This window comes from Pleurodeles waltl, chromosome 12 (assembly GCF_031143425.1).
Source record: "Pleurodeles waltl isolate 20211129_DDA chromosome 12, aPleWal1.hap1.20221129, whole genome shotgun sequence".
NCBI lineage: Eukaryota > Metazoa > Chordata > Amphibia > Caudata > Salamandridae > Pleurodeles > Pleurodeles waltl.
In genome coordinates, this window is record NC_090451.1 from 144,644,223 (window position 1) to 144,788,401 (window position 144,179).

A 144,179-nucleotide genomic window follows, 5' to 3' on the forward strand; every position below is an offset into this window, starting at 1 on the left:
CGGGGAGGATGCCACCCCGAGCGTATTACAATGTTTATGCTGGGCTGATCAGCTGGAACATTGCAATATGTGCTCAGTGTTAGAATATTGGCTCGGTTCCCTTAGGGAAGCCCAGGCCAATATCCTAACACTCCAGCACCCTTGGAATGTGAGCTGTCTGCACAGCAGACAGTGCACATTCTGATGGTGCTGAGCAAGGGGGCCTCTGCACTGCCCATGCCATGGACATGGGCAGTGCAGAAGCCCCCTGTGGCCCCCGTTGCTGGCTTTCTGGCAGCCTTCTGATGGTGGACTCACTGCTATGAAAAGGCTGGGGGAAAGTAACGTTGTAATCAGTGGAGCAGTACTGAGTTCTGCACTACCCTTGTTGATTACAAGCCCTAACGCTGTCACCCCATCAGGAACTATGATGCCAGCGGGGACAGCGGTCTTCAGGTGGGTTCCCCCGCTAAAGTCATAACTTGGCAGTCTCATCATTGCCAAAGTCATAATGAGGCCCTCTGAGGCCTAGTATTCACTCAGCTCTGTGAACTGGAGAGAAGGGTGTTGATTTGGAAATGCTGCTGATTATGTGTTTTCTGCATTGCTTTCTCAAATGTGAAAATCCTCTCTAACGTTCATGCTCTGCCTATGAGTATTCTTACATTCCTGACTCCTCATGAAGCTTACCTTGCTTTCTTTTGCCCTTCTCCTTTACTCTACAGTACAGTTACTGTTTTTCAATATGGAGGCCTTCTCATAGTCATCTCCTGCACAAACAAAACTTCAGGAAAACTCAAGACTCAAGCTTACCTACCAGAGAGGTTCAGACAGGCACCAGAGTGACGGACATTCCATGAAGAATGGAAATGCATCGCCTAATTTAGAAATGAAGTATCATTTTCCTTTAAACAATCATAACCTTTAGAACTGGGTAGGTTAAATTCAATCTTCCATAACTTGTATATTTCAAAACTAGAAGACATAACATTTAAGATATACTATATGGGCTCTCTCTGGGGCAGAAGGACCGTTTGCAATGCATTTAACTGAAATATTTCATACATATCCCTTCATTTCCTGCCACAACAGATTGATGATGATGTGCTGCTAAGTGCCCCATTGAATATTGTTGTGGTTTCTTTTGTGTAGTGTTTGTCATGGTCACACGTCAACATTCCTGCCTTGTATGTGTGATCCGTAAATACTTCATCTGGACACCCAGAATCTGGGCCCACATCTCCTGTCTCCATGATCGTATTTCCTAAGTTTAGTTTTATAGCTCGCCACCATTGCTCAGAAGAAATAGATATTGCTAGATTTTATTTTCATATCAGTTCTTCTTTGTTGTGTGTCTAATGCTGTCATTGAGGAAGTCTAGTCTCAGTATTTTTACAGTTATGATATATGACCCACTAACTCTCTGCTTTCTTTCAATATAGTTGTAGGTGTTCGATAACCCTTTGATTAATTCTGCGGTTGGAGTTCCCATAGGTGGAAGTGGCACCTTCTGTCTTCCCTGTTATTGTGCTAGCCTGATTTTACTACTACTTACCACCCCTTCAAAATGCCACCTTGGGAAAAACCCTGAAGTGAGAAGACTCCCTCGCCTCATCTATTCAGCTAAAAGAAAAACTATGGATTGAAGTGAACTTGTTTAGTTAGTAATTAACTCCTACTGAAGAAGACGTCTGTGTGTACTAGGTTTTTGTAGGCAAAATAGGTAATGGCAATCATCCCCTAGTGTTTTCAGAGGGCACTAGAGCAAGGGTATAAGTAAATGACATACACCTTTTTTTCAGATTAAAAAAAAAACAGACTGCACTAAAAGACTGCAGTGCAAGCTAAGACACCAAAATAAAGATTTGAGGCACAAATGAAGTAGAAAATCTCCTTTAATCATTCACAAATAGAAAACCCTCCCTCTTCACCCACAACAGTCTCACTCCTCTCCCCGACCAAATAATAACCCCACCCCCAAAAAGTCCAGCGAAAAGTCTAAAGCCCATTCCAACTCCCTCCCCACCCTCTACACTCACAACGAGTCCCTCCCACCGAAACAAAAACATTAAAAAGAGGGCTTAGAAGAGGGCACTGTTAAAATTGGTCTGGAGCCGATCCAGGCTCTACTCAATGCTGGTGAGTTGGCTGTCCATGATGCCCATCCTCTGCAGGATGCGGTTCAGCACTGCCCTGTTGGAGTGAGAAGGTGCAGCAGAAGGTGCATTCAGGGACCCTGACTGCAGGTGGCGGCACGGGCGATATGCTTGTCTGGAGGCTGGCGTTCTGCTCTGCTGGGTCCTGGTTCCGAGGCAGCTGTTTTGGCCTCTTCCTCCTCGAGGACCATCAGCCGCTCCCATTTGGCCTGGATGTTCCCCAGCCTCTGCTGCCACAGACAGGCCACTATCTCGTGCCTGGTTGGTGGTGGTCATCGAGCAGGAGTAGCTACATAGAGAAAAAGAAGTATAAAAAAGACAAATTGTGAACAATGCTCTGAACAAACACTTCTTCAAAAGTAGGTTGTGGGTGTCCAGTAGGACTACATTGCTGGTCCCCGAGGGACATTGGACAATGATGTGATTATGATTAGGAGAGTCACAAAGTCATTTTTTGTATTTGCTTACCCACACATGCCTCACATAAAAAGCTCAACTGTCTGGTAGAAAAGAATTAAGGTAGAATAACACCAGATTAAAAAAACAGTGATTTTCTTTTTTTTCTTTTAAAAGTTTATCTATTAACTAAACAGACAAATTTAGTGGAAAAATACAAATAAATTTCCTCTCATTTATGATGAGTAAGGCACTACGCACTATGGAATACCCATTTTTGTACCAAAAATTGAAGGTATTCTAGTCAGTGTTTCGAGTACTTTGCTACTGTCTGCAGCAGGGGAAGCTGTATCTGAGAATTACCTAGTCTTAATTCCATTGGCCCTGCTCTTCCCCAAATACCTCTACTTACTTTTTACCACAGCTCCAAAGAGGCTGATGAATAAATAAGATAAGTCACACATGTCATGTATGAAATGCAAATATATTTATCCTGTCTGCTGTAAGTAGACAGTGGGGAAAACTATGCACTTCACTACAAGGAAAGGAATGGGCTCTATAGATTGTTTTTGCCACGTTAGTCACAGAGTAACCTTTATGCCAAACTTGAAATCAAATTGGGCACTTACTAGTCCCACTTTTCTCACTGGCCTCGCCCACCATCACAAATCCTTCCCAACAAATTAATTTGCTGGGCAGTAAGGAAAGGACACATGATTTACTCTACTGCAGAGCAAGGCAGAGGGATTAGGTAGGTATATAGAGCTTTTGATATAGAAGAATAGGGGGGCGCCACTGATCATCGATTCCTCATGTACCTAAGCGTTGGCTTATTCAGTCACTTGATAGTAAAATTCTAGAGGGAAAAATCTGAACAGGCATAAAATAAATTTGTTATTGGAATCCTGCACTGCACTTCTTTGGTCATGGGTGGACAAATGCCATGGGCAGGGAAGAGGTAGATGGATGATGATCAAATACGTACCTGGAGTGGGTGTTTGATGGGGGAACCTTTAATTTGTTGGCTAATGTCACACCTAAGGACATACTGCTTCATCTGCTTGCATAGACCAGGTCATCAATAACCTTTTCTGTAGTAAAGAAATGGTAGCTGTCACACCAGCATCGGCAGAAGCTACACCCTCATAAGCTGCTTTAATCAGTTCTGCTCTTCTGTCTAGGTTGGGGATCATACAATCATCCACCCCAGGTATTGTAACAAAGGAAATATTTTGGGCACTTAAAAAGTAAGAATATTTGGTAGGGTATGCATTTGGTATACACTTGCTTGCCTTCAGCTAAGAAATTCACAGCATCCAAGATGTCATCATTCACCCTCATGTGAGAACGAGTTATTGCAACAACAGAAGCTGTGGCAACTGCAGATTTGTCTGCTTCACCAGCCAATGAGTATCCTACAACATGCATTCCAACACATTGGTGTCCCAACGTATATATATCATGAGCCCGGGGCAGTTTGTCTTTTAGACCTGTCACCTTCCCCACATGAATATGTGTTTTATGGTGTTTCTTTTTGAATCTCTGAACCCATTAAGGTGCCACTAGTGTAAATGCTTGTTAAAGGACTCAACACTTAAATACGAATCACACACAGTAAGTGTTGGTTATTCTGTATCCGTATGTTCCAGTGCCAAAATCAAAGCTTTAACCTCTGTAAGTTGTGCTGTGCCATCCACCTTGGACTACATATAGGTCTGTTGATGGTGGAATTCACCATCCCTCATCACTCCAAAAACATCTGCACAAGCCACAGGGTACTGATGTTTGGTACCTACAGCTGGTTGAGCTGAATCATCAGTGTAAATGAGGATCGTGTACTGGTAAAGAGGCATGAGATTAGTGGGCACGAGGTACTAAAGTTCATAGTGGAGAAATTCTTGGGTCTGTAGTTTTGGGTCAAAAACATAGTCAACACCGAAAGGCAGCCTACTGTATTCAATGTGAATGTAGTGCTTTTGCGTTTGGAATGCTGGCTTTGGTAACAGCCTCAAGGGCTGGTATTGGGTTGGCGACTAATGATACATTTTCCCTGGTCTAACAGTCTCTCCTTTTTGACTCTCATCTGAACTGCAGTCAAACTTTTTTCTGTTGGTGAAAAACACATTTCTGCATTGGAGCATAGATGTGATTTGTACGCTATGGGTACTGTGTCATCTTTATAGAATGTGACCTATGTGAAACCAATGGCACCAAGCATGACCCGGATTACCAAATTTGTTTGGTTCATACATGAATAGAAATGTTTTGCTTCAAGCATGTCAGTCTGAAATGATCTGAGTATTTTTTGATGCTGTGATGTCCAGTGTTTGCTTGAGAAATCAGGGCGGATTAAGTCATAAAGTGGCTTAATGCATTGTGCATAGTCTGGAATGTGTGTTTTGACAAAATTAAAGAAACCTAGCAAAGATTTCAGTTTCTTAATGTTATTCAATGATTGTAGTTCAGCAAACGTCTCTAGAAACTGTGGTGCTAGACTTTTCCCCTCATTTGAAAACTCATATCCCAGGAATAATACACTGAGAAAGGCAACTTTTGTTTTCTTAAAATTGAATTAATATCCATGTTCGATAAATCCCAAAACAATTCAAACTACCATGGCTAAATGTGTGTTGAGATAATCATATGTCAGATAAATGTCATCTACATAGGACAATGCCTTAATATCAATATCATGCAATATTGATGTGACACAGGCTGAGAATAACCCTGGACTCTTCTTAGATCCTTTGGGAAGTCGACAAAGTCGGTGCTGGGAGCCAAATGCGGCAAAGGTACTTGGATCCCAGCTTTCGGCCACTTGATTTTGGCAGATTAAAACATTGGAAATATCCAAGGTTGGTTTGTATTTTTTGCGCACTATGTTGTTCATAAGTGCTAGACTGTGAATTTTGAATGGCAAATGTACATATGGGACTGTTTAGATGTCTGTCATCTAAAACTATTCTATATGAATGGTCCAGCTTAGCAATGAGGAATAATTAGTTATTCATAGGAGATACAAAGAGTTCAGTCACTTCCTGTTACCCAAGTTGCTAGAGAATTTCCCTCACTGGGGCTTTGGCCTCATGTTTTATTAGATATTGAGGTTGAATTTGTGGTTTGGACTGCATTGGTTTGACATGGTAAGGGGAATTTATATCCCAACACATGTGGTTGTGGTACAGTGCTGGAGCCTATGCCAGAACCCAACCTGTGGCTTTGGCTTCTTTTACTGGATCTGGAACAAAGACTAAGAAAAAAGGCAGAATGGCATCTTCCCTCTGTGAGAATGTTCGGACAAATTCTGGCAGCCAATCTTTTTTTTCTGCTAGTACAATGTCATATTTTAGTGTTAATCTTGCCCAGAAGATTACTTTAATGGTGGGCTAAATGTTGGGGGGGGGCACGCCCCTGTCTGCTGTTTCGACCTCTAAGTAGTCATTAGTTGCTGTCACCTCCTAATCTCTTGAAGATGCTGGCAAACTATTGTCACCTCTGATTTGTCACTGCCCGTGTCTTGTTTTTCAGTTATGTTCTCAATGTGTGTGGCATACTTAGCCAACAGTGCCACAACCACCTTCTTTTTAAATTGGGGTTTCTGTTGTGGAAGTTATTCTTCCTTTTTATTATGAGTCCTTTTTTGGTTTCACTTACTCATTTCAGTGCTCTGACCACCCTCCTCTCTTGTTCTGCCTGTCTGATGAGTCCTGAAAGGAACAAGACAGGAGTGTATCAGTATACTGATCTCTATCAGGAGGCTTTAAATTGTCATGATTTCTAGCATTATGACATTTCTTTGAGGTCTCTGATTGCAGAGATTCTCCTCTTTATTTTACTTAAGCCCTATTATTTTTCTGTTTAACGAAGCATTTTATAGAACCTGTCAACACCAGGGCAGTGCGCGCTCTATTGGCGACTAGAATGCAAAAATCCAGCACTCTCAAAACAACGTAATTTATGCATTGTGCTATATGTTGTTGTTTAACCTTTTGCATTGCAGAGTTTAATACTGAAGACTTATTTTTAATGTGTTTACAAATACTGTTCATTTGCAATGTATTGCTGCAGGCTTTCAGAGTGTGTTAGGGTGTGGTCCCTTTCCAGGGCCTTCCAGAGACTTTCCCTGCAGCATGCCTGGGTGTGGTTGTGGGCTGGGCCAAGACTCTATAAAAGGGAGCCAGCCCAGCTCCAAGTGCTCACTATTCAGAGGTCCCGGTGCAGAGCAGCATCTACTTCCTGAGCTCCTGTCCCGGTGGCCTATTTGATCTTCCAGACCTCTGCCCTTCATTCTTCATTGGTGATCCTTGTTCTGGGCGGTAAGACGGTGGTTGAGCTGACCTCCCGACGCCGTTATCGAGAACTTTCATATTCTTGGCCTCATTCTTTAATGAGTAACAGATTACTTTGCGCACTACCATTTCTTGACATTTGCATGGTGGCTTGCGAATCGGCAAGACACGCGATTTGTTTCATGATGATTTGACTTTTTTATTCATTGTGCGCTACCATTTCTTGACATTTACATGGTGGCTTAAGAATCGGCAAAAGACGCGCGATTCGTTTCATGATGATTTGACTTTGTTATTCATTGTGCGCTACCATTTCTTGACGTTTACATGGTGGCTTAAGAATCGGCAAAAGGCGCGCAATTCATTTCATGGTGCTTTAGTCTTGTTATTCATTGCGCACTGTTATTTTTTGGCATTTACATGGTGGCTTACGAATCGGAAAGACGCGCGATTCGTTCAATGGTGATTTAACCTTGATATTTATTGCGTGCTACCATTTCCTGAAATTTTACATGGTGGCACTTGAATCGGCAAGACGCACGATTCTCTCTTCGAACTTAATTCATGTTGTTCATTGTATGCCATTTATTCTAAGACATTTATGAGGTAATATTCGAGTTGACAAGTTGTGTGATTTGTTTCCTGAATCCATATTGTGTTATTCATGGTGCACAATCCTTTCATGGTGTTTACTATATATATATAAATCTGCAATGTGCGCAATTTGTGTTGGAACATTTCAAGAGAACACAGAAGACCAGAGTTTCTAGATGCAATATTGCATGGTCCTAGTATGCATTCTCAAAAAAGGATTTATATGACTGGTTTCGAACTTATTCAGAATGTTTTCCTGGTTCTCATGTAAAGGAAAGTACTTGAATTTGAAAGTTTCATTTAATCCATCTTGATTCCCTTACAGGTTTCCGGCCATCTTGAAAGTTAGTCATTTTAAGCCTAATTCTTAGGTTGTTCATGTTTTCAGAATGACTAGGCTTAGAGTCATAGTCTAGTATTGATTTCATGAGATGTAATTTTCACATTATGTGTTTTCACCTTTTTCTTACTACAGGTCTTCTTCCCAGCTATTCCCTTCCTAATCCCCTCTTCCCCTCTTGAACTCTCTTAGCCTCTGTGATTTATCTATCAGAGTCTTGGAGTTGTTCAGTGGTGGACATGTTGGGAACGTGCACAGACCGAGAATCTGGTGACTCTGACAGAACCCTCTTGTGCTTGCTTGGTCTTATCCATACCAGAATTACCTTGAAGCTGTGGTTTACTTGGTCTGGCTCTTAGACTATCCCAACTTATACTAGCATAAGTCTCAGTCATAATCTTTGCCAGCTCAAATTCCTGTGCTATTTTTGGAGTGATGTCCCGGAACGACAGGCATACTGCCAATGCTGCTGCTTCCCCTTTAATATTACTTAGTATGATTGAGGAGACTGTGACAAAGTTCCCATTAATTTCATCCCCAAATCCATGGCTAGGGCTGCCCCATGATCATTTTGTATTTGTTTTAGCACTTCTAGTAGATCCATGTGTCTGTGTACCATGTGTGATAGTATAAATGGCAGCAAATACTGTTCCCCAAGAGCCACAATCATCTATGGAAGGAACCATTCCAAATGGCAGGCACATTTTGAGAATTCCATGTTGATCTTGGGGTCCCATATGGGGAAACACTTCTTCCAGCTGATTTGTTCTTTGTGCTATACAAAATGGAATTCCATCTCGTTTGGTGGGAAACTTACTCAGTATTGACAGTTGCAGGATTTATCCTGGGTGCAGCCAATTGTACAGCAGCTCTCGCTCGGGCAGTATTTACAGTCTGCATCATGAATTGTACTAAATGTCTACATATTCTAAATAAATTACTGTATAATGGGCAGAGGTCTGCTGCCTGAACATCTGTTGGAAAATGGTGTATATGTAGCCAATTCTGGCCATGTAGGTCCACAATTACTTAGGGGACGTAATCTAACGTTATCAATAATGTGTGAAAGGGCACCTTGAAACCAATTATGGTGCTCCTAATATGAGAGTAGTATTTCTAAATATGCATAAACTCTCTATTGTGCAGGTGGGTTTGCTACAGCATATGTATGAAAGATGTTTGCGTGTGCATCTGCTGCAGGAAAGGTGACGCATGATTTTAAAAAATCTGTTCTGTATGCACCATGTGCCTCTACCACGAACCTAACATCTCCACCTCCGTTAGGAAGCCTATGAGCTAGTAAGTTTTGTTTGAGAGGTGGTCTCATATTTACGGGAATTACCTCTTGTTGTGGTTGTGCCATATTTAAAATGGTAAATTCAGAAATAGAAACACCAAATGTGGAATCCTTTTGAGGTTCAAGCTTGAACAACCTACAGGCTAAGATAGGTACTACCTACTTAGCTGAGGATTATTTTCCCTAATACCACGGACGTCTCCCTATAAAGGTAATCAGGGTATTTTTGGCATCTTTACAACAGTGCCTGGACAACATTGTTAGTGCCATGTCATAGGCTCCTACTATGATAATAAGACGCTGTATTTTAGGGCAGCAGCACCACCGTATGAGGGTGACTGAGTCTGCCCCACACCGTCTGGAAGCTGTTGGCCTGATTCCTGACTAGCCTAGTGCCTCACCCAAACCTAGAAAGTAAATGTGATTTGTGGCAACCTAAACATGCCACTTTGACTCCTAAGAGAAGTGGTGGTGAACAGATCATACCTTTTTTGCTCAGTTATAAAAGACTCATGCATGCCAAGACAGAATAAGGGATGCAAGATGGAATTGAATGCATTTATTGAAGCAAATGCATCTTTTTAAATTATTATATTATATATTATTATAAAAAGCATGGGATGCGATAGTCAGGGAGATGAAACATAAAATAGTGATCATCATTACAATTAAGGTAAAGGAAGCAAACAACCATTTATTGAAGCAAATGCATCTTATTATAAAAAGCATGGGATGTGATAATAAGGGAGATGATCATTAAAAAGTGATCATTACAGTTACAGTAAAGGAAGCAAACAACCACATCATCAATGCATGATCCTAAAAACCTAAATGATTCCTACCTACATCCTATGTATAAGATCTGAGAGCATAAGGAACCCCATTCCATGCCTGAAAAGGCTGGCAAGGGTCTACCTTTTGTCTGGATGGCAATCCTCTTGGTTGGCTGAAGAGTCAGATCCAGGATCAGTGAAGCTGTCATTGAAATGTTGTATGTTGCAGGACAGCCATGACTGGAATGCCCCATGCCCCTCCTTAGGCCGATGTGGTGTTTATATAATTAATCTTGCAGTGTTTTAAGAACTGGTCTGACATGATAACATGTCTAAGAAATAGGGCCATCCTCCTGAGCTCCTGGAGCAGAAATATGAGTTAGAATATTCTGTACCGAAGATGACTGCCTTGAACAGGGTACAAAGTAAAATGTGTGCAAAGCACTGATAAAAGTGCAGTGCGGACTACTATGTCTACTCAGAATGAAGCAGCTGATTAAAATATAAAAACAACAAGCTAAAAGCTGGCTTTGTTAAAAATATGAAGTGAATAAAAATGTATTTACATGTTAAAAGCAGAGACTACGGGCTTAGTGCTAAAATAAGGGTGTCCAAACTAGGCAATATGAAGGAACCCACACCAACTGATTTTTACTTATCATCTATAGCACTACTTTGTTATTATAAAATATGAAACAGATATAGTAGGCCAGTATGCCCTATATGTTATTAGACTTTCTACCACAAATTCTGATGCTTCTGTTTTTAGACCATGAAACATACTCATAAACACACATTTCTCAATATGTGAGAAGCACTACGGAAGTGCAAGATGCTAAATATAATGGGAATAAAGGACTAAATAGCAGCATCTCCAAGGGCATTTGGCATCTTCTCTAGACATAGCCCAGCACAGTTCCTGGTTTTTTTCTCAATTTATGCACAGTCACAATAGATATCACATCACTATGTTGTGATGTGTCCCAGCGTGAATTATTGTGCCTTATACAATTATGTTCATCATGGTATTGTTCATGTACTGCCTGTCTTCAAGGCCAAGAATATTGCTTGAATCAAAATTCAATCAAGATTTCAATCAGAATGAAGGAAGACAAAAAAATCTGAGTTATATCATAAGCAGTTCATATTTAAATCAACATTAATATCTGAGGGTTTAGTTTTCATTTTTCATAGAGTACACATGTATACAACAAATCTCACGCAGAATATGTAGCTAGAATCTGAAGATGTGAATGGAACCATTACTTAAAGCAACAACAATAAATGTTTTCTCAAGAATATAAATGGCCCGGGGTCTGTCTATTCCATTAACGGAGCTGAGGAACTCTCCCTGAAATGTGCCATCTGGGGAGTACATAATAACTTTACTCATCTCGTGAATGATTACAAAGATGTTTCCCTCCTCATCCACAGAGACGGCGCCCGGTTGGCGGCCCCCTAAGCCCTTCTCATCACAAGAAGTTACAATCCTCCCACTTCTGTTGAATACTATAACATTTTTTTTATACCAGTCAGAGGCAACAAAGTGTTCCCTTTGGTTGCATGTGAGAAACACAAATTTCCTAGGATACTCATCTTTAGGCACGATCCTGTTCACAAGCTCCCCATCTAGATTGTAAACCTCTAAATGTCCTGAAATGCAGACAGCCACTTGCTTCTTGCCCACTGCTGTAATAGCATGACTGGCTTGGGTGTCTGGTAGAACTTTCTGCCAGACTAATCCACCATCTTCATTTGCCAGGTAAAGGTGAGAGGCTGCACAGTAGACTACATATTTCCCTAAATTAGTGATTCCACAAGGAGCCTTGTTGTTGAACACTTGGAACATGCCCTTAAACTCCCCCTGCAGAGAAAATCTCTTTAAGTTTCTATTTTCTTCATCTGCCACAAGAATTTCTTGTGGACCAGAGGAGCATATCCCAGTTATCCTGGGCCTTTTTCCATCACTTGTAACCTTAGCTCTAAAGCTACCTAAAAATCTTGGCTTTCGGATAAGACAACTGGGTGTTGATGCAAGGCTAATGGAATCTTTTTGTCCTCTTTGAGTTGCAGGTTGGCTGCAAGAAGCCATATCAGTTTCATGTATAGGCTTCTCACTGCTGCTGAGTGAAAGCTGGAACAATTTGCCACAGCTGTGAAGGTCTCCAGAGATGACCAGCTGGGCAGAGACCTCTTGCACTGCTCTACATTTGAAGTTCTGAAGTTGTTGAAGCCTTTCTGTGATGACTTTCTCCAATGACAGAATCTCTATCTCATTCCCTAGACTTAGAACCTTCTCAGCAAATGCCATGGTGCTCCTAAATACCATCTCTTGCAAATCCAGTTCTGAGCTTAGAAGATCTGAGGCCTTTTCGTGTGCCTTCACGAAATCACCAAGCTTCTTCAGAATATCTTGTTGATGGCAACGCAAATGTGAGATCACCTTGGAAGTGGATTCCCGCATCAGCTGCCTAATAGAGGTATCCTGGGCCTTGAGTTTCTGTGAATTCTCCTCCATAGCTGTCTTCTCAGTGGAAATGAGTTGCAAGTTTCCTTCCACCCCTTTCAGAAGTTCCTCGATGACTGGCTTGTGGAGTTCTACAGCTTCTGAGATTGATAGGCACTCATGAAGAAGGTGCTCATCAAGTCGACATTCTCTGCAGATAAGGCTACAACAGGACTTGCACTGGAAGCACACATTTGCACCCTTGTGAATTTGGCATTTCACTGCATGGCGTTTTCTGATCTCTACATCATACTTGCCGGCCAAGTAATCATGGATATCAACAACTTGATGGTGATGGGTTAGTCGGGAGCACCTATGTCCACTAGCACAAGTGTGGCACATATTATCTGAGCAGTCCAAGCAACGGGAAGTAGCTGTTTGTTTTATATTGTTCTTGATGAGGGGGCATAATATGCAGACCAGATCACACTCTGTATTGGAATGAACCAGATCCAAAAAGCTGTTGATGAAAAAGTTTGTTTTGAGACTTCCAGGCCCTTGGCACACCAACGTTTCTTCTCGACACTCAGGACATCTCAGACGGTCATCCACAATTATCTTTTCTAAGCATGATTCACAGTAAGTGTGTAAGCAGGGTAGGATTTTAGGCTTCTGAAACTTCTGCAAACAGATTTTGCAAGTCAGGGAGTCCTGTGTGAGGGCGTCTGACAAAGAAAATGTCCTTTTGGCCATCTGAAATAAAGGCAAAGAGTGTATTAGTAATATTTTATTAAAAATAATCAGGAAAACATGCAATCTGCAGCTAGATAAAGACCTCCAGACACATCAATGATACACAATTTCTGCCTTACACAGCTCCATTATTATCACTTGTTCTCAATACTGTTCTCAAAATTTACTGATCAAATAGGTATACAATACTGGGGGTTAAAGAATGAGGGAAGATTATGAATTAATTCAGTGATCAGGAATATGTGGGTATGCTGTAGTACCTGACAATCTGTCATACTCCTAAAGTCAAATTCACATGTATCTTTTCTCTCTTATAATTCTGCTCAAAGTTCGATCATCCTTGAAGCCCTACCAAAGTTCTGCCCAAATTTACTACAATCCCCTATTTTATCCAATATCTCTGCTGAAACCCTCTGCCAGCCTGTAGGCCACCTGACATCTCTGATCAAATTTGTAACCTTTATAACCTTCTTCTTATACCAACTAATCTGTGTCCAAAACTATTGCAAATTATTATTACATTGAGCATCCTTTCTCATGTCTACCTTTGTTTACCACGGCCTACACTTCTCAAATGTAATGCCTTTCCCTTATCTTATCCTAGACCATTGCTCAAATGTACTGTGCTCCAATATACCCATTTCTTCACCCAAAAACCTTTACAACCTCCTGACCAATTTGCAACACACCAATTGGGAATGGTCAACGCAATGCAACCTTTACGCAAGTTCAGTTGGGTTTCAATTGGTGAAAGGGGACACAACTATAAGGGAGGGAATCTCAAACCCTCTCTGTTTTTCTAATAACATGGAAATTGGCATGGGTGAGTTCTAGCCCGAAACACTAAAGGAATATGCCAGATTTTGCAGGCATAACACTTGTGGTGCCAGCCTGTACATCTGCTTCGCTTGCTGACCTTTTGGTCATCCATTTTTTAGTTATTATGTAAAAACTAAGCATACATGCCCATGCTTATGCACCAGTGTTACAGATATCCATACAAGATTCTGACAAAGGATAACACTTTGTAAAAATCTAAAGCTTTTGCCAAGTTTCTGCATATGCAGATGGTGATGTTCTTTATGATTGCAAACTTTAGGGGTGGCTAGCAGGTAAACTTAAACTCACCCAAACTTGGGGTGAGCACATCTCAGTCACATTACATATGAGAACTACATTGAATATTAAAGTCACAAACATTGAGGCCCTCATTACAATCCTGGCGGTCGGTGTTAAAGCAGCAGTGAAACCGCCAACAGGCCGGCGGTAAAAAAATTGGAATCACGACCGTGGCAGAAACCGCCAACATAGACAGACACTTTAACACTCCACCCGCCACGGCGGTACAAACAAACAGCATTGCGGTCACCGCCAACAGACAGGCGGAAGACAATGTACCGCCCACAGTATCATGAGAGGCCAATCTGCCACCTTTTCTGGGGCGGATTCACCGTGAACAAAAACACCTTACCTCTACCAGGAGCACGAACTCCGGCGGCGAAGACCACAGTGAGTACTGCACCTACGACACAGGGGAGGAGGAAGGGAAAAGAGAGTGACACACACACACGCAACATACAAAACCCCCACCCTCACCCACTACAACACACACACAAGTACATTTTGATACATTACATTTACACCCCCCAACTCCCCCTGGAAGAATGCAAGGACAAAAGGAAATGAGTTGAACGATTGTAATCAATAAAAATCCATTACTCAAAAATATATATACACTATTAACAAATATATAAACCAAGAATTCAAGTCCATGTACTGCACATACATAGACTGTGGACCACTGGGCCCAAAATGCATGGGCGAGGCCCACACTCAATACCTGATCAAAACGGAGAGAACACCAAAATGCATGGGCGAGGCCCACACTCAATACCCGATCAAAATGGAGAGAACACTGCAGGAACATCAGATCGAAATAAAACAGGCACCTCAGGGGGAACGGAAAGGGGGGCACCTCAACCGGATGAGTGCACAACGCCAGATCCACGAGGGGGCTCCATGCCTATTGGTGTATCCTGGGGAGTGCAAAGGCACTGTCTCACAAGTCTTTCCAGTGGGTGGTTTGCCCACTGCTGCATCCTGGGGAGTACAAAGCCACAGTCTAACAAGTGGATAACAGTGTCCACTGGTTCTGGAAGGGGCTTTGTGCCCAGTGTGCTTCATCCTGCCAAGGACTGAGGTAGTGGAGGCCTCTCTCCACTGGTTCTGGAGGGGGCTCTGTGCCCACAGAGTGCTTCATCTTGCCAAGGACTGAGGTATGGATGGGATGCTCCACTGGTTCTGGAGGGGGCTTTGTGCCCAGAGTGCTTCATTCTGCCAAGGACTGAGGTAGTGGATGCCTTTCTCCACTGGTTCTGGAGGGCGCTTTGTGCACAGAGTGCTTCATCCTTCCATGGACTGAGGTAGTGGATGGGATACTCCACTGGTTCTGGAGGGGGCTTTGTGCCCAGAGTGCTTCATCCTGCCAAGTTCTGAGGTAGTGGATGTCTTTCTCCACTGCTTCTGGAGGGGGCTTTGTGCCCAGAGTGCTTCATCCTGCCAAGGACTCAGGTAGTGGATGGGATACTCCACTGGTTCTGGAGGATGCTTTGTGCCCAGAGTGCTTCATCCTGCCAAGGACTGAGGTAGTGGATGCCTTTCTCCACTGGTTCTGGAGCGGCATTGTGCCCAGAGTGCTTCATCCTGCCAAGGACTCAGGTAGTGGATGTCTTTCTCCACTGATGGTGGGCCTACATGGAAGCTGTCCTGCCCCCTGAAACTGACCACCAGCTTCGTACAACTGACCACTGGGGATGGCAGCCATGTCTGCGGTGGTGCCACTGGCACATGATGTGTTGTGGCAGCTGGCGGTGCTTGCGGCGGCCTCAGTAGCGGCGGTGCTTGAGGTGCTTATTGGCCTGCGGTGCTGGTGGGTGGTTCAGTGAGCGTGCTGGTGGCGGCAGTGTCCTTGGCAGCGGTGCTGTTGGCGGCGGTGTTCTGTGAAGCAGTGCTCGTGGCGGCGGAGTCCTTGGCAGCAGTGCTGGTGGTGGTGGTGTCCTTGGTAGCGGTGCTAGTGGCGGCGGGGTCCTGGGAAGCGGTGCTCGTGGCAGCGGTGTTCTGGGAAGTGGTGCTGGTGGAGGCGGTGTCCTTGGCAGCGGTGCTGGTGGCAGCGGTGTCCTGGGAAGCGGTGCTGGTGGTGGCGGTGTCCTGGAAAACCGTGCTGGTGGTGTCCTGGGAAGCAGTGCTGGTGGCGGCAGTGTCCTTGGCAGCGGTGCTGGTGGCGGTCTTGTCCGCCGTGCATGTTGGCCGTGACTTCCCTTTCTTTCTCTGCCTCTTCCCCACCTTAGATGGTGGCGCAGCTGTCTTGCCACTCCCAAGTGTAGTCCTGGGAGAGCCCTTGGTGGCAGTTGTTTTGCCCTTCTCTCTCTGGGCTGTGGCCAACTTCTTATGTTTCTGAGGTGGGGGACTGTCCGTGATCTGGCTCCTTGGCGCACTGGTTGCCCTGCTGCCTGGCGCACTCCAGAAACCGGGGTACGGAAGGGGTGGGGGAGGTGTAGGGAAGAGGTCAACATTTAAGAGGGAAACGTTTTTAGACACACTGGGATGGGTAGATGGAGGGGGTTTGGGAGTGGAGGTAGAGGTAGTGGTTGTAGGAGGTGTACGTTTGCTGACTTTGGGTGAAGGTGCATGGGCTGGAGGCTGTCGTGAGGTGGATGGCTGTTGGGTGGGTGTGTGACTGCGTTTGTGTACTTTGGAAGGTGGGCTCACAGACACACTGGGAGAGGACACAGGGGATGTGTGAATAGTAGTGGGGGTGGTGAGTGCACGTGAGCGGTGTGTGGTGATGGGCGTGCTATTGATGAACGTAGTGACTGAAGATGTAGTGCATGCAGGTGTGAGTGGAGACGAGACAGGGAGAGAGGAGGGAGACGAGGAGGAGGGGGACACAATGGAGGCAGTGGATGTTGGCATGTGTGCATGGGTATGATGCTTGTGTGAGTGCCTGTGGGATGTGTGGTGCTTATGTATGCCAGAGCTACCCTTGTGCGTTGAAGTGTGTGCATGCTGGTCTGATGGTTTGCTTGGGATAGGCTGAGGTACAGGGGATTGGGGCTGGGTGGAGGAAGTTGGGGGGGGAAGCTGGACACAGGGACAATGGCTGCCATCAGTGATGAGGACAGAGTCTGAAAAGCTCGCTGTTGGGCTGCCTGACCAGAATGAATGGCCTCCAGGTATGCATTCTTCTGTTGCAACTGCCTCTCTACACCCTGGATGGCATTCAGAATGGTAGACTGCCCAACAGTGAGGGATCTGAGGAGGCTAATGACCTCCTCACTGTGGGCAGCAGGGCTGACAGGGGCAGGGGCTGAGGTGCCTGGGGCGAAGGAGATGCCCACCCTCCTGGGTGAGAGGCCACGGGGCACACGCTGAGGGGCTGCTGGGAGGGCGGTGCTGGTAGGGGAGGTGGCGGCTGTACCTGTAGATGCGGGGGGCACAGAGGGGCCCACCACCGCAAGGGAGCTCCATCAGAGGAGGAGTCTGGGTCGCTGGTCTCAGCTCCTGTCCGTGCTGTGGAGCTCCCCTCGCCCTCCCTCCCACTGGTGAATTCGGAGTCCGTAGTCTCGTCCTCCAGGGCCATGTGGGATGCAGCTCCCTCCTGCTCCAGTGCCACTGCTCCTCCGCCTGATGATGCTATTGCACACAAGAACAGGGAGACCACATAAAGGGGAGGGGAGACAGAAGAAAGACATGTTCAGTACATGCAATACCGCTACCGTTGGCGGACACTACAGGCACAGCAGCCCTCTGCACTACGCCATACACTTAGAGTTCCCTAATTAATCACAGGGCCATGGGGTACAAGGCCTATGCCCGATTGCTGCACACATGGAAGTCACAGGAGCTTGACTAGGTGTAGTTGGCTCTTAACACTGGTGGGGTGGGGTGCCACATGGCCTGCCTTACGAATGGACCTTGCCTACAAAACTCGCCCTGGCCTAGGGGTACCCACAGCCCACCTCCCCCACCCAGACACCTCCAATGTGTGCTGAATCAGCTGAAGGAGAGTGGACTCACCCCCTTGTGGCTGCTGTGATGCTCTCAAGCACCCATCCAACTCCGGGTACGCCACCGCCAGGATCCGGAACATCATGGGGGTCATGGTGCGACGGATACCCCTCCGGCGTTGGGAGGCCATCCCCAGCTGGGCCTCCGCCGTCTTCTTGCTCCAGCGGCGAATGTCCTCCCATCTTTTCCAGCAGTGGGTGCTCCGTCTGTGGTGGACCCCCAGGGTCCGGCTTTCCTTTGCGATGGCACGCCAAATATCCTTCTTCTGGTGGGCGCTGACCTACAGGAATAGTACAGGGGAAAAGGAGAAGATATAACGGTCTGGACCGTCACTGTCATTTGGGCCGCTTTCCTACCCTTGCCATGACTCATATACACTCACCGTCATTTCATGCACGCCTCATTCTCCCCCGTATCTTACATCCACACCACTCCACACAGGCTTTGCCCATACAGCATGCTCACAGTGTACTTACCTGTTTGTCTGGAGGACCGTAGAGTAGTGTGTAATGGGGTAGAACCCCATCCACTAGTTTCTCCAACTCCTCTGTGGTGAAGACAGGGGCCCTTTCCCCAGACACATGAGCCATTGTCGCTTTCAGACTGAGGTCACAGCAGCACTTGCAGTGTAGGTCCTCTCCTGTCGAAGATCAGGTATCAAGTGAGTGAACAGATAGAAAATGGCAGTCACGGTGCGGCGGTGCGTACCGTCACCGCCGGCGTACATCATTATTGGCTCCTGGGACCCATAGGGCTCAATGCTAACCAATGCAGGATTGAGCTGCGGTCTTCGACTGCCTACCGCGATGGTGTCCAACGCCAGCGCAGTTACCTCATATCCCATTGTCCCACCTTACAGGTCAGGCAGCCGCCATTTCAGGGGGCCACATGGCATTATTTTTAAATGCGTCACACATATCTAGGCCTTGCATACACACCAAGACAGGCCAATAGCGGATTGAAAAATGTGTGCAATAAAGTTGTGTTTTCGTACCTCAGTGTTGGCTGAACCTCTGCTCGCTGTTCTCCTCCATAGAGCACGTCCGCTGGGGCAGGTGAGGAGATGGCGGCATCCTCCGGTGTACAGACCGCTGGTGGACCTGTCGACAATGGAAGAGCGACATGTAATTGTCAACTACAGACTGGACCGTGCCACAATCCATGAACTGTCTGCCCAGTTTGAGCTGGACCTGATGTCAGCTATCCGCCATCCCACAGGGATACCCCCTCTAGTGCAGGTGCTGTCAGTACTCCATTTCCTAGCAAGTGGGTCTTTTCAGACGACAGTGACAATAGCATCAGGGATGTCCCAGCCTATGTTCTCCAACGTGTTGTCTGCCCTGCTGAAACACATGTGCAGCTACATCTTGTTCCCTCAAGTGGAGGATTTACCTACAGTGAAAGGTGACTTCTATGCTTTGGGACATATCCCCAACATCATAGGTGCCATTGATGGGACACATGTGAACTTGGTTCCCCCCGCAGGAATGAACATGTGTACAGAAACCGGAAGAGTTACCATTCTATGAATGTGCAGATGGTGTGTTTGGCCGACCAGTACATCTCCCATGTGAATGCCAAATTTCCTGGCTCAGTGCATGACACTTACATTCTGAGGAATAGCAGCATCCCTTATGTGATGGGGCAACTCCAGAGGCACCGTGTGTGGCTATTAGGTGAGGACATGGACCCTATACAGTGTGAATAGTTTTCTGGGTCTGAGCTTGTCCCTAAGGGTTAGTGTGTGTCTAACAGTTGTCCCTCGACATTTGCAGGTGACTCTGGCTACTCTAACCTGTCATGGCTACTGACTCCAGAGAGGAATCCCAGGACAAGGGCAGAGGAACGCTACAATGAAGCACATGGGCGAACTAGGAGGGTTATAGAGAGGACCTACGGCCTCCTGAAGGCCAGGTTCAGGTGCCTCCATATACATAAGGAGTGGTTCCCTATTCTACTCACCAAAGAAGGTGTGCCAGATCATCGTGGCCTTCTGTATGCTGCACAACTTGGCTTTGCGACAAAAGGTGCCTTTTCTGCAGGAGGATGGTCCTGAAGGATGTGTTGTGGCAGCTGTGGAGCCTGTGGACAGTGAAGAAGAGGAAGCAGAAGAAGAGGATATCAACAACAGAAACACCATGATTCATCAATACTTTCAGTGAGACACAGGTTAGAAGACATCACTGCCTGCTACATCTGATACACTTGTTCTACCTCTCATCTGTCTGTCACTTTCACACAGTGTATGGACCCTGATTTGTCACTTTCCCTTTTGATTTCACAGATGTGGGTCCCACTGTGTGAACTCTGCTATGTTTCCTCATGGACTAGAGCTGTGTGACAAAAGTTTGTTGACAATACAATGGATATTGCTATTTTCCTCAGTTATTGCACATTTGTGAAAGCACAGACTGAATCCAGATAGTTTTGTGATTTAAGGGTGTTTATTTAAGTGCTAAATAGTGGAGGGGGTTGTAAAATGGGGAGGGGTGATGGTGGAGGGATGTCCATGGCAGAGCCAAGTCTATTTGTTTCAGAGGTGCATTGTCCAAATGGGCATTGGAAGTGGAGCTGGGGCAGTTGATGGATGGACAGGACAGGGTGACGAAGTGGGGCAGAAGGATGACAATCAGGGTGGTCTCATTTCTTGGCGGGGGTCTTGGCATTGTTCTCTGTATTTTTCCTGGATCTCGGGGACTACTTGCGGGTGGTTCTCCATCTGCAGGGGGTGTGGTGCTGGTGTTGTGGTCCTGTGGCGGTGCCTCCTGTCCACTAGCACCGGCAGAGGTGGTGGGCAGTTCATCGTCCAGGCTAGTGTCAGGGGCCCCTTGTTGTGCCAGTGTCCCTCCTGGTGTTCACAAGTTCCTTCAGCACCCCTACAATGGTGCCCAGGGTGGTATTGATGGATTTGAGTTCCTCCCTGAACCCCAAATACTATTCCTCCTGCAGCCACTGGGTCTCCTGAAACTTGGCCAGTACCGTTGCCATCGTCTCCTGGGAATGGTGGTAGGCTCCTATGATGTTCGAGAGGGCCTCGTGGAGAGTGGGTTCCCTGGGCCTGTCCTCCCCCTGTCGCACTGCAGCCCTCCCAGTTCCCCTGTGTTCCTGGGCCTCTGTCCCCTGAACTGTGTGCCCACTGCCACTACCCCCAGGTCCCTGCTATTCTTGGGGTGGTGGGTTAGCGTGGGTTCCCTGTAGTGGTGGACACACTGCTGCTTGACCTGGGGACGGAGGTATGGGCCGGCTGGGTGGGTGCTGTGCTGGTGTTTCCAGAGGAGGAGGCTCTGTTGTGGCTTGTGCCAGTGTGAGGGGAACCGACTGTCCCGAGGTCCCAGATGGGCCGGGCTGGTCATCTAGATCCAGTTGGACAGAGCTGCTGTCATCACTGTGGGCCTCTTCTGTGGGGGGGAGTGGACATATCGTGAACCTCCTGTCCGGTGACGTTGGGTAGGGGTCCTGCAGGGGTGTAAAGGCATAGTTTTAGTATCTGTGTGTGCCATGGTGTGCAATGGGTGGGTGACCCTGTACCCCAGTGCTTGCATTCCTGTGTAGGACCTTGTGTGCAAATTGTTTAGGGGTCTGTGTGGGTGTGTGCAGTGGACTTGCATTGATGATGAGTGTCCATGCTTTGTTGTTGCATGCAGGGCTTGGTGTTGGGAAGTGTGGTTTGTGATAGTGGGACATAAGTGAGGAGTTGGAGTGATGGGTGTGAGGGTGAGGGTGGGGGTATGTGTTACCATGCAGGTATGGTGGGGGATGTTATTGTTAATATTTGACTTACCGGAGTCCATTCCTCCAGCTACTCCTACGAGGCCCTCAGGATGCAGTATAGCCAAGACCTGCTCCTCCCATGTTGTTAGTTGTGGGGGAGGAGGTGGGGGTCCGCCGCCAGTCCTCTGAACCGCGTTGTGGTGTCTTTGAGACCACGGAACGCACCTCCCCCGTAGGTCGTTCTACCTCTTCCTGATGTCCTCCCGATTTCTTGGGTGGTGTCCCACTGCGTTGACCCTGTCCACAATTCTGCGCCATAGCTCCATCTTCCTAGCTATGGTGGTGTGCTGCACCTGTGATCCGAATAGCTGTGGCTCTACCCGGATGATTTCCTCCACCATGACCCTGAGCTCCTCCTCAGAAAACCTGGGGTGTCTTTGCGGTGCCATGGAGTGGTGTGGGTGATGTGTGAGGTGGTGTGTGTTGTGATGTGTGGGGTGATGTTTAGGGGTGTATGGTGTTTTGTGCGTGGATGTTGTGTGGGTGATGGTGTTGTGGGCCTCTGTGTGGTGGGGTTGTCTATTGCTGTGCTCTCTCTGTCGCCTTCGTCTCTAATTTTTGGTCGTAGGGGTTTGTGGGTGATGTGGGTGTGTGTTTTATATTGTGTTGGGTGTGTGGGAGTGTTGTTTGTATGTGTATGCCCTCCCAGCAGCCCCTCAGCCTTCACTCCGTGCCCGCTCACCCAGGAGGGTGGGCATCACCTTCGCCCCAGGCACCTCAGCCCCTGCCCCTGTCACCCCTGCTGCCCTCAGTGAGGAGGCCATTGACCTCCTCAGGTCACTCACTGTTGGGCAGTATACCATTGTGAATGCCATCCAGGGTGTAGAAAGAAAGTTGCAACTTAGTAATGCATTCCTGGAGGGCAATCATTCTAGTCAGGCTGCCCTTCATCGAACCCTGCAATCTCTGGCTTCAGCACTGATGGCAGCCATTGTCCCGCTGTCTAGCCTCCCCCCTCCAACTTCCTCCACCCAGACCTAATCCACTGTACCCCAGCCTATCCCAACCACACCATCAGACCAGCATGCACACACCTCAACACACAAAAGTGGCTCTGGCAAACTTAGGCACCACACATCCCACAGGCACTCACACAAGCATCACCCACATACAGACACAGCAACATCCACTGCCTCCACTGTGTCCCCCTCCTCGTCGTCTCCCTCCTCCCTACCAGTGTCGTCTACACTCTCCCCTGCATGCACTATATCTACAGCCACTAGGACTCGCACCAGAACACCCAGCACCACACCCCGCTCACCTGCACTCACCACCCCCACTACCATTTACACGTTCCCTGTGTCCTCTCCCATGGTGTCTGTGACGCCCCCTCCCAAAGTAAACAAACGCGGCACCTGCAGCCAAATCATCTAAAGTTACACCTCCTACAACCACCTCCTCTTCCTCCACTCCCAGACCCCCTCCAGCTACCAATCCCAGTGTTCGGCAGAAACTTTTCCTGAGCAACGTTGACCTCTTTCCCACCCCCCCTCCAATTCATAGGTCCCGTACTAGCACCTCAGCCAAAAAAAGTCCGGTTCCAGTGGTGCGTGTTAGAGGTATATGAAGTGCACCGGGCACCAGGACAGCCAGTGTGGCACGGAGCCAAAGCACTGCCAGTACACCTCCTGTAAAGCACCAGAAGTTGGACAGTGCCTGACGGGAGAGGGTGAAGACTCCTGCTGGCAAAGCCGCTCAGGGTCCCGGGGGGAGTGCTGAGTCAGCTGTGACTCCTCACAAGGTGGTGAAGGGGCAAAAGAAGTTTCCAAAGTCTGGGAAGAGCAGCACGGCGGAGAAGGCAGCCATCCTCCCCGCTGGCCAGGACGCCACCGCCAGCACAATCGTCACTGGTCCGGAGACCACCGCCAGAGTCAGTGCCCAGAAGGGCAGCACAATCGACACTGGTCAGGAGACCACTGCCAGAGTGAGTGCCCAGGAGGGCAGCACAATTGTCACTGGTCAGGAGAACACCGCCAGAGTCAGTGCCCAGGAGGGCAGAACAATTGTCACTGTTCAGGAGACCACTCCCAGAGTCAGTGCCCAGGAGGGCAGCACAATCGTCACTGGTCTGAAGACCACCGCCAGAGTCAGTGCCCAGGAGGGCAGCACAATCGTCACTGGTCGGGAGACCACCGCCAGCGTCAGTGCCCTGGAGGGCCCCGGCAGCAACAGCCCCGCTGGGCACTGAGGCACCATCATGCCACACACCGCTGCACAGGCCAGAGACATCAAAGTCAAGCACCGCTGAACAGGGCAAAGACCGCCATGGCAAGCATCGCTGAACAGGGCAAGCACCGCTGAACAGGGCAAAGACTGCCATGGCAAGCACCGCTGAACAGGGCAAAGACCGCCATGGCAAAGCACCGCTGAACATGGCAAAGACCGCCATGGCAAGCACCGCTGAACAGGTCAGAAACTGCCATGGCAAGCACCGCTGAACAGGTCAGAAACTACAAAGTCAATCACCGCTGAACAGGGCAAAGACCGCCATGGCAAGCACCGCTGAACAGGTCAGAAACTACAAAGTCAATCACCGATGAACAGGGCAAAGACCGCCATGGCAAAGCACCGCTGAACAGGGCAAAGACTGCCATGGCAAGCACCGCTGAACAGGTCAGGAACTGCAAAGTCAAGCACTGCTGAACAGGGCAAAGACCGCCATGGCAAAGCACTGCTGAACAGGGCATAGACCACCATGGCAAGCACCGCTGAACAGGTCAGAAACTGCAAAGTCAAGCACCACTGAACACGGCAAAGACCGCCATGGCAAAGCACCACTGAACAGGGCAAGCACCGCTGAACAGGGCAAAGACCGCCATGGCAAGCACCGCTGAACAGGTCAGAAACTGCAAAGTCAAGCACCGATGAACAGGGCAAAGACCGCCATGGCAAAGCACCGCTGAACAGGGCAAAGACCACCATGGCAAGCACCGCTGAACAGGTCAGAAACTGCAAAGTCAAGCACCGCTGAACAGGGCAAAGACCGCCATGGCAAAGCACCGCTGAACAGGGCAAAGACCGCCAACTCAAGCATTGTTAGCCCATGTGCAGCTGGGACAGTGACGGAACTGGGACCATCACGGGGAGCGTGATGCACTCTGGGTACCAGTCCCCCTCCAGAACCAGTGGAGAACTGCATCCACTACCTGAATCCTTCACAGGATGAAGCACTCTGGGCACCAGTCCCCCTCCAGAACCAGTGGAGAACTGCATCCACTACCTGAATCCTTCACAGGATGAAGCACTCTGGGCACCAGTCCCCCTCCAGAACCAGTGGAGACATGCATCGACTTGAGAGACTGTGGCTTTGCACTCCCCAGGATGGTACAGTGGGCCAACCAACCACTGTATAGACTTGAGAGACTGTGGCTTTGCACTCCCCAGGATGGTACAGTGGGCAAACCACCCATTGCAGAGATGGTGGCTTTGCACTCCCCAGGATGGTACAGTGGGTAAACCACCCACTGTATGGACTTGAGAGACGGTGGCTTTGCACTCCCCAGGATGGTATAGTGGGCAAACCACCCACTGTATGGACTTGAGAGACTGTGGCTTTGCACTCTCCAGGATGGTACAGTGGGCAAACCACCCACTGTAGAGACTTGAGAGACTGTGGCTTTGCACTCCCCAGGATGGTACAGTGGGCAAACCAACTACTGTAGAGACTTGAGAGACTGTGGCTTTGCACTCCCCTGGATGGTACAGTGGGCAAACCAACCACTGTAGAGACTTGAGAGACTGTGGCTTTGCACTCACCAGGATGGTACAGTGGGCAAACCACCCACTGTAGAGACTTGAGAGACTGTGGCTTTGCACTCCCCAAGATACATCAATGGGCATGGAGCCCCGTCGTGGATCTGGCGTGGTGCACTCATCCGGCTGAGGTGCCCCGCTTCCCTTTCCCCTGAGGTGCCTGTTGTATTTCCATCTGATGCCCCTGCAGTGTTCTCTCCGTTTGTGGACAGGTATCTAGTGTGGGCCTCGCCCATGCATTGTGGGCCCAGTGGTCCACGGACATTGAAATGTGCATACCTGCACTACTAATCGTGATGTATATATTTGGAATGTGTATATATTTCTGTATATATGAGCTTACTGTATTTAGATACATTACAATGGTTGAAATCATTTCCTTTTGTCTTTCCATTCTTCCGAGGGGGTTGTGGGTTGTTCCTGTGATGTTTGGAAATGCATTGGTGTGTGTTGTAGTGTGCGAGGGTCGGGTTGAGGGTGGGGGTGTTGCATGTGTGGGTCCCTGACTTTTGCCTCCCTCCTCCCCTATGTCGTAGGTGCAGTACTCACCGTTGTCTTCGGCGCCGCCGTTGCTGGTGTTCATAGAGGAGCAGGAAGACAAGCGCAGGGAGTATTTGGAGTTCGGGCTCCATGGTGGCCTCCTTCCTTGTGGAGTGTGTTCAGGTGAGGGTTTTCCCATTGCAAAAGCTGTTTCCACCATGTTTTTATCCATGATTGGTGTGTTGTAATACTGTGGGAGGTACTTTGTCTTCCGCCTGTCTGTTGGCGGTGACCGCCGCGCTGCTTGTCTGTACCGCCGTGGCGGTCGGTGTGTTAAAGTGGCTGTCTATGTTGGCGGTTTCCGCCACGGTCACAATTCCCTTTTTTTTCCTGCCGGCCTGTTTGCGGTATTACCGCCGCTTTAACACTGTCCGACAAGGTTGTAATGACCCCCGATGTTACTTATAATACCAATTTAAGTGCAGACTTCAGCTTGCACCCAAATCGGAACACTGAGGCCACTCATATTGAGGGGCTAAGACATTGTCTGGTTACATAACACTATGCCAACTGAGATAGTTGTTACCCAAGGGACCTATCTGCAAACCTTGCAGGTGCCCCCGGCTTGCATTTTGTTATGCCATTGGGCTTGGGTAACAGATCCTGGTGTGGGGGCAGGGCAGCAGGCAGTTGGATAATTTCCCACCGGCATAAGGGCAGTTGAGATGAATGCAGTGTGATACTGTGCCTGCCCTGTTTCAGGAACCCTGGACAAGGGCGCTGGTGCTGAGCACTGGTTGTTCACCCATTGTTCTGTACAGCTACATCCTCTTAAGCAGCAGCCATCAGAGGGCCGCTGAAACTGTCCCTCTTTTTATTAAAAAAAAAAAGAAACCTGCTTGCTGTTTACTTTGAAAAGAATGTGAGGATTAAGCCAATTTTAGCAAAAATGCTAGTACTCAGACTTTACAAATTCACACTCCCCTGAATAACCACAGTAGCACTCCATACAATGTCCTGTTATGTTTGACAAGCTTGCAGGGCTGTTTATAGGTCTGGCATTAGCCAATACCTTTTGATTTTACTAAAAAGTTATATATACTATACTTACTTAAAGGAGCTTTCAATCATCCCTCTTTTTCCGTTGGTCTGTTGTACCATTCACATTTTGCTTCCCCACACTACAGCATGGGTCAGCCCACTTTAGCCACTTGATTACTTCAATTTTATTACCCGCATTTTGCTCTTTCACAAGGAACACATATGCACACAACTTAGTTCCATTCAGAACCAGTGGTTTTTGTTTTACTTTATTATTACTTTAGTGTTACCTTTGTGTTTTGAGTTTGATGTGATGGCAGGACACTTTCTACTGACTCTGTGTGTCCTTTTTAATGTGAGCAAAGGACACCTTCCAACTTTATAGTCCTGGCTCCTTGATATACCTCCGTAAAAACAATTGTTGTCCAGAGATTTTCATTTTTGATTTATGTTTTTGGATCATTAGAGGAGTAATTTAGCTTGAGTAGACATTGCTAGTCTGGGCCGATTTATTCTGGACGACATTTTTGAAATGGTGGGTGTATTTCAGTGATGATGTAATATTTCAGGACCCATGAGACCTACATACTTCATTATAGGTTTTGGGGCTCAAATAGTCTTATTGAGACAGAAAATCACTCCTCAGAGTAACCCTTCTGCCATTTTACAAAATTGTGGCTCTATAATTATGTGTTTAACCCATCATATTGGTAATTTATTTAAAATTGTTTTTGATTCAGGTTTTCCATTGCTTTAAATTCATAAACATAAGTGAAGCAGGTGGTAGTAGAGGATCTTTACCTCCTGACAGAGTGTTGCTAACTACCAAATCTGATTACTCCTTCAACAAAGAAAAAGGTGTCATATGCCAAACTAATCCAAAAAAAGCTAATAGCAACTGCAGATGGACAGAAGAGAGTTCAAGGTGCTTCAGAAATACAGCAAGTCAGAGTTCACAAAAGATAAAAATTGATGGGTGAAGAAGATAAATTATTTTATAATTGTAACAACAAATGCTAGATATACAATGGAAAAAAGCCTGGGGAAAAAAACTCAGAAAAAAATAGCTGAAATCAGTTCATCACAACAAGAATCTGAGTCTTCTGAGAAAGCGTTGACAACCAAACCCAATGCCCATCCACTTAGAAGATTGATGGCTACCCCTAAACGACCTCTAACAACTGATCAGAAAGCAGAGGACCTTCAATGTTTTACCTGTGGTTTAGCCAGAACAAGGGCCAGAGGGATTGACAAAAGAACAAAGTACAGTGTATGTGAGTCTCAAAGGGCAAATTTTTTTATCTGCAGCTAGTTTCTTCCAAGATGAGGTTTTCAGCCAAGTATCTGATCTGAACATCGGAGGTGAATGTTTTTGCAGTGGATTTGTGTGCCCACTTTAACTGCATGCATGCATACATTTAAAATATGAATGTGCAATGAGCTCCCAGCAGCAACGTAACCGACAGCCTTCAGTTAAGTTTGTACTCTTTGAAAAAGCAAATTAAGTTTTAAAGCCACACGAGTACTGGCTTTGGGTTCACACTCAGTAAGATCAGATAAATAATGGTCAACATTGATGAAACTGTATTGATCCATAATAATGAAATTAACATTTTTCTGGTGAGAATATACAATGACAGAATTCATTTTTGTTAGTCTAACAAAAAGAATGAGCCACTTATAGTATTTTCAGGTGATTTGACTCCAGAAGTTCTTCAGCCAAACTAAGATCAAAGGATGCAGTGAAATCAGAAGGAACCATTTCAAGAAATGTCCTGAAAGATTTAGATTGTGGACTTAATGACAAATGTTGTGATGCCCCAGAGCTCCGCAAATCATGGGAGTCAACAAGAATGCCTGATTTTGTCCTAACATTTTTTACATCATTGTTTAATATCAGCAAAGCAAAACTGTTACACACCAAAGTTCTTCAGTTCGGAAAAGAAGCCAACAACATTAATGATGGCTTTGAAGATATTAGGGAAGACGTGGAAGACAATGCTATGAACCCACAGGCTTATGCTGTGTAAATGTGCTGCCTTTTCCAAATCATATTTTATAAATTACATCAAGGCAAAAAATATTCCGTTAGACATGATGACTGCCCACTCAAACTATGACAAATGCAAAAGTAGAGAGCTAATCAATTCAATTAATTGATGTGATTGGTGTATCAGTAAGTTATAATGACATAGTATGGAGCAGAAACTTGTTAGCAGCTCATGCTGTAAAATCTTGTGAATCCGACAGCACTCAAGGATTTACAATTGCTGCTCTTGATCATTTTAATTTTGAAGACAGCTCTTCTTTGTCTGGAAAATCCAGCACATATGACACTGCCATGGTGCTTTTTCAAGACTGTATCAATGAAGTAGCCGCTGAAAAACAAGCTGTGTCAGCTGTAAGCATGAACAAATGAAGCTGCAAACTTATAACCCAGCTGCCTTACCAATGTGTGCAAAATCACTACAAGCCATCAACACGTCCCAGTCTACCAGAAAGTTTTAAAGTGGCTGACTACATGGAACTTCTTCTACCTGATGCTGCGGTATGCAAAACTGATTTAACTGAATTTATTATATTGCTTATTCAGTGCAGACTGAAGAATGAAGAAAAGCCAGTTCCTCCTTGGGCTGGAATTTATGCTCTTATCTCCTAGAATACCATCCTGCTGAAGAAGGTTGGGGTTTTACTAATAATACCATCTCCAGTCACAAACTATGCAACTTAATACACAGTTCTAAAAAATTTCAAAAATGTGCGTGCACAGTTTGAAGACCAGCCTATCCAATTTTCTCTAATGAAGGTGTTTTCCGTACTGTAGCTGACTTTTTTATGAGCAATCCAGCTTGATGATCTGTATCCAATGATGGGCATTTCCCACATGACAAACGTTGAGTTGCAGTGTGCAGGAAGTTGTCTCAGTGGATGTGGCATAGATGATGCACTTTTTGAGGCTGAGATTTTAGGAAGCAAAAATGTCCAGTCAGTATTGAGCAGAACTCATTATGTTTATTTGTTATAGGGTATGCTCATCATATCTGAGCCTATAGAAACATTGCATAGGAATGTTTTCTGCAACAAGAATGACAAATTAGGTTTTGCATATCATATCTCAGAAGTGAACAAGGCACAGGGTGCACTTCATTCAAAAGACATACTGAAAAGCCAGGCAATGTTCAATACACTCAGTTCCAAATCACTAAAACCTGGAAACCAAATTCATAGAGTTTATCAAAGAATGTGAAGAAACATCAGAACTTTGCAAGTATTGGGGAAATGTTTTCCACATGATAGCTCTAGTGAAAAACCTTGTACATACTGATTGGGAAGGCGATTGGGAACTGCATGTAAAGATGTGGAGTCACTGATTACTGTGTTTCATGAATTTGATTTCATAAACTACCTGAGATATGAGTCCTAGTATGTGGAAAGACTGAAGAAGCTAGAGGTGGAAAAACCATACCTCTATGGAAAATTCATCCAAAGACATTTTGTGGTGAAAGACAGAGAAGTAAGGTTCAATGCTGTGGCTCCAAATATGAAACTGGAACAGATGATCCAGATATCACAGAAAAGCTCCAAGGGAATTGTTGGTCAGACATGTAAAAGTGAATATGTCGCTCAATGGGAGCTGGTTTACCATGAAGTCCTTTCTACTTGCAATGTTTTCAGACAGATGACAAATTCCAAATTAATGGACTATCTTTGAACTGCTCCTCACCATGCACTTGTGGGTATGTTTTAGTAAATATGTTGACAGCCTTCTTCATTTCATGCAGCAGCAAGGAAACTACTGTGAAATGACTGAGCCTGTGCAACTACACAACTTTGTGATCAAACAATATGTGGATAACGATACAAAGACACACGTATTAGGTGTCTTGGAACAACGATAAAAACTATACACAGAACTGATGCAAGAGAGATTTCAATTGAAAGAGAAAAAGCTGTTTGACATAATCATTGGAGCTAAACTACCACGCTTTAGTTGGCACAGTAAGAGTTTCGTCCAATGAGCCACTATAAAACAGTTTACAAAGAACAACTTTTACAAGCACATAGAGTGATGGATGTAGCAAAGGAAAGGGGTGACTTTATCAAGGACATTCTGTTGCATGATCGTCTTCCAACAGATGCATTATTAGATGGAGATGTTGCAACCAAACCAGTGAAGCTCAAATTCGTACACTAGCTTGAAAAAAAAGTCACCTGAAGAAGTTCAGTTCAAAAAGGTATTCTATTGTTGTTGTGGACTATACGTCACAATTGTGAATGTTCAAGATTTCATCCATGCAAAAATTTAGAGAGGTCATTCAGACTGTTCTACAGATATCAAAGTCAGTGTGCACTTTGGAAGAACTGCACATTGTCTTTGATGGTTATCTTGAACTATCTATCAAAAAATGTGAGAGAATTAGACAGTTGTCTGCAAGTAGAACACTTGACCTTGGCTGCATTAGAAATGTGACACCTACACCTGTACAACTTGATAAATTCTGGTCATCAATATCGAACAAGATGAACTTGGAGATGTTAACTCACAAAAACATTGCTAATGCTTCACTGAACATTGAATTTCCAATTATTGGAAATGGAATGATGGTCAGTGAAGCATTGATGCCTTCATAGATATAATCAAAAGCTACAGGCCATATTCTTCAAGAGCTTAACAGTAGATTGGAGGAAGCTATTGTGCCACATGTTGAGTGGGCTGTTCAAAATGGTTCCAATCGAGTCATTGTACTGTTAAGTGACACAGATGTTATTATTGTGCTACTTAGATTTGTTACAATGTTTATAAGTCAAGGATTGTCAGAGTTATGGATATGTTATGGGACAGATGAGGAAACACACTTACTCCAGTTTCATATTCTGTACAAATAACTTGACCCAGAGATGTCAAATGTGTTCGTAGCAAGGCACAAATTCTTTAAGGAGATGACACTATGAGCAAAATTGGAACAAAGCTTGGAGCTTTAACTGCTGAATCTGTGAAGTTTCACACCCAGCTGATACTCTCTCTCACCAAAGACCCAACCACCCCCAAAACTAACCTACAGGAAGGAATGAAAGACGTCGCGGAATGGATGAAGCTCAGCCGCCTGAATCTGAACTCAGACAAGACGGAGGTCCTCACCCTCGGATGTTCCCCGTCTGCCTGGGACGACTCCTGGTGGCCCACGGCTCTGGGCACCGCACCAACCCCCTCAGACCACACATGCAACCTCGGATTCATCCTGGACCCCCTCCTCACTATGACCAAGCAAGTCAACGCCGTCTCGTCTTCTTGCTTCCACACCCTTCGCATGCTCCGAAAAATCCTCCGATGGATCCCCGTCGAAACCAGAAAGACAGTTACCCACGCCCTCGTCACAAGCGGCCTGGACTACGGAAACACCCTATACGCAGGAACGACTGCAAAGCTACAGAAACGTCTTCAACAGATACAGAACGCCTCAGCACGCCTCATCCTCGATATACCGCGCCACAGCCACATATCCGCCCACCTGGAACACCTGCACTGGCTCCCCGTCATCAAGAGGATCACCTTCAGGCTACTCACCCACGCACACAAAGCCCTCCACAACATGAGCCCCGAATACCTCAACGGACGCCTCTCGTTCTACACGACCACCCGTCAGCTTCGCTCTGCCAGCATCGCCCTCGCCACTGTCCCACGTATCTGCAGAACCACCGCTGGAGGTAAATCCTTCTCCTACCTGGCAGCCAAAACATGGAACTCCCTCCCCGACCACCTAAGAACTACTCAGGACCATCACGCCTTCAGGAAGCGCCTCAAGACATGGCTTTTTTAGCAGCAGTAACCCACCCCCCCCTCCCTAGCACCTTGATACCCTTGCGGGTGAGTAGCGCGCTCTATAAATGCATTGATTGATTGATTGATTGATTGATTGAGACAGATGAAGAATGTGACTTGAAAGACGTAGAAAAATACCTTGTGCATGCGTGGAAAATGAGTTCTGACTATCAAACATTTGCCGAACTTCAAGTGAGTTCAAGAGATTAGTCCTGCTAAGTGACCTTCCGCCGATGTCATATTCTGTGTGTGGACACATTAAAAGTGTGTTCTTCTTGATCAAAAGATGTGTAAATGTTTTGGATCATGCATATGTAGAGAAGGATTCGTGTGAATTTGGTTAGGAAGATATTGATGGGGTGCTAAAACCTGTGAAATTTCTGAAGCCTCTGCCTGCCGAACTTACACGTAGATTTACTTGCCAAATCTGTTTTAAAAGAAGATGTCCATGTGCTCTTCTCAAATGTTCAACATCCTGCAAATGTACCACAAGTGATTGACGAAACAAATAAATAAAGTGAAATATGAAATTGTGTCTAAAACAGGAGTGATAAACATTATATTTTTTCATACTCAGATCATAAACATTGTTTGATGTATACATAAAAGGATTAAATACCATGATTATTTGTTTCATTTCTGTATACATCTCTTCTTCCTCTTTCGTAGATGCCATTTTAGAAAATGGCAGAAGGGTTGCACTGAGGGGTTATTTTCTGTCTCTTTAAGACTACTTGACCCCAAAACCTATGTTTTGACACCAAAATGAAGTTTATAGGACTAGTGGTTCCTGAAGTATTACATCATCACTCCAACACATCCACCCAAAAAATTTGGCCCGGATCAGCAGTGTCTACCCATGGTAAATTACTTCTCTAATGATCCAAAACACAAATCAAAAATGAAAATCTCTAGACAACATTTTTGTTTACGGAGGTGTGTCATGGAGCGAGGATTATCATCAGTTCCTGCTATTGCTGTTGTAAATTCCATTTTGATTGGCCCTTGGTTATCTGACTGCTGCTAATGTTCACAGTATACCAATTGTGCATTTGAAACTATGTGGCTTTCAAGTTTGCTTTGAAATGATCTTGCATAGTGTACTTATATAGCCATTTATCTATCTATCTATCTATCTATCTATCTATCTATCTATCTATCTATCTATCTATCTAACTATCTATCTATCTATCTATCTATCTATCTATCTATCTATCTATTTTTTGCAAGTCTCTTTATCTGTCTTTGCATTTTGTCTATCTCTCTTTGCAAAGCTTTGCAAACACGTCTATTTATCTATCTTTTCAACCCTCTCTATCTAGTTGTAATAAAGATTGACAAAAACTAAAAGCATCAGTAAAGGTAAGAAGCTGGCATCTAGCCCAATTCAATGTGTTAGGTCTGATGTTAGTCCAAATCTTCTGATTCTACTAAAATTATGTACATAGCATAGTTAGTTACCAGGGTTTTTGCAAGACATCATCGATTAATCAGGTGATGCATAATTTTATCCACTAAAGCTTGCATCATGGGGCAAGCTTTCAGTTCAGAAAATGGATGACTTCAATGTGAGTTGCAACATATTGCCCTCTGAAAAGGACCACATCCATACACAAAGTAATTCTCTGTAGTGGCTACTCACTGAATGTGTGCTTATTTGAGACCAAAGGAATACTTTTGTCTTTAGCCAAGGTATTTTATAAATTGTTGCAAGAACAATTACAAATAAAAACAAGAACTGCCAAGGCCAAAATGCTGGTGACCTACTCCAGACCTATTGGCTTTGCCAATGCCTGTTTGAAAAGTTGGCATAGATTATATTCAACATTTGTGAAGCAAACAGTCTCCTTTGTCTTTCCAGCCTTTGTGAAGAGTAATCAGTTGAATGTTCTGAATTCTTGTGGACTTACTGATGTGGAAACTCAGTTATGAGCTGGTTAGGGGAAAGACGCAGGAAAAGCAGCAAAACAGTACAGAGCTGTAAGGAATGAACCACTGAAGAGGACCTCACTTGAAATGTCTGTCTAGCTTGTTCACTTTTTAGGTCGAGCACGCAAGTGCTTTGACCTGTTATAAGTATTGTAGTTTTTTAACCACACCCACCTCACACCCATCACTTTCACTCGTTCATGAGCTTGCCTTTCAATAAATCCCTTGATGTCATTGGTAATTGCTTTATGGTTGTCCCACCTTGGGGCTGTTTTGTTACTGCCTTCCAGACTGACTCTGTTACAGGGATTACTGCATGATTGCCAATATACTTCAGTGTGTGTGTGAACTATTTTTTTCTTTTGTCTTTCCCCTTCGTGCTCCAGGGCGGCCATTGCCCTCACCGCACGAACAGCGCAAACTCCTTTGGCGGTATTAGAGGCTAGTCACTGTTACCTAATCAGAGTCATTTTTTTTGGGATCTCCCCTTCACACTTCATAGCTTTCCTAAAAACACTTAGGATTGATAAATGCTTTACAAAAAACACAGAAATCCTCAAAGTGGCTCTCCCAGGCACAGCGGGGGAGCCGATACTACAATATTCACTGCACTTGGGAAAAGTCACTCCATAATGGTGTGCAAGGATTCTTTTTCAAATCATTTTTGCCCATAAGTCATCCTGTCGTGGTCCTAGGACAATGTGACCACCACCAATAAGTTTAGCATGACTCACTCTTTCTGTTTGGGTCATCTCTGGGTCCCCACACTACGTTAATGGGGATCCCAAAGTAATAACCCCTCCCACCATTCAATCTATTTTTAAGCTGTCTTATGGCTGGAAATGTTGTTTTGCAGCTAGAAGTAGCTTGTGTTCTAAGGGCCTTAGTATTGCAGGAGGTCTGTTAGGCCTGAAAATGTGTAAGGCGCTGTGCCCTCTAGGGGCTAAATATATGGTTGTACTACATTACTTTGTGACATTCTATTTTCATGTGGTTATGCCCTTTCAAGGCTAATTATATGGTTACATCACCATGTTGATTATAAATGCTATTTTTATTGAGGTGTCCTCCAGGGGCTGTTCTGAGCATTACACTCCACATACTGCAATATTTGCTTCACTCATTCACCCCACAATGCTTTGTAGGGCATTTGTTTACAAAACGTTTTTGCTCATAACCCAGCCTGTGGTGGTCCTAGGACAATTGGACCTCCTTCAAAACGTTCACCACAACCTGCTGTTTCTGTTTAGATCATCTCTGGGTCCCCACACTAGGTGAGTGGGGACACCAAAATAATAATACCCCTCCCTCAATGTGGTGTCTTTTTAACCACTTTCATGGCTGGAACTTTTGCTTCACAGCTGAGAGTTGTTTGCGTTTTAAGGGTCTTGTTTCTAATATCATTGTAGTAGACCTGCTAGCCCTAGAAATGTGTAATGCACTACACCCTGAGGGGCCAAATACATGGTTACACTGCAATACTTTTGGACATTTCATTTTCATTTGGTTAGGACCTCTAGGGGCTGACTATGTAGTAAGATGACCATGTTTCTTACAAATGCTATTTTCATTGTGGTGTCCTTTAGGAGCTGTTCTGAGCATTACAGTATAATGCCAAATGTTTTATTGGTTTTATATGATAACTGTATATGTTTTATTAATCTTTCCTTACTGCAATTATGACCATGATTCAGGCCAACGTAACATCCTTATTACACTATGACTGTTTAAATGCTCTTGATATGTTTCGGTGACCCTTCTAATTTATTTTTCTCATTACTCCTCCTTAGCTGTCTTGTTTTGGGAATTGTGCTAGCCAGCCAGCAACTCTGATGGTGAAAGTGGTATTCTATAGGAATTAGCATGGCAGATTTCAATTAGAATGCTAAATGGCAACACTTTTATTTTTGGCTGCAGATAGAGGAAGATGGTAAATGGAAGTGCTTTAGTTAAATGCAGAGCCACTGAAATTATGTGGCAAGAAAAGGCCAAATTATGAGGCAGGGTTCACCAATTTATGTGGCGAGAAAAGTCCTGTTATGAATTTACAATGAGCTCTAACTCAAGCAAATGCAAGACCCATTACATTGTCAATGATTGTTTCTATCCTGTAATAATCTGTAAACAGGGCAACAATTCCCAGAGCCCACGATCGTAGTTTGGACTCGCTTCAGTTAACAACAAGCAGTGGCAAAGCCAATAGCTCTGCCTTATGACTGAAGGTTTGTCTTCATTGTTCTCTAGTTTGTGTGATATTGTAGATGGCTGAGTGGGTGAATGGATGAATGGCCGCTCATTGTGGTATATAGAAAAAGCATCATTATTGTGTATAAAATAGAACTTGCAGTTTTTTGTTTTAGCTACTCCAAAACCGATAAATCATGACCCTGGTGACATTTGGCCAAACACGAGCATAATGGTGAATAATGTACATTTCTCTCACAGAGACAACTGGTTTCCTTCATTCTTCTAAGCCGATCCCTCTGATGCTGCCGAGCACCGGCTGCCACTGGGACCATGTGGAAGCAGACAGAGCCTGGCCACCTCCTCATCCATGGCTGTCTTCTTTTACTGCTTCCTCCAAAGTAGCCTCTGGCTCCAGTATGTACAGCCCTAACCCAGAGCTGCAATCAGGGGAACTGGAGCACCTAGCTCTAGGGCAGCGAGCTCTGGGCACAGACTGACTGCTTGGATGCAGCTAAAGGGAAGCATCAACATCAGCATGTTAATCGCCATTTTCACAGGGGACCTCATAAATGCCAATATTTAGAGCATCGTTATTTATTGGGTATGATAAACGGCACAGCAGTAACGAACAACTCGTGATCAAGTCCTTACTTACATCCCGCTGCACAGAGATAAACATCCAGTCAACAATTATCATATGTATGTCAGCAGCATAACAGATTCCAGCTGATGAGAACAAAGAACAACAGGAGGAGTTTGCAGCACAATGAACCAAAAGGGGGCTGGTGGGTCACTGGTCTAACGCTTCCATTGATGGTATCTGTTTTGCCCCCATTACTCAGGCTCACATCCCAGTCAGTAGCTCAGCCTTTCATCCTATGTTGGCAAAAATGACAATCATGAGGTTGGGTAACAAGAAAACATCTGCCATCTTTCAACTGCGCAAAAAGTTGTCTTGCGGTTATAGTTCGCTAAACGTATAAGACTGTAATGTTATAATAGAAAGAAAGGCATAAAACGACTACTTTTGATAATGCTATTTTGCCCATCATAGTAAGGGCCAGCAGTAATTTCCTGTCTGCGGGTTTGCTACCGATGGTCACATGAACACAGGAAGTAAATGCATTCCCACTGTAAATGGTCATCACAAAAAACACCCCACCAATAATAGTGGCAACCGCCCCTTAGATACAGCCAACTTTTAGGCCACCTTCAAAAGGCTGCAAACCATAACTAGCTGCCACCACGTGAATGCTAAGTTCCAGTACTGCAGACTCTGTATAGGACTATGATATGCATTATGTTATTTAAAAAAACAGGGTTAATGTGCAACTAATGATAATGGAAGGTGAGGGTTATTTTAGGGTTTGCGGTAGTTAGTGGTAAATGGAGGTAAGGGTAATTTTAGGGTTGGGCTGAGTAGATGTAAACTGAGGTGGGGTAATTTTAGGCTTTGCGGTTGGGTAGTGGTAAAGGAAAGTAAAGTTAATTTTAGGGTTTAGGTGTGGGAAGTGATCAAGGGATATAAGGGTGATTTTAGGGAATAGGGGAGTGCATCAGGAAAGGGAGGTAAGGGTAAGTTTAGGGTTTAAGGATGAGCTGTCATAAAGGGAGATAATGGAAAATTCGGGTTTAGGGGTGGGCAGTGGTAAAGGGAGGTGAGACCAAATGAAAAACAAGAGGAGTGTGAACATGACCTTCACCTAAATTGAAAATAATTTTGTTTGATGATCAGACACCAGCTTTCTAGGAAAAACAATACATGAAAATATTGCTAATAGAATCTTTGCAAATACCAGAGTAGTAGTACTCTACAATGGAGCTGCTTCCGTATATATTGGTATGTAGAAAATGACCACTAAGGCATATTTATTCTGAGAAGTTAGAGGGTCCAGGGCATCGATATCCATTCCGATGCTCTCAAAATTTACTCCCACCATTGGCAGTTGTGCTAGAAGTATGTTTTACTGCTCTCCAGACTTGACACTCTTTTTTTGTGACATCTTCTAATGGGCAAAATCGGCCTCCAAATGTCCCTATACTGAAACTTTCTGGTGTCTTAAACTATAGATCCTAGTCTGAAACTACAATGTTAAGTATTCTCAAAAATCCACGGAGACCATAGCATTTGTGGACTTGCTATTGTAATGATTGAAGTTGAATCTTTTTTTTACAGATTGGGAGCTCAACATATTTTTGTAAAATATGTATTTTTTTTCAAGGTTTAGTACTGACATACATATTCTGGCCCACCCTTGCTAGTTGGCTTTAGCTTTGGAGCTACACTCCAACACTCTTAACATTCTAATTTTATAATGGCATACTTGCAAGAGGTGTGCACGTTGTGTTTTGGGGCTATTCTTAACATCTTTAGAGGGGATTGTAACGACACAGCTTTCCTTAGACATTCAATTATATCTTTAGGCCTGTGGTGGGTCCATATTTCCTCTTTGGTTCTTTCTTTTATAATACTTGATTAAATACTGGAAATATTCATTCAACATTGATATTCCACCTAATCTAATTTCAATAAATATGTGTTTTTTTGGTATCACAGTTGAAATAGCCTTTAAATAAGGGATAAATGTTGAGAACAAGGGAAAAACTATAGGATTATAATGGGAAGTTTCTCAACCAAAGATATTTTATACCCAATATATGTCCTTTATTATGACTAGGAGTTTGATTAATTGTGAAGGTCTGTTGGTGGAAAACATTGCGTAGCATACGTAATAAATGACATTTTTGAATCTTTATACTACACCTTGAGGTATAGTGTTAGTAGAAATATAGCTATAGCAGCTCTATATAAAAACTGAAATAAATAAATGTTGGAAGGTGGTTTATTAGTAGGGGTTGGTAAGCACCCACCACTAGTAACAAGGCCACAATCACAATATAGGATCCAGTCAAGGTCTCAATAAATGAATCCCTTGCTCAACCCTTGGTAGCTGGCAACGAGCAGGCAGGCTTAACTTAGGAGACAAGTGTGTAAAGCATTTAAAACACCAATACATTAAATAAGCAAGACACAACACATAATAAAAAACTCCAACACCATAGTATAAATATAGGAAATATTTTTATGACTGAAATGACATCAGAGCAAAAAACATCCAATGTAGGGAACGGTAGGTATGAATTTTTAAAGTTTTAAAGTTTTCTAGTGCTTAAAAGCCAAAAGCGCCATTTTGGGACATCTGGTCATGCTTCACCGAGACAAAGTCAAAGTGTCAGGCTCACTACGATGGAGTGCCGGTCGGATACACTTGGAAGTAGGGCCTGGTCATGTTTTTACCCCTGACAATCACTTTTCTGGAGATTTTTCTCTCGTTGTTAGGCGAGGCTCCTTGTGGGGTCGGCTTTCGATGCAATGTCGGCGCCTTGGCTTAGCATGAGGTCCCGATCAACTCCTGGAAGTGTTTCTGATAGAAAAAGCTCTGGAGCATCATCGCAACAAACCTGAAATTCAGGCCAGGTCACGGTTCAACTTCAACGGCTTGACTCTCGCCGACGATTCGGTCACCTTATGAAGTTTTTCTCTAAAGTTGCTCCAAACGTCTCCAAACGTCTAGGTCTTCTTCCAGAAGTCCTCCATTAGGTCTCCAGTAGTCCACAATACCAATCCAAGTGTCTAGAAGCACTGAGATGGTCCTTGAGATGTTGGGACTGTGTTTCCCAGAATGCACCTGTTAATTCCTTAAAAGTTCAGTTGAAAGTGGTCAGCTGGGTTCATCTTGGTAAAGATGATGCAGGAGAAGCTCTTTTAGCCTTTTGCTTTTGGGGAGTCCACTCCTTCACTTCTGGAAGCCAGGCAAAGTTCTTAGAGCTGTAGATTCTCAGTGTGCAACAGGTGCAGGCATCCAGAGTGCAGCTCCTTGAAGTGCAGACAAGGGTTCCAGCAGGGTAGTCCTTCATCTCCTTGTAGTTTCAGGCAGGGATCTGACATGCTGGGAAATTCTGCCACATTTATCCAGTGCTCCTGAGTGACAAGCAGGGGGACATCCATGTGTAATGGATTGCAGAGTGACACCCAAAAGTATGACAACTTCCTCCAAAGTGTAGCATCTTCTTCTCCCAGATTTGATTTTAATTTGATTTGGATTTTTATATAGCGCTTGAATATCCAGAGGTGTTGAGGTGCTGGGGCTGTCATAGGTGGGAATCAAAATGGATACATCTTTACTCTTTAAAAAGCCAAGTCTTGAGAATCTTCCTAAACAACAGTTGGTTGGAACAGTTCTTTAACTCCAAACGGAGTATGCCCCTCCCTCCCACAATCAATCAATCTGTGAATTTCAAAGCGCGGCTAATCACCTGAAGGATCTCAAGGCGCTGTTTGAGAATGTGCTGCTCAATCGAAGAGCCAGGTCTTGAGGTTCTTCCTGAACTGCTTCAGTGATGCGATCTGTCTGAGCTTGAGAGGTAGCGTGTTCCAAGTCTAGGCTGCAAGGTAGGAGAAGGATCTTCCTCCTGCTGTGCTTTTCCGGATCTTGGGAATGGCTGTAAGGGAGTGCACGGATGAACAGAGATTACTGTTAGGTACTTAGAAAGCGAGGCAGTGGTTGAGGTATGCCGTTCCTATGTTGTGTAGTGCCTTGTAGGTGTGGATGAGGAGTTTGTATGTGATGCGCTTGTTGACTGGGAGCCAGTATAGGTCTCTGAGGTGGGATGAGATGTGGCTTTGTCTGGGGATGTCCAGGATGAGCCTGGCTGCTGCAGTCTGGATTCTTTGTATTCTTGATTTCTTGGTGATGCCGGCATAGAGTGCATTGCTGTAGTCCAGTTTGCTAGTGATGATTGCGTGTGTGACTGTCTTCCTCGTGTCGGAGGGGATCCACTTGAAAATCTTTCACAGGAGTTGGAGAGTGTGGAAGTATGGCAATGAGACTGCATTGATTTGGCGGGTCATGGATAGAGAGGAGTCCAGGATGATGCCCAGATTGCGTGCGTGGTCCGTGGGAGCAGTGGCGTTTCCCAGTGCGGTGGGCCACCAGGAGTCATTCCCCACGAAGCCCATTTGTACTTTGGGATCACTAGACACTTATTATCTAAGGATCTATGTTTTCTGGATGGAGCATACTAGGTAACTCTTTCCTGGAGATAATCTGGATCAATGTAGGGCAAAGCATTAAAGGCTATGCAGAGAGCCTTGAACTGTATTCTCTTTTCAACTGGAACCCAGTGACGTTCAGTCACGCCATGCAACACAGGTTGACATTTTGGAATTCCTAGCAAAAGTCAGGCCACTGCGTTCTGTACCACTTAGAGTTTGTGAAGGGATTAGGTCTGAATTTTCAAAAATAGGGCAATCCCTTAGTCCATTTTGGACAAGACAAGAGTGGTGGATACCGTTTTCTGAAGGTCTAAAAGTATGAAATGGCAAATTTTTCTAATTATTCACAAACTGAAGAATACTCACAACGCCAACGCATTAACCTGATCTTTGTAGTTAAGTTGATTGTCCAAGACAATCCCCAAATTCTTCATTTTCCGGACAGGCAGTGGAAGATCTCCCATTTACTGGGGCCACGAATTTGGTGACCAAAATGAAGTATATCTGCTCAGGAGAAGGACCTACATCTTTCCAGCATTTCGTTTTAGGCAATTTAGTTTCATCCAACTATTATTCTGAGTCATACAAGAGTTGAATCTTGCGGCTGTCTTGTCTGCGTTACTAGATATAGATCATCATTTGGGTGTCATCAGCATAGGACACCACTGAAAAACCAAAAGATTTGATGAGCCTATCCAAGGGGGTAACATACAGATTAAAAGAAAGAAAGAATGAAAAGCCCGGAGGGACCATAAATGGCAGGCATAACTGATCTGAGGTGAAGCCTCCTAAGTCCTCAAATTGTATTCAGACAAAGAAAAGATTTTATCTGACTGAGAGCAGTGACACTTATTCCTAGTCCTGCAAGACGGTCAATCAGCATGGTATGGTTGACTGTGTCAAAGGCCGCAGAAAGATCTAACAAGATCAATGAGCCCTTGCCTCCACCATCTAGAAGAGACTGCAGCTCCTCTGAGGCGGCTATCAATGCAGTTCTCTGTCCTGTGAGAACACCTAAATCCATATTGAGAGTAGACCATCAAACCATGCATGTTAACAAATGACATGAGTTCCTTGTTCAATGCTTTCTTCAGATTTTTGGCAGGGCTCTTGCAGATCAAGACCATTTTTCTTTATTAATGGTAGAATGGAGGCCTTCTTCAATTCAAGAGGGAAGTAACCTGTGGTAATTATTTCTTTAAAAACCTTCACCCGTTTGGAACTTAATATTTCTGGGGCAAGATGGGCAATCCGAGGAGAGCATGAATCTGTCAGGGGACCTGATTTGGTAGCTTTTATTAGGTTGAGGATCTGCCCCATAACTAAAGGAGAGAATTTATCAAAAACAGCACTTTTGGAATCCTCTTCTTAACAGGTGGAGCAGTAGTGGGCATATGCGTAGTAATTATAAAGGAATTGTTGGCTTCTTTTACTTTTGCATGAAAAAAAATCACTAGTGTATTACAAAACTCGTGACTGAACTTGCTATGTTTTGGTACTGACAGTTTAGATTGTCTTTCACCGTATTAAAAAGCTCTTTTGCAGAATTGCTAGACTATAGTATCTTACTGGAAAAGTACTTACTTTTTCCTCAAGTATTATCTTTTTGCATCTCACTGGAAAAGCACTTACTGTTTCCTCAAGTATCATCTTTTTGTAGTCTAAGGTCAAGAGGATCATAATTAGACTTCCATATTCGCTCCTTCCTTCTGCAAAGTTGTTTCTGGATTCTCAGGCTTTCTGAATACCAAGGTTCTGAAGGAGCTTTCCTATGTTTTAAGAGGATTTTTTACTGGAGCAAGAGTATCAGTACCCCTACTTAGCAAGGCAGAATACTTTTGCATACTTAAGACAATATTGGACCTATTGCTGAAATCAAATTGACGTAAAGTATCTAACAATACAGAGTGTAGGGCAGATGAGCTGCCTTTCTGCCAGGCCTTGCCCTTGGTGTTTTGAGGATTCATGCCGTTCTTCAAAAAGGTTTGGGGTAAACTATCTGTGAACATTACTGCATTATGATCTGACCATAATAATGTTAAGGAGTTCAACTCCTGAAGGTAAGGGTTATTAGAAAGGATGTCATCCAGCGTATGTCCTACCCGATGAGTGGGATGTTGACCAGCTGATACAATCCTAGGCTGACCATGATATCATTCAAAAAGGCTGTGTCATTATCGTCGGGCTTCTCAAGATGGAAATTAAAGTCCCCCAGCGCTGGAAAATCATCAGATTTAGTGCATGATTTTAACAGAGGATTTATACTTGCTACAAAAGATGCTCTATGACCAGGTGGACAATAGATCAGTGCTCCTTTATAGTGCAACATTTAGTAAGCTCTAGCTGGAATGAAAGGATTTCACATATAGGCCATGTAGGATCCAAAGATTAGCATATGGAAAGATCGTCGACTGCCACAATAGCCAGACCACCCCCTCTTTTACCTAATCTATCTACGTTCATTATCATATAGCCAGCCGGGACTGCCTGAGACAAGATGGGATTAGATCTGATATCTGCCCTGGTTTCAGTAACAAATACTATATCTAATTTGTGCATTACCAGGAACTCAAAAAAAATAGCACAGTTAAATACAACAGGTAATGACATGCAATGAGCCAGTGCTTGCTTTGGATTGTTCCAATCATGAGCTTTCATATTAGTAAGAGTAAGGTTACTGGTTAAGCAGTGCACCAAATCCTAACAAAGATGAGGTTGAGGAACATTACAATGCAGGTTCATGCCTTTAGAGTTGGAGGCCAGAAGTTCATTCCTTGAATACTGCAAGGTAGGTGCCTTTCTTTTAAAAAAGAGTTTGCGGCCAGAAGTTCATCCCTTGAATACTGTAAGGGGGTGCCTTTCCCGGCTCCAGCAGGCCAGAGTTCCTGACCCTTGGTGCGATCCGGGCGCGGACAGGCTCAGATGGGCTTGCCTTTGGCATGCCATCGGCACGCCCGCTATGCGGTCGCTAGCACCCGTCCATTTATAATTTCTCCTTCCTCTTGGCTCTAACCACTAGTGCAGCAACCCACCAAAAATGGCAGACCCGTTCTAACAGGCAGATTCCAGCCAAAAACCCAAATGTGCTATGTGTAACAAGGGTATAGTCCACAAACCAATTAAAAAAGGTAAAAAGGATTGCTTAAAAATTAGGAATAGTAAAATAAATTAGGAACCAACAAATTCCCACCTCATTTGACAGGATGCCGCGTTCACAAGCACCGGTCCATTTATACTTCCCCCCAGCTCTAACAACTAGTGCGGCAACCCACCAAAAATGGTGAACCTGTTATAACAGGCGGTATCCAGCCAAAACACCAAATGTGCAAACTGTAGAAAGGACAGAGTTAACAATACAATTAAAAAGGTAAGAGGGAGCAATTAAAAATTAGGAATGGTAAAATAAAGGAGGAGCTACCAGATTCCCATACCCGTGGTCGTGAGCACCTGTCCATTTATACTTTCTCCCAGCTCTAACAACTAGTGTGGCAACCCACCACAAATGGCGGACCCCTTCTAACATGCGGGTTACAGCCAAAACACCAAATGTGCAAAGTGTAGCATGGCTAGAGTCCATAAACCAATTAAAAAGGGTTGTTTGCGGCTGCAAACTCCTAAGGTATGAACATGCATTTTTCATACCTTTATTCTTCTAAAATCCAAAATGGAGAAACTTTCTCCTGGCAGTTAAGATCTGGCGAAGCTGTTCCACTAATGTGGATAAAGCTTCCGTAACACTCCCCTCCAGCCCCTCTGCTGATCTAATTACTGGGGCTCCCATCTGGCTGGGGTGGAAGAATGTGGGGTGAGCCTATGTCCTGTCATTTCCTCTTTGAAGACCAGTTTGGCTACCCATCCCCCTTCCTGCATTTTGCTCTGCAGCTTGCAGATCTCCACTCACCAGATGTGCCTTGTCTTAATGCATGCCACTTCAAACCTCATAAAAACAGTTGGCTCAGCCTGGCAGAGGCTGGCTAATCTGAAAAGTGCTGCTGGAAGGCTGAATTGTGCTCATCAGAAAAACAAGTTTTATAACTTATTTTCTGTTGTAGGTATAATACTTCTATCAGTGCCAAGTTGTTGGATTTATTCTAAGCATCATTTTAAGTCCTGGAATGACGTTTTTAGCTCTTTCCAAGAAATAGAGTATACTTCCCGTGTTAGCCTATGGAGCTAATTCACTACAATGGGGAAAACAAAATTGGCAGTATATAAAGCATCTTTTATAATGTCCCTGCTTATAGTTACGAGGCATCACACCCCTAGGGCACCTAGGGAGGGTTTTGGGAGGTGGGGCATATGTAAAAATAAGGTACTTTTATGACTTTGGAAGTACCTTTATTTCCAAAGTCGAATTTGCATATAAAGTTAACTTAAAAGCAGCCTGCAAAGCAGGGCTGTCTTTTAAACTGACAACAGGCCACACAGCAGGGTACACCTAAGTGCATTAAATCTACTGGACCTCTAAACATACTGCCCTAGCATATATTAGTGACTGACAGATAGGTTGACATGCTAGTTGTAATTACCACATACCTTTTAAACAGAGCCGAAGGCACAGTCAGAGTCAATAACCACCAGTATCAGTCAGGGCTAAAAGGATGACTTTCTCACCCCCCGCCAAGGTGAAAGGTAATGGGTCACTAACCTATACCCTGATAGTCGTCACCAGCTAAGTGAAAAACCTGGAAAGTTTGTCTGCACTGGCATGGGCAGTCTCAGGTCTATCTTCCAATGTAAAGTCCATCCCCTGTAGGGAAATGGACCACCTCAGCAGTTTAGGATTCTCCCCCCTCTTCTGCAAGAGCCACCTGAGAGGTCTGTTATCAATGTGAACAGAGAAGAGAGTATCAAATAGGTCCCAGCTTCTGTAGGGACAGGACCACAGCAAAGGCTTCTTTCAATGGTACTCTATCTTTGTTTTCTGTGGAGTAGTTTCCTGCTAATGAAGAGAACTGGCTGATCTGGGCCCTCTTCATCTACTTGTGCCAATCTGACACTCTGGAGTCCACGTGACTTTCTTGGGCTGTTTCTTTGAGGTGAGTTCTGTCAGGGGACCCACAATGGTCCCATAGTTCTTCACACATTTTCTGTAATACCCAGTCAGGCCAAAAAAGGTTCTGACTTGTGTCTGGTTTTTACTAGCCTTTCAATCCAGGATGGTCTGGATTTTGGGTTTGAGAGATTATACATGGCCTCCACCTACAAGGTGGCACAGGTACACCACTGAACTGTTCCCTATTTGGCACTTGCTGGCCTTGATATTAAGGTCTGCCTCTTGCAGAGCATGACACACTTCTTTCAGGTGGGACAGGTGATCCTCCCAGGTAGAACTGCACACTGCTATATTGTCCAGATAGGCTACACTGAACTGTTCCAACCCAGACAGCACATTGTTTACCAATTGTTAGAAGGTGGCAGGAACATTTTATAAATGAAAGGGCAATAAAATTAGTAGTTGCTCTCTGAGGTAGAAAATGCGGACCTCTCCTTTGCGCCTTCACTGAGGGAAATCTGCTAGTAGCCTAAGGTCAAATCAAATGTACTCCGTTACTTTGCAGCCCCTAACCTGTCAGTGAGCTCATCGGCTCTAGGTATAAGGTGAGCATAAGTCTTGGTGACTGCATTCAGGATCTGTGATGCTGAGCCGTTAACTGGGTAGGAAGTACCTCTCCCTCCACTGACCCATCTTGTTGGAGAGGAGATCTGGCAGTGGCCAGAGATGTTGGCTATTATGAATACCCACATTTAAATCCAGGGACCCACAGGATGTACGTAATCATACAAGTATTTTAAAACTAATAAATGCATTAGCAGGTCTAGAGCATGTAGTATCAGATGATATTCTGGCTTTAAAGTTTCTACCAGCATGAGGGAGACAGCATTTAGATCCAACCCTCATTACCTTGACAACTTCAGATCTTTCTGCCAAGGCCTTAGAAAGGAAAAAGTTGCTGAAGACCTGGGGCATAGAAGTAATAACCTACCAAGGAGAAAGATATTTTCACCTACCATTAGCAAAGAGGCATCCCCAACAGAACACAGACTTGACATTGTCTGTTCTAAGAAGGGCAAATGGGGGACGCCCCCTTAAAGGCAACCCAAATGCGCACCTGGCAATCTAATGTTACAATTAAAATGATTAGAGGAGAGGGGCAGTCTGAGCAGTGAAAATTCATGAAGTGAGAGCCCCAAGACAAGTGAAGTAGGCTGCTACAGTTCTATCTCAGGCAAAAACCTGATTAGCAGCTCAGCTGGCTGCCCCTGACCAGGATGGTCTAACTATATGCTCCTGGAACATAGGCGGTCTACAGGCAAAAATTGAAGATCCTGCTGTCGTCCAGTACTTAGGTGCATTTGACATAATAATGATTCAGGAGACCTGGGCCCAAGTCAGTTTTCCATTTATTGGATCTGAAGAATTCAGCAAACGGGCCAACAAAAGTAGCACTTTTGGAAGGGCAAAAGGCATCCTGGTGATTTGCATTAATACCAACTTTTCTGCTAAGATCTCAGAACTCCACACCGATGAACCATGACTCTTGACCTTGCATATGGATTTGTGGGCCAAACATATACACAAATTCCTTGTCCTCATAAATGTGTACAATTATCCAAAGAGGAAGACTGCAACAGCACACAAGCTTGCTGCACAATTGCTTCTAAAAAATGCATACTATCCACCATACTGGCTAGTTACAGGAGATTTTAACTCAATCTATTTCACCATCCAAATAAGGAACATGCAGATATATTTGGGCATTTCTCAGCCCCCAATAAGCCACATTACAACCAAAAGGATAGGACAGGAGATAAATTAATTAAGGCATGCAAGGTAATTGGCTTATTTGCTATGAATGGTCGTAAGCCAGGTGACATATCTCCAATATGGACAGCAACTTCGGGTAAATCGGTGTCTTTTTTTAATTATAGATTGGTAATCTTCTCATTATACAACCAAGTGTGTAATTTCAGAGTGCTACACCATGAGGAAGTGATCATCACCCACAGATAATCACAGTACAAACATTTATGCGCAAACAAAAGACCGTAACAGCTCTACAGGGAAAGATTGACACAGAAAAAAAGGAAGCGCCTGAAGTAGAGCTCAGTTAAAGATCTGGCAAAGGAGGTGGTGTTTAGCCTGGAGAGTATGGCTGCAAAGGAACTAATAAACAAACATCCCACCAGTGGAGTGAATAAGGGAGCCCATCTAGGGCACCACAATAGCACAGTTATGCCATGATCTGTTCTCCTGGGAAGATCTGAGAAGATCTACTGTTGGTAGGCTTCTTAGGCGGCTACCTCAAACCCCTGAGGATGAAAAACTATTAAAAAGTATGCATAAGGAGAGAAAACTACTGAAAGGGGAGATATGTTCCTGAAAAAATCTAAACTGGAAGTGCTGTGGGTCCAATTGCTGCATGTCTCTAAGTTAACCAACTCAAAAAACATTTTTGGAACTAATCAACAAAATTGAAAAAGGCCCAAGAGCTGTCCATTACGCAAACCTAAGTGAAGGTGACTGGGTTAAACACCTGAAGTCCCATTTTAAGGGACGTACTCATGATACAATCACTCTAGATCAGTCCCAAGGGGAAACTGGGCTACTGAGGCTCACGCATATCTAGCATACACATCTGAGGAAATAACTAAGATCATTAAAAAATCACGGTCTGATATACCGCAAGCGCTCTTTAAATATTCATCATTGAGATGGGCAACCTCCCTGGCAGCAATGTTTAATCACATCCTGGCTAAAGGAGTTATCCGCGAAAGTTGTAAAGATACGGCAATCCATCCCATCTTCAAGGGAGGTGCTGCGTCTTCAGCAAGCAACTTTCGCTTCATTACGCTTTCAGATGTGGATCTTAAGTGCTTATTGGATGATTTGGAGGCATGGGTGTCAGACATCGGCAGACTGCCATTTAACCGAACCGGTTTTACAAAGAGCCAAGGCACCCTAGCAAATCACCTGCCATTGGGACAGACCCTCAGCAGAGCCAGGGCCACAAGTACCCCTCTTTACACATGTTTCATTGACTTTAAGTCAGCCTTTGACTGTGTCCTGCGTGGTAGGCTGTGGGTAAAATTGCAACAGTGAGGAATACTGCTCAATACCCTGAGAGCCATCAGGTTGCTATACTCCAACACGTGGGTTAGGATCAAGCACGGGGAAGGCATCCACTTGTCGAAGGTACTCTGGAAAATCTAGAATGGACTGAAATCAATCTTGAAAGGTGACTCCTCTGGCCTCCTGGTTAGGGTCTCTTGCCCTCCCCAGTTCAGCTCCTTCTGCTGCTGCTGCTACCTCTGCTTTGGGCAAATTGAGAGCTTGCCTGACTCTCAGTTCGAGACCCACCTCCACCCGCAGGCTCCCTCCTGTGCCTAGTCCCTGGTGGCCTAGTGTCTATCTGCATGTAAGTATGTGTTTCTCTTTACTCTTGTCAATTACTTCTGCCTTTACTTCTGTTTTTGTTTCTGTTCTTATTTTGTCTTCATATCGTTTTTCTCTCCTTTTCTCTTTCTCTCCTCCCCCTGTCCTCCGTTTTCCCCCCACACTGCAGCTGCAGCCCCGCCCACCTCCCGCTCCCACAAAGCACTTTTCCCACCTTCCTGCCTCCAAACTCACCAGAGCCCCTGCCTCCCTCCCCTTTTTAATGGCAGATGCAGTGCTGTGAGAGTGTGACTTCTCTGACCTCCTGGTTAGTGTCTGTTGCCCTCCCCAGTGCAGCTCTTCCTGCAGCTGATGCTGCTGCCTCTGCTTTGGGCGAACTGAGAGCATGCCTGACTCTAAGTTCGAGGCCTAACTCCACCCGCAGGCTCTTGCCTACGCCTCATCCCTGGTGGCCTAGTGGCCATCTGCATATAAGTATCTCGGTCTCTTTTACTCCTGTCATCATTTGCTTCTGCCTTTACTTCTGTTTTTATTTCTGTTTTTGTTTTCTGTCTTCATACTTTTTTTCTACCCTTCTCTCTTTCTCTCCTCTGCCTGTCCTGCGTTTCCCCTAAGCCTCTGGTGCCCCTGTGGCCCAGCCCCCCTCCCCACTGTAAAGCGCTTTTCCAGCCCTCCCACCTCATAGCTGACCGGAGCCCCTGCCTCCCTCCCCTTCTTAATGGCTGCCGCAATGCTGTGAGAGGGTGGCTTCTCTGACCTCCTGGTTAGTTTCTGTTGCCCTCCCCAGTGCAGCTCCTCCTGCTGCTGCTGCCTCTGTTTTGGGCAAACTGATAGCCTGCCTGACTCTCATTTCAAGACCCACCTCCACCCGCAGGCTACCACCTGTGTCTCATCCCTGGTGGCTTTGTGACCATCTACATGCAAGTATCTCTGTCTCTCATTACTCCTGTCATTTACTTCTGCATTTACTTCTGTTTTTACTTCTGTTCTTATTTTCTGTCTTCATACCATTTTTCTCCCCTTGACTCTGTCTCTCCTTTACCTGTCCTGTGTTTTCCCCCGCACTGCTGCTGCCTCTGCATCCCCACCTCCCATCCCCCACAAAGCACTTTTTTCACCCTCCCACCTGACCGGACCCCACACCTCCCTTACCTTCTTAATGGCAGCCACAGTGCTGTGGGCGACTCCTCTGAACTCCTGGTCAGTGTCTCTTGCCCTTCCCAGTGCAGCTCCTCCTACTGCTGCTGCTGCCTCTGCTTTAGGCGAACTGAGAGCCTGTCTGACTCTCAGTTCGAGGACCACCTCTGCCCGGAGGCACCCACATGTGCCTGATCCCTGGTGGCCTAGTGGCTATATGCATGTAAGTATCTCTGCCTGCTCCTGTAACTTACTTCTGCCTTTACTTCTGTTTTTATTTTCTGTCTCCATACTGTTTTTCTCCCCTTGACTTTTTCTCTCCTCTCCCTGTCCATTGTTTTACCCCCATGCCGCTGCTGCCCCTGCGGCCCTCCCCACCCCTCACAAAGTGCTTTTCCCACCCTCCCGCCTGACCGGACACCATGCCCCCCTCTCCTTCTTAATGGCGGCCGCAGCGCTGTGAGAGGGCGACTCCTCTGACCTCCCGGTCAGCTTCTGTTGCCCTCCCCAGTGCAGTTCCTCCTGCTGCAGCTGCCTCTGCTTTGGGCGAATTGTAAGCCTGCCTGACTCTCAGTTCGACGCCCACCTCCGCCCACAGGCACCCGCCTGCACCTCATCCCTGGTGGCCTAGTGGCCATCTGCATGTAAGTATCTCTGTCTCTCTTTACTCCTGTCATTTACTTCTGCCTTCACTTCTGTTTTTATTTCTGTTCTTATTTTATGTCTACATACCGTTTTTCCCTGGTTCTTGCCCCATTTGCTGGTTCAACACCCTCAACCTAGGAAGATCATAATCCTGCCACCAAGCCGACCCCAGGAACACCCATGGATCTTTCTCTTGCTGTGCCTGCTCCAGCACCCTCCAACGACCACCTCAAGATCCTGCACTTAGCATGGCCAGCCACCTCAAGTGCATACTCCTCGACACACGCTCCTTTGTTAAGTATGCAGTAGAAGTCTGGGACCTCCTCGAGTCAACAGCCTCTGACGTTGCCTTCTTCAGAGTCTTGGGTCACCCCCACTTCTGCCCCAGACATCGCCACATCCATCCCGGACAACTACAAAATCATCCAGAAGGACGGAGCCAACCAGCCTGGAGGGGTCATTGCCATAATATACAAGAACAACCTCCACCTGACTACCACCTTTAAGTCACAGTCTCAGTCAGACTACAAAGAGTCCAGATTGCAGTCCCAGATTCATCCTGGACATCCCAGACACAGCTGCATCTCCTCCCACCTCACAGACCTGCACTGGTTCCCAGTCAACAAGCGCATCACATACAAACTCCTGATCCACACCTACAAGGCACTGCACAACATTTGACCAGTATACATCAACCACCGCCTCGCCTTTTACATCCCAACGGAGGTCACCATTCCTCCCAGCTCGCCCTTGCAGCCGTCCCTAAGATCCAGACAAATACACCAGGTGGAAGGTCCTTCTCCTACCTAGCAGCCTGGATATGGAACACGTTACCTCTCAAGCTCAGGCAGACCGCATCAGTGAAGCAGTTCAGATAGGATCTCAAGACCTGGCTCTTCAACTGTGCAGCACGCCCACATATAGCGCCTTGATACCCTATTGGTGATTAGCTGCGCTCTACAAATCCTTGATTGATTGATTGAAAGGGGAAATCGTGAATGTAAAAAATATCTAAAAAAAGTATTGAGTAGCTCAAGTTGCGGGATCTTTGGGACCTTAATACATCTGATCAAGCTTTTAGGAAAGCAGTAAATAAGTCTATTAATTTGCAAAGTTGACTAAATGATCAAAATAAAGTGTCCAAGAGGTTACATGGATGGTTGGTACTAAAATCCTGCGAAGCCCAAAAGGAGTCACGCCTTTTGGATGCCATCTATTCTCTGAAAATAAAACAGAGATTGCTGACTTTAAGATTTGGTGATATTCCAACCTAGGACTTTCTTCCAAAGTGCAGGGAAGATGGCCAAAAATGAGACAAGAAATGCTGCTTATGTCATCAGGTAGACAAAACATTGCAGCATGTCATCTGTATCTGGTTAGCCTTGGCCTTACAGCAAAGAGGCTTGCTGAAAAAATAAATCACTTATTAAAGCAGACCTATGGTCTCAGGCGGCGATCAAGATGAATGACGAAGAAGGCCCCCGATAAGAAAGCCCTGAAAACATACTTATATTCAGCCGGCTGCTAGGAACTATTAACATTGTTGTTTCCTATTCCACTAGGCTGGGTCTCAACCTAATACTCCCATACATGTTCCTATGATTAAACACTTTTTTAGTCAATTTAATACATCAAATACTGATAAAATTCCCTGAAATGTATTTATACTATGGTGGGCTGCTAGGGACCATAAATTTTTGTTGCCTCTTATCCCGCCAGGCCCTTTGTTTGCAGGTAAAATCCGTTTATGAATAAATATTGGCAGATTTGCATGTTTTGTGTTAATTTCCATATCTTATAGGCTTTTGCCAGTTTTATACATTAAGTATTAGCATTCCTTGCACTTTTGTGTAATTATGCTCATTTAGTAGGCTCCAGCGATTTTTGTCTTAGGGGCTATGGTATGTGTTGGTAAAAACAGAAGTAGTTAACTATGTTCCCCCTGCATACATTTTGTACCTCGTATAGGCCTTTGCTGCTTTGTACCAGTGCAGGTTGTTATCGGGTACTAGCTACGATTAGATCTAACCAGCTTGCCTTGTCCTAGGGTCATAGTCTGATCAAATAAGAAAAAAAGATCTGCATGGTAGCACATTAAGCACAAACTTGTACGCATTGACTGTTTATGAAAGATTGTTTTTCTCAAGATTTTTATGTATCCATATGTATGAACTGTAGCCTTTTCTAGATGTGTATGGTTCTTATTAACCAATAAACAAATCATTATTACTGAGTAATAAGGCCACAATCACAATGTGAGGTCTCAATAAATTAATCCCTTGCTCAACCCTTGATAGCTGGCGAAAAGCAGGCAAGCTTAACTTAGGAGACAGGGGTGTAAAGCATTTAAAAACACCAATACATTAAATAAGTAAGACACAACAAACAATAAAAATCCAATTTATAAAAATAGGAAATATTTTTATAATTACAATTACACCAAAATTACAAAAATTCAATTTAGGGAACCGGAGATATGATTTAAAAAAGATTAAGGCCCTCATTATGACCCTGTCGGTCTTCTGACCACCAGGGGCACGGTGACGGTCTCACCATCGACGGGCCGGCATTGAAGACCACCACATCCCCGCTTGTACTGCCATGGTGGTTGGACCTTCTGGGCCAGAGATTAGCATCTCTGACCTGGCAGTCCAATGAAGACCGCCGGCGGTATTATGAATCAGCGTTCCACCTGGGTTTCCGAGGCGGCAGCACTGCTATGAAAACCCTGACTGAAAGACTACCGGTGACAGGAAATGTCTTTACTGTCACCGGCAGATGACTCCCCCACCCCCCTGCAAGCCCAATATACCCCCCACCTACCTCCATACCAGAACCCCCTTTCAGTACAGTGCCCCCACCAATACATCACCCCTCCCCACATACACACACACACCCACATGCACCCCGCATACACTCATTCATGCTCCCCGCATACACTCATTCACCAACTCTGACATAAACGCATTTACTCACATGCACCCATACACGCATTCACTTCAACATTCATATACACACTCACTTCAACATTCATACACGCACTCACTTCAACATTCATACACTCACTCACTTACACGCAGACACACACCTATACAAAGACCCATACACACACGCATACAAACGCCCATACACACACATACACACACACATTCATGCACATATTCATACACACACACACACACACATGCATACATACTTACATTCACACACGCAGACAACACCCACTCACACATGCATACACAACAAAACGTTGTTTATAATGTTCATGCTTATAGTTACAAGGCACTGTACCCTTCGGGCACCTGGGGGGACCTTAGGGATGACTTATATCTAAGCATAATGTTGTTGAAGACTTTGGAAGTGCCTTAAATACCAAAGTCAAATTTGAATATAAATTTAATTTAAAAGCATTCTGCAAAACAGGGATGGATTTTAAATAGACGGGAGACCACGCAGAAGTGCATACTTAAGTGCATTAAATATGATGGGTTTCTTGACCTAAATACCCTACCATATACTAGGGACTTACAGGAAGGTTGTCATACCAATTGTAATTATGCCTAATTACGACATACCCTTTAAACAGAGCACTGGCCCTCAGTCTGATTAGCAGAGCCCAGGGCCCTGTCAAAGTCAAAAACCACCAGTATCAATCAACAAACGGGAGTGATCAGGGCCAAAAGGATGGCTTTATCACAATAAATAAATGCAGTTGGTCAATGATTGAAAGGTCAGGTCACCCCACTCTTCAATTGAGTCCTATATTGAATTTAGGGGGTGACACTCAAAGAGCAGATTTGCATGTTTTGTGTTAATTTCCATATCTTATAGGCTTTTGCCAGTTTTATACATTAAGTATTAGCATTCCTTGCACTTTTGTGTAATTATGCTCATTTAGTAGGCTCCAGCGATTTTTGTCTTAAGGGCTATGGTCTGTGTTGGTAACAACAGAAGTATTTAACTATGTTCCCCCTGCATACATTTTGTGCCTCATATAGGCCTTTGCTGCTTTGTACCAGTGCAGGTTGTTATCGGGTACTAGCTACGATTAGATCTAACCAGCTTGCCTTGTCCTAGGGTCATAGTCTGATCAAATAAGAAAAAAAGATCTGCATGGTAGCACATTAAGCACAAACTTGTACGCATTGACTGTTTATGAAAAATTGTTTTTCTCAAGATTTTTATGTATTTATATGTTTGAACTGTAGCCTTTTCTAGATGTGTATGGTTCTTATTAACCAATAAACAAATCATTATTACTGAGTAATAAGGCCACAATCACAATGTGAGGTCTCAATAAATTAATCCCTTGCTCAACCCTTGATAGCTGGCGAAAAGCAGGCAAGCTTAACTTAGGAGACAGGGGTGTAAAGCATTTAAAAACACTAATACATTAAATAAGTAAGACACAACAAACAATAATAATCCAATTTATAAAAATAGGAAATATTTTTATAATTACAATTACACCAAAATTACAAAAATTCAGTTTAGGGAACCGGAGATATGATTTAAAAAAGATTAAGGCCCTCATTATGACCCTGTCGGTCTTCTGACCACCAGGGGCACGGTGACGGTCTCACCATCGACTGGCCGGCAGTGAAGACCGCCACATCCCCGCTTGTACTGCCATGGTGGTTGGAAGACCGCCGGCGGTATTATGAATCAGCGTTCCACCTGGGTTTCCGAGGCGGCAGCACTGCTATGAAAACCCTGGCAGAAAGACTACCGGTGACAGGAAATGTCTTTACTGTCACCGGCAGATGACTCCCCCACCCCCCTGCAAGCCCAATATACCCCCCACCTACCTCCATACCAGAACCCCCTTTCAGTACAGTGCCCCCACCAATACATCACCCCTCCCCACATACACACACACACCCACATGCACCCCGCATACACTCATTCATGCTCCCCGCATACACTCATTCACCAACTCTGACATAAACGCATTTACTCACATGCACCCATACACGCATTCACTTCAACATTCATATACACACTCACTTCAACATTCATACACGCACTCACTTCAACATTCATACACTCACTCACTTACACGCATACACACACCTATACAAAGACCCATACACACACGCATACAAACGCCCATACACACACACATACACACACACATTCATACACACACACACACACACACATGCATACATACTTACATTCACACACGCAGACAACACCCACTCACACATGCATACACAACAAAACGTTGTTTATAATGTTCATGCTTATAGTTACAAGGCACTGTACCCTTCGGGCACCTGGGGGGACCTTAGGGATGACTTATATCTAAGCATAATGTTGTTGAAGACTTTGGAAGTGCCTTAAATACCAAAGTCAAATTTGAATATAAATTTAATTTAAAAGCATTCTGCAAAACAGGGATGGATTTTAAATAGACGGGAGACCACGCAGAAGTGCATACTTAAGTGCATTAAATATGATGGGTTTCTTGACCTAAATACCCTACCATATACTAGGGACTTACAGGAAGGTTGTCATACCAATTGTAATTATGCCTAATTACGACATACCCTTTAAACAGAGCACTGGCCCTCAGTCTGATTAGCAGAGCCCAGGGCCCTGTCAAAGTCAAAAACCACCAGTATCAATCAACAAACGGGAGTGATCAGGGCCAAAAGGATGGCTTTATCACAATAAATAAATGCAGTTGGTCAATGATTGAAAGGTCAGGTCACCCCACTCATCAATTGAGTCCTATATTGAATTTAGGGGGTGACACTCAAAGAGCAGATTTGCATGTTTTGTGTTAATTTCCATATCTTATAGGCTTTTGCCAGTTTTATACATTAAGTATTAGCATTCCTTGCACTTTTGTGTAATTATGCTCATTTAGTAGGCTCCAGCGATTTTTGTCTTAAGGGCTATGGTCTGTGTTGGTAACAACAGAAGTATTTAACTATGTTCCCCCTGCATACATTTTGTGCCTCATATAGGCCTTTGCTGCTTTGTACCAGTGCAGGTTGTTATCGGGTACTAGCTACGATTAGATCTAACCAGCTTGCCTTGTCCTAGGGTCATAGTCTGATCAAATAAGAAAAAAAGATCTGCATGGTAGCACATTAAGCACAAACTTGTACGCATTGACTGTTTATGAAAGATTGTTTTTCTCAAGATTTTAATGTATTTATATGTTTGAACTGTAGCCTTTTCTAGATGTGTATGGTACTTATTAACCAATAAACAAATCATTATTACTGAGTAATAAGGCCACAATCACAATGTGAGGTCTCAATAAATTAATCCCTTGCTCAACCCTTGATAGCTGGCGAAAAGCAGGCAAGCTTAACTTAGGAGACAGGGGCGTAAAGCATTTAAAAACACCAATACATTAAATAAGTAAGACACAACAAACATAAAAAAATCCAATTTATAAAAATAGGAAATATTTTTATAATTAAAATTACACCAAAATTACAAAAATCCAACTTAGGGAACCGGAGATATGATTTAAAAAAGATTAAGGCCCTCATTATGACCCTGTCGGTCTTCTGACCACGAGGGGCCCGGTGACGGTCTCACCATCGACGGGCCGGCAGTGAAGACCACCACATCCCCGCTTGTACCGCCATGGTGGTTGGACCTTCTGGGCCAGAGATTAGCATCTCTGACCTGGCAGTCCAATGAAGACCGCCGGCGGTATTATTAATCAGCGTTCCACCTGGGTTTCCGAGGCGGCAGCACTGCTATGAAAACCCTGGCAGAAAGACTACCGGTGACAGGAAATGTCTTTCCTGTCATCGGCAGACGACTCCCCCACCACGCCCTGCAAGCCCAATATAACCCCCACCTCCCTCCATACCAGAACCCCCTTTCAGTACAGTGCCTCCACCAATACATCACCCCTCCCCACATACACACACCCACATGCACCCAGCATACACTCATTCATGCTCCCCGCATACACTCATTCACCAACCCTGACATAAACGCATTTACTCACATGCACCCATACACGCATTCACTTCAACATTCATATACACACTCACTTCAACATTCATACACGCACTCACTTCAACATTCATACACTCACTCACTTACATGCATACACACACCTATACAAAGACCCATACACACACGCATACAAACGCCCATACACACACACATACACACACACATTCATGCACATATTCATACACACACACACACACATGCATACATACTTACATTCACACACGCAGACAACACCCACTCACACATGCATACACAACAAAACGTTGTTTATAATGTTCATGCTTATAGTTACAAGGCACCGTACCCTTCGGGCACCTGGGGGGACCTTAGGGATGACTTATATCTAAGCATAATGTTGTTGAAGACTTTGGAAGTGCCTTAAATACCAAAGTCAAATTTGAATATAAATTTAATTTAAAAGCATTCTGCAAAACAGGGATGGACATTAAATAGACGGGAGACCACGCAGAAGTGCATACTTAAGTGCATTAAATATGATGGGTTTCTTGACCTAAATACCCTACCATATACTAGGGACTTACAGGAAGGTTGTCATACCAATTGTAATTATGCCTAATTACGACATACCCTTTCAACAGAGCACTGGCCCTCCGTCTGATTAGCAGAGCCCAGGGCCCAGTCAAAGTCAAAAACCACCAGTATCAATCAACAAATGGGAGTGATCAGGGTGAAAAGGATGACTTTATCACAATAAATAAATGCAGTTGGTCAATGATTGAAAGGTCAGGTCACCCCACTCATCAATTGAGTACTATATTGAATTTAGGGGGTGACACTCAAAGAGCAGATCAATAAAGGAAGTATTATTGACATCCTGTTTTGAGTGCTCCGCCAGGTTTAAGGCACATTTTTACTGAAAGTGATCCCATCAACATAAGTTTAGCAGTTTCAGCATCAAAAGCAACCAGGAGGGTCACGGACCCACAGGTACAGTACCTTTGGAAAATGAAGAACAAGTACGTCGCACAGAGTCGGGGAGAAGAGAAACCGCTGGAGCTGGTGCGACATCAGTCCCTTATGGCTTCCGAGGATATGAGGCGTCGGTTACGCACTGAAAGGCAGATGGAGGTGAGACGTCAGTTACATCTGGTTACAGGGGGAGCTAATGCGGCATCATTAGCAATGTATCAATTTCTTGTGACCAGGCTGGGTCACTGGACCCACTTCGTCAGGATGGGATGGGTTGACTTTGCAGTGTCACAGTGACCCTGTGTGACATCAGCTGAGTTGCGGCAACGTTGGACTTGCGTTGCAGGCCACAGTAGTTGCATGCAGTGAGGTCCACAGAGTCGGAAACTAGCAAAAAGCCTGTAGATGAAGTCTTTGCTGTCCCTGAGACTTCAGAAGAGGAGGCAAGCTCAATCTAAGCCCTTGGAGAGCACTTTTGGGGGCAGTTAGAGTCCTTCCAGCACAGTCACAGGCCAGCAGGGCAACAGCAGGGCAGCAGTCCTTTTCAACAACGCAGTACAGAGAGTCCTTTGAGCAGCCAGGCAGGTCTTCTGACAGAGTTCAGGTGCAGGTCCAGAAGTGTCTGATTTGGTGGGGTCAGAGACCCACTTTATATACCCAAAAATGCCTTTGAAGCAGGGGAGTCGTCAAAGAGTGGTTTTAAAGTGCACAAGTTCCCCTTTCAGCCCAGTCCTGTCAGGCAGGGTCCCTTTGGGGGGGGTATCATTCCTTAGTGTGAGGGCAGGCCACTGGCCTTTGAAATGTAAGTGTAAGGTTCTTCACCCATCCGTCCCAGGAAGACCTATTCAGCATGCAGATGAATGCAGATGTGACTGAGTGTCCTGTGTTTGTGGTTGTCTGGGTGAAATGCACAAGGGAGCTGTCAACCAGCACAGACCAGGTGTGGATTGGAGACAAGCTGTAAGTCACAGATGGTTATGAGTGCAGAGAAATGCCTACTTTCTAAAAGTGACATTTCTAAAATAGTAATATAAAATCCAACCTCACCAATATCAGGATTTTCTATTACTAGTCTGGGCATACTAAATATGACCACTCTGAAGTATATAAGGGCAGTCCCAAAGCTAGTCTATGAGAGGATCAAGCCTCACAGTAATGGAAAACACATTTATGAGTTTTTCACTACCAGGACATATAAAACACATAAGTACATGTCCTACCTTTTACCCACATAGCACCCTGCCCTATGAGTTCCCTAGGACTTATATGTAGAAAAAGGGGAGATTAAGGCTTTTTAAGTACTTTTAGATGTCAAGTCTGAGACTGCACACACAGGCCTTGCAGTGGCAGGCCAGAGACATGGTTAAGGAGCTACTTATGTGGGTGGCACATCAGTGCTGCAGGCACACTAGTGGCATTTAATTTACAGGCCCTGGGCACATGTGGTGCACTTTAATAGGGACTTAAAAGTAAATTAAATAGGCCAATTGGGTATGAACCAATGTTACCATGTTTAGGGGAGAGAGCATATGCCCTTTAGTACTGGCACTTTAGCACTAGTTAGCAGTGGTAAAGTGCACAGAGTCCTATAACCAGCAAACACAATGTCAGAAGAGTGAAGGGATGCAGGCAAAAAGTTGGGGGATGCCCACCCTAGGGCTGTCAGGTACTAACCCTGTGCAATCAGTTGTGGAAGGTCCGTCCTAAATAGGACAGACTTGTGATAGATGTGCCGCTAGAAAGAGATTTCTGACAATAGAGCCAGGAGAAGAACTGCTTTCTGAAACATGGCGTTCACTCACAAACAAGGAAAATAACTATGTGTTTGTGGAGCGAGAACTCAGTTAATTTATATCAGAGCTCTCACTCCACTAAACACTCAGGTCTAATATATTTAAAGAATAATAAGTACACAAGTCACGTGTCATTTATGAAGACAGAGTGTGTTGAATCATTTGATACTAAAAGATTGATAACCAATTAGGAGCTACCTAGTACTTTTGCATCTTTACATGCCCAGCATCCCCTAGTTTATTTGGGAAAACCCTAAGTGTTCCAGGACATCACAAGAAATAACCGACATCAGGGTAAAATGACCACATGACATGAGAAACAATGTGGGTGGCATAGGGGAGGTACCTTTGAGCACTGTACTCAGGCATAATCTAATACCATAGCTCATCACCATCAGATCTAGCTATGCTGTAGTGTTGTTGTTTAGTGATCCAGCCACAATGAGATTTCCAAACCTTACGAGGTTTGCAAATAAGTCAATCCTAGTCAGACAATAGGCATTATAATCAGGTTCCACCAACGCTGGCCTGGAAGGTGTTCTACACACACGGAAAGGTGTGCACCCACAATATCGACCCCAGAATATCGATGGGGCACAAAATTGAGTACAAAATATCGAAACAAATATGAACCGGTAAATAAGTCTAGATTTTCTATACCTAACTTCACATAAATGTATTTATGCAGCAGGTTGTAATAGAGACTCCTGCAGCCCCCATGGTCCATGGTGGCCCCCAGGCTTACCTATACTGTAGGGGGCGCACTCGGCCCCTACTGATGTGAGTGTGGTTGCCCCTTCATCAGATCTTGCTCGGGGCCCCCCTCCTCACGTTTTGTTACATCAGTGCCACGCGGTACGTATATCTTCAAGGTACACAAATGTGGAGCTAGAAGTAGTAAATCTTTGTTTGCTGCTGAAAGATCTGCACTGGCTGCTTGTACAATAGGAAACGACTTCCCGCATCTCCAAAGCACAATGCTAAATCAATGGTAATCTGTGTTAGGGATCACGCAAAAAGGAAAGCACAAGAACTGAGAATTTAGTACGTGCACGTACCTCTCCAGCAGTCTTTCAAAGCAGTTTGAGTTCCCTACTTGTTGCAGAAAGTGAGGTTTGCATCTGACTTCTGCAGCTGTCCTTGCACGGATGTCTGGCACCAGATAAGACCAGGGTTCCCTTTCTAACATGCTGTTTTGGGAAATATAGCTAGAGACTCTAATCACATGATAGGAAACGCCCCCTGACAGATGCAGGAACTCGAAACCTAAGGCAGGCAGGTCAAGCCTTCAGAGCAGGACAGAGGGCAGGATCGGCTTATCTAGTTTGCCAGATGGTTATGCAAACACATCAGTCTTGTCTAGTTTCCATGCCTATTTCACTGCGCACAGCTGCCAAGTGTTCGTACACACATTTTACATTTCTGAGGTTGAACTGTGGATCTGTATAGAGCCAGCATCTCTCATGTACGACTCGTTGCACTTGCCCTGCAAGTCGCGATTTGACCGAACACGGTAGTCATTTCAAAAATAACAAATTGCTGCAATGCTCCACCCGGTGGGCTTTGCATTCTCCGGTTAAACCATGGCAGAGCTTGTGTGCTTTATGAGTTTGGGTACTTGAAAAGGGGACACATACAGTATTACTGAATTAGCTCCCATTCTGATGTAATGCAGAGATCTACAGCTCTGTTTTCTGTTTTCAGTTATAGCACTTCAATGCAATTGTTTACAAAGAAAGTAGCAAAACTACAAATACCAGAATTCAATTGAAACAAGCTTTGGCAAAGCCAACAGGTCTAGCTTTTTATTAATTCAAGTTCTTGGTAATTGATGTCGAATATGTATGTGTGTTTCAGTATGGCTGCAAGGAGAAGAGAGTCAGTGAATTCAGGAGTTGTGTAATGTTTAATGTGGGCAATCATGGATGGATTTCTAAAATTATATCAAAGGATTTCAAAAACAAAACAAATTTAGGATAAACTAAATGATCATTTTCACTGAAGCACGTTCACTCGCTCAGCACGAAAACATTCCATGAATCAAGTTAAAAGGTTTTTTCAAAGGACGACTTTTTGTTTTATTTCCAGTCTTTGTAAGTATTGGGTGTTTGAAAGACAATATTATATGTAGGTTAAATTTGAGGATTCACCAGCTTTCCCAGTGAAACATCTAGACCCTGATTACAAGTGTGGAATAAATTCTGATTCAAACAATAAATGGAGTCAGGGGACAAATCGTTTTGACTTTCATGGGAAAACTCACATCTCCGGTATCTCCGCAATCACATATATCCTGGTAAAATAGTTTCCATAGGTTTCCCCCATTTCTATTCAAAAAAATATAATCAGGAAATGCCTTTGTGAATGGCTTTAAGGATTGATATGCACATTTTGCAAGTGTAAGCTTGCTCGACCTTTTATATCAGGCAATGTTTCTGCTAGAGAACTCCTAAGAAAACATTGCGCCGCAAAGTCCAAATCCTGATCAGAAGCAGTTTATGTCCGAGGGCAGTCTTTTGTCTGATCCTATGATTGCCACCCTCATGTGTCTGCCACCTGACAGACTTGGTAGCTAAAAGATGAAAACGTTTTAATCTGATAATAGTTTTGGGCTAAATGCATGTCCTAGGAGCTCTAAGCTCTAAGCTGCAGCACCCGCAGCCTTGGTCTAATAGGCATTGACTAAGAGAAGGATTGAGCAACCCCCAAACCTAGAAGAAAATGTCTTTAGCAATCCTACTGTGTGTGACAATGTTAAAATATTATTTCGTTTTGCTTTTGACATCACATATCCTCACTGATGTATACCCAAGATGGTCAAAATAGGTGTGCCTTGCATAATTAATAGAACCTACTGGGATGTTGGGTTCTCAAGAGATTAGTGGGTTGAAAGCAATATACTTAGTACTTAAGGGCAGATTTATGGAAAGTGGCGCTGCACTGAGTGCAGCATCACTTTCCCTGCGCCCCTTAGCGTCCCCCTACCACCACCATGTGTGCGCCGTATTTAAAATACGGTCTCCATGGCACAGGGTAGGGGGCAATAGCGTAATTTCTGATGACACTATTGATGTACTCTGCAGGAGTAGCGCCAAAATATTAGTGCTACTCCTGCAGACTACATAGGGGCCAATTCTAAAGAATGGAAGCTTCCTTTTAATGCTTACTTTTGAGCAGGCGTTAAAAGTGGCATAAAAAATGGCGCAAGGAAATCTCATAGATTTCATTGTGCATTTTTCCGGCTCCCCTAATGGAGGAACGCCCCCTTTGCATACATTATGCCTGGCACAGGCATAATGTCGCTCAAAGGGTTACAGAGTGGCACAATGTACGCATTGCAGCATTCTGTAAATGCAGCGCAGGGATTTCGGTCTCATTGGGCCATATTAACAAAAAAATAATGACTTTAATGTGGGGCAAGATGGCACTAGGGGACTATAAATATGCCCATTAGTTTCTTTATCATCAGCACCTTTTGGTCAGATTCACTAAGAGGCTTTTCAATAATATTCCTAAGCCCATTGGGGTATTAAAAATGTTGTGAAACCAAGGCCACCTAAAATGCAGGAGTAAGAAAGCTTGGGTAATAGATGTTTCTCAAGGTCATTTATATATAAGCAAAAAAAGGCCAGGGGTTAGCACACAATCCTGCATGTTGTCACTAAGAATGTAAACCTTGATCTTCTTTTTTCATTATTGACCTATTTTGCTTTTGTATATTTCCCACTACATAATAATTTGCCTTCGGTCAGGAGCCCCCATCTCTATTAACGGTTATCAAAATTGTGCCTTGAAATATTGTGAACTACACTTTTTAAGTTGATAAACGTGAAATAGACCAAATCTGTTCACAGACTGACATTGTAAGTAATAAATATAAATTAAAAACCCAAAGGCAGTAAGTCCCTATTGAAGCACAGTGTCAATAGGTGGAATTACCCTTTCAGCCTTCAAAGTTTTTTTGGGCTGACTGAATCACACTAATTGTCCTATCAACACCTGGAAGATTTTGGCATTCTTGAAAATCAGTATGATCGCTTCTCCGCGTTATAAAGCCATGTGTCTGGAAGGGCATGGGGACATAACCACACAAATTAAGAATGTAAAGAATGCCCCTCATTTTTTCATATTAGACATATAAAATACAAGTCCCGGGACCATGCATCCCATTTGGGAATTCATAGGGCATACAAAATTCTCTAGCATGAAACAAATGTGGTGCCTTATTCACTATTGTCCCTTCTTAAACCTTCTTCTTTCCGCGTGCCATTTTGCATTCTGCATTTCTCCATTAATAATTTCCCAATTATCGTGCAATGTGTCCCAACCCTTTTCATCTTGCTGGTCTAAAAATTTAGAATAACTCCTGATATATAGTATTTCAGTGTCACAGTTAACTGATTTATCCTTGAGCTTTAAAGAAGTTCTGCTTGACTTGATGCCAATCTTTCTCACTCTGATTTTGGTGTTATAGATGGGGATGGGCAGAATTCGAAGAATTTGAATCTGCAGAGTTACAAAAAGTCTCATCTAGTGCTAGGATTGTGATCCACACTGAAAAATCAGTACAAATGGCACCACGCTGTGCGTTAGAGGGCACAGCTATTCGAGCTGGTTTTGCTGCTGCTCAACTAGATTTTCTACTCAAATGACCTGAATTGTCATGACAGTCCGAGTTGGAAAAACTCAGCAGATGTACTCCTAGCGACCACAAATCACTATAGGGGATGCCAAATCTCATTCACACTCACCAACTTACAATTGTGGCATATGCATGAGAAAAAATTCTGCATCACAAAAGTAACTCGAAGTCGTTTGACTGCGAGCGAACTTCTGTTTCCTTTTGTGTGTTTCCTTCACGCACATGGTGGCCATCGGCTCACTTATGTGAAACTGGTTTGCTTTTTATTTTCAGCTTATGTGTCAAGAAAAGTCTGGTTAGAAGTTTACAACGCTAATAGCGTTAAAACGAGCAAATGCCCATTGCACTGCAAATGCTTGCTCTGATTTTGTGACCCCTACTTACATTTTTCCAGCCAACCCATTCCCACAAATAAATCTGCATATATGCTAATTGGAGTCTGAAAGACTTAGTTGACAAACGAAAACCTAATCAACTGTAAATCACAGGTTCAACTGGCTAGGACCAATGGCAAGAGATAGGGGAACAACCTTTCAAACAGAAAGCAAGACACATATTGAAACTCCAAGTGTAGAATTTGGTCACATGGTTATTTCTTACAATAAGCACTAGCAAGTGCCTAGTCTGAGATCATGGTAACGAGAAAGGGTGGCCTTCAAACTGGTGCACATAAGTAAACAGTTTTGGTTCAGGAAGCTCTTGGCAGCTTTTCACTCCAAGTAGTCAAGATGGAAGAGCACCTCCATGTCAGAGACGGCCATCGACTGTAAGCAGTGTTAACATGATCAAGAAAATGTGGCTGAAGCAGGTTATATTTACACCGGGGACTAATTCCAGTAAATAAAGTTCTTTAGTTTCACACTGCTTTAAACTTTTTTTCACAAAAAGAAAATTAGAACATGCAATCTTACAACACATTTTCAAAACGCAGCCCTTTTCTCTATAAACAATACCATCCCCCTCAAAGCCTTGAGATGATAAACTATTTGGGAAAAAGCCTGTGCTTTTTCTCATGTTACAATTGCTGTATAATTAGCATGGGGATATCAGGCATTGGCAAAGCCAAAAGGCTTGGATTATAACTGACTATGATTGCCAGACCTATTGGTTTTGCCAATGCTTGCTTAAACTGGAAACCGCAGTTAAGTAAACAGGGCCCAGGCAAATAATTTAGCTGCGAGCACTGTTATTTCCAGACTGGAGCAATAAACTAATAACCCGCTTTCTGAGGTTTCTAGATTGTGATTGTCAATGGCTAGAACCCGGGGTGTCGCTGTTAACTACAAACTGAATTGCTCTTCTCAATGAAAGAAGAGGAGTGGCCTATTCTTGAACTATTCCTCAATGACCTGTTTTTTTCTTGCTACATGAAGGTTAACATTTTCTGACAAATAGTGTGGGCTGAAGCATCAATTAGACTACGTATTTGTATATGTATTCAATACTAGGGAAGTTTGATAAATGTAAGGCAAAGTTACACTGCATAGTTATGCTTTTGGGATAGGCAAACTTAATTTGAGGAGGAGACCTCATGACATTTGGGATTTACTTTCCAGCTCAAAAGTTTTTTTGGTTTTGGAAAGTAGCCATAAACGTATGCAAAGTTGTGCAAATGCTGTTTTGTGCTAGGGAGGCGTACCATGTGTTGCATGTGGGAGTTCCCATGCAACCACCAATGGTATTCGATTGAAATTCCTCTCTTCTAACATTTGTAGACAAGTATTTGCACCCAAATATTATGCCCTTTTGAGGCTGGTGTTAATTTTGAGAAACGTTTTTATTTCTCCAACATTTTCAACTTTGTACTTATACTGTGCTGTACCAAGGCTGGCATTAGGGGTGTGTGACTGGTGCGGTCGCAGTGGGTGCTGACCGGGGGGGTGGGAGGGCACTGACCTCAGGGGGGTGCTGTGTTGAGCAGTAATTTTTGATTTTAAAACACCTCCTGCAGAGTTCATTGTGCATCCAGCTTTCAGACAGCAATAAAAATGCTAAGATAACTCATGATTAAGGTTCCTGCTAGAGAAGGAGATTGGAGCTTTGTCTAATAAAAGTTTGACTCGCCATAAAGTAATGTAGAGAACAGATCTGTATTTTATGTGGATAGCTGAGTGGATTAGTTAAGCCAGCCTTTACGTGCACTTTAAAACAAATTAAATGTATGTGAGAAAGGGACCATGGAGAGATGAGGGATACTTTTGCTGTGTGGTAGTGAGGGAATCCAAGGAGGAGGTCATGGAGACTGGTGCCAAAACACATTGTCGCACCGGGCACTACCAGCACTAAAACCGGCCCTGCACTGTACAACATACATACAAAGCAAGACATGTGATAAACTATGTCTAAACATAATATTTTGTGCTTGACGTCCAGTGCAACACCTATGCTTGACATCATGCGTATATCAGCCTAAAGATCTCAAGCAAGATCAAATAGTGCATGAAAAGTTAGTAAATCTGTTCCAGTGTGAGCTAGTCTGACTCCATGCAGCTCCCACCACAAACATTAGCCAGAAGTAGGCACCAGATTGCAACAAAAAGCATCATATACCTTTGGAAATCCCTGCAGTGTTGATCTTGCAAAGAGTAGCTGTACTTGTGTTTTGCAAGATATGAAAAACTGCATTCATTTGTGTTTGCTGCAGGCAACGTACTTGTTAATAGCAGAGGATACAAGCATTGACAAAGCCAACAGGTCTCACCTACGTAAGAGCTATTGGCCTTATCAAAGTTTTATTTAACAAGGATATACAGCTGCCCAGCTGATGTGAAGGGTGGCTGAAGGTAAAGGGAAAAAAGTGCTAAGACACAGCTAGCACTGACTGCATCATAACACTTTTTTTCTTTACTTTCAGCCATGCTGCACAACAGCCACAATGCTGTACAACATAAGTAAAACTAATTGATAAAGCCAAGCGATCCTGCATAGGTGAGACCTACTGACTTTGCCAATGCTTGTTATAGGACAGACTTAACTACAAATCAGTACATTGCAGTTCAAAGTTGTGGCTGGCAGCAAGAAGTGTAGAGAAGGAGATAAGATGGGATGCAGACAGGCAAGGGGAATTACCATCAGGGTAGATCACAGTGATTGTCGAAGGGAGGTAAGACTGGGGCTTCCCTACTTGTTCTCTGTTCTGCTTCGGGGATCTGTCCCAGACGATTTTTGTCCTTTTTTTAAAGATGTAAGTTATGAATTTGAAGGCAGTATTGATGTGGAATCATAGGAATTTGGCAGATTTGACCATATGAGGTTAAGCCATCCAAGTTCATTGCTAAGAACGTTCCTTTTGGTTGTTGGCAATGAACACAATGTAAGGGTGTGAGGATTTGAGAGTATTATATAGTATGACTGTGCAGCTTTACAGTGTGACACACTTGAAATAACTGTCTTGGGTCCCATCAGACTTGTTTGTGAAACCTTAAGTTCAACCCTGGATAGCTCTGGTTTCGAGCTGCATGACTTAAACAAAGAAACAATATCAAAACAACAAGGTAAAGTAATACAGCACAAAATAAATCTGACACCAATTTAACAAACTAGATTATATGTTTATGAATTTTTATAGACCAAGATGAGCACAATCCACCGGTGGGTTCCAAAGATACAGATTTATAAAGAAAACCTAAATCTTAGTACAACTGCAAATAAGCACTGTCAACCTATAAAGTTTGTAAACCTTTAAAAAGTTTGTAAGAGTTGTGTTTGACTACTCCAGTCCTACTTAAATGATCAAATCCAACAGGATGAAAGTTGGGGGGGATAAGGAGTATCTGGGCAGTTACTTTGCCACCAAATCGCTTTCCAGTCCAGTTCTAAACTTTAGATCACAACTGCCATAGTTTTCAATGAAGTAGTCCTTATGGTGCAGATGCGAGGAGAATTAAGCTGCTCAAGGAGGCTCTGGATACTATGTGGTCGATTAGTGTGCCTTTCCAGTTATTCCTGGGTCCACGGGTCAGGTGGGGTGACTTTCACCACAGAGATTGGAATCCCTCAAAATCCTGTTGGAGACAATGCAAGGCCAGCTGCAGCTGGGCTTCTGGTCCATATCCACAGCGGTCACAGTGATATCCATTAGTGGAGGCTGGTGTATCTCTTGGGTGACCAATCTTGACTCAGATAACACTCCCGGGTCTGGCTGATTCAGGTGCAACTTTTGTCCATTGAGTATCAGTGTCTTTAGGTGCCTGGTGGCAATCAGCTACGATTCTTCCAAAGTGGTTACTGCCTTGCTGAAGTGGGCTACTTCAGCTTTGATGGCCCTGGTTCTAGTTCTAGGGGTTCAGCTGATGGACCCTTGGAGTCACTTTTTTGGCCTGGGAGTAACTTTTCCCTGAGCCACAAGCCACAGGGACAGCCTTCTCTTCTCTAGCCCAATGTACAGTAGTTGCAGTTCAGCAGACTGTGCAGACTTTCTTGCTGACTTCAAGGGTCAGCAGGGCAGACCATATTCATTCTGCTGTCCAGTTCCAGTGTGATCTGAGATTCAGGGCACCAGGGGTGGCATATAAATGCCCAGAAAGTGCCCTGGGGGGATGATGAGGTCACTGGGCAATAGGCTACCATGTCACCTCCCTCTTGGTGATGACTTTCCTGCTATGTGTTGCATCTAGCAATCCCAGGGTGCACTATTCTGCCCACTATCAAGATATCTGAACCCTTACTTGGATATTAGGTACTTCGATGCCCACCCTACACACCCATGAGAAAACCAGCTTTGGGCACTGGACTTTCATTTCTGTCCTTGCCGCCAGCCTGTCTGACAGAACAAAGGGCAGCTCCTCAGGAATGTGATAACCATTTGTGCACTAAAGGTGGCTTCATGTTTGAAACTCACTTTTTGGGCCAACATCCTGAGTGGTCTCCTGCGAGAGGGAGGTAACATCTTACCCTGTAGCAGGATGCTGTTGTTCTTAAGCCTGGGAGTCACTTACACTACTCCCCAAGGGCAGAAAGCTGTCTGGTGGCCAATGACTGTGTAAGGCAACTTGACAAACTGGGTCACAGAGTGACAACTCTCTAAAAGTTGTATTTCTCTAATAGTGGCATTAAATTCGACTTAGCCATCAAGTAGGTTTTAATGCCACAATTAATTCGCTACCTGACAGTACCCATCAAATCAGTCCCATTCAGAAGTTAGCCGGCTGAGGGGTATGCCGATATCCCTGTGTTAGCCAATGGGACTACCAACTTTCCATAGCAAAATGACAATTTTGAAGTGTTGCTGTTAAGCTATATAAAAATATGTCTTTTTTATAGTACGCAGCTCCTGCCTTAGGGCTCAATAGGCCTTCCTTAGGGGAGACTCACATATATTGTTAAGGGAAGAGGGGACTCTGCCATTAGTTTGAATCGCTAAGTGCTACCTCTGCTTTTACCGTCTTCAATGACAGACTGGGCTGGCACAACCAGGGCTGCAGCCCTCGGTGGACAGTCTGCCGTACATGCAGTGGGTACCATTTCCTAGGGACTTGTAAGTAAGTCAGTCTCTGCCAATTGGGGGTACCCAATTCAACATACACTTTGTAAGGGGTTAGAACACTGGTAGTGAGGTCTAGTTAGCCGCCTAGGTGTACTCTCAAAGTCAATAAAGCAGCAGCATCAGTCTAAAAATGTGGGGGTGAACACGTAAAAAGATGCATTTCCTTACAAAGTCCATGTTAGGTTTCCAGTAGTCTTCGGGTGCAGGCGGCTTCATTGTTTGTGGCCAAAGCTTGGTTTATGGCTGAGACGAGTTCCTGAGCGCGTAATGCTTTGGTATTCAGTTTGAAGGTGACCTTCTCTGCTGGGAAATCACCTTTGACTGCCAGGAGTTACATCTGACTGCCAGAAGGTGCCAGAGAATATCTTTCATGCTACAATTGGTGGGCCTTTAATGTCAGGTGCTTAATGCCTCCCTCCTGATGATTTGAGCCTGTCACTGAGAAATGCAGCTCCAACTGCAAGTGTACTTCATACAAAGGCATCTAGCTCTGGAGGCCGAGTCTTTAAGTGGTCATGCAGCTTGCCTTGATTTGTCCAGTTGTATAAAATGCATGATATTCTATGCCTTTCTACAGGGGTTCTGAGAATTGGCCTTAACTCTATGTAAGACACCTGAGCACAGGAATTCAATAGGGCAGTTTGACAGGTGGACATGGCTGAGTTCTGTAGCGAGTTTTTACAAGGCTGTAGGAGTCCGTTTAAAATTCGCGGAGCCTGCTGGCCAATAACTCAGAGGTGCCCCCATCAACTTAATTGCTAGGTCCTGTACCCCACCTCCTGTCCTAAGTGACAGAGATATTCCTAACCAATTTTACAGAGCACTACTAAGCATTCAAACATCAGATTTTTAGAGGGGACTCATATGCCCATCGCTATGATACATAATATGGGGAATAGGGGCCTATGTGAAAACCCAAAGTAACAAAGGATATTTGACTGCACAGATTTAGCATTTAGTGTGAATAACATATTCTTTATGTTTTAAAAGTTCACTAACATGAATAAGCAAAATATTCTGACGTTTTTATAAGAACGTGATGTTCTTCTTTCAATAGTGCCTAAACATCTCTTTTCATTTTGGAGCATTTAGAAGTGTCTTGGTTGCTTCATTCAGTAACTGGAAATATGTGGCTTTCTGTATGAAGTGCTTACTGTCACGGATGTGCGTCAGCACAACATGCTTAGTTCTTTCCGGTCGCTACGTGAAGAGGGGTATAGGATGCTCTTATGCTACTTAAAGGGCCCAGGATTGGGATGTCTTGAGTGATATCGCCATGTGTTATCAGTATTCTTTTTTTATTAGGCGAGGGAAGATTAAATGAATTGGCCAGAACTACAGGATGTTGATCTAATGCCAGGACTCAACCCTGGTTCCCCAATTCCAGAGTCAAGAGCTCTTAATGTTAGGCTACACCTTCTCCCCTACAGAATGCACTTTGCAGTTTCTTGCGTGGTTGTCAAAGTCGCTGGGGGTTCTTGAATGTCATTAGAAGCCTTTATATTCGCTGGTCAAGTCACATTTTAGGTACTGTTTTAATCATGTGACAATAACATGATCTTATCTGAAACACCTATTGAATACATGCAGGAGCATTTTAAAAGCAATCTCAGGTACGTGAGTGATAAGCTGTCTTTATCTACTGCATAATATCACTAGAACTGTTGGGTTCCTTTATCGAGTGTTTTGAAATGGCTTTGTGCTATGTCACATTCTTAGGACAACAAGAGATACATAGAGACAGCCCAGGGAACCATATTTAGTGCTTAGAAATATAACTGGGGACCATATAAGGTGTCTGGGCACCTCTATACACAATGCATAGACTCAATTTGAAGTGTTTGGATGTGCCAATTCAATCAATCAATACATTTGTAGAGCGCGCTACTCACCCGTGAGGGTCTCAAGGCGCTTGGGGGGGGCTGCTACTGCTCGAACAGCCAGGTCTTGAGGTGTCTCCTGAAGGTCAGTAGGTACTTGGTCTGTTGTAAGTGGATGGGGAGGGGGTTCCAGGTCTTGGCAGTGAGGTAGGAGAATGATCTGCCACCGGTTGTTTGAGTAAGGCGTTAATCTCCACATGCTTCCAGCCTTCCGGGAAGGTTGCAGTCTCGAAGGAGCTGTTGATGATCATCCGGAGTTGGGGGGTGATGGAGCTCGCTTTGTTGAAGATGTGGTGCGAGCAGGGGTCAGATGGTGAACTGGAGTGAATGGAGTTCATGACTTTGGTGGTGTCATCGTCGCTGACGTGGGTCCACGAGAGCAGGAGGTTGGTGTGGCTGGGGGTCGGTGAGTCTGAGGTGTTGGCGACTGCCGGTGAGGTCTGGGTGTTGAAGCTGTCATGGATGTCTGTGATCTTGCAGTGAAAGAAGGTGGCAAGAGAGTCGCAGAGGTCTTGCGAAGGTGGGATGTCGTTGGTGCAGGAGCTGGGGTTGGAGAGTTCCTTCACAATGTTGAAGAGCTCTTTGCTGTTGTGCCCGTTGTTGTTGATTAGTTCCTTGAAGGAAGACATCTTGGTGGTCCGGATGAGCTGGTGCTGCTTGAAGATGGTGTTCTTGAGGGCTGTGTGGGTGGCTGGTATCTGTTCTTGGTGACACTTCTTCTCGAGTTTTCGCGAAGTCTGTTTGGAGGTCCGGAGCTCGGTGGTGAACCAGGTGGCCTTTCTGACTGCGAGGTTGTAGGAGGGTTTTTTGTTCGGGGCGAGAGCGTTGCTCTATTGCCTGAGGTTGCGGGCAGCTGTGTCGGTGTTGGCTGGTGGGGCTCAGGCAAGGGCGGAGAACAGCTGGTCGTTGGTGACCTTGTTCCAGCTGCGGTGTGGAATCAGTTGCGGGTGGTGGTGTGTGGTGGGTTTCTCGAAGGTGAAGTGGATGCAGCGGTGGTCGGTCCAGTGGAGTTCGTTGGTGTGGCTGAAGGCGATGTGGCTGCTAGCAGAGAAGATGGGGTCGAGAGTGTGTCCGGCGGAATGGGTGGGCGAGATAATGAGCTTTTTGAGTCCGAGGTTGGCGAGGTTGTTGAGCAGGCCAGTGGAGTTGCTGTCATTGGTTTTTTCGAGGTGGAAGTTCAGGTCTCCGAGGAGGATGTAGTCTGTAGAAGCAAGGTCTTGAGTGCTGACAACATCCGCGATGAAGTCACTGAACTGTGGTTGAGGTCGGGGTCTGTAGATAAGGGTACCTCTGAGGATGGTCTTGGGATCGATGTGGATTTGGAAATGCATGTGTTTGGCGGTGCTGAGGGTGTCTTCGGTGTTGGTCGAGATTCTGTTGGTGTTTTTGTGGACGATGACGATCCCTCCTCCTGGTCTGTTGGTGCAGTCTCTGCGGGTGATCTTGTAGCCGTCCGGGATGGCTATGGCGATGTCGGGTGCTGAGGATGGGTTCATCCAGGTCTCCGTCAGGAAGGCGATGTCCGGGGAGGAAGAGTCAGAAAGGTCCCAAAGTTCAATGGTGTGCTTGTGGACTGAGCGGGTGTTGAGAATGATGCATCTGAGGTGGTTGCGTCCGGTTCTGGTTGGCAAGGTGGCGGCTCGGGACTAGTGAATCTGCAGCTTCAGCAGGAAAAAGGTCAGTGGGTGAGCTTTGGTGAGACCTGGAAGCAGGTGGGTGATCGGCCGGCGTTGAGGGCGTGGAGAGTGTTGGCGTCACAGTAGCGTCGGACGACGGGGTGGTCACGGGGGCCAGGGGTCTGGCGGTGGGCACGGTCCAGGTGCAGACAGGCACAGACTGGCTTGCTTCTGGTGCACCAGCGGCACGGCCACACAGCGGTCACCATTAGGAAGGGGAGGTGGGAGGGAGGAGCAGCTGGGAGGCGGGAGGGAAGCGTGAATGGGCACGTGAGGGGGGTAGGGCCGCAGGGGATGCAGCAGCGGGAACCACGAAGGGGAGAACAGAGAAAGAGCATGAAAAAAGCAGAGAAAAGGCAAAAGAAAACAGAGAAACAGAGAAAACAGAGAAACTGAGAAAAGAACAGTAAAGAGGCAGAAGGGGAAAAACAGACACAAAGGCAGACACACAGTACTTACGGCTCACCACTGGCCACCAGGGATGAGGTGCAGGAGGGAGCCTGTGGGTGGAGGAGGCCCTCAAACTCGCAGTAGCAGGGAGGGTGGGGAAAAAGGACACGGGCACAGACAGGGGTCGCTCTCCTCACTGTGCAGCGGGCGTCATTAAGAAGGGGAGGTGGGAGGTGGGAGGGAAGCACGAATGGGCACGCTAGGGCGGCGGGGATGCAGGGGACGCAGCAGCGGGAACCACAAAGGAGAGAACAGAGAGAGAGCGTTAAAAAAAAGCAGAGAAAAGGCAAAAGAAAACAGAAACAGAGAAAACAGAGAAACAGAGAAAAGACAGTAAAGAAGCAGAAGGGAAAGGTGGAGCTGTGCGGTGTGGGGAGCTGCTCCTGACCCCAACAGCAGGTCAAGGGTCGTTCCATATAGAACCTGTCCCTCCCAAAGTGGGTGAAAAGTTCAGGAAACATGCCCTTCTTGTACTCAATTCTATGCAGCCTGAGGTATGTTTGTGTTTCAAAGTAATGCAATTACTTTAAGATACCAGAGGGGGGCATGCAACTTACCCACCTGCTCTGGGTTGCAACAAGGCCCCAGCAGTGTTCCTTCTGAGCGTTTGCACACCTGGAGTTATTTGTAAGTCCTTTAAGATTCAGATGAAACCCTGTGAGAAACACCTTGTGCCCGACTTTCCTGAAATAGATAACAAGGATTGGCAGTGCTAGTAGCCCTCACCTACGAGAGATCTGGGCATTTTTAGTACTTTTAACCATGTTGCACAGCAGCAGCTTCTGTGCAACATGGCTAAAGGTTATGGAAAAAAGTGCTATTACGCGGCCTGTTCTGGCCATGTCATAACGCTTTTTTTCTTACGGCGGAATGGTCTGGGGGATAAATCAATATGAACAATGGGGTTGGAGAGGAGAATAAAGTAACACTGACACTGGAAATAGTACCTGAATAATAGTGCTAGCAGCAGATGGACACTAATGAAGCTGAATCAATCTGTGCTTGGTCCATGCTCCACACACAAAAAAAAGGAAATGTTTCTTGGGATGCGCTGGCAATTACGGAGGCACCAAAGAAGAGTGTCAATGATGTCAGTGAATGGTAAACAAAGGGCGAGTTTCAAGCCCTATACAGTGAACAATACATCTCATAAGTGAGAGCCCATGCGCAGTCACAGGCGAGATCTAAAAACGACCATAAAAAAAAGGCTCACAAGTAGCCAAGTAAGTCTCATACACTGACCTGTCAGTCCAACCCTGAGTGGCAGTAAGGTCAATGAGTGACAGGCAGGGAAACTGATCAAACAGATAGATATGAAATAACTATTTCTAATTTGCTTTTGCTGCTCAGTAGAAGAGGAGGCATATAGGGATTAGTGTGATGTTATATTGGTTGTCAGCTGCTTCACATGTTACTGAAAATGTTAAGTCTGTTTCCTAAGGAGTTGAACTTCCATAACATTTTACAAAGATAAAATTCATACTTTTTCCGAGCAACAGGCAACGATCTGTGCTACATTAATTAAGGTTAGAGATTTCAGGATTTAGCATTATAAGCCTGCACTCGTATAGTACAACAACATATGAGTGGGTGAGCTTCACTATGTGTATTTATTTCATAGATTTTTTTCCCTGCAACGTGTGGAAACCTTTTTCCCACTTGACGTAAAAACAAGCATTGTCAGAGCCAATAGGTCTGACTTGCATTTACATTTTGTATTAAAACCTAAAAAGCAACCTACTAGAGTGAAAAAAAAAACATGATTGTTTTCTGGACCTAATAATTCTATGACTTAAAATGTAATTTGTGATCATTCGGTGTGTTTCTCAGAAATAGCATTGGGCCATATGTATGAACACATTTTTCCCCATAGACACAGAATGGACAAAATCCTTTGATACATTTGGCCCATTGTCCCTTATGAATCGCAATGAAAGTCCTTTACAACAGGTGGAATAATATGCAAAACACACAACTTCATGAGATTACAGAGAAATACTCTTTTGGGTGCAGCCAATTCCTACTCTAGGTATATTTTAAAGAATTGGTAAAAGTAGACAAGTAGGCAGCATAGTTTTCAAGCCAGGCTTAAAGTGATGCATTTTGCCCTTACTAGTGAGCACTCCCTTTTAGGTTGGTGAAAAGTAATTTTTTACCCTATGACATGTTTTGAAGTCCCCACCTCCCCTCAGAGTTTACAGAGATTCTTAGATTAACTTTGACCGAGCAGTTTTATCCGCATATGAAGGTAATTTTCACTGGATAACGAGATCGTATCCTGTACCTGTGAAACAAACTCACAGATCTAGAGGATAGAAGCCGCAGGGACAACATACGTTTCTTTGGCTTCCTGGAATGCATCAAGGGCTTGGACGTGCAGAGCTTCCTCAGGAACCTTCTTCTCACACTCACAGGCCTGGCCTTCTCTCTCCCCAGAGATCCATAGAGCCCACCATTTAGGTCTGTCCCATCTTGTGACATCTGAGTGGGTGCGCCCTCCCATTGCCTCCTTCCTCTGCCATGAGCAGGTGCTACAGCTCCTGGCTACTGCCAAATCTCCTGGCTGCCCACTCCTATGGCCCGTATAACTTTGAGGCATTACATCTGCATTACCATTGACTTTTCCTGAGAGGTGAACACTAAGAGGAAGGCCTTCCTATCCCTGCAACCCCAACTGCGGAACATGGACATCAAATTTGGACTATTCGAATCGGCACATATGTGGATCATGAAGGATGGTAGGGTCAAGGACGTCCTTTACCCAGGGGACCTGCACTCATTCCTGGATAGCCTGTCCAAGCACAGGATGGACATTGCACCTTTGGATTCCCCTGATGTGCTCCACTAATTAGACACCATCACCTCAAGTGGCAGAAACTGGAGCTCTTGTGGGGACCACCACAGAGACAGGGCACAGGAGTGCTTAGATTGATCACAAGACAGCAAAGTCATGGCCCTCAAAGCAGAGGCTGCCCTCACTCAGGATTAGGGCCATGACAAATCCTGTTCCCCACAAAAGCATGGCCTGCCTGAGGACTGAAGTGCATGTCTCCCAGCCCTGGCTACTGGATCGCTACACCACAGGACATTCGCCACTCTCCATACCAATGGTTGACCATCCCTTTATTGTCTGAATGCCTGTCTCCTTCATTGTGTTGCTGCTGTGTTTTGCCCTGTTTTCCCGTGTTTTACTCTGTTTTGATTTGTTGGGCATGATCGTTGCTGCTGCTGCACCCCCTCCCTATGCCACATAAATCCGTCATTTACTCCCTTTATTTCCTATACCCCTCTCTTCCCCTGTCTTCCACCTTGAACCCTCGCCACCTTCCTGCCGCTGCGCTACAATGGCCACCAGTCTCTCCTGGTCCTGGAATGTCAGTGGTCTCACACACTTCATTAAACACAAGAAAGTGCTGTCCTGACTTCAGTTCAAACGTGCTGATGTGTCCTTATTATAGGAGACCCACCACTCCATTGAGAAGTGGGGAAGGTGGTACACATCAGTTGCCTGGACTCGCAGGCTCAAGGGCCTGGGCAACCTCGGAAATGTGACTTTGCGATTATCTTATGCAGGTCCCTGCCCTTTACTCTCCTCAAGATTTGGACCAATTCCAACACCCGCTACACTTTTGTCAAACTCCAACTTGAGCAGATGTTCTCTTTTGGGGCGGAGTACGCACCAAAGGAACCAAGCACTAGGTTTTCCTCCAGCTCAATCGCCTTCTCATGGAAGAGTGGGCCAGCTACTGGCTCATGGGGGGAATGGAACCTAGCCCGGGATGCAGGCCTTGACTGGACCAGCCCCCTGGACATGGGCAACAATGCAGATTGGGCTCTCCTATGGGACATCACATTGGATCATGGCTTCATAGATATCTGGCGGCTCATGCACCCTGGGGACTGGGAATACATGTTTTCATCACCAGTGCACAGCAGCCAGTACCGCTTGGACTACCTCCTGGTCTCCCAGCTGGTGGTTTGCTTCTCCTGGGAATCCTGGATCCAGGAGGATGCATTCTTGAACCACTCCCTGATGCACCTCTGCCTGGACTTGGGGCTCTCTTCTCCTGGCCGCAAACCCTGGTATCTCAACATCTTGCGTTATCTCACCCCCCAGGCAAGACCCAGCTAGAGTCTCAGGTCTCCAAATATCTGGAGCACAACAAGGGGTTTTTCACTTCTCCCCAAACCCTGTGGCTGGCTACCAAAGCAACCATCCAAAACCAGCTTATGAGAGATGCTGGCCTTGCCACCGCCCAGAGGACAACCCAGCAGAAGGCTCTTGATGGGCGATATTGGGTCTCCCACCAGACCCTGAACTGACAATACCTTGAGAAGGCCAGCATGGACCTAAATGCATTGTACACTTCTAAGGCTAAGTATGCTCTCCACAAGTTTAAAAGCCATCATCATGAACAGTGCATGAAGGCAGGGAGGCTACTGAAAGCCCAGCTGCATCATCAGGAGGCGATGCTGGCCATTCTGATCATCAAACCTGCAAATAGCACTCTCCTTAACCACCTGCAGGCCATTGTAAACAAGTTTGCAATCTTTTATGAGGCCCTGTATACCCAGGAGGAGGTGGGTGATCCTGTCCTCCTGGAGGCCTTTTTTGACAGTGTACACCTCCCTAGCTTCAACGAGTCAGTCAGGGATGTGCTTAAGGGGCAAATCACTAAGATGGAAATTGCATAGGCCCTCTCTAGATTTCCATTACACAGAGCCCCTGGGGATATCGGATTCCCTGTGGAGTTTTACAAGTGGGCTTGCAAGGAGATGGTGGACTGCCTCTAAAAGGCCTTTCGCAAGGTGGAACACCCAGGTTATCTCGGTCCCATCTCCAACAAAGCAGTAATCATGGTTCTTCCTAAACCCTCTACTCCGTGTCAGCTAGAGACCCATTTCTTGCAGTCCGCCTCTGGGCAGTGATCCTGACCCTGATCCATCATACGCAAGTATGGTTCATCACAGGGTGCTCCTCTAAGAACCACCGCTGTACTTTTGCTCATGCTCTCTGGTCAGCCAAGGGCTCACTCGCCCTCTCCCTGGATGCTGAGATGTTTTAATGGGGGACATGGCAAAATTACCCACTGTCATCCCTCCTGTTCCCTCTTGCCTTGTAACCACTTACAGCCTCTCTCCGTCAATCCCTGAGTCTAACCAGCATCTCCATTGCCAGGGGGATGTCAATCATTCATCTCTATGCCAACAACATCCTGTTTACTCTCTTGGACCTCTCCCGCTCCTTCCAGCAATCTTGGAAGTCATCTCTGGCTTTGAGGCAATCTTGGGTTACCAGGTCAACTGGGACAAAAGCAAGGCATTGCTAATGTCCCGGGTGACCACCGGTGCCACAATACCCGCTTATCCTTTCCAGTGGAAGTTTCTGCTCCTACATTACCTGGGGTCTACATTAAATGAGGTTTGGACCACATAGTGGCAGATAACATCAACCCCCTGTGGCACAAATGAGGCTGGACTTTGAGAAGTGGGCCCACCTCGGCCTCTCATTGTTGGTAGGGTACAGGTGGTCAGGATGGTGACTTCATCACGAGACACCTATGCCCCTGGCATGCTACCCTTATTGGTGCCCCTTTCAGTGCTGCGAACCATGGACATGGGCATAGTTCTTCATCTGGGGGTCCTATCACACCCAGGTGGCCAATAGAAAACTCCTGGCCCATCGACCCTATAGAGGCCCGAGTCTCCTCTCAGTTAAGCATTATGTCCTGGCCTTTCACTTTGCATAACTTGCCTACATGCTTTCTGGGAAGTCTACACCCACCATTGTGGGTATTGGCAGAACGTACCTGCTGGACTGCCCACTGGGGCGATACCCCCTCTATGAGGGTGATGCACTCACAGCAGGGCCCAAGAACCCAATCCTCCAAGCGATGGCCAAATCATGGCAGAGGGCCCACCACCTCTTCGAAGTGGACCTTCTCCTCATGAATAAGCACCTCTGTAGAGTAACTCTTGCCTCCGCATAGGCAGCGGGGTCCTGAATTTGGGTGTGTTGTGCTCTGTGGGCATCTACCCCCTCCAACATTTGCTTGAGCAAGGTACCCTTGTTGTATAGCCATTTTGATGATGTTTCCAGGCATGTTTTTTAGCAACTAGGTCAGCTGCTTGTGCCCTTTAGCCTAGTAACATTTCATTCTGCTTCATTTTATTATATGAGAATCGGCCAGATTTGTGGAAATGTTTTATTTTCTTTATCTAGTTGTCCTCTCACCTAGGAAAGCATTGTGTTTCTTAGCACAACATTCTTTCACTCCGTGCTTTCCTCAAGGCAGCAGCGAGATAGGATTGTCAGCACAAGTGGTGCACTTGATCTTTAACATTCACAGAAACACACGTATCTTTACGTAGGGACATTTCTAAGAACATCAGCTGTTTTATGATAAAAAACATTTTGCTGTCCCAGGCACATTAGAGGTGAGTTCCAGCCAGATGACCATGACCGCAAGCTGTCTGACTTCGTTACAGCTGCTTGCTGAAACCATTGGTTCCGTGGTCCACAGTGGGATGAGGTCTCTTTTGATAACAGGCTTCCTCACTACTGTCATACTCAAGTATGGGGGATGATGTCTTCCCAAGTAGGAACCTGATTAGGGCTTATCATGCTGTGTTCTAACATAGTTTAGGTAGGAACGTGTATTATGCATAGTGACAGTATGGTGGGACTTTTCCTGTGTTTCAATTTTCTTGTCACCATTTTCCTTCTAGTATGTTTAATCTTTTTAATTATTGCCTTTCAAGTCATTTTAGCTAAGAAGCATCTGATTCAATAAATCTTATTGAACCATTTTATGCCTCTGTTTTTCTTTGCATGTTTGAGACTAATGTAACTGAGAGAAATGGATGAGATCTGATCCACCACAATTTCTCTAAGAAGTCATTTTGTCATGTTCCCGGTTGCCTCAAATCGTCCCTGATTTTGGGCAGAGGTGAGGTGCTGCTAGTTAGCAGGAAACAGATTAGGCTGACAATTGTCACATGGTGTGGAATTGGACTCAGTTCCCTACAATTCAGTTGATGCTGCTGCTCAAATCCAGCAGGCTCATTAAGATAATGAGAGCCCACACTACACCCTCAAACCCTTTGCAGCACTCCACAAGGAGCTTGGCCTTCCATCCCATCAGTCCTGGCAGTATCTCAAGCTGCGGCACTTCCTCACCCATTGCTTGGGTGTGAGTCCCTCCAGCACTCCACTGTAGACTGCACTTTCCTACCTCGGGGTGTGGGGTCACCTTTGGGTGTGATATCTGGTCTCTACAATCTCCTCAGTCACCATCTGTTCTCCTTACACCTACTTATTGGTCTCTGCATCCAATGACAAGCCAGGTTTCAGACAGTATATAAGCAAGAGGACTTGGAGGAACTCTTGGAGGCACTGGATCATGGTGCCTGGGAAGCACAGATGAAGTTTTGTCTCTAAGTTCCTACATGACTGGCACTGGACCCTGGTAAAACTGTGGGTGGCAGGCCTGCTGCCCCATGCTCACCACTGGCATTATTATAATGACTGCTGTGACCTGGTCCATATACTCTGCCACTGTCCAATCCTTCTGGGTGGCAGTTGGTGCCACCCTAAGTGAGACCCTGCCAGTCACAGCTCCTCTACCCTGTCCTTTGGTCCTACTACATGACCTTGTGGACTCCTCAGACATTACATGCCTTTAAGGCCATCTAGTCCACGTGGTATTTGCTATGGTGGAGACCTGCATCCTCTGACACTGGTGCTCACCCATCCCCCCTCCCATGATGAGTGGCTCTTACAGCCTTGTAAGAGTGGGTCATCTCAAACCCACAGGACAAAGTGGAAACCTTTCTCCTCACCTGGGCACCTTTCCTTCAGGATGGCAGATGTTAGATATTATTGGTTCCCAGTGGGAGAGACAGGCACTATACTTTCAGCTGTCCTGGACCTTGCGAGTACCCACCCACTCTCTCCCTCTCCAGATTGCACTCTCTCTTCCCTTTCACCTCTCCTTCTCCTTCCCTAGCCTCGCTTCTGCCTCCTACTTTTCTTCACTCTTCTCGAAGTCCTGCCCATCTCCACACCCAAGGTGGATTCCCCTCTTCCCCCCTTCTTCTCCTGCCATGTCCACTACCCGACTATCCCTCTCTGTGCTGATCATCATGGGTGGCACTGTGGTATCGTTCATAAGTCCTGGAGATGCCCCTACTGAGCACCTACACGCATTGGATTTGTTGGCTTGCCAAATGCTATGTACCACATGATGCACCTATTTTTCAATGTTTGATTGCTTCATGTATTGTGTTTTCTACCCAATTCTCTTCCCCCTGCTTTGTTTTAAACCTTCAATAAAGAATTATGATACGTAGGAAACAAATATATGTTTTTGGTCTAAAAAAACACACATTGGCATAGTTGCCCCTAGTACTTAATGGAACTAGTTTGTGGATGTGTTCATCCGGAAGGGGCAGAATACTGTTGCATGCATACACACACTCTGCCTTCTCCTACCATGCTTATAATGCCTGGTAAGACCTACCCCTGCACTTCAGATCCACCCTCAGATCTTGAATTCTGCAAGAAACTGCAAGAAACTGAAGACCTGGCTCTTCACCTATCCTTTACTCTGGCTTCCCCATAAAGCTCCTCCTTCAGCACGAGGATATCCTTCAGGGTGTGTTGTACACCATACATGTACACATAACATAACATAACTTACAGTGTAGTTAGCCAGTGGCTTAAGTGAGCTGATCCACTGCCTCATGCAGAAAAATGTGAATGACAGTAACCGACCAAAGGACGAAAAGAGTTGGCTGAAAGTCCCTTATGTAAGTATATTATTCATATAATTTTAGTAAAATCAAAAGGCCTTGGCTAGGAGCAGACCTAAACGTGCTACTTCTGTGTTTTCAATATGTGTGTATCAGTGTCACTGATTAGTGGTGTGGAGACTGCTTCAATTGGTTTGTTTGTTTATTACAATCTTGCATGCACGGTAACATGGATACAGTGTCCTGATACACCCTCTCCCTATGGCAATCGGAATCAACATCAATTATCATTTGGCATCTCTTAAGTATTCATCAGAAGACACTTCTCTCATGCTCAGAGGCTTTATCTAATGACTTTCACTCTGCACTACTAACTGGGCGTGATGTGTCTGTTCAAAGTATGGGACATGTTGCAGAGGTCATTTTGGTGTTTATATGTGAGAGAGATATTATGGCTAGAGAAGAAGGAAACAGAGATGGAGAAACAGAGGGATAAGGCTGGAAAAGATTGAAGAAAGACAAAGAAAGAAGAGACACTGGGAACCGGGAAGAAGTGAGAGGGCACAAATAAGCAAGTGTGTGAAGAAATAGGGTCATTCAGATAGAGAAGGATAGAAGAGGGAGTTTATGCTTTCACCAAGTGGTACATAATATCAACTTTTCCTCTAAGCTTGCTGCCTTTCTGGTAGGTAGTCAATAAACGACCTAAAGACATTACAGGAGAGGTGTTAAAAGTGTTTTCATTCATTCTTTCATTCACTCGCTGACTTTTTATACAAAGATCTTTTGATTCACTTTAACAGGGCGTCTTATGTTGGAATCCCCACCCCAAAAAAGTCGTGGATAACATTTTGCATATACTTGGCAAATGAAATACATTCATTGGATTGACAGCAGTATTCAACACCATTGTTTATTTTATACTCTCCAGAAAATACTTGAAGACAGAATGGGACTAAAAGATGTAGATCTTAGCTGGTTTGCATCTTTTCTTTCAAATTGATCCCATCTATGCTAAGTCACGTTTTCGAAAACTAGGGCATCAAATTCCATCAATACAGGAACAATACATAACAGCTTAAAACGTTCGTCAGGAAAGGACATCGTAAATCTCGAAAGGGGCATGTAAAATATTTTCTACTTGGCATCTAAAAACACCTTAAAGCTTACCTCTCTCAAAACCAATTATTTCTAATATTCTGTAACTCCATATAAAAGATTATCCTAGACCTAATTACACTACTGACCGACTACAGATGCACAATACTCCCATCGGCAACAGCAAAGTCACCGAGCTTCATCACTGATAGCACACTATCATTAAACGTATTAATACATTTGCACAAAAAGCTAATTTCCACTTATGGCAACTAAAAAAAAAGAATCCATCTGCTCTCAAATGGTCAGTTCAAGACTGCTGCTCTGGCACTCATAACCTTCAGTTTTGACACAGGCAATACCATCGCATTTGGAATTCTGGCAGAAAGATCTGCAGCCCATTAAAGTAGCCCTAGACTCCACAGCCTGGCTGACCTTCTAGATAAGAACATTTTACTACATATTCCTTATTGCTGGAAGACCTCCATTGGCTCCTGATGTAGGTGAACAACAAGTTCAAAATATGCTAGCTTGTGTACAAAGCTATGCATATGGGCAGACCAAGTTGTCTAACCAATTTGCTAAAAATATCTTGTTGCTCTAGCTTCTTACACAGTAAACAACCACTCGTTAACCTCACTAGTTCAAACACAAATCATTTTAGGCTCTAGTGCTTGAAACTGGAACTCCCCCTGATGCAATTAGGAATAGCATTAGTCATCTTGTCCTTCAGAAAGGGGCTCAAGACCTACCGGTTCACCAAATTCCTATTTCAAGATGTCACCTGATCATGTTCCTATTCAACACATAAGATGTAGGGCACCTACCACTTTTAAGGGTCAAGCCTGCAATAGCATGTGCTAGCACATGCATATCACTTCTGAGACGCTGTTTTATTTAGAAAAGGGCTTGGAGCCTGTCTGTTGTTATGATTTGTTGGATTGCGTGGCACTCTTCTTTACAGCCTCGTAATTGGTCACAGCTCCAACATTTCCATTTCTGTCCATGGAGCAGGGACCAAGTACTGATTGATGCCACTTAATCAGTGCCTGTCTGCTGGTCCTGATGTGATTGAGGTACTTTTTTGTTCTTTTTTATCTTCTTGCGGCCTGCAAACAGAAGGCACATGACTGGCAAAAACAGGCTCAACAGGACAAACAAAATTGGAAAGTTTTATTTTCAATAGGTAACTTTTTGATTTACTTTGCAAAGTCTTTTGTCACTTTGCACTCATATTGTGTTATGTTTTTGCTTGTGGGGCTGTTCTCATGAGATAATTATTGTCTTGTTTTAAATATTGCAAAGCAACATTGTTTCTTTCTTATGTTTAATATTCAAAATGATGCTTTAACACAAAATCGTGCAGAACACCCCAATCGACCCTACTCCAATCCAATTTGCCCCACTCCAATCCTAAACTCACACCCCAGTCCACCCCATTTCACCACACTCCAACCCACTCAACCCAGCCCACGTCAATGTGCCTCACTCCAATTCAAAACAATCTGCCCCACACCAGTCCAAAATAAATCTGCCCTACTCCAGTACAGCGATCTAAAGCAATCTAAATCACTCCAATCCACAACAATCTGCCCCACTCCAATCTAAAACTATCTGCCCCACTCCAAATCCAAGCAATCTGCCCCACTCCAATCTATTCCACTCCAATCCAAAATAATCTACTCGACTCCAGTCGAAAACAATCTGCTCCACTTCCATCTACCCCACTCCAGTTGAAAACAATTTGCCCCAATTCAATCAGTCCCGCCCCAGGCCAATCCTCTTAACTCCAATCGAATCCACCTCACTCCATCTCAATCTACCATAGTCTATTCCTTCCAATCCACGCCACTCCAATCTGCCCCACTTCAATCCAAAACAATCTGCTCTACTAAAATACAGCAATCCAAAACAACCTGCCCTACTTCAATCTATTCCATTACAATCCAAAACAATCTGCCCACTCCAATCTGCCCCACTCCAGTCCAAAACAATCTGCCCACTCCAATCCAAACCAGCCAGCCCATCCCAATCCAAAACAATCTGCCACACTCCTCTGTGCCCCACTTGAATCCAGAACAATCTGCCCACTTCATTCTAAAACAATCTGCCCCTCTACAATCCAAAACAGTTTACCCTAATACAATCCATTCTGCCCCATTTCAGTGTAAAGGAATCTGCCACACTCCAATTAAAAACAATCCTTCCCACTCCAGTCCGCCCCACTGCAATCCAAAAAATCTGCCCCACCCCAGTCCAATATTCTGCCCCACTACAATTTAAAACAATCTGCCCTACTTCAATCTGTTCCACTACATTCCAAAAGAATATGCCCCACTCCAATCCAAAAGAATATGCCCCACTCCAATCCAAAACCATCTGCTCCACTCCAATCCAAAACAATCTGCCCCCTCTAACCTAGTGGTGGCCGGTCAAGTTTGAAAGTGATGCGGAGTAAACTGTTCCGCTAAAGTGCAGCATGTCAGTGCTAGCTCAACCTGATCAAGGAGTACTTGCCTGATACCAATCCAAAGATCTTCATGTAAAAAAATAGCAGTGTAAAATTGTGTATTTCCCAACAAATACTCAAGAGTTGCATGGTCCCTGATAACGCCAGCAGAAGTGTTTAGTTTCTACTCGTAGTCAATTCTGATGTATGCATGATGGTTCAAAAACCTATGCGCATGCATGCATACCTGTAGGAATACCTTTATGTGTGTGTGCATACATGTATACGTGGAGGAATAAAGGGTTATGTACATGTGTGCATAACTAAATGCATGTTTTTACATGCATGTATAAATATATACAGAAAGGCATGCATATACACATACTACCATGCATAAATGCATGCGTACTTTCAACTATAGATACATATACATATGCATGTCACACACACATTCAGTGTCACATGCCTTGTCAAGGAATCATTTCTTTATAAATTTTGATCAGTGCTATATCTCCAATTGTCATGATATTTAGCTAGCGTACCCCATCTTTGTTTATTATTAGGTGTTGGGGGTTGGACCACGTTGTGTCTAGTGGTTGGAGTTCTTGCAGCCAAAGGATATTGACCTATTTAAGAAATGAGTAGCGTGTCCAGTCCTATTTGTCTTTGCATCCTGCTCTTTGTAGAGTTACCTTTGTAGATTATTATAATGGAAATAATAAAACAACTACATAAACTTATCCTACCTGGTAAGCGTAAGAAGAGGCAATGCTCGGAATAATTGGGTGCTATGAAACTGCCTTTCTGCAGTATTTGGCTTGAAACAGAGAACATAAAATGGTGAAACAAACGATGGTCGGTGGTAGCAGGGGCAAAAGGTTTGCACAATTGGTGCCTGAAATGTTTATATTCGAATCCCATCTCCTCCTCTAGGTTGTTAATCAATAGCCTCAAATCCTATGGGATTGCTCAGTCAGTTATGATTTGTTTCTGAACAGCAGTTGGTAGGCCAGAATCTCGGAGGGTCAAATGGACCTTACATGAGCAATAATTCGGATAGAGAAATAAAAAATGGATTAAAAATGCATATGTGTGTGTGTGTGTGTAACAGTTTTTAGTGCAATAAAAAGCTCTGCCACAATGCCGTAGAATTCTTATGTAAGATGTGCAACTTTTAAGGAGTACAGAAGTGATGGGAATGCCCATAACGTGGCCATGAGAGTGAATAAAGAGGCTAGGGTAATAACCCTCTTGGGAAGTAACCGCAGCAAAGTGGTTGTGTATGTTTCATGTGCAGAGCGCTTCGCAACTCCTCGCGCTGCACCTCACCACACCTCATCCTGTAAATCTACAGTCTGCACACTGACACTTTAACTCAAAAAATGTTTTGGCAGGATTTAATAAATTAATTTAACCCAAAAACTTAACCCTCCATTGACTCTGTTCATGAACAGGCAATAAGTTCTTGGCCACGCATTATCAAAGTGAACATGAAAGACAGACTGTGAAACTGAAGATTTATTTAACTGGAGCAAAGCGTGAGGGGATGACGGCATTACACAGGACATCAGTGTCCATCACCCTTGTTAGACAATATTCCTTCAACACCATTCTCCTCTCAGATGCAGCCATTTGCTATAATATCCACGGGCTGCAAAAAGATAAGCCCCAACCTGTGAAGTGGGCTGCCTTTCATTGCCTGACAGTGCTTATGCTCCATACAAGGGAAATATATCTAGATACTTTTAGCATTGCAACACCAAGGCAATGCATTTTAACTTTGTAAATTAGAGGGGCGTGATCCCTGCGCCCTAGAACAAAAACCACCCCTGCTGCAATTCAAAACAATCTGCCTGCTCAATCCAAAACAATCTACTCCACTCCAATCAGCCCCACTCTAATCCAAAATAATCTGCCAACCTCCATTCAAAACATCTGTCCCACTCCAGTCCAAAGCAATCTGCCCCCACTCCAATCTGTCCCACTCCAATCCAAAACAATCTGCCCCACTCTAATCCAAAACAGTCTGACCTACTCCAATCCAAAACAAAGTTTCCCACTCAATCCAAAACAATCTGCCCCACTCCCGTCTGCCCCAATGCAATCCAAAACAATCTGCCTTACTCCAATCCAAAATAATCTGGCCCACCCCAACCCAAAATGACCTGCTCCACTCCAATCTGCCCTAGATCAATCCACAATAATCTGGCCCAGTCTAATCTACCCCACTCCAATCACAAACAATCTGCCCGACCCCAGACAGTCCTGCTCCAATCCAGTCCATCTCACCCCATTCCAGTTCACCCTACTCCATCCCAATTCAACCAATTCCATCCCAGTTCACTCCACCACAATCCACCCAACACCCATGCACCCCAAACCAGACTAGTCCAATCCACCCCAATCCAATCGACCCCAGTCCAATCCACCATAATCCCACCCACTCCAGTCAAACCCACCAGACTACAGTCTAACCCACCCCACTTCACTCCAATCTTTCCCTTCCCACCTCATTCCAACCTATCCCACTCAAATAGACCACATTCCAATACAACCCACCCCACTCCAATACAACTTATTCCTGGCCAACCCACTCACTCCAATCCATTTTACCCCAATCCATTCTAAACCAGCCCACCCACCTCACTCAAGTCCATCCCACTCCAATCCAATCCAATCCACCCCTGTACAGACCAGTTAACCTTAATCCACCCACTACAATCCATTGTATCCTACAGCACCTTAATCCACCCACTCCAATCCAATCTAATTCACCCCACCCAAAATAAATCCAATCAACTGTACTCCACACCAATTTAATCCACCCCACTTTAATCCAATTCATCCCACTCCAGTCGAATCCACTCCACTCCAATCCACCCCACCCAACCCAAATCCACACCACCCCACCCCACCCCAATCCAATCCACCTCACTCCATTCCTGTCCTCCCCACTCCATTCAACCCCACTGCAGTCCAATTCACCACACTGAATCCAACTCAACCCACTCCAATCTGATCCACCCCACCTCAGTGCATTCCACCCCACTCCATTCCTCCCTACCACACAACAGTTCAACCCATCCCACACCAATGCAACTCACCCACTCCAAACGAATCTACCTCATCCACTCCACCTCACTCAAATCCACCTCACCCCATTCAACTCCAATCCACCCACTCTACTCCAGTTCACACAGCTCAAATCCAGTCCTACCCACTCTAATCAAATCCACCCCAATCTATTTCAAGCCACCCCACTCCACTCTACTCCAGTCTACCCCTTCTACCCAATCCACTCCACCCAAGTTCAGTCCACCACATTCCAGTCCACTCCAGTCTAACCCACCCCATTCCACTTCACCTTAACTCACTCCACTCCAGTGTAATACAGTCCACCATAATCCGACTCAATTTATTTTACCCCACTCCATTCATCCCACTCAATTCCATCTCAATCCAATCCAGTCCATTCCAATCTAATCCATCCCACCCCATCAAGTCCAATTCACCTCACTCCAGTCCAATTCCCCCACTCCAATACACCCCACCTGAGTGCAGTCCACCCCACTCCAATCTACCTCACCTCAGTGCAGTGCAACCCATGCCACCCCTACCCAACCCACCCCATACCAATCTCATCTGCCCCACTCTAGTTCACCCCAATTCAACCCAATCAACCCCACTCCAATCCACCTACTCCACTCTAGTCCAATCCACCCCATTCTACCCCAATCCACTCCACCCCACTTCAATCCACCCCACTCCAATCCATCCAGCCTGCTCCACTCCAGACCACCACACCCAAGTCCATCCACTGCACTCAACTCCAGTCCACTCTACTCCAATCCTCACCACTCCACTCCAATCCACCTCACTCCAGTCCACAGCAATCCACTCCAGTCTAGTCCAATCCACTCCTCTCCAATTCTCCCCCCTCAAAACCACCACAACCCAAATACACCCCATCCCACCCTAATCTAATCCACCCCACTCAGTTCAATCCACCTCACTCCATTCCTGTCAACCCCACTCCATTCCACCCCACTCCAATCCAATGTATCCCACTCAATCCAACTTATCCCACTTCAATCTGATCCACTCCTCTTCCATGCCTCCCACCCCACTCCAATCCACCCTACAACATCCGAATCCAAGCCTTCCCACCCCACCTCAATACAATCCACCCCACTCCAATCACCCTCACTCCAATCCAATCCAATCCATATCATTCACTCCACTCCACCCCACTCCAATCCACCTCACCCCACTCTACTCCATTCCCTTACTCTACTCCAGTCCACACCACTCTATTCCAATCCTACCCACTCTACCCTAATCCATGCCATTCTATTCCAAGCTGCCCCATTCCACTCTACTCTGATCCACCCCAATCTACCCTAATCCACACCACCCCAGTTCAATCTGCCCCACTCCAATCCATTCCAATCTGATACACTCCAATCCAATTCACCTTTACTCAACCCACTCTAGTTCAATACAGTCCACTTTAATCCACCCCGCTCCTGTGCAATCCACCCCACTCTAAATAACCTTAATTCAACCAACCCAACCCAAAACAATTGAATCCATCCCACACCAGTCTAATCCAACCCACACCAATCAAATTCACCACAATTTTTTATTGTTTTGTATCTCCTTACCACATAAGAAGTACTTAGTGAACTCTTTTTCCTGGCAGAGCACTTGTTGTTTTTGGATTTGATTACCCTTGTTCTTTGCATTACAAAGTGCGCATATTTTGCTATATAATAGAAACGCTAGACATCTATCTTCTCATTGCGTGAAATAGTATGTTTTTAATTATACCACAAACAGTCACAATGTAATGGTTCCCTTGAAAATACCCTGATGTAAAATGTGTTGGTGAATTAAGAAAGGAAAGATCTATAAAATAATAACGGTATTGTCCACCTATATAACTTCATGTACACCATTTACTGAATGTGAACATTGTCATTAACTCAACTATTCGTTACCACTGTTAAGATATTTGGTTAGTTTCACTTATAAGGTCATCTTACTCATTAAAGCTCAGGGGTGAGTTTGTTTATGTAAACATATTTTCTGTATGTTCAGTGCAATGAAAATTGGCAACATCTTGTTAAAAATGTGTATAATCTGTTTAATTCTATTCAGGCGAGTATTTCTTTTACTGCTGCATTTATGTATTTTATATAACTAAGAGCTTAATGCCTCTGTTCACAGTAGGAGCTGCAGAAAATAAACAGTGCACATCACAGCACTATTTACTTTCTATTCCTGAGACTACCTATGCCACCACTGGGGAGGGTGGGGGGTCGCAAAAGCCATGTCAGGGGTCGCAGCTGCCCCTAAATGACGTCTTTGCGTGAGCTCTCCCAAAGAAAGGGCTACTGATCCTCGAACCAGCAGTAATGGATGCAATTTTACATTACCTATGGGGACAACTCATTACAATATGGATCTTGTCTTGACAGGGCCAAGGTTCTCAGTCGAATCTTTCTTCCTCTCACTGTTCCACTGAGGCCACAATATGGATCTTGGCTGGACGCTACCTGGATCCTCAGCAAGATGTTTTTTCCCTCCCATTGCTGAAGACATTTGATACCTCTTCATTAACCCTTCTACTCATTCGAACTTATCACACATTCACATGTTTCCTAGATAATAGACAAACTAACGGGAAATCTGCAATCCACCCTATGACATCACTACAGAGAAAGGATCATAAGGACGCATTAGACTATTTCCATTTCCTCATTAACTTACCAAGAGGAAGAACCTCCATTCTAAATTTAGCATTCAGGAACCCCATATGTCGTGGGTGCACGATTTGCACACATTGAACATGTTCTTAGAGAATATGGTGATCAAAAATATTTCCAATAAAGAACCCATCTGCTGTCTACGTTTTAGAAAATTATGTTATTTGGTTCCCTAGTGATTTCAGGCAATCATCTTTGCTCATGTAAGTCTTAACTTTTGACCTTTAGTGAGCACAAAAACACTGAGATTCAGTGTTATTAGCAGGAACTTTGACAGAATCTAAGATTTTTCTTCTAATCAGGAAACCTCAACCAGCACACGAACATAATGTTGTAGTAAAAGGATTGGCTCGAAAGCATTTTATACATATGGCTTGCAGTTGGTCGCATGGAAGGTGGCTTAAACTTGCGAGCTACAGACTCTCTCTCGGCTTAGAAACCCTCTTGTACGACAAGGCTTATCTGTTTCTCCAATCTTTCTTCATTGCCATAGGAGCTCTCTATTTTCCACTTGAATAGGGATATGCGTCTTTTTGTGTTCCTTTCTGTGAACTCAAGGGATCCTCCATGTCTTCTTCATGTTACTACAGTCATATCTATGCAATAAAAACAGCTCTAGCTTTCTTCCGAAGCTGGCTTGTCCCCCAAGTGGTTCTCATTTGAGAGAAGCGGCCATGAATAGCGTCCATCGACAGGTTTTGTTCAAATCTGGGTTTCGATCCCCTTCAAGAGTTCATGCTCTCAGGCTTTAAGCCAAGGCAGATTCATGTGTGTTTTGCAGACTCTAGGTTATCTGTGAAGCACACTAGCGATTTGGGTTAGGTCCCACACAATCTTCAAACCCAGGTTGCAAAAACAGTGGTGAGTTCAAGGGCTGAAGACCAGAAGAACGTAACTGAAAGGTTAGTTCTGGGCTTTGCGCTTGCCTCTTTCTTCACAGCTTTCATTAATTGGATTGCACATCTCAGTGAAATTGGAAACGCCCCCATTTTCTGGAGGAGAATCCACTGGCTGGATTTCCTACGTTTTGGCGATAGCACCGTGGAAGAAATTGAGCTGGCGGATTTTCATGATGATTTAGGTTTTCTTTCAGAAACTGGAGGAATAAACATCGAATTCGAAATCAAGGGCATTGTAAAATAACTCCTATGGCAGCACCACGCCTGTGTACTGAATCTCTGGTTGTTTACCTTACACTTGTGAGGGGAAAGGAGCTGAGTTAATTAGTCGGAACATGTGCAGTTGGAAGATGGGTCTTAGGTGCAGTTCAGTCCTAGTGGAACGTGTATGAGGTTTGACCTCTTGCTTGGGCTGAGGCACAAACTTTTGACCTGTCTTTACATAAGAGAGACCACCCGACGGCGATCCAGTTATTTAGTGAGACTGTTTCCTGCCTCTTTTGTTAAATGTATAAACAACTCATTGTTAGAAGGCTTCATGGTGAATACACTTGACACCAGGCCTTGCCCTCCCTAACATCGTCTGATTCACTTGCATTTAATAGTTAGGCAGCGGGATGAATGGATCAGGAACATATTTACTTTGGCAAAGTTGTTTGGAAGTGCATCACTAATCCGCCCTTATTTATGCTTTACCCTCAGACTTTTCAGAGACTTTCAGCAATCATGCCCTGCTGGGGTTGTGAAAAGAAACATGGAAGTTACTTTGTTTATGTCAATTTACTTCGGTTTATACGGAGTTATCCAATTACACTGCGCTGGGCAGGTTATTTTCTGCCATTTCGTCCCTCCGATTTGTATTGTGCTTGATAAGTCTGTTACACTGGTTGCAAAACCCCAGTCCCAAAATGAAAGGGATTTTTTCCCTACCTCGCGGACTTGTGCTAGTTAAAATGCTTCATTTGTACCCGGAAAAGGTGCAGGCATGCGTGGAGCTGAAGAGGAAATAACCATGGGCGTCAGTGCACCAGAATGCAGGGCTAGCAGAAGTGACATCAAACGACATTCCATCTTTACTTTCACTCACACACATATGCTAACACATACGCACACATTCACTCATACACTCATTCACTCATACAAGCACGCACAAAACTTAGATTTAAAATTGTTTTTTACTTACCTCAGCTACCAAGGAAGTTCTTATTCCTTCTAACTCTCCTCCATTTTTTGATTACACTAATAGTGAATAATATATTATTCACTATTAGTATTATAAAAAACTGATTGAAAGCAAGGAAGTGGGTCCCCCAAGCAACGTCCATAACCTGCCCTGTGTTCCTGGCATTGAATTTCGACCTCTGAGGACAGGGGTCGCAGAGGCAGTGCCAGGGGTCTCAAGGGACCAGCTGAGGGTCGCAGCTGAGACCCCTGAATGACGTCCATGGAAATAACCTCATTTACATATGCAAACTGGAAGCATACAGTAAAAGACAATTCAAATGAGATAAACACCCACGAAGGAAACCATTCACCCAGAATGTGTGCCCAATGCCTCATTTAGAGTCTGAAGGAAAGGCCCTTCTAGATTTAAAGATCACTCCCTGGCTGGCGCAGATCAATGTGCCTCCCATGCAGCTTTCAATGCAGTGGCTCCATTGAGGACAATGATCCTTTGCAGAGCAAGCACCATGTTTGATGTGCACACTTGGCAACATATTTACTTCACATTTACTTTAAGAACAAATTCCTGTAGCGGCGGGTTGCTCTTCCACAACAAAATGACAGTGACAGAGAGTTTTCTCCTTGACTGTGGTAGAGAGTTTTCTCCTTGAATGTGGGAGTTATTGTGCGATTTCTTTATGCAGCACTGCTGTATCTGCGGTAGTGAAAACAAGTGAAAATTGCCCCATCCTAAATAGGGTGGTGAGGACCGCCCATGACCCGGCAGTCACATGGTCAGCTGACTACCCGGTCATAGGTTTATGCTGGCAGAGAATGCTGAAGCCCAGTTGGCAGAAACACAATGGGTCCTCCACCATTAAATGGAGCACCTCTAAATGGAGCAGGATAATCACAAGTTTGGCAGAATGGTGCATCTGCCAGTTTATAGCAGATGCACTGCTCCACCAAAGACTAAACGACCCCATCAGGCAAAAAAAGGGAGTAAAGCATATCATAAAGCATAAGAATAGCAGAACGTCTATAAGGCTATTAGAACATTCCATCCACTAAGGGTAGAGTTTTCTGAATTAAAATGTGAGAAACAAAGACAAACTTTGGAATGTTGGAGCTCCGGACTCATACCACCCATTATAAGCCTGGATGGTGTATTTCCATTGTCTTCAGTATTCAGTCTCCAATGTTCTAGTTGTCAATATTCCATAAAGTCAAGTTTCTGAAATGGAAGTACATATTATCATCTCAGTGGTCGAATACTTCTGATCTTCGTGCCATCTTGCTCAAGGTAAAAGCTGCTGGGGGGCTAAAATTACCAACTGTATGTCGAAGGCATCATCGTCCTAAAGTCTAGAGAGAGCAGACTTACCAAACAGTAGGATTCTTTACCGTATGTATGCAGCTGGTCGACAGGCAACCCACCTTATCTGTGACTAATCCATATGTATTAAAGAATGTGACATAGGTATTTAAAGTGTGCTGTTGTCTAAAAGATCCGAGTCCTTCACTTACAAGAACAGAAAAAACATGAAAATGACAGTTAATTTGATGTTCCATATGAAAGACCCAGAGTGTTTACAAAGATCACTGACTCCAAAGCTGCTCATTGCAATATTGTATGACGTTCCACTAGGTAGCAGGAGAGCTTTCTAGGACCGTATCTGCATTTGTGAGACTAAAAAGATGGTAGAGGCCAGAAAAAGAAATCCAAAGAGGTTTGCACTGAGCTTTAGTGGGAGGAACAGGTTGCTTAGGTCTTCTGTGCAGACTTTGTTTTAAATCTTTTTATTGGTTTTGTAGAGACAGTTTGGATCACGCCATTTTGCCCAATTCGGTACCATTTCCATTCCATTTACGTGTAGTTCACAGTTGTTCATCAACTAGTTTTGAGTGAAATAACTACAAGTGCATAAATACATGCATACCATATTGCAATTTCAACAAAAGTGGATTGACAACCTTAAACAAAATTTCACTGCATCTGACGTCATCTTTCACTAACTTACCAACAGAGACCACCACCACTCCAATCCAAATCAGGTACAACTACATAAGCAAGAGTATGTCAGTGGGGAAATGTGCAACATTGTTCCAGGGGGGGACATGGCGGGTTGCGTAGCGGTCGTAACTCGCTAGACGCATTCCCCCCGCCGTGCCTGGGGGCGTGGCACGCGTAAGCAGTGATCGGCAGAATGTGCCGCTCGACTGCGCACTCGGCTTCTCGAACCACTCGAACATCGGAAACCCAGCAAATCCAGGCTCCGGGTGAGGCACTCGGCGGGAGGCTCCGGCACTGGGGCCGAGCCGCACTGGAGCTCCGCCAGGTGAGAAGAGGCTCAGCGAGGATTCCCCTTTGGAGGAATCCGGGCAGAGTCAGCACCGGCAAGGCCCCCGGGAAGGAGTTCCGGGAGCCTGATAGTGCGACTACGCGCTTTTCTTCACCCTCATCGACTGAAGGAGGAAAAACAAGTAAGGTGGTGGGTGCTGTGGGGGCCAGGGGCACCGCCAAACTCAGCACCGGTAAGGCTCCTGGGAAAGTGTCCCGGGAGTCTGATAAGGCGGTAACACGCCCTTCTTTATCCCTGAACACAGGAAAAATAAGTAAGGCGGTGGGTGTTGTGGGGGCCAGAGATACGGTAGATAAGAGCCTGTCCTCACCTTTGCCTTCCGTTAACACCTTGAATGCAGGGGGGTGGGGGCTGGGTTTGAGAGAGGAAAAAAGAGATAAGGAGGTTACTGGCAGACAGGATAAGACTAAAGGCAAAACTTCGGACCTGGCGAACTGTTTTTTCAGAATTAAAAAAAAAGAAAGTGAGGGAAGACCAGGAAAAAAAAATAACAATAATAATAAATATAGATTTGCGCCCTCATTAAGAGCTTATTTCAAGGCTAGGCCAGAAGACATTGTGCTGGTACCGGGCCAGGGAAAAATGGATACTTATATGACTAAGTATACCAGAAATAATGCAGACTCCGGTGAGGGGGGTATGAATGATCCTCCCCCTTTGACTAACAATTTGGCTCACCAGGTGGATAAACAAGCCGGTTTTGAGGTTTTATTGAGGGAAGAAGGTAATTTACAGGAGGTAGGAGTTGCGGTAGAAACAACCACCAGCCCCCCCTTTCTCATACCCTGGCCCCCAACCCAAGACATAGCCATTCTATGGAGGAGATGATTCTCGACATTTCGGAGGATATAAAAAAAGGTTTTGCTAGCTCGGAGAGCAATCAAGGAGAGATTAGAGAGGCCTGTGAGGTACTGGAAAGAAAGATTGATAACCTAATGGAGAGGATTCAGTCATTGGAAGAGACGGTAGGAGGGATGAAGGAAGAGTTAAACCACCAGAAGGAGGAGATTCGAGACTTAAGCGAAAAGGAACAAGGATTACAAGTAAAAATTGAACAGTTGGAGAACTATTCCTGTAGAAACAACATAAAGCTGTTAAAAGTCCCGGAAGGAGCAGAAGGAGCAAATCTGAAGTCATATGTGGTTTCTCTTATTAAATCTGTGTGTGAATTGGAAGAGAGTCAAGAAGAGATTGAAAAAGATATTCAGAGAGTCCATCGTGACCCTTTCACGAGGCGGCCAAACAGCACTAGACCTAGGAAAATCTTGGTTAATTTCCTAATTTATCACTAAAAGGAAAAAAATTTGAGTAGTGCATTGAAACAGAAATCATTAAAAGTTGAAAACGTGACATTCGAGATTAGATCCGATTTATCTAAGATTACAATGGACAGGCAGTGGGAATTGGGGAAAAGGTTGGATGAATTAAAAAAGTTAGGAATTACGGCACAGTTGAAGTTCCCAGCATTCTTGCGAGTAATGTATAATAATAAAATGTATAATATAAGGGAGACAGTCATTGCGGATGAGCTGTTAGAACTTATAAAAAAGGAACAGACCGATCATGCAATATAAGTTTTTCCTGAAATCATAAAAGCTCCCAGGCAGGCGGGGTGCTCTAAAACAAGGCCCAAGTTGACTGATATAGTGGGGGGGTCCCCCATGGGAGGGTGTTGGGAGGGGGGGTTATCAATTGGGGGGGTTTCTTTTTTTCTTTTTGGGTTTCTTGATTTTGAGTTTTGCGTGGAAATAGTTCCTCATTCACCGAGGCAGAGGGAAGGTGGATCACTTTGGAATGGCTAGATTAAATAAAGGTCAGGGGTTGGGGGAGTCTACGATTAAACTACTTTCCTGGAATATCAATGGTCTAAGGACGAAAGCAAGATGGAATAAAATTGTACAATACTTAAAAGATTCTCCGGCACAGATTATTATCTTACAGGAAACCCATTTGGCTGTAGGTGAGTGTAAGGAGTTATTTAAGGCTCAAAAGTGGGTGCAAATGTGTTTCTGCACCACTAACAATTTTCACACAAGGGGAGTAGTTATTTTGGTTAAACAGGGACTACAAGCTAGATTGGAGATTTTAGAAACAAGGGCAGATCAAGCTGGTCATTGGCTCATAGTAAGAATTCACATTGGTGAGGTAAGGCTGATATTGGTTGGATTCTATGGCCTGAACTGTGATGATATTGAACCTCTTAAAAGGCTTTTTTCTCAGCTAATCGATTTTTCAGAAGCAGTTATTATGACGGGGGATTTTAATGTGGTGCTCGATAATAGATTAGATAGAACAGACACTTGTAGATCCTTAGGCACGCCAAAATCACAACACTATTTAAGGAGAATGATGAAGGACTATGGCCTGTGCGATATCTGGCGGAAGAGGGAAGGGGGCCTAGAGTTTTTTCATTCTTTAATAAGAAATATAGCCATGCTTCACGTATTGATTATTTTTGAGTGGATAATAGGTTGTTGGAAAATGTTGATAGGATTGAATATTTACCCCCGCATTTATCAGACCATGCAGCGGTAATGCTGCATTTGACGCTCCCACAGAGAAGAGTGTTTAAGAGGTGGACACTGGAGCGCGCATTATTGTTGGATGAGGATGTTTTGGTGCAACTACGTAGAGAGACTGAAGATTTTTTTAAGGTCAACATAGGTTCAGCATCGTTATCAACGGTTTGGGACTCCTTTAAGGCTGTAATACGAGGGGAAATCAGGAGTATTGCATGTCATAAACACAAAATAGTCAGAGATGAAATAAATATGTTAGAGCAGGAAAGGTTAGTAAAATGCGAGAAATTGGTTGGTAAAGGAGAATGGGCACAGGAGGAAGCAGTAAGAGCAGAAATGGCTGAGATAAGAACACGAATAGCAAACATTTTACAGGCACGTATGGATAGGAAATGGGAGGTTAGCAAATTAAAACATTTTGAATATGGGGAGAGTTCAGGGAAACTACTTGCCTGGAAAGCTAAAACAGATCAAGTTAGAGGCCATATCAAGGAGATAGTGGTTGAAGATATTGGTGTTAAACTATTTCGTACGGAAGACATTGAACGAGGGTTTCAAGATTTTTTCCCATTTTTGTACACGGAGCAGGCAGAGGTGCGAGAAGAAATGGTGGAGAATTGGTTAGCTCAGGATATATTACCAGAAATTTCGTAGCAGAATCAGGAATTCCTTAATGGTCCTATTACGGTGAGGAAGTGCGGGCAGCCTTAGCTAAGGGTAAGGAAGGGAAAGCCCTGGGCCCGGATGGCATTTCAGTGGAGTTGTATAAAGCATTAGGTGATGTAATTGTCCCGTTCTTGGCTGAGTTATTTGGCAGAGTCTTTTTTAATGAGATAAGTATGCCGGCTTCGTGGAATGAAGCAGTCATTACATTGATGACGAAACCCGGGAAAAATCCAGCTTATTGCTCTTCTTATAGACCTATTTCATTATTGAACAGTGACTATAAGCTGCTTACTGAAATAGTGGCAGACAGATTAAATAAGGTAGCAGATAGCTTAATCCACCCCGACCAGAAGGGCTTTTCGAACGGGAGGTATTTGCATGAATTGACATATGAATTAATAGGAGCTATAGATATGGCAGTAGCGTTGGAATCCCCCTTGGGGGTTATTACGGTTGATGCTGCAAAAGCTTTTGACCAGGTAAACTGGGTCTACTTGAAACTTTTGTTAATAAAAGCTAAACTGGGAAATAACCTCTGTGGGGTAGTGAATCAGATATATAGGGCTCCTATAGCTAGAATATTAGTGAATGGGAACCTTACTGGGCCGATAGCTATAGCCAGGGGCACTAGACAGGGTTGTCCGCTATCCCCTGTACTATTCAACTTATATATGGAACAATTTGCAAGGAAAATTCGGCGGAATACGATGATCACTCCTTTCAGTTGTCAGGGCTGGGAAAGGAAGCTCGCTTTGTATGCTGACGACCTTTTGTTATATACAGATAATTTAGAGACTGCAATTCCCGAGATCCTTAAACTGGCCGAGGAGTTCGGTAAGGTGTCTGGTTATCAAGTGAATGTGGAAAAAACGGAGATCATGGCTTGGAATATGGAGTATAAATCTGCTTATTGTAAAAAGGAAATTAGATATTTGGGAATTTTGATACCTCAAGATATGAACCAGTTAGCGGAGAGGAACCAGGAAAAATTATTGGCAGAATGTAAGAGTTTATTACAAGGCTGGATACATCTTCCCTTAACGATAATAGGTCGAGTAAATCTGGTAAAAATGGCTATTCTTTCGAAATGGAACTTTTTGTTTTCTACCTCCCCACTTCCAATGCAGAAAATATATATAGAAAAAATGCAACGCCTCATAAGCAATTTTATTTGGAGATCTAAGGGTGTTAGAATCTCTCAGAAGAAGTTACGTCGGCGTAAGGTTCAGGGCGGTTTGGCACTACCTGAGTTGCAATATTATGCATGGGCCTTTCTTTTGAAACATTTTAGACTCTTGTCTCTTGCGTCAGACTCCACGACAATGGGTTTAATGTTTAAGATAATGGCCTCTAGAATTAACGGTGCTTCAACCAACTTTATGTTTAAATTTGAGGACCCTAAATTTTTCAAAAAGATAAGGTTGAAAATTATGCGAGGGCTGGCAGAAAGTTGGTATCATATCAGGTAATCTGCAAAACTTACCTACTACAACATTGATGCACCTATTTGGGACTCCCGGGGAACCCCGGAATGTTTTCGAGATGTTTTGGCATTACCGATAAGACAAGCGGGATTAGAATATTGGGGAGATTTGTTTTCGGAAGGGACTTTTCTCTCTTGGGAGGAATTGCAGTCAAAGACGGGTGGTTCTTTGTCCAGATGGAAATTTTTACAAATAAAAAAATGGGCTCAGGGGATTAAGGAAGGTGTTGGTATGTCTAATCCATTGAGTGAGATCATTCCGAGCCCACTAGGAGGTCCCCACGGAGTGTCTACCTGGTATTGGGGGATCCTGGAAGGGGTGGATAGCGAGTTCGTATTACCCAGCGATTTGTGGAGGAAATTTTTTCCAGAAGAGGCAGCTAAAAGGTGGTGGGAAGAGTCATTAAAAATGCTTTTTGGTATTGTGAAACCAGCCACTCTTAGGAAAAATCATTATTTTACAATACATAGAGTGTATATTTCCCCTGTGAGACTATCTAAAATGAAAGGAGGGCAGGAGGTGGGATGTCCAAAATGTGGTCTAATGCAAGCAACTGATATTCACGTTTTGGGAATGTCCTGATGTTCAACACTTTTGGGAAGGGGTATGTGAAACAATCTCAGGTATATTGAATCGGGGAATTAAACCCTCTCTCCAGTTAATAATTTTTGGGCAAGTTCAAGATCAGCAGGGGCGGCCAGGTCAGGACATTACTGCAGATAAGAAGTTTGTATTTTATGCAATACTGTTGGGGAGGCGAGAAATGTGCAGAAAATGGACTTTAAAAACCCCCCCAAACCACTCAGAATGGCTCAGGGATGTTTTTTGTACAGCAGAATTGGATCAAAGGATGGGGGGAAAGGAAAGGATGCAGGGGAATTTTTGGGTGTCATTAATGAATTGGAAATTAGGAGATTGATGTATAGATGTTTGTGTAATTAATGTTGGAATGGAATTGTATTTGTGACATCTGTCCAATGATTTTACACCCTGTTCTGAAATCCTCATAGAACTGGGACAGTCTGAGGATTGTTTGAGAGTAATAAGCAATCCCTGGCCGAGAAAAACTTCCTGCGTTCCGGTTGAAAAGAAAAAAAGGAGGTTTGTATATGGCCTAGGGTGAATGAGGACAAAAAAAAAAATAAAAAAAAAAAAAAAAATATGTCAGTGAAGGAAGAAAGACAGCCCTTGTACTAATCCCACTAATACACAAGAGTTGTCAACATGCATCTAGATTTGTTTTCCGAGAATAGCATAATTGCAGTAGTATTAGCATTGACCAGAGAGAAGGTCACTTTTATCCACCCTAACAGGATCTTCAAATACATGTACCAGCCATGATAGTTGCACTGCTCAAGCAAACAAAGCCTTAAATCTCAAATTCAAAGCAATGTCAAATGAACCGAACTCAGAGCAAACAGTTTTAACCCAGTTCAAAACCTAGCAGCTGAAAGAATTTTCTCAGGAGAGCAATAGAAGCAGGAATATTTCACTCAGGCAAGGAAAACAGTCTAAACACCACGTTTGTCAACTCTGTTATTCCAGACAAAGGAACTATGCCAAACATATACATCTTCAAACCAGAACCAATAAACTGCTAAAAAAGTTCCACTGTATCATGGTGGACTTCTGTTGTAGCCTGACTGACTCTGTCCCAGCTCTACTAGCTTTTATTCTGTCTTCAGACCAGCAAACAGCAAAATGCCAAAAAAGATTCCAATGTAACCTGAATCCATACACATACAAACATGTGTGGAAATGGGGCTCCAGTTACACTGGAAAATTACCAAAAAGTGCTTAATTTGTTTTTTCCTAACTCCTGATGTATTTGAACTATTTGTACAGTTGGTACAGATTGTACAGATGCAGCTGGTTTTGATGATGTAGTGGACCGGCAAAGGGAGCTAATGGAGTTCCAGCAGGATCACGCTGGGGGTGATGTGATATTTCTTTATCACCTGAATGAGATATAAAGTGCCTTGTAGGGTGCCCTACTGCATTTTAATATTTATTCCTTGCTGTCTCTTTGTGCCCAGTCCGACACATCACAATAACTTGTTTTTCCTTTGTAAAGGTATGTCAATTAATAAATAAATCTGTGAGGTATTCACTGTGTTTTTTTCACAAAGTCTGTTATGAAGTTCTCTGGTTATACTGAATACGCAGCTACCTACGTCATTATCATATGAAATCTCTTTATTGATGTCATAACTAGACTTCCAAAGTTGCTTTATTAACCTCTTGCTTTCTGAAATTTGCTTGAAAATGCATCATTTGCCCATTGTATTGTCAAAATTCCCCCCAAAACCCCATTTGAGTCAGTCACAGAGCAGTCATCCCAAACTTTTAGGCCCCATCGCTCTCAAATGTCACCAGCCACGTGGGCCATCAGGTACAACCAAGTGCCTAAAGCAGAGATGTCTTAATGTGGGGAATGACAAGAAATAACAAAGCAACTGAGTACTTAAAAAACACATCAGCTTTGGGTTTTACACACCTATGTAACTGGTTGATTCATAAGATGTGCCACACATTGGACCTCCTTTTCACCTACAACATGACTGTGAAATACTCAAAGGCATAACATGTCTACGGATGAGGTCAACTACATATCTCCACCAACCTAAGCACTGTCAAAACACACAAATTGATCTGACACTGGACACACACAAGCTCAGTCCTAGTGAGATAGGGGTTATACTCCAAAGTCCTTCAATTAGACAAACAGTGAGGTGTAGAACTACAGTAACACAGCCGAAAAAGGAATATCACTCTCCTCAAACATCACAGCAGCACTGTGTTTTATAGCCCTTATACAAGTGAAGATAAAGACCAAGCCAACAAAACTAGTAAGAAGTTGTTTTATCAGATTCTGGCAACCTTCAAAAGCACCAACTGCCACCTGAAACAAAATGGCAAGCTATCAAGTCAGAGTCTGACCCAAGTCAAGCTGAAATCAACATGAGACACTCAGAATGTGTGCTGAAATAGTACTACATCATTTGGATAATGTAGGACTCCAAGTACACTGTGTGTTTACCCTTGGGAAAAGATGGAATTTTCAATTCTTGTTAGCTAGTTTTGGACCTGCTAGACAGGGCTACTGTCATCTGGATCATCATAATATCATAGTTGGGCTAAGCAAATGCTCTTTTTATGGCACCCTGTGTTGCGAAATGTGAAAATCAGGGCTGAAATTGTCATTTACGGATAAAATCTCAGTAAACTCCTAAAATGGCTTCCAATAGACAACAAGTGGAGTTACCAGCTCTATACCAGCCTTGGTATAGAGCTGTGTGGGATAGAGGTGCTCTCTGTATGAAAACTGTTTTAAGGTGATATCACCTAAAAAGGTAGCTAACGGGGAACAACTCTGTCAAGCTGATTACTCAGAGGTCCCCTATAGTGAGGTCTGGAATTCTTGGCAGCACCCATACTGGCTTTAGGGGATCATTTCCAATTTAGGAATATTGAGGCATTGCTGATTAGGAGAGCTATGTTTAACCTCAGTGTTGGTCTGACTCACACAGCAAAAGCTTTTCGGTCAAGATTTTTCAAATCAGGCAGATATTTGCGAGGAGTACAATCTTTGTGCCCTTGACTTTTGGTGAAATTTGTAATATCTGCAAAACAACATGAGTGGCATTCAAATTTCCTCAAATACCTCATGGGCAACGATTCCAGGGATTAGCAAAAATGACATCATGCATGTTTCGAAGCCCCCTGATGGAATTACATTGTTGACAATTATTAGTACACTTAGCCCCTAAATAGCCTCCTAATGGGGAGGTGAAGAAGTGAAAAAAACACAAAATAATATATGAGGTTTTTAAATTCCTGATCACTTTCTGCTCCTGTCAACTGCTTCACATCCCTGAGACTAGGGGAGGCAAGGAAAGTGCCAGGAAAGGGTAGCACCAACTACCCGAGGTGTCCCCTGATTGACGCTCATTCCACCACAGAAAGGACCTTGTGTGTACAAGATTTTTCACTCATGTCACATGGGGCAGGATAGGAACCGAGCAATTAGGGGTAAACATTTGAGGTCTGCAATAAACACTCGTCCACCCCATGAAATCTTCAGTGAGGTGGGGGAAAACCACCCTCTGGTAGGTGCCAACACCCTGGTGCCACGCCGTGCGACAAGCCACAGATATACATGTTTTATGACAATCTCTGCTTAAAGGGTGACAACAGCACTCTTCTCACAAACATTAGGTGAGCCAGCATCCTACACAATAATTATAACTACCTCTTCTTCTGCCCATAAATGAAGTCTCCTAGATGAACCTACTGCCCCCAGCGCCTTTTCATATTTAATCACTGTCTTCCAGTGATTAGCTTGTGAAGAACATTAGTGCAGAGTCCGAAAGCTTTTCTTAGGGACCAGTGTCATTTTAAGGATTTTAAGGGCCCCGGCCACTGCATATTTTATGGGCCCCTGTTTGAGCCACCTTTGTATTTTATTAGCCATTGTTTGCTAAATTAAGCCTTATAATGCTAATCGCTATCACATATTTATATTTGGTTGAGATAGAGAAACAGACAGGTCATATAGAGAGACAGTCCCCTTACCAAGGGGCCCCTTGGAAGAGGTGGGAGGCCTGGGCAAGTGCCCACTTTGCCCATGCCTTAAAACCTTTATGTTAGGTGCCCATTGCAAGTGTCAGAGTTGTAGAATACCAACCCTGCTTTGTGTTGTTGCCAACTCTTGTCTGTTTCTTCCACATTCTTACATTTAATTACTCTTTTTATCACTACCGAAGGTAATTTTTCATGCCTGCTTTCTCCTTTTGTCTCTTTTTTCCTACTTTCCACCTGCAGCCCCGGCACAAGTTAAGCACTCACTACTTTTCATAAAGAAGCCATCCAGTGGATAATGTCACAATACATTTCAAGTTACTCATTGAGATGGTAAGTTGTAGACAGTGAGAAAGACCACAGAAATACCACATTTGTTCTTTGTCTTTCCTGATGGTTTCCTCTACAGAGTACATTTGTAACTGATAAAATATGGCAAAGGATTATAATCCATATTCTTTTCACAATATGGGATGTATTCAGAAGTGAATGCACCAGTGGAAAGAGAGAAAAGACAACTACCTGGCCATGTCCTCCATAACCTAACAAAAACATGCATATAGATGGCCAGGCAAAAATTAATACTTGGCTACCCCGGTGTGAACTGAAACAATTTTCAAGTAATTGCTCCACCCACAACTTGTTGTGCCATGCGTCATCATTTGCAATTTTCCACACCGCCGTAGGTAAATGACACCCTGGCAGACCCAACCTTTTCTGGGAGTTCTAAGATAAATGATAGCTGGATTGTAGCAGAGATCTAGAAAGAAGATCAAAATATCTTGGGATTTACACAAGGATTTCCCTCTGTTGTTGAGTACCCTGTGACCTCCAGTGTCTGAGATGTGCTGTAGTCTGAGGTACTGGACCCCCAATGTTGGGTACCCAGAAGAAAGGTCCTCTTCAGACACTCCAAGGACCAGAATCAAGCACCAGCCGAGGGACTTCAAGAGACCCAAGAACCACCCCTCAGAGTGGCCCTGCTGACCAGCAATTCACCTTCAAAGTGACCTGCACTTGGCTCCAAAGACTCCTTGAGCACAACCCTTGGCTGGCCTATCTGCATTGCACCCAGCCTCCCTGGCCCCTGCATCGGAAAACCAGCTATGCTCCTTGCAACCTCTACACTCCAAGGGAACCCACCAGACATACCTTTAAGTCCACCTCTGCGGTGTGTTTCCAAGTGGTCCCCTTCTCCTTTCTGCACCATCTCCAAGACTTTCAACCGCTGCTCCCGCTTGAACTGGGAACCGTCTGAACTTCTCCGGCTGGCCCACAGGACATCTCAGCAACCTCAACCTAAAAATAGAAGGTGGCACTTGATGAGAGCATTACCTGGTTGTGTATGCATTTTAAAATATTTTCCTATTGATTCCTATGGTGCGTAATTACACACAAAAAGACTATGCTAAATTCTGAAAAAAAATCATAACTTAAAAAGTATGTACCCGATTTTGATGATCTTGGTCTTAAAACATTTATAAAAATCAGAAGTATTTTTGTAAATTGGTATAGAGGTATACTTTTGAGTGTGTGCCCTCTCTTATTGATACTGTGAGTACAACAAATGCTTAGCAATTCTCCAAGATAAGCCTATCTGCTCACCCACATTATTGCATGGGCTCTCATTATCCTACTGAGGCTGCTGGATTTGAGTGGCAGCATCACCTGAATTGTGGGGAACTGAGTCCAGTCCCATACCTTGTGACAATGTCCGCCTAGTCCATTTCCTGCCAACTAGCAGAGCCTCATCTCTGCCCAAGAGCAGGGATGATTTCTGCCAACCAGGCACATGAAAAGATTACTTCTTAGGGAAATTGTGGTAGAACAGATCTCATCCTTTTCTCTCAGTTGGATTAGTCTCACATATGCCAAGACAAACAGGCAGAAAATGGTTCAATAAGATTTATTGAATCAGCTGTATCTTAGATAAAATGGCATGAAAATACAATAATTATAATGATGAAACATAGTAGAAACAAAATGGTGACAAGGAAAGGGAAACACAGGAAAAGTCCCACCATACTATTACTATGCACAGTATATGCAATTCCTACCTAAGCTATGTTAGAGCACAGCATGATAACCCCTAATCTGCCCTTCAGAACTCCCCTTTGGAAGACTTCATCCCCTATACCTGAGTATGCCTGTTGACTACAGACACAATGTTAGACCTGACAGCCTTAGGATGGTCAGCCCTAACTTTTTGCCTGCCTCCCTCCACTTTTTGGACACTGTTTTTGCTGGCTTTTAGACTCTGCGCACTTTACCACTGCTAACCAGTGCTAAAGTGCATATGCTCTCTCCCTTAAAACATGGTAACCTTGAATCATACCTGATTGGACTATTTAATTTACTTATAAGTCCCTAGTAATGTGCACTCTATGTGCCTAGGGCCTGTAGATTAAATGTTACTAGTGGGCCTGCAGCACTGGTTGTGCCACCCACTTAAGTAGTCCCTTTTCCTTGTCTCAGGCCTGCCATTGCAAGGCCTGTGTGTGCAGTTTCACTGTCACCTCGACTTGGCATTTAAAAGTACTTGCCAAGCCTAAACCTCCCCTTTATCCACATATAAGTCACCTCTAATGTGTGCCCTATGTAAACCCTAGAGGAGGGTGCGGTGTGGGTGAAAGGCAGGACATGTACCTGTGTAGTTTACATGTCCTGGTAGTGTAAAACTCCTAAATTCGTTTCTGCACTACTGTGAGGCCTGCTCCCTTCATAGGCTAACATTGGGGCTGCCCTCATACAGTATTGAAGTGGTAGCTGCTGATCTGAAAGGAGTAGGAAGGTCATATTTAGTATGGCCAGAATGGTAATATCAAATTCTGCTGACTGGTGAAGTTGGATTTAATATTACTATTCTAGAAATGCCACTTTTAGAAAGTGAGCATTTCTTTGCACTGAAATCTTTCTGTGCCTTACAATCCACGTCTGGCTGGGCTTAGTTGACAGCTCCTTGTGCATTCACTCAGACACACCCCAAACACAGGGTACTCAGCCTCACTTGCATACATCTGCATTTTGAATGGGTCTTCCTGGGCTGGGAGGGTGGAGGGCCTGCTCTCACACAAAGGACTGCCACACCCCCTACTGGGACCCTGGCAGACAGGATTGAACTGAAAGGGGACCTGGTGCACTTCTTAGCCACTCTTTGAAGTCTCCCCCACTTCAAAGGCACATTTGGGTATAAAACAGGGCCTCTGCCCTACCTCATCAGACACATGCTGGAGAAGAAACCTGAACCAGAAACTACATCCTGCCAAGACGAACTGCCTGGCTGCTCAAAGGACTCACCTGACAGCTTTCTATAAAGGACTGCTGCCTTGCTGTTGGCCTGCTGCCTTGCTGAACTCTTGTCTGGCTGTGAAAGTGCTCTCCAAGGGCTTGGATAGAGCTTGCCTCCTGTTCCCTGAAGTCTCAGGACCAAAAAGACTTCTCTTTTTCACTTGGACGCTCTGTGCGGCGAAATTTTCGACGCACAGCTTGTTCCACAGCGAGAAAAACGCCGCACACCGACGCTGATCGACGCGACGCCTTCGGGACGACGGGACTTCGACGCACAGCTTGTTCAGCGGCGAGAAAAACGCCACACACCGACGCTGATTGACACGACGCCTTCGGGACGACCGGAACTTCGACACACGGCCTCGCAAGGACAACGCTGCCCGACTTCCAGAGTAGAAATCGACGCGACGCCTGCCGTGAGATCGAAACTTCGACGCTCAGCCCCGCAGAATGACACGCAGCCGGAAAACAAGCAGGAAAATCCATGCACAGACCCGGGACATCTGGTAATCCCCGCGATCCACAGAAAGAGACTGTCCGCGCACCGGAAAATGACGCACGACTTCCCTGCATGAAAAATAACGACGCAAGTCCCTGTGTCCTGGGGAGAAATCAACGCACACACCATTTCTCAACGTATCTCTTCTTCTGTGGCCCTCTGAGGAGATTTTCCACTCCAAACCAGGTACTTTGTGCTTGAAAGAGACTTTGTTTGCTTTTTAAAGACTTAAGACACTTTATATCACTTTTCAGTGATATCTCTACAAATTCACATTGCAACTTTATTCGTTTTGACCTACAATTATCCTGATAAATATTATATATTTTTCTAAACACTGTGTGGTGTATTTTTGTGGTGCTACATGGTGGTATTGTATGATTTATTGCACAAATACTTTACACATCGCCTTCTAAGTTGAGCCTGACTGCTCGTGCCAAGCTACCAGAGGGTGGGCACAGGATACTCTTGGATTGTGTGTGACTTACCCTGACTAGAGTGAGGGCTTTTGCTTCGACAGGGGGTAACCTGACTGCCAACCAAAAACCCCATTTCTAACATTGGTGATCAGCGGTGAGGATAGGACTTGTGTTTGTGCAGTGACATACAGTAGCTAAGTATTTCACTACCTACCCACAGTTGAAGATCAACTTGATCTTTATCTCTTTTTGCAAAATTTCGTTTATTTTCTTCCTGACAATTTTCAAAAACTAAATCCTCACTCAACATGTCTCTGACTGGGTCTCAAATGGGAGACTTTGACCTAGTCCTGTTGGATACGTATACGGTCAAACAGCTAAGAGGGTTCTGCAGGGCAATGAGGGTACCCACCCAAGGTGCCTTCAAAAAGGAGGACTTTCAAGTGGCGCTGAGGGCCTGGGCAGAAGCCCATTTAGAAGAGGATGATGAGGAAGAGGAGCCAGAAAATGGCCCCTCAGAGGATTTGTTGGTATCTGTGGATGATGTTACCACTGTAATTGTGCCCCCTTTCAGACCAGGGAGCAGTGTCTCTGTGCAAAGCCTGACCGCAGAGGAAAGGAGAGAGGAAAGGGAGTTCCAATTGCAAATGGCAAAACTGAAAATTGAGGCTCAACAGGAGGAAAGAAGGGCTGAGAGAGAAGCCAAGCAAGCTGAGGCTGAAAGAGCAGCCAAACAAATTGAAGCTGAAAGAGAAGCCAAACAAGCTGAAGCTGAAAGAGCAGCCAAACAGGTGGAAGCTGAGAGAGCTTTGGCTGAAAAGAAACTATTGTTGGCTCATGAACTGAGTCTCAAGGAGCTGGAGATCAAGGCGAGACAGTCTGAATCCAGCAATAATGGTGGCAGCATACAGACAGGACCTGCTGGAGAAAAGAAGGTACGTATACCCAAAAATGTGGTGCCCAGTTTTGTGGTGGGAGATGACATAGATAAATGGTTAGCTGCTTATGAAGGTGCACTAAGGGCTCATGAGGTTTCTGAAGGGCAATGGAGGGTAGCTATGTGGGGTTATGTGCCGCCATTGGGGAGGGACACACTTCTCACACTGGATCAACCTGATCAAAACACATACCCACTTCAGAAAGCCACTTTACTTGCCAAGTTTGGGCTGACCCCTGAGAGATACCGTCAGAGGTTCAGGGACAGCACCAAACAAACCACACAAACATGGGTAGATTTCTTTGACTTTTCCAGTAAGGCGCTGAATGGATGGGTGCGGGGCAACAAAGTAGATGATTATAAAGGGTTATATGACTTGATTCTGAGAGAGCATATGCTTAATACTACTTTTATAGAGTTGCGCCAGCACTTAGTGGATAGTAAGCTGACTGATCCCAGGAAGCTTGCTGAGGAGGCGGACCTCTGGGTTAGCACCAGAGTGTCCAAGAAGGTACTTGGGGGGGACACCCACAAAGGTGGTCAGGGTTCCCAACAGAAGAAAGAGGGGGGAGATAAACTTACAGATAAGGAACTCTCCAAAGGCCCCCAAAAGAATTCCCAGGGAGGGGGTGGCAACCATTCCTTTTCCAGATTTGAGAAAAAGCCAGGGACATATGATAGGTCAGGGAAATCCAACCCCAAATGCATGGAGTGTTACCAGTATGGTCACTATAAAGGCGACCCCCAGTGCTCCAAGAGAGCACCGTCCACTACCGGACAGACACCTGGGTTGACTAGTGTAGCGCTCGGGGGGAGATGTACCCAGATAGCTTTGGGGAACAGGTAGAGATTTCCCTAGTGCCCCTGGGAGAAGGAGAAATGGTGCCCAAAGCCCACATGCCCCAAAATACTTCCAAGTACAGGCAGTGGGTCACCATTGATGGGCAGAAGGTGGAGGCTCTGCGTGACACAGGAGCCAGTATGACTACTATTAAGAGTCAGCTGGTGTCAACAGAGCAGATAGTCCCTAATACATTCCACCAGGTCATAGTTGCTGACAATCGTGAGAGTCACCTACTGGTGGCTCTGGTTCCCTTTGAGTGGGGGGGGGGTCTCTGGTACTCTGAAAGTAGCTATGAGTCCTGCCATGCCTGTAGATTGTCTGTTAGGCAATGATCTTGAGCATACTGCTTGGAAAGAAGTGGAGCTCAGATCTCACCTGGAGATGTTAGGGTTACCTGAGTGGGTCTGCATGACCACACGGTCCATGGCTGACTGAGAGGGAAGTCAAGGGCGTCTGGAGCCTGGAACAATGGCCCAGAGAGCTGCCAAGAGGGGGGCCGCGGATAACCGGTCCCAGAAGTTCCCCCAGTGGTTGACGGGGCTCCTGAGGAGGAGGTTCCCGAGCCAACTGGGGAAGACATTGCCACCCTAGGTGACCTACCGGAGCTTGCTGGCTGGCAAGTTGAGGGTGGACCCACCAGGGAGGAATTCTGCAAGGCACAGAAAGAATGTCCCACTCTAGAGGATCTGAGGAAGCAAGCCTCAGACCAGGCGGCAGGTGAAGCCTCTGGCGATCACCACATATATTGGGAGAATGATCTCCTCTACAGTGAGCCTAAGGTTCCGGCCTTTGGGGCAGCGTGTACGCTGGTGGTCCCCCAGTGTTACCGAACCTTCCTACTGGGTCTGGCTCACGACATTCCCCTGGCAGGACATTTGGGGCAAGGCAAGACCTTTGACAGGCTTGTCACCCACATTTATTGGCTCAGAATGAGGACAAACTCAGATAAGTTCTGTAGATCTTGTCCTACCTGCCAGGCCAGTGGTAAAGCAGGGAAAAGGGTTAAAACCCCCCTGATTCCATTTCCTTTTGTTGGCACCCCCTTTGAAAGGGTGGGCATTGACATTGTTGGTCCATTGGACCCCAAAACTGCCTTAGGCAACAGGTTCATCCTGGTTTTGGTGGACCATGCCACCCGTTACCCAGAGGCAATCCCTCTGAGGACCGTAACTGCACCGGTGGTGACCAGAAATCTGATGGGGATATTTACCCGTGTGGGATTCCCAAAGGAGATAGTGTCTGACAGAGGCACTAACTTCATGTCTGCATACATGAAGTCTCTGTGGGATGCGTGTGGTGTAACCTACAAGTTCACCACACCCTATCACCCCCAATCTAATGGTCTTGTGGAGAGATTCAACAAGACCTTGAAAGGCATGATTGGTGGCCTCCCTGAGGCCATGAGGCGTAAGTGGGACGTCCTCTTACCATGCCTTCTCTTTGCTTACCGAGAGGTCCCCCAGAGGGGGGTGGGGTTCAGTCCCTTTGAGCTTTTCATGGGTACCCTGTCAGGGGACCCTTAAGCATTGTCAAGGAGGGGTTGGAGAGAGCTCCAAAGGCACCCCCTCAGGATGTGGTCAGCTACATGTTGGCCCACCGCAACCAGATGACCCGCTTCTGGAAAAATGCCCAAAGTAACCTTGAGGCCAGTCAAGAGGTAATGAAACACTGGTATGACCAGAAGGCCACCCTGGTAGAGTTTCAACCTGGAGACAAAGTGTGGGTAATGGAGCCAGTAGAGCCTAGAGCTCTCCAGGACTGCTGGTCTGGCCCATTTGAAGTAAAGGAGCGGAAAGGGGAGGCCACTTACCTAGTGGATCTCCAAACCCCTAGGAACCTCCTAAGGGTGCTCCATGTCAACCGGCTAAAGGCTCATTTTGAGAGGTCTAAGGTCAACATGCTTCTGGTCACAGATGAAGGAATGGAAGAGGAGAGTGAACCTCTCCCCGACCTCCTCTCTGCCAAAGAAGGTGATGGGTCAGTGAAAGGGGTCATCCTCTCTGACTCCCTGACTCTAAACCAGAAAAGAGACTGCTATGAGCTGTTGGAGCAGTTCTCCCCCCTGTTCTCCCTTACTCCTGGACTGACCCACCTCTGTGTTCATGACATTGACACCGGTGACAGTCTCCCTGTGAAGAACAAAATTTACAGGTTATCGGATAAGGTGAAAGCCAGCATCAAGGAGGAGGTCTCCAAGATGTTAGCTTTAAGGGTTAACGAGAAATCCAGTTGTCCCTGGGCCAGCCCAGTGGTGTTGGTCCCTAAGGCTACTGCCCCAGGTGCGAAGCCAGAACTCCAGTTCTGTGTGGGCTACCGGGGTCTCAACTCAGTCACCCGGACTGATGCTCACCCCATCACCCGAGCTGATGAGCTTGTTGACAGGCTGGGCGCTGCCAAGTTCCTGAGTACGTTTGATCTTACTTCAGGGTACTGGCAGATCGCCCTGACTGAGGGGGCTAAAGAGAGATCCGCATTTTCAACCCCTGATGGCTATTACCAGTTCCGGGTGATGCCATTTGGATTGAAAAATGCCCCCGCTACCTTCCAACGGTTGGTTAACGGGGTCCTAGCTGGCAAGGATGCCGTCTGTGCAGCCTACCTGGATGACATAGCTGTCTACAGTTCCAGCTGGGAGGAACATCTGCTCCACCTCAAGGAGGTGCTTCAGGCCCTGCAACAGGCAGGCCTGACCATCAAGGCTAGTAAGTGCCAGATTGGGCAGGGTTCCGTGGTGTACTTGGGACACCTAGTGGGTGGTGGCAAGGAGCAGCCACTCCAGGCCAAGATTGAAACTATCAAGGCCTGGCAACCACCTAGAACTCAGACTGAGGTGAGAGCCTTTTTAGGCCTCACAGGATACTACCGCAGATTTGTCAAGGGCTATGGTACCATTGTGTCACCCTTGACAGAACTCACTTCCAAGAAACGACCTAGGTTGGTGAATTGGACAGAGGCTTGTCAGAAAGCCTTTGACTCCCTGAAGGAAGCCATGTGCACGGCCCCCGTGCTCAAGGCCCCTGACTACTCCCAGGAATTTATTGTGCAGACAGACGCTTCAGAGCATGGCATAGGGGCGGTCCTAGCACAGCTAAATGAGGAGGGCCTAGACCAACCAGTAGTCTTTATTAGCAGAAGGCTATTACTACGGGAACAAAGGTGGAGTGCTATTGAAAGAGAAGCTTTTGCTGTGGTCTGGGCACTGAAGAAGCTAAGACCCTACCTGTTTGGGACTCACTTCCGGGTTCAGACAGACCACAGGCCCCTCAGATGGCTCATGAAGATGAGGGGTGAGAATCCAAAACTCTTGAGGTGGTCCATTTCCCTACAGGGGATGGACTTTACGGTGGAACATAGCCCCGGGGTTGAACATGCCAATGCTGATGGTCTCTCCAGATACTTCCGCCTTAGCGATGAGAGCTCCCAGGAGGTCGGGTAGCTCTCCCCACTTTCAGCTGGGGGGGACACATGTTAGACCTGACAGCCTTAGGGTGGTCACCCCTAACTTTTTGCCTGCCTCCCTCCACTTTTTGGACACTGTTTTTGCTGGCTTTTAGACTCTGCGCACTTTACCACTGCTAACCAGTGCTAAAGTGCATATGCTCTCTCCCTTAAAACATGGTAACTTTGAATCATACCTGATTGGACTATTTAATTTACTTATAAGTCCCTATTAATGTGCACTATATGTGCCTAGGACCTGTAGATTAGATGCTACTAGTGGGCCTGCAGCACTGGTTGTGCCACCCAATTAAGTAGCCCCTTTTCCTTGTCTCAGGCCTGCCATTGCAAGGCCTGTGTGTGCAGTTTCACTGTCACCTCGACTTGGCATTAAAAAGTACTTGCCAAGCCTAAACCTCCCCTTTCTCCACATATGTCACCTCTAATGTGTGCCCTAGGTAACCCCTAGAGGAGGGTGCGGTGTGGGTGAAAGGCAGGACATGTACCTGTGTAGTTTACATGTCCTAGTAGTGTAAAACTCCTAAATTAGTTTCTGCACTACTGTGAGGCCTGCTCCCTTCATAGGCTAACATTGGGGCTGCCCTCATACAGTATTGAAGTGGTAGCTGCTGATCTGAAAGGAGTAGGAAGGTCATATTTAGTATGGCCAGAATGGTAATATAAAATTCTGCTGACTGGTGAAGTTGGATTTATTATTACTATTCTAGAAATGCCACTTTTAGAAAGTGAGCATTTCTTTGCACTGAACTCTTTCTGTGCCTTACAATCCACGTCTGGCTGGGCTTAGTTGACAGCTCCTTGTGCATTCACTCAGACACACCCCAAACACAGGGTACTCAGCCTTGCATACATCTGCATTTTGAATGGGTCTTCCTGGGCTGGGAGGGTGGAGGGCCTGCTCTCACACAAAGGACTGCCACACCCCCTACTGGGACCCTGGCAGGCAGGATTGAACTGAAAGGGGACCTGGTGCACTTCTTAGCCACTCTTTGAAGTCTCCCCCACTTCAAAGGCACATTTGGGTATAAAACAGGGCCTCGGCCCTACCTCATCAGACACTTGCTGGAGAAGAAACCTGAACCAGAAACTACATCCTGCCAAGAAGAACTGCCTGGCTACTCAAAGGACTCACCTGTCTGCTTTCTACAAAGGACTGCTGCCTTGCTGTTGGCCTGCTGCCTTGCTGAACTCTTGTCTGGCTGTGAAAGTGCTCTCCAAGGGCTTAGATAGAGCTTGCCTCCTGTTCCCTGAAGTCTCAGGACCAAAAAGACTTCTCTTTTTCACTTGGACACTCCGTGCGCCGAAATTTTCGACACACAGCTTGTTCCGCGGCGAGAAAAACGTCGCACACCGACGCTGATCAACGCGACGCCTTCAGGACGACCAGAACTTCGACGCACAGCTTGTTCCGCGACGAGAAAAATGCCGCACACCGACGCTGATCGACGCGACGCCTTCGGGACGACCGGAACTTCGACGCACAGCCTCGCAAGGACAACGCCGCCCGACTTCCAGATGAGAAATCAACGCGACGCCTGCCGTGAGATCGAAACTTCGACGCGCAGCCCTGCAGAACGACGCGCACCCGAAAAACAAGCAGGAAAATCCACGCACAGACCCGGGACATCTGGTAATCCCCACAATCCACAGAAAGAGACTGTCCGCGCGCCGGAAAACGACGCACGACTTCCCCGCGTGAAAAATAACGACGCAAGTCCGTGTGTGCTGGGGAGAAATCGACACACACACCATTTTTCAACCTATCTCTTCTTCTGTGGCCCTCTGAGGAGATTTTCCACTCCAAACCAGGTACTTTGTGCTTGAAAGAGACTTTGTTTGCTTTTTAAAGACTTAAGACACTTTGGTGGTCATTCCGACCTATGCGGGCGGCGGTTGCCGCCCGCCCGTCGGAAGCCGCCTGAATACCGCCCCGCGGTCAATAGACCGCGAGGGGTATTCTGACTTTCCCGCTGGGCCGGCGGGCGATCTGATTCAGATCGCCCGCCGGCCCAGCGGGAAAGCGCCTTCCACAAGGAAGCCGGCTCGGAATCGAGCCGGCGGAGTGGAAGGCGTGCGACGGGTGCAGCAGCACCCGTCGCGCTTTTCAGTGTCTGCATCGCAGACACTGAAAAGCCTAGTTGGGCCCTGTTAGGGGGCCCCTGCAGTGCCCATGCCATGGGCATGGGCACTGCAGGGGCCGCCAGGGGCCCCAAGACGCCCGTTCCCGCCGGCCAGGTTCTGGCGGTAAGAACCGCCAGAGCCAGGCCGGCGGGAAGGGGGTCGGAATCCCCATGGCGGCGCAGCATGCTGCGCCGCCATGGAGGATTCCCCAGGGCAGCGGGAAACTGGCGGGAGACCGCCAGTTTTCCCTGTCTGACCGCGGCGTTAGCGCCGCGGTCAGAATGCCCTTAGGGGCACCGCCGGCCTGTCGGCGGTGCTCCCGCGCCCGTTGGCCCTGGCGGATTGTATCCGCCAGGGTCAGAATGAGGGCCTTTATATCACTTTTCAGTGATATCTCTACAAATTCACATTACAACTTTATTCGTTTTGACCTACAATTATCCTGATAAATATTATGGGCCTCATTCTGAGGCCGGCGGGCGGCGGTCGCCGCCCGCGTGGAGGGAGCAGCCATATGGCCGCTCCGCTGGCATTCTGGCTTTCCCGCTGGGCTGGTGGGCGACCGCCAGAAGGCCGCCCGCCAGCCCAGCGGGAAACCCCTCCCCACAAGGAAGCCGGCTCCGAATGGAGCCAGCGGAGTGGGTATGTGCAGTTGCACCCGTCGCGTATTTCAGTGTCTGCATAGCAGACACTGAAATACCAAGTGGGGCCCTCTTACGGGGGCCCCGCGGCACCCCCTACCGCCATCCTGTTCCTGGCGGGAGACCCGCCAGGAACAGGATGGCGGTAGGGGGTGTCAGAATCCCCATGGCGGCGGAGCGCGCTCCGCCGCCATGGAGGATTCTGTAGGGCAGCGCAAAACCGGCGGGAGACCGCTGGTTTTCCTAGTCTGACTGCGGCCGAACCGCCGCGGTCGGAATGCCATGCGGGGCACCGCCAGTCTGTCGGCGGTGCTCCCGCCGACCCTGGCCCCGGCGGTCTGAGACCGCCGGGGTCAGAATGACCCCCTATATTTTTTTCTAAACACTGTGTGTTGTATTTTTGTGGTGCTATATGGTGGTATTGTATGATTTATTGCACAAATACTTTACACATTGCCTTCTAAGTTAAGCCTGACTGCTCATGCCAAGCTACCAGAGGGTGGGCACAGGATAATCATGGATTGTGTGTGACTTACCCTGACTAGAGTGAGGGCTATTGCTTGGACAGGGGGTAACCTGACTGCCAACCAAAAACCCAATTTCTAACACACACCATCTCCAAAGTCAATCAGCATGAGGTTGTGGTTATCTCGCTAGAAACCTCCTCCAACGTGTGTGGGACAGGGAAATGTTTTTATAGTAAATCAGCTGATGTTCTGAAAAAATGTCCCTACGTAAAACTTCATGTGTTTCTGTGAACGTTAGAGACACCGTGTAACACTTGTGCCGATAATCCTATCTTGCTGCAGCCTTGAGGAAAGCACAGAGTGAAAGAATGTTGTTAAAAAAATGTAATGCTTTCCTTGGTGAAAGGACAACTAGATAAAAAACATAAAACCTTACCATGAATGTGGCCAATTCTAAAATAACAAAATGAAGCAAAATAAAATATTACTAGGCTAAATGGCAAAAGTAGCAGGCCTAGTTGCTAAAATAACGTGCCCAAAAACATTAATATAATAGCTATACAACAACACTACTGCAAAAACAGAGCGTTAGGTGGTCTGCTTTTCACCTCTGGATACCAAGGTGGTGTTGCTTGGATTCTCTACAAAGTGCACATCATTTTTTACACTATAGAGAGACCAAGCCTCCTACACGTATGGTCTCTTTCTGCGTGATACAGAAAAAGGTAGGAGTTAATAATATTACAAAAGGTACATTGGAAAGCCACTGTCTTCATCTATCTTACGCACTGTCTTCCAAATCCGAATGTTTGCAATTTCATTCAGTTTATTACAAGCATGTTTTAGTTCCATTTATTTCAAGCTTTTTTTCAACTTAATAAAAGACAGAGGATCCATCTTCTGCAGTAGACCAATGAAATTTAAACCAGGTTAGAGCATTAAAAGGGGAGGTGATAATTTTTAAGGGGAAAAATCTGGCTTCATCCAGGCACATCTGCAAGTCATAATGTAACAAACTAAACAAAATTGGAGCCGGACACACTCCTACTCAGTAAATCCACTGTTATTATCTCAATTCACCATCCACAATAAGTTGGATTTGACATCTCAATGATTTTTTTTCAAGACAAGGAGGCAGAGTATTTATTACCCACTCCTACAATCCTACGGGTTGGTTATGGTTTGCTTGTTTTCCAACACAAACAAATGGTGTTCATCTTGACAAGATGGTATCTCTTACTCAGTGAATCCATTTTGCTGTTGCATCTGCACTGCCATGCTGGCCTTTGCATAAGTGAACATGTCTTTCTCCTGGCTTTGCTAGGGCTTGTTAATGTGGTCTCTTCGACTTCTCATGTTTTTTCTTCCATAGTCTGACAGGCATATGAGCACCAGCCGCCAAGGATTGCGTTACACTGATGTGCTGTACCACTAAGGATCAGAAATCCACAATTTGTGGTGATCTCTTCTTAGACTTTTCTTCATTTATCTCTAATAACCTCACCTTAAATTGAACATCTACAGTTCTGTTGTTATCTGTTATTGGCACTCTTGTTCTTGAACTTCACCCAATTGTCTAAAACATAGCACCTTTCAGTCATGTCTTTTTTTCGTGGGACATCACTGCTTTTTTTATGAAGTCTCTAGCTGCTCATGACTACATCTAATGGTGAGATTGCCATACAATATCTAACTCCTTGACTTTCATAAAATTTAGAATTGTCACTAAACAGGCTAGGAAAATCTTCACCACCTGTAAGTAGTCACGGCATTCCTGGTCATGAAGTAATAGGAAGAGTTTTAGCTCACAGATCAACCTAACAAAGAGATCACGGGTAAACCTATGCATGTGGTCCACAATCCTAAGTAAAACAGAGACCTCAAAGAAATAATGGGGTGGCTGGGAGGCAGAAGTGACCATGTCTGAGCCCATGGTTCTTTTGAACAAGAAGGGAGCTAAAAGTCCACATTGCTCTCCCCCACCACCAATTCTCTGGTTCTTGTTTGCCTGCAGAATGGTCCATTCTCTTCCTATTAGTACTATGTAGTTATTAGAACTATGCAATGGGTACAGTTCAGCCCAAACTGCCAAGCCAGGTGCTCCCTGAGCCCTAACACAAGCAACCTAGGATTCTTTTGCCCTAGCCGCCTTTTGTGTGTATCATATACTGCCCTCAGTGTGCCGAATATGCCCAGCCTAAAAGTTCACATTGCCCTCCCCCACCACCAATTCTCTGGTTCTTGTTTGCCTGCAGAATGGTCCATTCTCTTCCTATTAGTACTATGTAGTTATTAGAACTATATTATTAGAACTCCTGGGCCTCTGCATGGTCCTCCGGCGATGTGGGAGCAACTTCTGTGGTGTTGCATGGGCTGCTTCTGTGACTTCTGTGTCCCTGCCCTGTGGGACACTTGTGGGCACTGCCTCTGCTCCTGTGGGCCTTCTGTGATGTGGAGGGTCCCCTGTGACTCTTCCTCCTGGGTAGAGTCCTCCTGAACCTTGCTGGTCCTCGGCAGCACCTCTTTTCCTCCAACCACGTATTTGCCTTTTCCAAGGCTTGTTGGTGGAACTCCTACTCCAGCACACATCTGCAATCTTCATTCCAGTGTGGGACATCTGCTGCATCCAACAGGAACTCCTCTCCAGCTTCTGGGCTGCAGTGCTGACCTGTTCTTCATCACCGTCGACCAACTCCTGCATCTTCAATGTGGTGGGTAGTGTCTTCTGCCCCACTGGACTGTTGTGTCTCTGGACTTGGTCCCCTCTCTCCACAAGTCTTCTTGCCTCTGGAATCCACCGCTGGTTTTCTTGCAGCCTCTTCTGGGTGTCTTCTTTTTCTTATTTTCCTCCTTTAGGGTGGTTTGGGAAAAATCCAGTGATTTACTCCGGCTTTTCTGGTCTCTGGGGGGTGCTGTGTTACTTACCTCTGTGGTTTTCAACACCCCCAGCTCCCCTCTACACAGTTTACTTACTTAGGTGGGGGTACTTTGTTTGCATTCCATTTTTTTTGTATATGGTTTGTGTTCCCCCTAGGGTCACTATTGCTTATTACTATTTGCACTGTTGTCCAACCTTTTTCTATGCCTATTTCTGATTGTTAGTGTATATATTTAGGCCCATATTTATACTTTTTGACGCAAACCAGCACTGGCGCTGGTTTGCGTAAAAAAAATGTACCGCTGGCTAACGCCATTCCTCCGCGCCAGGCGGGCGCCTTATTTAAGGATTGACGTTAGCCGGCGCTGCGGGCTGGTCAGAGTAAAAAAAAATGACTCAAACCAGGCAGCGCCGGCATAGGGGGAAATGGGGGATGTGCGTCAAAAAATGGTGCAAGTCAGGTTTGAGTCAAAAATCATGGGTCAAACCGGACTTACGCCATTTTTCGATGCACAACCCCCATTGAAATGACTCCTGTCTTAACAAAGACAGGAGTCATGCCCCCTTGCCCAGTGACCATGCCCAGGGGACATTTGTCCCCTGGGCATGGCCATTGGGCACAGTGGCACGTAGGGGGGCCCAAATTAGGCCCCCCTATGACACTTTAAAAAAATAAAAAAATGATACTTACCCCAACTTACCTGTACCAACCTGGGATGGGTCCCCCCATCCATGGGTGTCCTCCATGGGTGGGCGAGGGTGGCAGGGGGTGTCCCTTTACACCTGCCCTCACCCATGCGTTAAAAAACTGCACACATCAGGCTGTGTGCTGTTTTTTTAAGGCCTCCCCCTCCTGTGAGTCAAAATGACGCAGGAGTATAAATAAGGCGCACAGGACTTAAAGTCATTTTTTTGATGGGAACGCCTATCTTGCATGTCATTAACACAAGGTGGTTTCCCGCATCCCATAAATGACGCACACGGAGGATTTTTGACGTCCGCGGGGTCGGGCGTCATAGTATAAATATGGGGCAAGGTTTGCGCTGAAAGTGCATCAAAAGTTTTCAGCGCAAATAGAGTATTAATATGCTGCTTAGTGTATTACTTACCTCCTAAGGGTGGGTTACCTGTCTAGTATTTTGTGGTGATTTGTGCCAAAGATAAAGTACCTTTATTTTTGTACAGCTTTCATGTGTATAAGTTCAGTGTGACTACAGTGGTATTGCATGAGATTTGCATGTCTCCTAGACTAAGCCTTGGCTGCATTATGTACAGCTACCTCCAGAGAGTCAGGCTTCTAGACCCTGCCTAAACTTCACTAAGAGGGAATACCTGGACCTGGGATAAGGTGTAAGTACCTTGGGTACCCACCACACACCAAGCCAGCTTCCTACAGTGCCCTGTTGCCTTCTTCAATCTTTCTAGATTGTTCTAGAAAAACAAATATTAATGATAAGGAACTGATTATAAAAGTTGGATAGTTTGAAAGAGGAAAAGAAGTGGCCATTATAAGCAGTATTAGTTACGTCCACCCCACTAGCAACAGGAGTGATAGTATGTTCACCGACTAATGGTCCTGCTGGAGTAGCAATAAGAAAAACATCTGCTGTTGCTGGCACAAATCCAGGTTTTGCTTGATTAGTAAGATCATTTCTAATTGACTTAATTGTATCTCAAACATAATCAGAGGGTTTTTATACCAGTGCCAGGGAAAGGGACTGGTTGCTGCTTCTGCCTGTGAAAGGGGACAAAGACTGGACATTGTGGTATATCCCTGCTTGTGAAGAATCTTCAAGGGCTTGAGTTGAGCTTGCCTTCTGTTTTGGAGTCTCAGGGCCATCAAACACTTCCTCTGCTAACATCTGGACTCTCTGCTAAGACTCCTGCCCTGCCAAGTGGGTGCCCTATCCAGTTCCTGGGCCCTTGAAAAATGAAGTTGGCAAACAAGAGCTGAAAATCCACGCACAGAATGCTGTACAGGTAAATTTTCGACACACCATTTGTGAAGCAGCTGGTAAATGGCACGCCGCCGACTTTGCCACAAAAAAGGTAGCTTCACCTGCATCGTGGCTAGGAGATCGAAGCATCGCGGCTGGAGAAATGATGCACATCACCCACTTGCAGCTGCTGATAACGATGCAAACCTCACACAGCACGGTTTTCTAACTCCAGGATTTTCCACGCATCGTCCCTGGGCGTCAAAGTCAACATGACTCTGTGCGGAACCAAGGTGCCCCATCCAGAAATTGATGCATCGCTCTCTTGTGAGGGAGAAGAACTACGCATCTGCGACTCGACTGGAGAAGAAACGATGCATGGCCTTCCTTGCGAGGAAGGAATCAATGCATCGCTGCCTTTTCCAATGCAAATTTGCCAATGCGTCTTTATTTTTGACACTAACCAGGTACTTTGTGCAAAATCAACATTTCCATTGTTTTTTATGGAGTAAGACTTATTCTTTTGAAAATTCATATTTTATCTTGTGTATGCTGCATTTTTGTTGTTTTGGTCTTGTCTTGGTTTTAGATAAATGTTACCTATTTTTCTAAACTGGTGTTTGTTTTCACTGTATTACTGTGTGTGTGGGTGTGGGTACTTTACACATTGCTTCTGAGATAAGCCTGACTGGTTGTGCCAAACTACCAAGGGGGTAAGCAGGGGTTACCTAACTGTGTTTCTCCATTACCCTGACTAGAGTGAGGGTCCCTGTTTGGACAGGGGTAATCCGACTGCAAACCAAAGACCACATTTCTAACAATACCCAAATTAAAATTAGATTTGCTGTAGAGTGTGCACTTTTAAAAACAAGAGTCAGTTTTTAGTCTGCTCTTAACTTTATGTTTTAAAAAAAAACAGTGATCTAAAAAGTGATATTCAAAGATTAGGCGCAATGGCTTCACCACTACTGAAAAACAGTTGATATGTGTCCGTCAACTTCACTTAAAGTGCCCTGGAGTTCACCCAAGCTTTTAAAAACAAAGGCACATATTTATGAAAAGTTTGCACTGCCTTTGCATCATTTGTTTTTGATGGAAAAGCAGCGCAAACTAATCTCCATATTTATATTTTGAAGCTAGACCTATCTAGCGTCAAAATATCAGAGTTCGCGTCATTTTTTGGGAACGCCAAACCATCTTGAGTCATTTAGCGACAATGCTATGCAAGGTACGCGTTTCCTTCCAAAAAATGACGCTAGCCCTCTACACCATATTTACCTCCGGACTCAAAAATGACGCCCACTAAGGAAGCGGACCCAAAAAATTACGCAAAGGCCATTTTAATGCCTGGTCAGACCAAGCATTAAAAAGAGGCCCACACATCACCACTGAAGGAAAATTGCAGAAGGAACATTTGCAACCTCCAAGACTACATGGAAGTGTTACTGCTCCAGCTTGGCACAAGCCGCAGATGTCAGCAACGACAACAGATTCCTCCACCACAGCAGCCACAAAGGCAGCGCAGAAGGCAGGAGAGGATCTTTGGACAGTTTACAACCATCCTTGGGCTTAGGAACAAGATTTCATCAGGAGTTACCATCTGAACCTGGAGTCAATTGTACGCCTGCTGCACCACATTGCGCCAGACATCACTGCAAGGGTGTAAACACTAACAAACATACCACCCATGACCAAACTTCTCGCTGTCCTCTATATGCTGGCGTCTGGATCTTTTCAGACAAGGGGCGCACAAGTGTCTGGTATCTCCCAGCCATCCTTCTCGGTCTTCCTTCCAAAGGTTCTGGATGCAATAATATGCCTCACACCACACCACATCTGCTTTCCAAACACCCAGCAACTGCAGCAGGAGACCCAGCAAGGGTACTATCTAATTGCTGGTTTCCCGCATGTGCTGGGTGCAACGGACCACACCCATGTCCAACTGGTGCCACCTGTAGCAACCGAACACCCATACAGGAACTGCAAGCACACCCATTCCATAAATGTGAAGGCCATTGTGGACCACCATGGGCTCTTCACAAACATCCTTGCAAAATACCCCGGCAGCGTACATGATGCCTACATATTCTGGCATTCCACCATCAACAAGCCGTTCCAGGATGGCCAATTTGGCAATGGCCTACTCGTAGGTAAGTCACCATACCAATCAGTACACAGACAACACACCACCAACCTTGTGGGACAAACCAGACATACACCACACTAAACACACATGGGCAGGGGAACACAGATGTACAGACAACACGTATGCCACATGCCACACTACACTGCCATCATTGCACATCACATACACATATACATCCACATGTACATTATACAGCCACAACCTGACTGGCACACCACATGAGGACAGGTGGAGCCATGTCCCCTCTGTATACAGAAACTTGACACAACCATGAAAAGTGTCCACTGGTTGACAACTAAAGACAGATCCCACACACATAACACTTAACAATGTTTAGCTCAGCAATGTGAATTGCATAGGCCATGTCTATATAAACAAAGTCACACGTAGCCACAGCCACACATCAGTCATGAGGTACAAGCATCTGGCAGCCCTAATGTCAAATGCCTCCCAAGTGTTGCCATGACCAACTAAATATCACCTACACATACCTGACATACCTGTAGTGTGCACATTCACCTGGACCATGGGGCAGAAAAACGGGACGTTGTGCAGCACCTAGTCCAGTGTGCCACCTCACATGTGCCCCTTAGCACCCCCTAACGCCACCATGTGTGTGCTGTATACAAGAAATTGTCCACTGTGGCACAGAGTTTGCGCAATACTGTAAATATCATGGATGCTATCATATGACTCCATAGAAGTATAGTGGACATACCTGACCTTTCATGCAGTGTGCATAGGGACCCATGGAAAAGGATGGTGTGCCCCCTCTCAACGCCTGGACTGTGCATGATTTGAAAGTGTCTATGATAAATCATGTAGAGGAATTTTGGAGATTCCACTGTATCAACTTTTGATTATCTTACAAATGTGTGATTCACACCCTAGTACACTTGACGTCTGGCACACACATCTCCTGCCACAAAGAGTCACTATTTGTTGTAGTGCATGCGTAGTGCCACGTGGTAACAGGAAGGATAGAGTATAGCTTTGCAGGGCTACCATATATGATATTACTGTGACGCAAGGAGATGGAAGGATCCACCAGTAATAGGACACTGCCATAATTATGAACACCACAACACATATTTGCAAGGGGAAAACCATTTGTTTGGATAGAATATCACAATCCCCAGGTCCCTGAGCCACACCCCACGATTGTCATGTCCATCAACGCACACCTATGAAACAACTTCACTAAACACAAACATACACTATACCAGAAGCAAGTCTGAGTCACCACTCACCTAAAAATAACAACTGCCATGGTATATACAAAGCCACTATCAAGCTTTACGAACACATCTCTCATTCCTTTTCAGCCAACCAAGGTTACGGCATACAGCCATGGGTCATGACTCCATTTGCCATTCACAGGCACAGAAGAACACACAATGTGGATGAGAGGACATTTAGGCTTCTGAAGTCAAGGTTCGGGTGCCTGGCCCTGACAGGAGGAAACCTTTTGTATGCTCCATTTCTGGTATGTAAGATCATACTGGTCTGTACAATCCTGCTAATATATGTCTATGGACCATGTTCCCTGGGATGAACAGGTAGATGTCCCCAATGAGGAGGAGGTGACAATGGTACTGCACATTTAGAGGGGGAACTACATAACACTGCTGCAGGAGTTCGCAGGAGACTACAAATTGTACAGACTTTTACACATAGCGACTGTACAGTTATTATCACTTTGTAAATATAACTACTAAAACACTTTGCACCTCTTAGGTTTTTAGGACCCCGGTGAGGTGAGAATTAGGCTGCAAGCGGGAGTGTCGCTTTGATGAATGTGTGACTACAAGCACACACCCCTCCCGGAGGATCTAAGAGGCGAATAGTGTAGACACTAGAAGTTTGTCCAGCAGAACATCGATACCAATGGGTATTTTTTCATTTTAGTTGTATATATTAAACTACACCACAGAGCATGTAGTAATAGTGCTTTCATCAGTGGTCGGTGTACAAGGAGTGACACTAGGGAGTTCACCTTGGTCGTGATGAGGAGTCTAGGAGTAGACTCCAAAACATGTAAACCACTTAGGAGGTAAGGTACATAACATACCCCCCCTCCAACACCCCTTTTTAACCATACCACCCCCTGTGATACATTTTCAATTAGTAATACCATCCAGAGAGCAGTATTTTTAACTCACCAAGGACTCACCACTCTTATCCCTTTTAGCATTCACATTGTTGAAACCATCAGTGCTTGCACGTATTCCATTGGTCGCAGCATGCCTCGTTCTGTAGTAGAACGGGAGGAAACCCAATGATGAAGCATGCCACCAAGGGGTAACCCTGGTGGGTGAGGGTATGACAGTACATAACCCAGTCATTTTCACCACTACATCAAAAGATGAGACATGTCCTACATGTGTAAGTATCCAGTCCTAAGTACATGATAGGGGAAGGCTGACATCAAGTACCCCAGAGGAAAATTTGATATCCCAGTCCATTTGATCACAATTATGCATGTGTCTGTCTGCAGGGGACTGTGCATTGCTCTGCTGATTAGCAATCATGAAGAGGCTAGATCCCCACCCAAAACACACAAACACAACAGCTCTGGCTACATAGACTTTTGACATTGTCAGGGGACTGATGCATGTTAACAGTGGACTGAGTAGTCTGGAGCTCCATAAACCTGCACCTTCACATGCAACCATGGGTCTGTGTCAGCAAAACAACTCCCACAATAGTGATGAAGAGTGGGACAAATTTGATGCATGACCGTCATGCGTCAAAACTTTAGACACAAACACCTAAACCATACTTTTCTATGCTGCAAAAAGACACCTGGCCCCTGAGCGTCTATTGCAAGTCCACAGGTCTTCTTACGCACAATGGTACAAAATGTATGCATGATCAGCATGCGTCAAAAAAAACAACACATGACAGAAAACGTGACGCACAGCACCAGGAAGTGATGAAACACGACATCCTGCCTTCATACATGATACAGTGAGTTCACTTTCACTTCACAGACTTATTGTCTGTGACTGTGTGAGGGTGTGTGAAGCGTGTGTTGTTGGTGGATAGAAGTTTTTGGAGTGTTCTTGTGCTGTATCCTGTAGCTGTTGTGTCTTTTTTGTCTTTAATTAGTCTTTTGTAGTGCACTTGTACTGTATATGTCACTGTATTGTGGGGTGTTTGTGTAGGGGTAGGATAGTTTGTTGGGTAATTGGGGTAGTTTTTTTTTTGTTTCCTGCAACTGCATTTGCAGTTAAGATACACTGCATGATGTCAGGGAAAGGGAGGATGGCCAAGATATTGGCAGATGAGATGGGGGCTTAATTTGGCTTGTACACTATTACTTCCCTGTGATGCTTGTGGCAGCGTAATCCAGGGCTACCGCACAGAGGCCAGGAAGCTGTGGTGGGGCAAGGAGCTGCACCACCTGACATGAGTATTTGGCACCAGCAGCAATGACCACCAACTCAAACACCGTTGGGCTGACATTATCACAAGGCAGCAAGAGCTACTGGATCACATGTGCATTGAGATTGGTGGAGCAGTTGGCAAGTATCCCATTTCCATACCAACACCATTATTTGCATGTGCATGACAGGCACTGATAAGGTTAAGTGCAGCATGTTCTGTCAAAGGATCTGGACATGTAGTATGCAGCCTGTATTAAGAGCCCCAGTGCCACCTTAGGGCTGCCATTGTAATATACATCTATGAAGCAGAGGCAGGGCAGAAGTGCCATCTTCCCTGCACAATCATGACTAAGGCCCTCATTCTGACCCTGGCGGTCTTTGACCGCCAGGGCGGAGGACCGCGGGAGCACCGCCGACAAGCCGGCGGTGCTTCAATGGGGATTCCGACCGCGGCGGTAAAGCCGCGGTCGGACCGGCACCACTGGCGGGGTCCCGCCAGTGTACCGCGGCCCCATTGAATCCTCCGCGGCGGCGCAGCTTGCTGCACCGCCGCGGGGATTCTGACCCCCCCTACCGCCATCCAGATCCCGGCGGTCGGACCGCCGAGATCCGGATGGCGGTAGGGGGGGTCGCGGGGCCCCTGGGGGCCCCTGCAGTGCCCATGCCACTGGCATGGGCATTGCAGGGGCCCCCGTAAGAGGGCCCCTACATGTATTTCACTGTCTGCTGCGCAGACAGTGAAATACGCGACGGGTGCAACTGCACCCGTCGCACAGCTTCCACTCCGCCGGCTCGATTCCGAGCCGGCTTCATCGTGGAAGCGTCTTTCCCGCTGGGCTGGCTGGCGGTCTGAACGAGACCGCCCGCCAGCCCAGCGGGAAAGTCAGAATTACCGCCGCGGTCTTTCGACCGCGGAACGGTAACCTGACGGCGGGACTTTGGCGGGCGGCCTCCGCCGCCCACCAAGGTCAGAATGAGGGCCTAAGTGTTGTGATGCATGCATAGAGCCACTCCGTTTTGAACAGCACAACATGAGGCCTGTGCCAGGCATCATGTATTGGAGGGGGCCCGACACCTGTTTGGGGGGCAAAAGTACATACCTTTGGGAAATATGAAAAATTACCTAATGCCATATTTCTTGCACTTTGAACGGCTGCTGAGAGCAGGTGTTATAAGGAGGCATATAATTGTTTATGATGGGCCCCTATGTACTCAGCAGAAGTTGTGATGATCTGTTTTGTTGCTACTCCTCCTGAGTACATCATTTGCCTCCATATAAATAGATGCAGTTGGACCCTACATGAACCATGCTGTGCATTATTTCTCATGAGGTGCACACATGGCGGGGGAAAGGGGTGCACTAAGGGCCACAAGGACTGTAGTTATGCACTTGGTGCTGCACCACTATCGTTCAACCTGCCCCTTTTTGTCATTGGCCAAGGCCATCTAGACTATGCACTAGGCCCAGACTACAATCACTTTCCTCTTCCTTTACATTGTGTATTACATACACCCCAAACTTTTTCTATTACCCCACACATGTGCTGATTCAATATGACAGGCCTGACACATCTTACTGACAATATGGGGCTTCCCTGTATCTGCACCATTACTGGCACATTACTCAGAAAACCGCTCCAACACATGCTTCCTTGGACCACAGAGTAAGTGTGTCTGTGTGTCCAGTCTGCAGTGCTGCCATTCGGTTCCTGGCCAGTTTCTCCTTAGTCCTGCATTTGCAATTGTGCCAGCACTTCTTGCAATGAGTGACAGTCCTCTTCACCTCTGCCACGCTGTTGTCTTTGTCTACTACTGCCTGCCATATAGTGTCTCTCACATCGACTGGCAATTTGGAGGTGACGAAGAGCTGGTGTTGGTGCTCAGTCACTCCTGGCCTCTATAATATTTGATTGGTTTGAGCTAGAAAATAATGTTTTTGTTAAATTCTCTGGATTATGCAGCAGTGGATGGATTAAGTGTCAAATGTGGCAAAGCCATAATTTTCCACAAAGCGCAGTGGCTGCCAAACCACATAATTGTAGTCGCCCTGACTATAGTGAATAGATCCAAGAGTTGAGAAGGAATGTACGATGTCTGAATACCAACAGTGCATGTTGATTAGAGTGATCCTGCGCATATCAAGCCTCCCTTAGATAATCTCATTGTGGGAGGACTCAGCAGCTTCTGTCTGAATCAATTAAACAACACATGCAGTAATACTGTGACCTATAGTTTTTCATTGAAACATTTTGGACCTCATTAAGAACTACCAGATCACAAGGTTCGCAGATAGTGGTCAGACCGCCGCCAATGCAGCGGTTCAAGCACCATGTTATGACCAAGGCTGTTGTGCCGCGGTCAGACCACCTGCAACACCAGGATCGGAGATCCCGGCAGTCTGGCAGTTGTGGTGGTCTTAATCCGCAAGGACAACGCTGCATGCAGCACCACCCTGGAGATTATGACCAGGTTCTCCACCAGCTTGGCATGGGCAGTGCACTTGGCATGGGCAGTGCAGGAGTTCCCCTGGCCAGCACCATCACAATGTTAGCAGACAGTGAACATTGCGAGGGTCTCTGCCTGCTGACCGTGTGGGAAACTCATAATGGGCTCAGCGAGGAGATAGCCACAATGGCGGCAAAACCGTCCGCCAGACTCATAATGAGGCCCTTTGTCACTTAAAAACTGGTGGAAGACATCTGCAGAAAAGTGCATGAAAAATTTGAAAACATGCTGAAATTGGTGCAAAACATTAATTTCTGCAATAATCCCCCAAACCTCAGGATTAAACCTGAAATAGTGCGGTAATACCACTCTACAGCGTGGTATTGGGAATTGCAGTTCCAACATTATTGCATTAGAAATACCATGGCCTCATATTGAGATCCTTCAATATTTAAATGAAAAAGAAAACCAGTGCTTAACTTCAGTCTGTGGTTTCCGGTGCTCGGACCCAGCACTTAATTACCAACACGGATACTTATGAAAGTTTGCTCCATGGTGGCACTACTTGACGAACACAACAGCTGTTGTTTGTTAACTCAATGTGCCTTAAAATTACTAATACCTGCCTCCCAAGTATTTTTTATAGCTTTAGGGGTCTGGAATAGTCTGAATTAGCACACTTACCGGCGTGTGATGGTTAGTAGGTGTGATGATGCTGTCACTGGCAGCGCACGCAGGGGCAGTGGATGGTGTAGGCTGCAATGGCCTCTGGAAAAGGGCTCTGGCACTTATGTTTTTTACAAATTAGGCTCTGAAGAAAACATAGATTGTTTCCTTTTAATGGGGTTAGCCTCAATAAGGCCCTTAATAATTAAAAAAAATCGTGAATCCCGATTTTGGGCGAAACTGGAGTTCGCACTCGAATTGGAATTACTGGTTGTGAAGGACCCCAGCACTTCGGAGCTCCTTTCCCCACATAGGCTTCTCAAGGAAAACCTGGTGAAATGCAGGCAGAGAATGTAAATGCAAGTAATGAAGGGATAACATGCAGGAACCAGTGCACACATGCACTGATAGTACCCATTACATGGGTTTAAACTCACTTTAGTGTAGTAACCCAATAACCCAGACCCTGGTATTACCATACCATATTATGCGTTATCAGTTATTTCGAGCTGTTTTCCAGCATTATTATAATGACAGCTTTAGCAATATCTGGGGAATGAAATACATGAAACAATGCTACCATCTAGTGGCTTTCATGTACATTTCTGATGTTGGAATTTCGCGGTACACGAATAATAAATTTATTATTGATGAAGTCAGTATGTTTTCCCACTGGTATATTTTGAAAACTATACAGGGCTTTAAGTGGGCTGCAAAAAATAGGTGGTCTTTAAAAGGGGCGTGCCTTAGAAACATAACTAGGACCCCTTTCCAAACGGTGTGTCCTAATACCAAGTGGCAGTGGCCACTAGGTAGTTATAATTGTCAGCATTTCCATAGGCAATGCGCTTTTTTGCGTTGCTAATAACGTTGGCACCATTTGACAAATTTCCATGAAACTTAAAAAAAAGGCGACACTTTTTGGCTTGTTTATGCATGAAAATTTTCAGTGTGATCCGTTAAGTGGGGGCTGGGAAAAAATGGGGTCCCAAAATATAAGCTCCCCATGCATTGTCTATTGACTTCTTTAAGACATGCTAGAGCAAAAACTGCTGAACCAATTACACCAAGTTTGGCAAGATTTGGTGTACATCTTTTCAGCAGTTTTTGAGATTTTAAAGGTCAAAATTAATTGTAGATCAATTGTATACCTGGACGGTTGGGCTTGTGAGAGTCTTGGAAGACTCTTGCAGGAGTTTCAATTTAAAAATAGAGCATTCTGATTGGTTCAGGGAGCTTTATTTCCCTTGGTCCATCTCGCTCCCGCTGGAGTCAGACTCCTGTGAGAGCTAGTACTCGGATTGGCTGTGAGCAACATGACTAAAATGTTGCTGGCAGCCATTGTAGGACTCAGCGACTTAATCCCCTGTCCTGAAGTTAGGAAAAAATAAAGATATTTGGGGCAGCGTAAGGATACCCTTACCCTCTATGCCCCATTGGGGAGGACCCTGAGGGACCCCCATGGGGCCCAAAAGAAGAAACAAATGGGATATTTTACACTAATGTTGTGTTAGGAAGGCATTTTTGCAGCACCATAGTTAGAAAGTGGCACAATGCTAGCATTGCGCCACTTTACTCCCCCTTGCGTGACATTATGCCTGCGCCGGGAATAATGTATGCAAGGAGATCATTCCGGCACTAGGAGGCCTTAAAAAATGGCACAGTGAAATCTACAAGATTTTTTTGTGTCATTTTTAACGCCATCGCAAAGCAGGCGTTAAAATGACGCACCCATAGAAACCTATGGGCCTCCTTGCACTTTGCTGCACTAGCGTCAACATTTTTGACACAAGTGCAGCAAAGTGCCACAATAGTGTCAAAAATTCCATGTTGCAAATACGGTGCACCCATGGTGTTTGTTGCAGGGGCAATGCAAGAAAACTAGCACATTAGCACTGATGCACCAGTTTCTTGTAAATATGCCCCAAAATCTGCAAAAGATGCTGCTATTCCACGAGAATCTTGTAGGATTGGAAAAAAAATGGTGGCCAAACCAAATTTATTATATTTATCCCTCAGAGAACCTACAACCAGGCCTGTATTCATAAAGGGGAGGGGGGTTGCTTGGTTCCCCCTCCCAAGTGTCTGAGCTTGCACCAGCTAGGTTAGGGAAACCTGTGTTTGCTCTCGCTTGGCAGGAGTATTTCTGAATATCCCACCAAGCTGGAGCAAACACCAATTTCATTCCCAGCGGGAAGGAGATTTTAAAATGCTCCAGCCCACTAGTTGTGGACTTTTGATGTATTTCCATGCCCACACTGATGTGGTCAGGGAAACAGATCAAAATATTGCTCCCACCCACAGGGAGCAGCATTGGTAGCTGCTTCCTGCGGGTGGGAGCAATGCCAGCAACCACTGCATGTGGAGAGCCAGTTGGGGCCACATGGGTCTTGGGACTCCCACCACAGCCCCTAATAAGTATATGGTGGGTACCCTGAGTAGGAACCAGGTCACCCACCTTTATTAACGTGGGCCCCGGGTGACGGGGTCCCTGGGGCTGAAAATGGCACGGGGAGGGGTGGCCACACGACCACCACCCATTAATGTTAATGAGTGAGCCAAGGGGATGGGGTCTCCAGGACCTATTAAGGCTCAGGGAGCGGGGCACACAGCTCCCCTTCCCTTTAATAAAAAAAGACCTAGGGGGTGGGGTCCCCAGGGCCTAATAAGGCTCGGGAAGAGGGTGCACACAGTGAATTAAACATTGCTAAATTCCATGTTAGTAGTCTTTGGAATGTTTTTTCTTCACACCACTTTCCTCTGCAAGCTTTCTGTTAGACATTCACGCCTTTTTTCTCCCTGCATCTTTCTGAACTCTTCCATCTGCGTATCTCACACCTTATCTCTTTCCTTTTTCAGATCCTTTGTTTCAAATTCTTCTGCATATACTTCCTTTAATTCTGTTCAGTGTACTGCCCCATAAATGCACAACACACCCACTGACCTGTAAGCACTGCATTGTATTTTATTTTTGCACGTTCAGTATTTCAAGAACTGCAAACCAACATCACACACTTTGGCATAGAATCACAATACGCACACCTGGCCACTGCTATGCAGACAGGCCAAGGATTGGATGAACATGTACTCTGAACCCCTTTATGACCCACTGCTAGGCACTGTGAGAAACCTGTACTGCCTCCGGCCTGAACACAAAAGCTCTCAATCGTGGCTCATTGTAAGCATTCATCAACCAACTGAACTCACACATACACATAGAGGCCCCTGGCTACACAGCGTCAACTATACATGAATAATGTGCTGCATGAAAAAACTACAAAAAACAACAAGCTAGAAAAAACAAATGGTCTTATGGATGCAGGATGATGTAAAAATGTGAAATGTAAATAAGGACAACTGCTGCTGACATATATTACCTTAACGTTTTACACTCATTCTTCAGAAAGTGATCAGTATTTTAGCCTTCAATGTTAAGGCCATAAATATAGAGCCCGATAGCATCCCTTTTTAATGTCAGCTCTTAATTACTGGCAGGTCTGGGACCCGGAGAGAGACAGCCCACGTAAAGCCCTGACACCACATATACTTTGAACAAGCACACTTTGTGGCTTGCGCTCATGTGGCTGTTTCTCCATGCTGCCCACATTGACCCAATCTAAATGCACAGTGCAACGTGTCCTCAATACAGTTTTTGACACGAGCACTATACTGGTTGCCTTATTGCCTTCTTGTGCCATGCAGCAGGCATGTTAGTCTTTGCCACAAGCATTTGCAGATTCCAAGTACTACTTGTTTGTTTCATTGTGGCCCACTGTTTGCCTGTAGGTCTGCTCTCATGTTTTAGAGCCGGTGATCCAAAAATCTAGAGAGCCTCTCGCCTGAGAATTATCTTCTACGTCCAAAATATCTAATACTGTAAATACGTGCCTAAAAGTAGAAGAAAGTCAAAGCAGAGACCCTATCATCGTCAATTCAAGTAGCACAAGTCACCTCACTATAAGATGAATTGACATAACATTATTTTTATTGTATTACAAAGGAAATACAACATTTGCAATCATGTATCATACATTATTAGCATGAGAAGTTGAAACCTACCACCTAAGGAACCGAGGTTTCAGGTCTACGGGGTCTTTTAAAATTTGGAAGAGTGGGAGCACCATATTAAATCAGCACTGATCCCACCCTGCCAAACTTAGGGGCATATTTATGCTCTGTTTGCACCGAATTAGCATCATTTTTTATTACTCTAATTTGGTGCAAAACTAACTCCATATTGATACTTTGTTGATAGGCCCATCTAGTGCCAAATTTATGGAGTTAAAGTAATTTTTTGAACATGGAATCCTAATCTTACCTTGCCTTAATGAGATGCAAGGTAGGCGTTCCCGTGCAAAAAATGACTCTATGGCCTTAACGCCATATTTATATTCCTGTGCAAAAATGGTGCACGGGGGGAAGGAGGAGTCAAAAAATGTTGCAAACCTTGCTTTGCCCCATTTTTTAACGCCTGGGTCATGGCTGGCGTTAGGGGACCTGTGGGCCTATTTCCATGGTGGAAAACCATGGAATAAGCCCACAGGTGCCCTCCCCAGGCCCCAGGGACACCCCCATCCATACCAGAGGGACAGCGGAGGATGGGGGACCCCATTCCAGGTAAGTATAGGTAAGTACAGGTAAGTATTTTATTTTTTAAAGTGCCATAGGGGGCCCTGAAATGGGCCCCCATACATGGCACAGGGTGCAAAGGCCATGCCCAGGGGACCCTGGCACCCTGTCCTGCCCAGTGGGATGGTGGGCATGACTCCTGTCTTTTCTAAGACAGGAGTCATGTGGTATGGATGGTTTTGCGTCAGAAAATGACTCTAGGCAGGTTAGAGTAATTGTTTTTATTCTAACCTGCCTAACAACATTTTTTGGTGCAAAACCCCCTTCTTCGATACCGCCAGCCCCACCCGACTAACATCATTTTTTTTACACTAGCCTACCCTTTGCACTGGCTTGCACCATTCCATAAATATGGTGCCTGGCTGTGGCACAGAAATGGTGCAAGCCGGTGCTAAACGCTTTGGTGCAAAACTGCGTTAGTGCAGTTTTGCCCCAAAAAGTATAAATCAGGGCCTTACAGTTTACCTGATCTGCTTAGAGTTTGGTGGTGCACTGGGTTTAAATTGGCTGAGTCTCAGCTGTGTCCATTGGCACAAACTTCTATCCTAGTAGGCTGCATGCCAGGCTCTAAGCGATCCCTATTTCTGTATGCTTCTTAAGCATTACCTATCTAGTGAAACATTTACAAATTTTAAATGAGAGGCACAGGAACATGATCATTCCTCTTGAACTAAATCAATGTACGTACAATTCATCGTAGGAGACAAGATTGAAAAGTTAACAAAACAAACAATCATGGTCACGTCTTCAAAAAAATTCAAACTGAATACTAAAAATAAATAAATATTTGAATTGCATCAAAACATTTATTTATGTTATGTTATGGATAGCAAATTATTAGGGTTAACGTTTATCTTTAATGAACCAGAATCATTTTCCTATATATATATATATATATATATATATATATATATCTATGTTCAAAACAATCAGCTGGTAGCAACTGTGAAACTGCACTCCAGGAGAGTTATTATGCTTTTTTAATTACAGTCATATGAATCACCAAACATCACCACCGACGCGTTTCGACCTACTGGTCTAGTTCACGGACACCGTCTGCTATTATTTTCATTCCAATTCTGAAAACAAAATCACACTAAAGTGGGCCAATCTTATAGGCAGATTTCAAAATGAAATAATTCAAACATTTTTTAATATATTTAATGTAGTCTCCTTAAAGGTTGCTCTATATGCTACCTCAACCTCAACAATTAACCAATGGCGGCAACTTTGTTGCATAATAGAAACAAATTCATATTCACAATTTGTTGGAGCCCTGACCGGGCTCTAATCCAATAATTGAGAACCACCTAATGGAACAGCATCTATTGATATGTCATATTTACGGATATGTCACAGTTATATGCTTTACATCCTGATGTCCACATTAGTTGTCACTCCCAATAATTCATACTACCGCAAATGAGAAAAGACCCCAAATTTAGCCTAAATATCAACTAGATATAGCCCAAATATAGCACATTGACAAATGTGTGCAAAACACTTAGACCCTCATTACGACCCTGGCGGTTGGTGATAAAAAGGCGGTAATACCACCAACAGGCTGGCGGTAACTACTGCCAAATTATGACCATGGCGGTGATGTCTCCAAAAGACAGCTGATGTACCACACCGACCACCATGGCGGAAACAACAGTCACCACAGCAGTAGCTGCCTACAGCCAGGCGGAAGACAAAGTTCCGCCCACCATATTAAGACCCTTCAATCCGCCCAGGTTTCCAACGCCATCAAAAGCCTAGCGGAAATAGAGCACAGAAGTCAAAGGACTCACCATTGGAGACACATGGAAGAACCACGCCATCATGGAACCCGAACTGCATGTTTTCCTGATGATCTTCTATGTCATGCTCCACCACGAACACCAACGTTGGCGAAGACGACAACGGTGAGTACAGCTGCCTAGCACACAAGGGAGGAGGGGAGGAAAACGAGAGTGACACGCACAACACACACCCCCCCCACACACACACACCATACACACAACCAGCTGCACAAGAAAATGATTTTTTCCATGATAATCGGCAAAATAATGCAAGGACAACAAGAATTGACTACGGTGATTGTAATCAACATCAAAAATAATAAGTCGATGTGGCAATGCAACAGATATATGCAAATGTACAAAAAAGGGGCACTGCCCAGTCCATAGTTCACAGGGGCCACATGGCCACAGGGCAAGGTCCAAGGCCCTACTTGATTCCTGCACCAGTACGGAGAGAACACTGCAGGGGCATCAGTTGGCAAATAGGCAGGCACCTCGGGGGGCCGGATGCGGAAACAAGACCACTGGTTCTGGAGGGGGCAACATGCCCTGTGCTTGGTCCTGGGGAGTGCAAGGCCACAGTCTCTTGAGTGGGTGACTTCCCCACTGGTTCTGGAGGGGGCAACATGCCCTGTGTTTTGTATAAAAGACAAAACAAAAATTGGTGGTCGATGCTTAGTTTCCACAGATCACGGTGATTGTTTTATCTTTTACTTTCACAAGCTTTTACATCTCCTCCCTCATCTTGAGGCACCTAAATTTTAATATAACATCTTTACCGTCTCATAATATTTTTTCTATTTATCTTCCTTTGGTTCACTCAACTATCTTCACTTTCCTATCCATATCTCTTTCCTAAACTCTCGTTTGAGGTTGTTAATCTCCTGTCATCATATATATTTTGATTGTACTGTTCTGTGTTCATGATTTTTGACCTACAGCCTTGAAAAAGTCCTTGTGACGAAACATGTGTCGGCTGTTTGCAGAATGTACTCTTTTCACGAAGAATAAAATCTCATCAACCTCTGCATTGTGTTTGGACTTTGGACTCTTCTTTCCACTTTGGAATTGATTTTCGGACTACTTTTGGTGTGCCCTGGTATTCTTTGATGTTGCCCTGTGTTTTGTCCTGGGGAATGCAAGGTCTCAGTCTCTCGAGTGGGTGACTTGCCCACTGGTTCTGGAGGGGGCAACATGCCCTGTTCTTGGTCCTGGGGCAAGCAAGGCCACAGTCTCTCAGGTGGGTGACTTGCCCACTGTTTCTGGAGAGGGCAACATGCCCTGTGCTTGGTCCTGGGGAGTGCAAGGCCACAATCTCTTGAGTGGGTGACTTGCCCAATGGTTCTGGAGGGTGCAACATGCCCTGTGTTTTGTCCTGGGGATTGCAAGGCCATAGTCTCTCGAGTGGGTGACTTTCGCACTGGTTCTGGAGGGGGCAACATGCCCTATGCTTGGTCCTGGGAAGTGCAAGGCCACAGTCTCTGGAGTGGGTGACTTGCCCACTGGTTCTGGAGGGGGCAACATGCCCTGTGCTTGGTCCTGGGGAGTGCAAGGCCACAGTCTGTCAAGAGGGTGAATACCCCACTGGTTCCGGTGGAGGCTGGACTATATGGCGTCCGCCGGGGTAACAGCTGCAATGTGGTGGTGGTTGTGGTAGGCTCCTGCTCAGCCCCTGCGCCCTCCAATGGCTGCACTGTGGTGGTGGTTGAGGTAGGCTCCTGCTAAGCCCCTGCACCCTCAGATGGCTGCACTGTGGTGGTGGTTGTGGGAGGCTCCTTCTCAGCCCCTGCACCCTCCGATGGCTGCACTGTTGTGGTGGTTGTGGGAGGCTCCTTTTCAGCCCCTGCACCCTCTGATGGCTGCACTGTGGTGGTGCTTGTGGGAGGCTCCTGTTCAGCCCCTGCAATCTCTGATGGCTTCACAACCATGGCTGGTGGTGGGGGATCTGTGACAGCTGCTGGTGCAGGCTCATTCCCCTTCTTTGTGGATGGTGCAATCTCCTTCCCCTTCTTTGTGGATGATGCAGATTCCTTCCCCTTCTTTGTGGATGATGCAGACTCCTTCCCCTTCTTTGTGGCTGGTGCAGGCTCCTCCCCCTTCCTTTTGGCTGGTCCAGGCTCCTTCCCCTTTTTTGTGGCTGGTGCAGGCTCCTTCCCCTTCAGTATCTGTGGCCTGGAATCCTTTCCATCACAACTAGGTGCTGCTAAAACTGGGCCCATGGACGGTTTGGCTAAAGTGCTTGGCTGAGTCCTTGATACCCTGGCCATATGTCCAGGACGGAAGGGGGAGGGGTAGGGAAGAGGTCAATCGTGGAAAGGAAAAGCTTTTTAGGGACATTGGGGCAGGATAGGGAGAAGGAATGGTAGTGGAGAATGAGGGAGTAGTTGTTGGAGGTGTTTGTCTTTTGGATTTGGGTGCAGGTGCATGGGCTGTATGCTGTTGTGAGGTGGATGGCTGTTGGGTGTCTGAGTGTACACCCAGTTTGTGTACTGTTGGAGGGGGGACAGACACGGTGGGAGAGGACACAGGGGACGTGTGCATAGATGCTGTGGAGGTGTCTGCTAGTGGGGTGTGTGTTCTGCTGGGTATGGTGATGATGCAGGTAGTGGATGATGATGCAGTGCATGCAGGTGTGAGTGTGGACATAACTGGGTGGGAGGTGGAGGAGGAGGATGAGGAGGAGACAGTGGGAACAGTGGATGTTGTTGTGTCTGCAACTGGATGGTGTTTGTGTGAGTGCCTGTGGGATGAAGTGTGGTGCGTGTGTTTGCCTGTGACACTCTTGGGTGTTGTCTTGTGTGCATGCTTCTCTGGCTGTGTGCTTGGGATGGGTTGTGGTTGAAGAGAATGGGACTGGGAAGTGGTAGTTGGAGGGGAACAGTAGAAACAGGGACAATGGCTGCCATCAGAGAGGAGGCCAGAGCCTGATCGATCTCTGCTGGGCCGCCAATCCACCGTGAATGCCCTCCAGGAATGCATTAGATTGCTGCATCTGGGCTGCCAGTCCCTGGATGGCATTCACAATGGTTGACTGCCCTACAGAGATGGATCTCAGGAAGTCAATAGCCTCCTCACCCAGGGCAGCAAGGCTCACTGGGGCAGGGCCTGAGGTGCTTGAGGCGAAGGAGATGCCCACCCTCCTGGGTGAGCGGGTACAGGCAACTTGCTGTGGGGCTGCTGGGAGGGGGGTGCTGGTACGGTGGGTGGCGGCTGTACCTGTAGCTGGGGTGGTCACAGAGGTGTCCGCCACCACCAGGGAGCTCCCATGAGAGGAGGTATCTGAGTCTGTGTTGTCCCTTCCTGTCTCCGCCATGGTGCTCCCATCGCCCTCCTTCACAATGGTGCCCTCAGCGTTTGTGGACTCTGCCTCCAGGGTTCTGTGGGATGCAGCTCCCTCTGTCGCTGGTGCCTCTGCTCCTTTGCCAGATGATGCTAATGCACATATGCACAGGATAACAATACAAGAAAGGGGGGAGAGAGACAAAGAATACACTGGGTCAATGACTGCACCAACACTGAGGTTGGCGTACACAGCACCCTCACACACAGGGTACAGGCCTACGCACTATGCATTGCACTACCAGTGATAATGCTTGCCACCAAGGCACGAGGAGGAGAACACAACCACCAACTGCAGCACAAATAAGACCCACTCAGCCCTGACCAGTAGTGAATGCTAACAAGCTAGGTAGGTAGTATTTCCCCTACTGACCCTTAGCCACCAGAGG

General features: G+C 45.3%; 1 protein-coding gene across 2 annotated transcripts; it reads right to left on the reverse strand.

Annotated features, from left to right (window-relative positions):
* Nucleotides 1–1,956: 1,956 nt before the first annotated feature.
* LOC138267849 (E3 ubiquitin-protein ligase TRIM56-like) lies at nt 1,957–63,205 on the reverse strand. 2 transcript variants are annotated; one of them, XR_011199879.1, is made up of 3 exons: nt 63,083–63,205; nt 3,517–13,023; nt 1,957–2,424 (listed from the first exon to the last, which is right to left on the reverse strand). XR_011199879.1 is itself a non-coding variant. In XM_069217072.1 (2 exons), the coding sequence occupies exon 2, from the start codon at nt 13,021–13,023 to the stop codon at nt 11,059–11,061; it is 1,965 nt and encodes a 654-aa protein (XP_069073173.1). In that variant the 5' UTR covers nt 63,083–63,205; the 3' UTR covers nt 1,957–11,058. The 2 variants fall into 2 exon arrangements, 1 of the variants encoding a protein (XP_069073173.1); XM_069217072.1 differs by having other exon boundaries at nt 1,957–13,023.
* Nucleotides 63,206–144,179: the final 80,974 nt, after the last annotated feature.

What these genes read in the sequence shown, in the direction of transcription:
- LOC138267849 (XM_069217072.1), bottom strand. Translation starts at nt 13,023, where the DNA reads ATGGCCAAAAGGACATTTTCTTTGTCAGACGCCCTCACACAGGACTCC.